Source organism: Eptesicus fuscus, chromosome 11 (genome assembly GCF_027574615.1).
Source record: "Eptesicus fuscus isolate TK198812 chromosome 11, DD_ASM_mEF_20220401, whole genome shotgun sequence".
Lineage (NCBI taxonomy): Eukaryota > Metazoa > Chordata > Mammalia > Chiroptera > Vespertilionidae > Eptesicus > Eptesicus fuscus.
Genome location: NC_072483.1, coordinates 45,212,389 through 45,356,567, shown reverse-complemented (window position 1 = coordinate 45,356,567; position 144,179 = coordinate 45,212,389). Strand labels below are relative to the sequence as shown.

The following is a 144,179-nucleotide window of genomic DNA, read 5'->3' as shown; positions in this document are numbered from 1 at the left end:
TAGGTTTTGTGGGTTCAGCTGATCTAGGCTGAGTACAGCTGAGTTTGCCTCCAGGCTACAGAATAGTTTCAGGTCTGCTCTATGCATTTTAGTACATGTTTTCATAGAGATGTTAGAGGCTCAAGAGAGAAAGCCCAGTCTTGCAAGCACATAGTCAAGACAAGAATCAAAGGTTAAGAAGTACATTCTTCCTACTCTGAGACCATGGAGAGGGTACGGATGTAGAACCATACTAGAAGGCAGTGAAGAGTCGAGAACAATTTAATTTATAATGCCTACATAAGACTCAATCTTTCCTTCTCTGTTCCCCCTCCCCTTCTCTCTCTGACACACACAGACACACAGACACACAGACACACACACACACACACACACACACACACACACTTTTCTGATAGTGAGTGCCACAAAATCTATGCTTTTTAAAAGCCCTTTTTATACCTGGAAAGATGATGCTTTGACTTCTCTCTTTTTTACTTTCAGCTTTGGGAAACTACTTAAATCACATGTTTTTTTTATGGCAAATATATCAGCAAATTTAGTCATGTAAAAACTAGTTTACTAACTGGGATCTTTAACAATTTATTTGATATTCTAAAAGTGATGTGACAGAAGTATTAGTCTGAATACATCAATTTGCTACCTTCTCTCTTTTTCTTAAAGTCTTTGATGTTCATTTAGTTAAAAACAAATCAATTAATTTAGCACTTGGTCTTTCTAGAGCTATCCCACTTGAACTCTATGGCATATGTTTAATTCCAGCTTAGTTTAAATTATTCCAAATTTTTAGAAGCCAATCTTTAATATTAATGATATATTATTTTCAAAAGTAGGTTACAATATTAGATAGATAGACTGATACTATTTATGTAAATAAATATCGATTTTACATTATGCTTAGAAGAGATCAGGAAGACTAAGTAACCTCTGGGGAGAGGTGGTATGTCTCATTTTCACTTTATCCTTTACACATCATCAGATTTTAGATTATTATTCAGTAAGCAAGTGTGATTTTGATGGCAAAAATTTGTTAAAAATAAAAACCATATCATTATACTTCAAATATTTTGACAGGTTGTCATAGTTGGCAGGATAGAAAGAAAACCTTGTATTTCCATTATTTACAAGGTTCTAATTTTAAGATCCCTGTTCAGAGGAGGAGAGGAAAAAGTGTGGGTGCTTATTAGGGGTCAGTTGGACTCTTCTATGGCTCAGTAGGAGAGGTTGTTTTGTGTTGCTCTAGTTCCAATAGAGTTTTTCTTTAGTCCTTGATTTCTAAATATCTCGTTCTCTAAAATGATCCACTCTTGCAATTATTTTGAAGCATTCCAGATTGCTACCCTTCCCATAGAGGTAAGTTACTTTGAGGAAAAGTGACCAACAGTTTCTGTTTTCTTTGGAAATCTCCATGATCTCTGTAGCATCATTTTGTGTCATCTTAAAAGGAATTGTAGCCAGGCAAAAGATGTCATCTCTTTTGGCAGCAATATTTTTTTGCTTCACTCCAACATTCCTGTTTTTACCTTAAAATAATCTCAATCCTTCAGTACCAACGCCCATAGAGAAAAAAAAAAAAAGAAAACACACAAATTTTCCAGGACCAGGCTCCTCCTGAGTCACTTTAGCATTTACCAAAACCTCATAAATCAAAGTCATGATCTTTCATGGAACTCAGTCCCTCTACTCCAGCCATTTGCATAACTTCTAGGTGTCTAATGGGAAGGAGAATGGTCCAGTGGTTAGAGAGCAGGCCTTTTGATTCCTGAGTTTGAAACCTAGCTTTCTCCTTTACTATGTCATATAACCTCTGGCAAGCAATTAACACCTTATTGAGCCTTACTGTTTTCCTCTTGAAAAGTGGGGATAAAAATGACACATCACTGGGTCCTGTGAGGATAAAGCAAGAGGGCATGTGAAAGGATCTAGGCTGGTAGGGACACCCAACAAACCTTTGCCCTTCTAACTAAGTCCTGAAAGGATTAGTTCAAATATACCAGGTGAACCTTTACTCTCTAAAAATGAACAGGATCAAGGACAGTATTTTCCTTTGTGAGAAAACCCATGAGTGACTGGGACCTAAGATGGATCTACTTCCATAATTTCTATGAGTATTTCACATCCATTGGATGCTTAAAACTGGGGGCATAGTGGCTTACTAATGCTTCTTGGTAGATTTTTCTTAGGTCATTACAGAATACATGCATGATTTGAGTAAATGAGGGCAAAGTATCCCTGTTTTTAATAAGAAAGTCACTTAAAAATTAAAAGACTATGAATCATGTAACATTGTTTCAATTTCATTATAATATACTTCAGGGAATGAATTTAATTTTCCTAAATATTTCAATAGAAATAGCGTCATTTTTTACTTTCCAGGGTTCTAGCTATATTGAATTACACATCATCACATAATGTTACTGAATTTTATTTTCATATTATATATTATCCCTCTGAAATCAATATCTGGAACATTTAATTCCTGTAAATGGGAATTAAATTCCTATAAATGGGAATTTGCTTATTAAAAATGCATAGAGTGTAAAACAAACCAATGACTATTTCATTTATATTGTGCAATGCCTTCTTCTGCCCTTCAACATATATGCACATTATTTTATTCACATTCTCCCAGAAATTGAAAATGGAAGAATATTGCTTCATTGAGTAGAACATTTCTCAGAAAGAAATATATAATGCAGAGGTAATATGCACTATGTGGTGGATACAGAAATGGATCTGACTCAGGCTTAACACATACTATCTTTCCTCTTCTGCCATGGTTGATTTTTCACAAGGTTGCTGGGGGATGACCAAGGAAGATTTGGGGCTTCTGGCCTGTTAGGGCAGTAGGTGGGCTAAGAGTTCCTTAGGGAGCCGCTTGGGGGAACGTCCGGTAAGGAGAGGACTGCATCACATAGAGATTCTTATAAGCATCTGGAATTTAGTTCCTACAATAGCAGGTCCTAATGTTAGGAATGCATCATGTTTATGCTGCAAAAGATCCCAAAGAGCCTCAACTCCTCTAAAACCCAATCATAACTTAGGCCAGTAGCAGACATGCCACATTTTAGTGGGCATAACTTGAAATGGATGAGAAATTATCACAGGTGTTAACAGGTCCAAATGGGATGCAACAGTAAAGCACCAAAGCTCTCACAAAGAGGCTTGTATTGGTGAGCTGATGCCTGCCCGATACCATCTATCCTAAAAAAAAGCCTGGCTGGAACACGTTATGCCAAATTAAAAGCGTATCTGAATTTCAGTCAAAGAAAAAGACAGCCTTGCGTACCGTATGCATGTTATTTGAAGTTATCATAAGCCACAGATTTATGTTGTAAAAACTAACTCATTTTTGATCAAGGATAAAAACAAAGGAACATAAAGAGGTCATAAGTTCTTAAAACTTTTTTTTTCAATTTACCCACCCTTGTGAAAAATCAGGTTTATAACATAACTTCCTTTTATTGTTCTGAAACCCAGCACTTAGAAAGGAAACATTATGAGCCTCATAGGTATCTTCATAGAAAGCAGCTAATTTTCTTTAAAAACATATTGATGGCTTTGGCTACTATCACCATAAGTGCCTGTGGCCTCTTTGCCCACAGCACGCTGCCCTGGAAATCTTGTTAGTGACCCCACCACACCTAGAATCAGCCGATTTCTGGGACTCTCCCTCCCACTCACCATCTGTGGTGGCCAGACCGGCCATCCTCCCACAAGCAAGGGTGAGGAATTAGTGCTTTAGATTTGCTATGCCCATGCCCCACCAGCCCCCAGACACTTCTGAATCTCTGTCTAGCCCAGTCCTGATGGAACTTATTATACTAGTGGGACATTGCTAAGCTGTGTGACCCTGGTTTGTTCCTCTCCCTAATGATGATACCCTATCTTTTCTGTCATCTATAAAATAAAGACAACAATAGTGCTTGTCTCACAAGATTTTTGTGAATATTAAATCCATATTAGTGCTAGGCACAATCCATGGTGAATTGTTAAATTCAAGAAATTATTATTTTGGGTGGCTGGGGAGAGGTCAATGGGGGAAAAAGGAAGGCATGTAATACTATATGTGATACTTTAAATAATAAAGAATTTTTAAAAATTATTATTTTTATGAAGGCAGGTGATAGATCTTGATTCGGAGAAAGAACAATGTGTAGAATCACAATGCCAGATAGTGTTTGGTTCATTTAGAGTAATTTTTCTGAATCTTTTTAACATTGCAAGTACTTTAACCTTTAAAATTTATAATCACCTCAAAAGAGATTGTCACAGTGAGCAGTTATACAACCATGTGTGAGGTCAATTGTTTTGCATGACGTATATAATCAAAAAGTGTTTAGTGTCTGCTTACCAATAAAGATGCTTTCACAGAAAAGAAACAAACAAGCATGACATATATGACTCCAAATGCTACACTTCCTTGGAGACACCTTCTTCTGAACCCATCTTCTATCCCTACCCCTAACCCCTGGGATATTAGTTCCAACCTGAACCCAGACTTGGTTCCAAATTTAGCCTGTGGATCCCTGTCCTTATTTTTTTCTTTATTGATTAAGGTATTACACATGTGTCCCTATCCCCCCATTGTCCCCCACACCCCCAATCATGCCCTCAGTCCCCTGGTGACTGTATCACTGTCCTTTTTGACCCTCCATTGAGAATCCAACATGCTTTTTGAACCCACATGAGTTATGACAGTAAACAAGTGTTCCATTAATTTATTCCCTGTATTTCTCTTTGAATAGGTAAATGTTTATGACCAAAGTACATTTTAGAACCTCATCCACTGAGAATTTCATGTTAAATTTCAAAAAAATGCACATTTCTTCCTAGGCTTATTAGTTTCCAAAGTTGTTATTTCAAAAGGAGATCATAACTTTTACATGGTTGACAATAAAAATACTTTTCCTTTTGAATGAAAAGGGGTTATTTTTCTTGCTTCTTTCTATAATGATGACAAACTAGGAAACAAACAAAAACTAAATGATGAAGAAAAGCTAACCTTTCCCATATTGATATTTATACAGTCATCTTACCTAATAAAAGAGAAACATGCAAATTAACCATCACTCTGCTACGCCAAGAGCCAATCAGAGTAAGTATGCAAATTAACCCAACAAAGATGGAGGTTAATTTGCATATGCAGACATGGAGCGGAGTGAAGCCTGCTATGAGGGGGAGGGGCGGATGGTGGAGGGAGCTACTGAAGTGGTGCTCCAGACAGAAGTGAGGACTTGCCAGCTCCAGGCAGCCCGGGAGCGAGGAGGTGCCGGCTCCTGGCGGCCAAGGAGTAGGGACTTGCGGGCTCCGGGCGGCCAGAGAGCAAGGACTTGCTGGCTCCCGGGTGGCTGGGAGTGAAGCCAGGGGAAGGAAGGCCTATTCTTGCATGAATATCATGCAACAGGCCGCTAGTATATGATAAAATATTATCTAATAGTAATTCTGTATTAAATTCTAATTAAAATTTTGTCTAAAATACATTGGTTCATAATTTTGCCTTTCTAAGTTAAATGTACTGAATATTCCTTAATATGTTATTGATAATCAAGATGCTACAGGGACTAAATGTAATTTTTATAATATTCAATTTTACATTTGAAGATAAAGATATAAAATTATAGAGGAGAAACCAAGATGGCGGCATAGGTAAACACCTAAACTGCTGCCTCGCACAAAAATTTCAAAACTACAACTAAAAGACAAAACGGACATCATCAAGAACCACAGGAAGGCTGGCTGAGTGGAAATTCTACAACTAGAAGGAAAGAGAAAAGCACACTGAGACTCAGAGGAGCTGCAGAAGGCAGAGGTATGTAGGCGCGCGCATGGAGCGGGCTGGCAACTGAGTACGTGGCTGGCTTTCTCAATTGGGAGGGAGAGAAAAGCTCCTGACTGCTCTAAACTCCAGTTCTGGGTGAGACTCTGGGGACCCAGACTCATTCGGGGAGAAACTAGACTGTCTGGCAGCGGGCGAAACTCTAGGGTGGCTTTCTCTCAGAGGTGCTTGCAGTGATTACTGCGGGACACTGAGACCCAGAGGCCTCTTAGGGCAGGGCTGATGGGAAGCCATTGCTGTTTGCTCCACACTGAGACTCCACCCCATCCAAGCTGAGCACAGAGGCTTTTGCAGGTCTTGTCTCATAAGGGTGTCTCCAGCACATAAGTTCTCCCAGCGTAGACACAGCTGATCCTCACAGCCAATTGGCCTGGAGGTCAATTCCTCCCAGTGATACCAACAGCAATCAAGGCTTAACTACAACAAAACTGTGCACACAATCCACAAAGGAGTGCACCAAGAGTGTCTACCTCAGGTAACTGGGGAGGCTGAGCCACTGGGCCCTATAGGACACCTAGCACACAAAGCCACTCTATCAACTCAGGGAAGCAGCCAAAATGCGGAGACAAAGAAACAGGTCACAAATGAAAGAAATGGAGGAAAGCAAACGACTGGATATAGAGTTCAAAACCACAGTTATAAAGTTTTCAAGAATTTTCTAGAAAAGGCTGATAAATTTAGCAAGACCCTTAAGGATATGAAAAAGGACCAACTAGAAATTAAGCATACACTAACTGAAATAAAAAATAAATATACAGAGATCCAACAACAGACTAGAGGATCGCAAGAATCAAGTCAAAGATTTGAAATACAAAGAAGCAAAAAACACCCAACCAGAAAAGCAAAAAGAATCCAAAAATATGAAGATAGTGTAAGGAGCCTCTGGGACAACTTTAAGTGTACCAACATCTGAATTATGGGGGTGCCAGAAGAAGAGAGAGAGCAAGATACTGAAAACCTATTTGAAGAAATAATGAGTGAAAACTTCCCCCACCTGGTGAAAGAAATAGACTTACAAGTCCAGGAAGCGCAGAGAACCCCAAACAAAAGGAATCCAAAGAGGACCACACCAAGACACATCATAATTAAAATGCCAAAGGCAAAAGACAAAGAGAGAATATTAAAAGCAGCAAGAGAAAAAGTTATTTACCTACAAGGGAGCACCCATACGATTGTCATCTGATTCCTCAACAGAAACTATGCAGGCCAGACAGGACTGGCAAGAAATATTCAAAGTGATGAATAGCAAGAACCTACAACCGAGATTACTCTACCCAGCAAAGCTATCATTCAAAATTGAAGGTCAGATAAAGAGCTTCACAGATAAGAAAAAGCTAAAGGAGTTCATCACCACCAAACCAGTATTATATGAAATGCTGAAAGGTATTCTTTAAGAAGAGGAAGAAGAAGAAAAAGGTAAAGATAAAAATTATGAACAACAAATACATATCTATCAACAAGTGAATCTAAAAATCAAGTGAATAAAAAAATCTGAGGAACAGAATAAACTGGTGAATATAATAGAATCAGGGGCATAGAAAGGGAGTGGACTAACAATTCTTGGGGGGAAAGGTGTGTGGGGGGGTGCGGGAAGAGACTGGATAAAAATCGTACACCTATGGATGAGGACAGTGGGGGTGGGAGGGTAAGGGCAGAGGGTGGGATGGGAACCGGGTGGAGGGGAGCTATTGGGGGAAAAAAGAGGAACAATTGTAATAATCTGAACAATAAAGATTTATTTTAAAAAAGATATAAAATTACATTAGATTGACTATATCCTTGTGATGATATAGTTGAGAAATTTATTTAATTTTTGCAAAAATTTCCTACTCAGATTTTTTGGTCATTTACCCTTTTACCTAAACGTAGAGTAGATCATATTCCAGTTAGTTATGGTTTTAATTAATAGATTTTTTAAAATTAGGAATAATGACAAAAAAATATACCAAAAATAAAAACTATGTATTGTGTCCTCCTGGCCACGACTTCAGTAAAGCAATATTACATAAATGATGCTTATAGATATATCATTTTATAGATATGCCTCTATTACAAAGTCATTATTATATTTTTAAAATATATTTTTATTGCTTTCAGAGATGAAGGGAGAGGGAGAGATAGAAACATCAATGGTGAGCCGAAACCGGTTTGGCTCAGTGGATAGAGCGTCGGCCTGCGGACTCAAGGGTCCCAGGTTCGATTCTGGTCAAGGGCATGTACCTTGGTTGCGGGCACATCCCCAGTAGGGGGTGTGCAAGAGGCAGCTGATAGATGTTTTTCTCTCATTGATGTTTCTAACTCTCTATTCCCTCTCTCTTCCTCTCTGTAAAAAATCAATAAAATATATTAAAAAAAAAAGAAAAGAAACATCAATGATGAGAAAGAATCATTGATCAGCGGCCTCCTGCATGCCCCCTATTGGGGATCGAGCCTGCAACGTGGGCATATGCCCTTGACTGGAATCAAACCTGGGACCCTTCAGTCTGCAGGCTGACGCTCTATCCACTGAGCCAAACCAGCTAGGGCAGAGGCATTATTTCTTAATTGTGTAAAAAAAACAAAAAAATTATCTTAATACCATTATAAACACAGCAGACGCTTAAATCTAAGGGGTGGGGGGAAGTCCATATCTTTGCAATTCACAATAACTCTGTGGCACATTATTACCCCCATAACTGAAAATGTTAGGAATTGCCTTTGGTTTCTGATGATTCCTTAAATATAAAATAAAATAATTTAAAAATTATTTTAAAGCTAAGAATTATTATTATTTTTTAAAGATCTCTTTACTCTTTCTTCATTTTCATACAGAACATTAAGGATGGACTCCCTTTGGGGTTAGAAATACCACAAACAATGTCTTCACAAGTTTTATTGTGTATTCAAAGGTTAAGTAGAGAAAAATGTAGCCCTACTGAATGGACCCAGGGTCCTGCCTTGGCTTACAGGGCCAAAAACGCAAATGCAAAACCTCCAAAGCCCAAAGACTTACTGAATAAAAGTTGTATTTGTTAGTGTTTTTTTTTTTTTTAATATATATTTTATTGATTTTTTACAGAGAGGAAGGGAGAGGGATAGAGAGTTAGAAACATCAATGAGAGAGAAACATCCATCAGCTGCCTCCTGCACACCTCCTACTGGGGATGTGCCCGCAACCCAGGTACATGCCCTTGACCGGAATCGAACCTGGGACCCTTCAGTCCGCAGGCCGACGCTCTATCCACTAAGCCAAACCGGTCAGGGCTTGTTAGTGTTTTTTATTTATTATTGTGAATAATAATTCCTTAATACTTGTTTCAACAAGATTTTCTTGAAAATGGTTTATACTTGAATCAATGTATCAAAGTCCTATCCTTTATATAATTTTATAAAGCTCTAAAATAAAGGCTTATGGTTTACCGTCTTACGTGTAAGTCCTATATCCATTTTGAGTTTATTTTTGTGTATGGTGTAAGTTGGTGGTCTAATTTCATTTTTTTTTGCACCTATCTGTCCAATTTTCCCAACACCATTTATTGAGCATTATGCTAAGCGAAATAAGCCAGTCAGAGAAAGATAAATATCACATGATCTCATTCATTTGTGGAATATAGTGAACAATATAAACTGATGAACAAAAATAGATCCAGAGACATAGAAGCATCGAATAGACTGTCCATCCTATGAGGGAAGGCGGGTGGGGGGGAGGGGGGGAGAGTGGTGAGGGGGTAAGAGATCAACCAAAGGACTTGTATGCATGCATATGAGCATAACCAATGGACACAGACTGGGCGGGGGGGGGGGGGGCACGTTGAGGGCAGGTGCTGGGGGTTGGGAGCGGCCCAGCAGAGGTCAATGGAGGGAAAAGGAGACTTATATAATACTTTAAACAATAAAGAATTTTTTTTTAAAGCTTATGAGTCCGTTTTACTTTTCTTTCTTCCTTAATCAGGACTGATAATTTGATGTGGAGAAAACCTCAGTAGGCTGGAAAGTGGCGATCTCAGTATCTTGGTGTTCAGCTCCTGCCTCTGCCTGGATTGGGCAGGTCCTTTGACTTTGAATTGCTGAGATGATTTGGAAAATGAGGGATTTAGAGAGACATAATCTCTAATGCCCCATTTTAAATCATTTTAAAACCTAAATCCATTTACACACTAATGGGTAGTAGAATAGAAAGCAGATGCCCTTAAAATAAGTGCTTTAAAATTTATTTTCTATTTTTTCCTTAAAAGTTTATTTTTTAGTGTGTACTTGAACCTGAAAGTATGGCTTAATGATCAGCAAATAAAATCTGAACCACAAAACTTTGAGTTGCTTATAAAGTATCCACAATGACCAAGATGGTTCAAAATACTTTTTTTTTTAAATTTTCATAAACACTACCAATTTACAAAACTGAATATTTAAGTAATGCAACTAACTCCCTATAAAATTGTGAAGCGTTCTAAGACCAGCCCAGGAAACATAGAGCAGGCATAAATAAATGTGGTCTTTTAAAAATTCCGTCATGAAATGCAATCATGACAATACCCAGCAAATAAATAGGTTTTCAATGCTACATATTTAAAAATTTTTAAAGCTTTTCTCTGAAAGATAAAGCAAAACTGAAATTATACAACTTAAGTGTTTCTGAAGCAAATGTACTGCTTGATATTGGTAGGTGAAATATTGATTCAGTGGTAAAACTGTATTTCCTAATGACCTCCAAGCTGGTTTCTAAGTTGGGGGAAAGAGTAGGTTTGTTTATCAGTGTCAGTCTAATCCATGCCTTCACCTATCTCCTTCTTGAACTAGGCTCTCCTGGGAAAACCATGGGGCACCTCAACTTTGACACTCTCTTTACTTCCCAAACCATAAGTATCTACCTTTATTATAACACTTACATCAGTGTATCCTAATACTTGTTTATCTGGTTAACTCTTTCACTAGCTATAAATGCCTTGGGGCAGAAATTAAGTCTTAAGTTTAATGATGAATAGGACATTAGTTATCCAGACAAGCAGATCAAGTAGGAGACTCTGAGAAACCACCATAAGGGAGAGAGACGTGTGTTCTTTGGAAGAATCTGTCAGTATAGGGACTTAGTGCATTTCTCAAATAGGAAACCAGACAGTGGGTTACCTCACTGAGCAGGACCACAAATGGCCCTGTGCAACCATCACATTGCAGTGCAAATAACCAGCCCAGCTCAGGTGTGGATCTTCGGTACTAGGATGGTCCTTCACAATTGCGTGGCCATTCAAGGTACTGTTGGTTTCTCCCAGCTGACAGACTCCTTGTTTACTCATTAATCCTTCAATTATAAGTGACTTCAATGATCAAATGTAAACTTTACAAATTGTGTGTAGTTGTTACAACTATTTCATTTCATAATCTACTCATTTCCATGTAATATATTCAATGTTATTTGACTCAGGGCAATTGTCCAGTTTTTTGAAATCTATCACACCTGAATCACTCAATTAAGGCAATAGCCATCATGAGGGCAATGCATGAACACCACCATCAGCAGCAATAATTGCTCAGTATTATGAAGCCCTACTATGTTCATGGCACAGTACAAAGTAATTTATGTGCATTATCTCACTGAATCCTCACAATAACCCAATGTATCAGGAAGTGCTATATCTGATTTTATAGATTATAAAAAAGTGGCCCACAGATATAAATAAATCCCAAGGGTTTTACATACTAACTGTATTAAACTCTGATTAACTAAATCAAAGGTCATTTTCTTATCTCTTGGTAAAAGAAATAGACAGTTATCTTGTAAGTGTTAATATTTATAAAAACCTTCTATAGAACATTGCTCTTATATTTATATCATAATATCAACATTTTTCTCAATATAATATGGAAAACCTATAATATGGATGATATTCTTTCTTGATCCCAGCTTGAGGTTTTTCCTACATTAACCTTAATTATAAAATTGTTTGATCAATTATTTTATTACTAGAGGCCCGATGCATGAAATTCGTGCAAGAGTAGGCCTTCCTTCCCCTGGCTACCAGCGCTGGCTTCCCTCTGCCACCCGGGACCCAGGCTTCCCTCGCAGCCCTAGCTTCATCCTGAAGGTCATCTGGAAGGACATCTGGTCCAATTAGCACATTATGCTTTTATTATTACAGATATGTGCAGTTGGTCAGTGTGGAGAAAGTCTATAGAACCAAAATATGACATGGTTTCTGTTCTTTGTTGGAGATACAAACAATACATGGAAAATAAGAGCAAATCTTATTTGGAGCTGATTGCTAAATGTGTGAAACTGGGGATGTAAGAACAGGGGATTTCCTGAGGGCTGAGGCACTCAGCAAGTTTTAATGAAGGAATCAGAATAACAAAATCTCCATAGTAACAATCATTTATTGAGTAGCTACTGAATGTAAGATACTGTGCTAGGTATTTTATATGCATTTCGTTTCACTAGCCTTAACAGGTAGGTACCATTTTCCACAGTTGCCAATGAGACCAAAAATGGTTAAATTATTTGGCAAAGGTCACATAACTAAATAAAGATATTTAAAAAGAGAGAAATAGAGAGTTAAAGTCCAACCCTTCAGCAATAGAAATACTTACTGGTTAGGAAAATGAAGAGGAATAGACGGTTGTGCTGTATTAAAGAGGCTACAAATTCTTTGCCATTCTTCTCATTAAAAGGTACAGTTATGGTGCCTTGCCTTGATTCTTGGCTGTCCGTTGAAATTGGTGACTTGCTTCTACAATAGAATGTGGTAGAAATGACAGTGGGGGAGGATTTTCAGACCTAGAGATTGGAAGGTCTTGCAGCTTTCATTTTTGTCATCTTAGAGGCCTGCACCAACATGCCTGTGACCCTGATGGAAAGAAAGGCCCCGAAAGTTCCAATCCCCACGATGGGGCTCCAAAGGTGTTTGAGGCGAACATGGATGTTCCAGTCCCGGCTGAGCTCCTCATAACTATAACTGCATAAGGAACCCCAGCCAATATCACATGCAAAAGAAGACCCACCCAGCTTAAACCAGCTAACCAATAGTATTGTGAGAATTAATTGTGGTTGTAAGCCTCTGTTTTGGGGTGGTTTGTTATGCAAAAACAGCTAAGTGAAACAGAGGCAGAAACAGGATTATGGAAGCAGAGGAAAGAGACCATTTCAAGGAGGGAACAATCCATATAATTAAATGTTGTGAAGAAATCAGACATCTTACATTTAAAAAGTATAGTCATATCATAATCTGTGGTGAAAAGCATCACTGAAAATTCCTTTCCTCTAAATTATGGTTTTGTTTTCAAAAGCGATAGAGCACCCTAAAGCTGATAGTCCTTTTATTTATTTGCTATTCTTCATAAAGTTGGGTGAAGCCTAAAGTTCTATTGATTTCCTTGTCTATTCAAGCTTGCTCAAGTTTACTCATAGTCTTCCACTAAAGGGTTTATTAAGGGATGAACCCAAGGGTCTGTGCCTTTTAAATGTAAGGATTTTGCGTCCTGCAGTTAGATAGACTACCATGCTCATTAGCGTCTGGTGCAACATTTACTAACCTCTCTTTTTTTGCTTCTATATCCTGCTGATTTTCAAGTTGGTATACAAATGTGAGTCTGGCTCTTTAAAAAAGCCTATTGAAATGACTGAGATTAGATAACCATTTACCCATCCTCTCTACAGGGTTTTGCACCAGGACCTTGGCAACTCTTGTGTTGTGAATTCTCATTTGGCTTATCTCAATGCTCCCACTGAGAGCCCAGACTATTCAATCACACGTTCAGCAACGCTTTATGTCACTCTTGCTTCCTTAAGGGCTATAATATTACTTATCATGCTGTCCGTCTGTGCTTTTGCAGACTTCCTTCCTTTTCTTGGCTCATCAAACTTGTTGGAAATTGACCCGAATTGCATATCTAGGGAACTTGAAAGAACAGCACATCTCATCAGCTTTTTCCTGGATTACCCACAGGCTATTATGTCTTCACTGAGTTAAAACAGCAGAGCCCAATGATAAAAAAAAAAAAAAAAAAAATTAAGCTATTATTTTTCTTTTGCAATCATTTATTTGTAGTTGTATATCAACCAAGTGACACTTGGCATTTGATTTTTATGATTTGGGATAATTTTAAAATTCTTGAAAAGTTCTATTGTTTTGTTATTATTAATCAGAAATATATCAAAACCAATTAAAGTAAAAATAACTAAACATTAAGACGGGAAACTATAAAAATACTAGAGGAATCCAAAATCTCAGACATATGCCAAAGCAATTTCTTCACTGATACTGCTCCTATGGCAATGGAAACTAAAGAGAAAATAAACAAATGGGACTACATAAAAATAAAAAGCTTTTTCACAGCAAAAGAAACCATCAACAAAACAACAAGAAGGCCCACTGCATGGGAGAACATATTTGCCAATGTTATCACCGATAAGGGTTTAATCTCCAACATTTACAGGAAACTCATACAACTTAACAAAAGGAAGATAAACAACCCAATCAAAAAATGGGAAACGGACCTAAATAGATACTTTTCGAAAAAAGACAGAAGGAAGGCCAAGAGGCATATGAAAACATGCTCAAAGTCACTAATCATCCCAGAGATGCAAATCAAAACGACAATGCGGTACCATCTCACACCTGTCAGAAAGGCTATCATCAACAAATCAACAAATGACAAGTGCTGGCGAGGATGCGGAAAAAAAGGAACCCTTGTGCACTGCTGGTGGGAATGCAGACTGGTGCAGCCACTGTGGAGAACAGTATGTAGTTTCCTCAAAAAACTAAAAATGGAACTCCCATTTGACCCAGTGATCCCACTCCTAGGAATATATCCAAAGAAACTAGAAACACCAATTAGAAAGGATATATGCACCCCTATGTTCATAGCAGCACAATTTACCATAGCTAAGATTTGGAAACAGCCTAGGTGCCCATCAGCAGATGAGTGGGTTAAAAAACTGTGGTACATCTACACAATGGAATACTATGCTGCGGTAAAAAAGGAGTTCTCACCATTTGCAACAGCATGGATGCAACTGGAGAGCATTATGCTAAGTGAAATAAGCCTGTCAGAGAAAGATAAATATCACATGATCTAACTCATTTATGGAATATAATGAAAAACATTAACTGATGAACAAAAACAGATCCAGAGACAGAGAAACATCGATCAGACCATCAATCCTCAGAGGGAAGGTAGGGGAGGGTGGGGGTAAGGGGGAGAGATCAATCTAAGGACTTGTATGCGTGCATATAAGCCTAACCAATGGACACAGACAACAGGGGGTTAAGGGCATGAGTGGGGAGGAGGGGGGTAATGGGGGAATATGGACACATATGTAACACCTTAATCAATAAATAAATTTTAAAAAAAGTAAAATTAACTACTAAAGGGCAAAGAAAGAAATACATAAAATGTAAGCTATGGGATATTTAAAAAGCTTGTACCAACTACATTAACAATAAGCACATTTTGCTCCTCAAACTCACTGGGAAGACGAGGGTATTTTACTGAGCTCTCAACTTTTAAAAATGAGTATGCATGCTCCTTTTATTAAAAAGTAATACATATTCACACATACACTAGTATTATGAAAATTATGCCATATGGATATGACGCAAGGTAGATTTTAAGTACATGATTAAGTAAATTACTCAAAGGCCATGGGACAGAAAAGCTCACAGACCAAATTAAAATGAGTGAATCACTCAGCTCATTAAATCAATTTAAACGCATAAGAAGAAGAAAGAGAAGATGTGATAGGAGCAGTGAAAGCAGAGCAGGAGTCTTCTCTCTGAATCCTGGATTACACAATGTTATACATCCCATTTCTCTGGCTGCTGCTGCCATGGTGATGAGAACCAAGAGTGATGTTTGAGTGAAGAGGCTTGTGGATGGAAAGTGCCTAGACAAACACACACACACTTTAAACAGAGGCAAGTACATCTGGCCACAGTTAAACGTTACCAACTAGCCTGATGGGCAGCAGAAGGTGTTATTTGTCAGAATGTATGGTGAACTTAATATACCTGAATGTTGAGTACCCATATGGCTCATGTATATAGTAGATGGTGCATATTAGGGCCTTAGTACATCCACATTTTACTTACTTTATCTATAACCAATTTCTCTCAGAGGTAACTAACATCTACATCTACATTTATGTCTGTATATCTATATCTTGTAAGTTCTGCCTATGTTTTACATGCTACTTGCTTAGTTATTATCTTTACCCGACAGCCTATGAATTTTGCCTATAGATGAATGGATAAAGAAGATGGTACATATATACAATGGGATATTTGTCATAAAAAAGAATAAAATCTTACCATTTGCGACAACATGGGTGGACCTAGAGTGTATTATGCTAAATGAAATAAGCCAGACAGAGAAAGACAAATACCATTTGATTTCCCTTATAGGTGGAATCTTAAAACAACAACAAACAAACAAAACATAAACAGACTCATACAAAAAGAACAAGCTTATGGTTGCCAAAGGTTGGTGCATGAAGGATTGGTGGGAAAAAATGGAAAGACCAAGTGAATGCCCAAAACAAGAGACCACAAATAACTAAAAGTGACTGAACATTTTGGAACTAGATGGAGATGCCACTTTATGGGGTGAAATGCCCACTGGGAAAGGGGGAGTGACAGATTACAGTTGGTAGACATTATTTAAAAAAAAACACCTGTTTGATATTTTTTTTTTTAAAATATATTTTATTGATTTTTCACAGAGAGGAAGAGAGAGGGATAGAGAGTTAGAAACATCGATTAGCTGCCTCCTGCACACCCCCCACTGGGGATGTGCCCGCAACCAAGGTACATGCCCCCGACCGGAATCGAACCTGGGACCCTTGAGTCCGCAGGCCGACACTCTATCCACTGAGCCAAACCGGCCTCGGCACCTGTTTGATATTTACCTTTAAATATTGATATTTCTCAAACTAGTTCCAGAGCCATTATCATTATTGTCCTGGGCTCCTCCTATTAACCTTCTTCATTCACTCCTTTTTCATATTATATATTCATTCACTTATAAGCATCGAGTTAGCCACAGTATTCATGATAACTACAATAAATTAGAAGGACAGTCAATTGGTTATGTCCTGTCCATTCAACTTCCAAATATCTCCTAAGCCTTTGTCCACTTACCCCTCCCTAAATGCTTCTGTCTTGGTTCAGGCCACAGTAGCTTTCATTTGAATTATTTCCTTGTCTCTGATCTCTTACCACTTAGTCCATTTTCCACTCTTTCCAAGAGAGACTTTTTCAAAGGGCAAATAGGATTGTCACTCCCTATTGAAGATGACTAGTTATCTCGCAGCATCTAGTCTTCCTTTAGTAATAGAGACTCTACCTTTTAGTCAAGCAAATGTCTGTCCAGAATAAAAAATACATTTCCCAGCACCCTGGCTGCCAGTGATGGCCATGTGCGTAAATTCTAGACAATGTAAAAAAATTTTTTTCTTGTAATGATCTTTATTTTGTTTGTAATAATTTTTCATGAATGTGAAAAAATACCAGTGAGCCTATAACATTTTGAGTATGTTTTCATGGTGAAATCAGTGATTACACAGTGAAAATATAACTTTTCAACATTACCTGTAGGCAGTATAGGTAATCATAACACTAGCACATGGAAGGTTTATCTGTGACTAGAAAAGAGCCCCCATACCACATGGAAAGGGTTAAATGGGCCAGTCAAATCCAGTTTAAATTCCATAGAGTTTGGAACAAAACTTATACTGATGCAAATATAAAGGTAAAGTCTGACTAGCTCTGAAGAGGAAAAAAATGAAGCTGGGCTTTCGGTTTTTAGAACTCAGCTGTAATTATTTAAAAAGACAGAATAGAATGTTATTTATTAGTGAATTTATATATCAATTTCATATATTCAGGAGTTCTAGTATTTTATGCTATTTTAAAGAATTGAGATACTGATATTTTTGTTGGCATTCTTATTGTCATGTCAGATTTTTAAAAGAATCTGAAATCTAAATAATTTCCATCTTACAATTCAGCCTCCTTTTAAATGATTAAAGTGTTATAAAAACAAAGGTACACCTGCTTAGAAAGCATTCTTCCATATATAAATAATTTCCAAAAGGAGGGGAATGATGAACATCCACAGAGCAAAATTTTATTGCACAAATAATCTTTACTTTAGTTCAAAGACTGTCTGAAGAGTGAAGTATCCATCAGTAAGTGATGAAAGTAAAGGAGGATAAATTGGTAATATATTCCTTGAAACACAAATTGTAGCTTTCACTCAGTAAAAACATTTCAGCTCTTGCAAATAAAAAAAAAAATTAAGAAGTCTTCAAAGGTCTCGAATAAGGCACAAAATTGTTTGAAAATAAGCATCTAAGGAAAATAATTGGAGTTGATTTATAATTATGTCTGCGCTCTTGCCAAAACCCTTTTAGTCTCAGAAAAACTTTATGAAAGAGCTAAGAAAATATGCACCAAAAAATATTCAAACTCAATAATGACATCATTAATTTACTTTGTTTTTGAAGAATTTCACTTTTGGAAAACTAATTATTATTTTACTTTCTTTTAAAAACTTTTTTGGTTGAATTTTATTCATTTTTTATACTGTAGTTTACTTTTCAACATGTTATTATAATTTTACCTAGCAATTATTTCCACTGGAATGTTCAGGTTTGCCTATCACTTATATTTTATAAATTTTATTTGATGTTTTATAATGTTTATACATTTTCATATTTTAAGTATATTACTTATCTTTACTTTTATAAATTATGAATTCTGAACAATTTTAAATAATAGCTTTGTCATTTTTCTCTTGTATTGCATCATTGTGTATATATTGCTCAAGTCATAGTTAATGGTCCTATATTTCCAAATCTCCCAGTTTGAGGATGGCACTCATACACAAACAGATGAATGTTTTTGGATGTTTGTATGAGAAGGTAATCAGGGAATTTAAGTGTTCTCAAATTTGAATTCTCATTGGCATTACTAAACTCATGATCTTCCCCCATATCTGCTTGAGCAGCAGCTATTTTCATTAGTTGATAGCAAGCTTATGTCACCAGTTGCTGAGAACAAAAATTGTTCTTGATGAGGTTGCTTCTTGCCTCTTGCTATAAAGTCATCAACAGCAAATTCAGTTTATTGTACCTTCAACACATGTCCAGAAGTTTATTGTACCTTTAACACTTTCATCACCTTTTCTGCAGATGCCCTGGTCTAGGTCTCCAACATCTCACTGTGGATTACCATGTCCCCGTCTCCCTGCTTCTGTCCCTACAGAAGCCAAAAAGATCCCCTTAAAGTCAGATCAAACTACTTCACTCCTTTGTGCCAGACCTTGCAATGGCTCTCCATATCTTATAAGGAGATGAGCCCTCAGCCCCTTGCTGAAGGCTTAAGAAAAAAGTAAACTCTATTGTATTGACCATGTTCTTTCTTCCTTCCTGATGCTCCGAGATTCCACCTTTTATTGTATCACTTCTGTTTAGAGAATTTCCGGTAGTTATTCTTATAAGGTAGGTCTGTTGGCGACAAGTTTTCTTTGTTTTCCTTTATCTGAGAACGTCTTGATTTTCCCCTACATTCCTGAGGAATATTTTGGCTGAATATAGGATTCTGGGTTGATGGCTTTTTTCTTTCAGCATTAAAAAATGTTGTACTGCTTATTTCTGGCCTCCATGGTTTCTGATGAAAAGTCTACTGTCATTCAAATTGCACCCTCCCCCTTCACCTCCAAAGTGTTTCTCTCTTGCTGCTTTCAATATTATTTTTCTATATTTTTGAGAAGTTTGACTCTGATATTTTTTGGTATGGATTTTTAAAGGCTTATTTTACTGGTTATTTGCTCAGCTTCTTCAACCTAGAGATTTGTGGTTTTGTTGGTGGGTCAAATTTGGGAAATTTTATAGTTAAATTTTATTGTTTCTTCAAATCCTTTTTAGTACTGCCTTCTTTCTTCTCTCCTTCCAGGGCTGTGATGATACGGGTGCTAGATCCTGTGTATGAGTTCTATGGGTCCCTGAGGCTCAGTGTATTTTTTAAAATCAACTTCCTCTCTTTTGTTTAGAATGAGTCATTTCTATTGTTCCATCTTTCAGTTCACTGATTTTTCCTACTCAGCCCCCTCCATTCTACTATTGAGTCCATTTACTACTGAGCTGTTACAATTTCAGTGATTGTATTCTTCAGTGCTAAAATATCATTTTGGTTCTTTATATTTTCTATTTCTTTGCTGAGATTCTTTTTTTTTTTTTCATGTGTTTTAAGTGTGTTCATAATTGCTTGTTGAATCATTTTTATGATGGCTCTGTTAAAATCTTTGGCAGAAAATCCTAACATTCTGTCAGTTCTGCTTTGCCATCTATTGATTATCTTTTTTTTCATTCAGTTTGATAGCTCAGGTCTGACAATGGTCGTTTGCTAGAGGTGCTTTTATTCTTACGTCTGTTTTGCACATGAGGGAATGGAGGTTCAGATGGGTTCCAAAACACAACTTTGGAAATGCGACTGAGAGCTGAAACTAGTACCCAAATGTGTCTGACATCAAAGCCAGGCTCTTAAGCTATGAAATTATAGATAATTATATATAGTATAATTCTACTTTTACAAGAAAAAATGTACAGCTAGATATGGATTTCTAGCATAGAATAAAATTAAGACTAAATCTCAAAATATTAGCTGGGTTTTTAATAAATATAAAATTTGGATGATTTCCATTTTTGTCTCTCTGTGCCTTAAATTATCCACAATAACCTCAATTTAATCATCTATTTCATGATTTTGAATAAAACTCTGAATATCTTGCATGTTTGTTTAAACTTATTTAAAGTTGTGTTTTTGAGGTTTTGTTGCTCATATGAATAGCCACAAATTATGTGCTCTAAAGCAATTCACTTAAATTTTAAAAAACTATAACATTACTCATCACTTCTGGACTCTTGCAGGAAGTAGATTTACCACATTTTTATAAGGCAGCAAAGTTGATTTCTGTTTATTTTCTCACATTTTTTATTTTTAATATCAGTTTTGTCTATAGTCAAATTTATTTAGAATTTACATCATTTTCAAACCAATAATTTTGAAATAAAATGTTAAATCTATGGCCCTTCTATTCTCTCGTTCTCTTCTTTCTTCCTCTACAGTCAATATTTAAGGCAGCAACAAAACCTTTGGAATGATAATATATATTTTTAATAGACTGTTATGACATGGCATATTTTCACATCATGTTACCATAGCTACCAAACCCTTTAGCTCATCTTCATTTAAATATAATCACTGTTAAATTAGGGATACAGCTTAAAAAATTTGTGATACTCTATAATTTTTGTTTAAAACATTGGTTATCTGACATCTCAAGTTCACTCTTTCAATGAGAACAGTGCCAGAGTGTTGCTGTCTATACAACATTTATTATGCTCATAATTCTCCCAAAAGTAGTTTTCGAAAAATGGCCAACACTTGTCAAGAGAGCATTTCACATTCTGTATAGGTATCTGTCATTCAGGTACACAGCAAAATTTATGAATGTCATGAAATAAATCAGAATGCTTCTCCCAAATTATAAGATGTCTGGATTGATACTGAGGCTTAGATACACCCACACACCCACACCAGAATACTGAAGAACCCTAAAATGACAACAAAGGTCTCTTCCTGGCTGATTTCAAAAAGTATGTCTAGACACAGCCCCTCTTCACCCCTCTCTGTGTGAAGGTGTGATTGTTGTACATTGCAGCCATCCTACACTGACTCGATTAATCAGGGGTGAGCTTTGCAGAGAGAGAAAGCAGAGGTCCTAAGTGAAAAATGGTCAGCACCAAAAAGTTTATACTTGTCCACTCATTTCTGGGAGCCTCACAGATTAGAGAGTGAGGATATAGATTTAGTGGTGTGTGTGTGTGTGTGTGTGTGTGTGTGTGTGTGTGTGTGTGTATTGTGCAGGCATATTGGAATGAGCAAGGTATATGACAACACATAATTTTACACATTCCAGCTTGCTTAAATACTAGTTTTTAAAAACCTAACTGGCTTTAAGGAGGATTTTAATCTCATCTAAATATTGTTTTCTCTAACTGAAGACAAAAACAAAGTCTTCAAATGAGTAACAATATAATAAAGAGAAATAATTGGTTTGATCCTGATAACTCTTTAGATTTTATTTTTAAAAGGATAATTCTTTAAATGTTATAGAATTACAATGCATCAACTATATCAAGATTCTTCCAATGGCTACTCAGAATGCACATGAACTAATAAGATATGTTCAATTTTCTAATATCATGTTTTATTCTTGACTATTTAAAAATCTTAATTTAAAAAGGATGAGGTTTTTGCCTAGGTGAAAACTAAAAGATCAAATTCTAATAACCATGAAACTCTAAGGCCCAGTAAATAATTGTAGATAAGTGTATGGGAATATTGGGATGACACTCAGCATCTAATTCTATTAGTAAACCTAATTTTGCATAATGTATTAAGAGTTTTTATTAAAATGAGCTGTTCATAAATTCTAATGTACCTTCCTACCTCCAGTTTTTTTTTAAACAGAATACTAAAAATATCAAGTCAAAGCAGGGAATGAATTCTAATAATCCTTCATTTTGAATTTTAGAATCGTGGACTGACAGTCACGACTTATTGTGAATGACTCCTGATCTTATTTTGGTTTTCAGTAAAACAAACCAATAATAAATAAATTGAAGTGACCTTCTCATTTCATTGAAGCAGGTGGAGTAAAGTATTTAACAGGTTTAAGAAAGCAAACAAAACAGTGTGTGTGTAAGTTGGTTTCAACTTGCCTGAGAGACTGCTTGTCTACTTAGCACTTTCCTCTGAAGGGAAAAACTGGCTTAAAGGGCAGTAGATTGTGGCTGCTGACCATATACTACACTGCTTTAGATTTTTCTACTAGTGTTCCACTGCATGGAATAAAACCTAAACTCTTGCCCTTGGCCTCTGCTTCTCTCTCTGCCTCATATTCCACCCGTTTCGCATCATTCTCTATTTTCTAGTCTTAGCAATCTATTCCCATTTCTTAGCATATTAAGCTCATTCCTAACTCAGGGTCTTTGTATCTGCTTAGGATGCTCTTCCTCAGATCATCACAGCTCTCAAACCAAATGGTATCTGTCAGTTCTTTCCTGTGCTTCATCATTAAAGTGGCTGTCTCAGGTGTTCTGAATATTATTTTGTTAGTTTGTATTTTTAAGTTTTTATGTGTGTTTGTTTTCTGTTACTCTAACCAAAAAAATGAATAAACTTCTTTTAGAATAATGCTTAGAACTGGGTCTGACACATAGTATGTGCTAAATACACATTTATAGACTGACTGACCTTCAGGTTGTATCAAAAGTAGGTTCTGTGACAGTCAGTCTAATTTTGTCTAATAACTAATATATACATCATAATCTTGTGATTTACCTGGATTTCTGTTTATTGTTACATTCTTAGGCCTTTCTATAATCTGAGAGAAAATTAAGGGGAGGTGATGTTATTTTAATTTGTACAGTTTAGAGTAGGAAGCGACTCATATCCAGATCTAAGTGGTATGGTCGATGTTGATTTCATGCTCTTCACTGCTGTCTATCCACTTTTCATGAGCCTCAGATGGCTAAGATTAACTGATGGGACAGCAACACGTGTATACAGGTGGGTGTGTTAACCAAGCCACCCCATCTGGCATCAGTGCTATCTGATCTGACCACCAATCTGTTGCTATCACCACTGGACACAAAGTCATCTCTTCCTTCTACCATACAAATTCTGCTTAGAATAAAGGGAAAAATACTATGTACTTAAAATCATTAGATCTGTATTAGTGTTACAAAACATTATCACAAAATCTTCTACCACACCTTAGAAGAACAACAAGGCTTATACTTGTCCTTGTAATAGCTATTTTGACTGAAATATATAGAACCCGCGACCCTTCAGTCCACAGGCCCACACTATATCTGCTAAGCCAGACTGGCTAGAGCATGAAATATAAAGATTTCCTTCTTGGACTCTTGGAATCTTTGGGTTGGAAATGAGCTCTTCTAGTTGAGAAAAATAAGGAACAGAAAGACACAGAGATCCATAAAAGATCCCTCAGCTAGGTAGTGGCAGAGACAGGACTGAACACAGATTGTTGCCCTTCCAGTCCACACAATTCATGACTCTTTTGAAATTAAATAAGACAACAGGCAATTTTCAGAGCTCTGAGGTAAGAAAATAAGGAGAACAAGATAAAAAATTTAGGCAATTTGTAGGTTGTGATGACACTCAGAGGTGTATATTGAATAAATACACATAAATCATGGATTCACTTGACAAATGTTTATTCCATGCCTATTTTACTGTAGGCTCTATTCTGGGCCCTGGGGACAAAATGGAAAATATGATAGCATTTCTGCTTCATGGTGAAATGGGGAGATCAACCAGGAAAGGTGTAGTCAGTTCTATGGACGGCATTAGATGCTGTGACAAAGACAAGGACTGGGAAACACAGAGATGTGGCAGCTAACCCAGGTGGTGGCAGCCAGGAAGGGTTCTGGGAGAATACGGCTTCCAACCTGAGATCTGAAGGATGAGTAAGAAATAGGTGTGTGAAGAGGGAAATGTTCCAGGGAGAGAACAGCGCATGCATGTCAATGTGGATGCATTAGTGTGTCTTCCCATCCACCATGGCCAAGACACAAAAACAAAATACCACTTATTCTTATCCTTCTGTGATCTCCTGAACCACAGTTCCTTGTGAGGAACCACACATAGGATCGCATCACCTTGGGTGTAATGTATCCAACACGCTGGCAATGTGGGTTATAGCAAGAATCCACTGGCTGCAACTGTAGAGGGACAGGGCTTTATAAACTTTGAAGAAGGTTCACATTTATCTAGATTATACCACACCTTCCTCAGAGAGCCTTTGGTGCCTACCATCACTATGCAATTTAAAATAAACACATTAAGGAAGCACTCACTGTGCCTGACGATATTAATACATTGTCACAGATGAGCAACATAATTTTACTCTTTCTCTAACTGCCTTAAAGCATTTAGGGAATCTGTGCCTTTGTAAATTAACAAACCTGAAAATTAAAAGCAAGTGAATTATGTTTCTAAAAATCTACATGTTTATAAATCATCTCCAGAATAATTATAATAGTCATAAATTACAACTTTCTCCTCTCAGGATAATCAGAAATAGATGTTAATCAAAACCAAAGCTGAATGCTCCATATGGTTTCTATCAATCTTACCAACTGATACATTCATTTCAGGTATTTGACAAAATCTCATGTTTCTAGTTGTATCAAATCAGGATGAATAATTCTGTGCGTATATATTGCTTCTTTCCTTCATTGAAAAGTATTATGACGAGCCATATTCTGCTAGGTACTAGCAACATAATCAGTTTGCTATGTGCAAGGAATTTACAGCAATAGGGGGAGCATGGGGTGGGGTGGGAGAGATGATGTGGAGGAGATGCCAAGTAAGAAGGCACCCCCACTATGATGGATTGGATCCTGTAGGCTCTACACCCCAGAACTACAGAAACAGAGTCTCAGGGTGGTTTGGCCTTGAGATTTTCCATAAAAACAACAACAACAAAACAAAAGAAACAAACAAACAAAAAACAACAAGACTCTCCGGACTCTTCAGGCTATTCCCACACATATTCAAGTTTGAGAACCTATGCTTTGGCAATAGGAGGTCACTGAAGAGTTTTAAGCAGAAGAGAAGGGTGAAGGGTTAAGTGTTTAGAAGTGCTCTGCTAGCTTTGAGGAGGGAGGGCAGACATTTTAACTGTGCAATACAAACTGGACCCTTTGATAACATAGCATCAATTATGGGGTGAAGGGTGAGGCGATGCAAAGAGCTGAATAATGTTTAGGACTTGGATGAAGAATTATAGACTTAATTTGATAATTTTATTGTTATTTTTATTTTAAAAATATATTTTTATTGATTTCAGAGAGGAAGGGAGAGGGAGAGAGAAATAGAAACATCAATGATGAGAGAGAATCACTGATTGGCTGCCTCTTGCATGCCCCACACTCACAACCCGGCCATATGACCTGACCAGGAATCAAACCGTGACCTCCTGATTCATAGGTTGATGCTCAATTTACTAAGCCATGCTGGCTGGGCTAATTTGATAATTTGAATTAGTTGAAAGTTTAATATTTTATTTAGTCTCTTTGTAAAAAGCATATTCCATTGGATCAAAATGCCTTTGTTAAAATATCAGGTGCAAAAGGAACAATGAATTGGAGTGAGGCAAGCATAGAGACAGGGAGGGCACAATAGTCAAAATTAGAGACAAAGGATGACAAGTCTGCGGCAAAAGAAACAGGATGTGGAGAAGGGAGTCAGATAAAGGAAAAAGTTAAAGGGCTTGGTCTTCAATTGGATGGAAAGACAAGAAGCAAAAATAGCTGTGACTTTTTAAAGCTAAAATTCATTATTTTGTAATTGTTGAAATATGGAACTGATTCAATATGATGTGCCTGAACAAGACCACTTGGTGGAAGTGGTTCAATGGAAAGCAGGTCAAAAGAAAGTATCGCTCAGCATCATTCTTCACTGTTCTGAAAACAACCTGCACGGATAACGCAGAGTCTGTGCATTATCTTTGGATTTAAGGTGCTCCTTTGCTTTGGGCCTCACCACAGTGTGTTGCAATTGTATGCTTGCCTCTTGCTCTGTGCTATGAGCACTTCAGTGATAAGAACCACTCTCTTCTTCTATTGCCACAGTGATTCTCACAACATAGGCTCTCCATACTTAGTACACAAACTAGTTAATTGTGGAGCTGATTGCAAGCACTTTTTTTGCTTAACATAACTTCCAAAGACCCTTAAGTGCATGCCTCTCCTTTCCAACATGGCTAGCGCTGACACCTTGTCCTCTGGCAGTGTTCTGGTACTGGAAAAGTCAAACAAAAGGTGCTCCGGTGAGTCATAGAGTTAGTTAGGACACTGGATGTCCTATCAGGGAATAGTGTGAGTCTGAAGGCCCCTGTGTGAACTGTAGCAGATGGCTTCCCAGATGTTTTTCCTGATTAACAGTTGGCATCAGTTTGACTTTGGAGAAATGACCTGAGTTTGCCCAGGGTCTTTCGGATTGAATTCTGTAAAGCTTTTGCATTAAAGAATGAAAGCACTGCTATTTGTAAAGATTACAGTTAGAGTTACTTAATAGAACTTTAAAAAAATAATAGGAATTTTTAAAGCTTTGGATTTGCTTATGTGATTTCAGCTGCTAACATTCTCCATTTGGAGACAATTCTAAAATGTTACCTGCGAGGTGATTGAGTCCAAGCCTTATCTTAGGAATCAGGACACAAAGACCCACCCAAGCTGGGTGAGATGTATACAGTCTGTGGCTCATGGGTGCAGAGGTTTAGAATCCAGTTCTTGAGGTAGTTTGTCCAACAGAAGGATTGTGGTTTAAGTTTATTTTGAGTAAGTGCTTCTACTATCGTTTCATTTATCTTTTGCCCATTTCTTCTTAAATTCTTTCTATTTCTTTGATGCTCCCCTCTCTTTATTTTCTCCATGATTTGTAATTAACAAAATTCAGTCAAATGAAGTGACTCTAATATAAATATCATTATTGGTTATTTGTTGAACACCAAGTCCATTTCTATGTAAATCAATTATGTGCATGAAACACAGTGAGACTGAAAAAGAAACTGATGGTCCAATGAAAGTAACTTCTCAGTGGGTCTGATCTTAATTTAGAGAAAAGCATTTGTAGCTACCATGTGTTTAGATGTGGGTAATAGTGCTGAGCCTCTCACTCATATCTCTGTATTTGATCCTTATGGTGATCATATGAGATAAGTAAGGTTATACTCACTTTACACATTGATAAACTGATGCTCAGAAATATTAAATATCATGCTGTGATCACACCACTAAAAAGCCACAGAGCTTGGCTGGTGGTCTGGAACCATAGACCCTTTATGGAAACTCCTGTGAAGCCCAAGGGCTGCTATGTGAATCTTCTCTCAGAGGGTAGGCAAGGTTCACCGAGAGTGAGAAGGCTGGAGGTATTGCACAATGGGATGGTTTCACAGATTATTTGGGGCATTATAACAGAGATAGGAAAAAATGGTTTCACTCAAATTCTCTGCTTTGTCCAGCAGAAAATGCCAACGTAAAACAGACTTTTTGGGACAGATGGAAAAAGATTGTATCTGGTGGCTGCAACTTCGCTCCTTGAAAGCAAAAAGCTATGATCCGGGTTAACAGTTCCACATCATGTGACCCTCTTCCAAGCTTGCCACAGTGTGGTCCAGTCAGCCTCCTCTCCTCATTTTCCTTCCATCCCCTACCCAACCTCACTTTGACTATGCTGTGCTCCTTATCATGGCCTTTGTGGTCATTATTTTATGCCTTCAGGTTAAAGGACAGCAGCAATAACCTTGCAATTATCAATTTAAAAGAATAATTGTTTGGCTTTAGACTTTTTAAAATATGAAACTTTCATAGAAAAATAAAAATATTTCATTTCTATATATTTGATCTGATTTTGCAAATATCAGCAACTTACTTTGTATAATATTTCATTTTACTCTATATATTTTATTTTACCAGAAGTAAGTGAGAAAAATGTCTTAGTGGCTTCAGTTCTTTAAAAAAAGCAAATTCTGCACCAATAGCCAGGGAAAATATGAGAAATGTCTCTAACTCTGCCCCTGACATTTTCCGCAGCCTGGGCTTAGGCAAATTCCTCAACTGCTTGCGGTATCTATTTCACTCACTAAAAACCACATGAATCATAAATCAAAATCTATGAACTTAGGGAATACTGGGAAAACATGTGGACTACCTAAACATTTAAGTTAAAAGAGAAAATAGGCTTTTAATCTTCTCCTCCCCGTAAAAAAATTCCTCATCCCCTGACCCATTTTGGAGACGTGATTATTCAGTGATTTTGTCATTAGAAAGCTTGACTTCAACCTGCCCCTGCAACATGGAAACCACCAGTGGAGTGCATAAAAAGCACCATCGTCTGTGTGTTGTCGTGTGTGTGTGTGTGTGTGTGTGTGTGTGTGTGTGTGTGAATATTTTACTTTTGGACTTTAACACTAAACATCTTAACACACTGACTTGTTGTTAATAACTTTTTACATATCAGCTCCCCAGACTGAAGAAGCAGAAACGCCTCCTTCCTGGGCTGTTGAGAACACAGTGCTGGAAATCACTGTTGCATGTGTATGGATCTGTTCCCTACACCCAGAATGAAGGTTTAACTTTTCCACAATACTTTCATTCACAAAATATTTATTTAGAACTAATCCTTCATCAAGGGCGCATGTTTGGAATACATTATGAAAGTGAGAAAAGGAAGCAATTAGCATTTAGAAAATGCCAGGCTCCAAGGTTCTACCAAAGAGCAAAAAATAAAAAAAGCAATTTAGACACTGATATGGTTTATTAAGTAGAAAGAATTCACATGTTTATGAATTAGCAAGACCAATATCAGATAACACATTCTACCAATAAAAGACAAAATAAGAAGGAAATTTATGTAATTTGCCATAAGAAAGGTGAAAAGGGCCTTTCAGACAGTCTAACAGAGATCTGAGACACTTATTTTTAAAAAGCAGCCTCTCTCCCCAAGATAAATATGAAAGTAAAAGTAACTAACATTATTGAGCATACAATATGAGCCACTCTTTGAGCTGAGTATTTTAAAGACATTGAGGTAGGGACAATTCTAATCCAGGTTCACAGACAAGAAAAACTGATGCTCAGAGACGATGGGTAAACATTTTTCTGTCATTCAGCTGGTGAAAGGCAGAGCCAGAGGCTGACGGATTCTGAACCCACAGTCTTAACTACTGACATTCTGAACTCTCAAGATCTGAAAACTTCTTAGAGAGATCTACAAAGGTCTGAATTAAGATATGCTGGAACAAAAGAAATGAAATTGCCATAAGGAGTGAGTAAAAGAGTAAGTGTATAAAGGCTGAAATTACATACAACTAATCAATATAAAATCAATCTTTGGAACTATATATCCATTTCTTATTTTAGGATAAACTATAGGAAAATAGCCCATTTGATATAGCAACATGAAAAAGTACATATTGCACAAAACAATTCCCTATAGAATAAGCACGTTTAATATATTAACATAAAGTTTGTTGAGAAAACAGTTGTATATCTATTAACTGAATTTACTGTTAAATATTTTCAATTTCTATTACCATTTGAGCTGCGTGTTGCTGCACTGTGATCTAATATTGTTAGTTTTATAAGCTTATAAGAAGTAATAAAAGCAGGAAAAGGAGAAATCATTATAGGAAGGCAAAAAAACATTTTATGAATTTTTGAGTTAAAGTCTCTCACTAGGTTGAGCCTATGAAGAAAGCATTCCTTTTGATTCTTGCAATAGCAGTTTTTGATGCTTATTGAGCAACGGGGTACAGGAAGATGAATCAGATGTGACTGATGCTTCAAAAATTTCCAATGTGGAAGAAGCTAGAGGATACTAACAACAACAAAAAGTAAGGCATGATAATCTGATCAAGCAGACTACCTCTACTTCTTAGTCATGAACAACTGTGGGAAAGTTGTTTAGCTTTTCTGGGCCTCAGTTTTTCCAGCTGTAAAATGGGGACCCTATTTGGCACTTTTATCATATGATTATTATAAGGAAGACTTTTGTTAAAATAGGAAAGGGGTTAGAAAAGCCGCTGGTACATTGTAAGCAATCAGTCCATGCCAGCTGCCATTATTTAACCTGTGATAGACGGCAGAATTAAGTGGGATGGGAACACAAAGGATGAAGAGCCGGATCATCTAGCTTTGTTAGGAAAAACATCCCAGAGAGAAAAGAGCATCAGGTCAGATAGACATCTACCTGGGTGGTTGGTGATAAGAGGGGTCCAGGGAAAAAGGAGCAGTGAAATCAAAGAAAGAAAGGCAGAAGATATTTGGAGGCATGTAGTGAACTGTTGCTAGCAGAATATGGCTGTATGCTATCGTGTGAGGGTGTCTACGGTAATGCAGGGGATGTGGGGCCAGAGCCTGGAGGCCTTATAGGGCCATACTAACAGTTGGTCATGAATCGTGTACATTGGTGCCTTTTAAACAGTGTTCGTAGAGGCCTGTGATGGGGGTTCTATGGGATTGCTTCAGACACTGTTCAGGAGAGGCTTGGTGGGTATGGCGCTGGGCCGCCTTCCTAGTTCTAACCAGGGCAAACTGCTTTTATCCCTTTCTTTTTAAAATTTTTATAATATTACATTAATTTTAAAAAATTTCTTTATTGATTATGGTATCACATAATTGTCCTCATCCCCCCATTCCCATCCCAAACCCCTCCCCAAGTATGCCCCCACCCCCCTGTTGTCCGTGACCACTGGTTAGGCTTATATGCATGTATACAAGTCCTTTGGTTGATCTCTCTCCCTTTCCACCACCCTCCCCTACCTTCCCTCTGAGGTTTGACAGTCTGATCGATGCTTCCTTGTCTCCGGGTCTGTTTTCATTCATCAGTTTATGTTGTTCATTATTTCCCCTAGATGCGTGAGATCATGTGATACAAGAAATACACTTATAAGAACCGAAAGTGATACAAGCCATAATGGTTATGCTGAGAGGCAAATGAATCAGTCTGTAGTGAGTTTCTTTCTGGGCCAAGCCAACAGTTCTTTTGACCCTTTCATACATTATATTTTCACGTGAGATTTTTATTTGAAGTAAAGGATCTGCTTATTAAAAATATTTAAATTTAAAATAAAGATACACTGAAGATTCTGATTAAGGAAGAAATATGATCAGATTCAAATTTTAGAATGATGACTTTGGGAGTACTTCTTTAGTTATTTATCAAAGATCATCTATAGCACTTATAACATGCCCAGGGGCTATTCTAAACATTTTGTAAATATTAATTAATGAAAGTTGAATATTAGGAGGTGAAAAAATAGGACAAGGAATTTCCCCAACAACTCACCAGATGTACTGTTAGCTCTGAGAGCCTTTACTAGTACATATTCATTTAAAATGTAAGTTCTTCACTATTAGTACTTTCTGCTTCTTATGAACCTTACACTTTTTGTATATAGTTGTGAGAACAAACTTTTAAAAATATGTGGGATACTAAAGTGTCTCACTATTTTGCGTGATAGACACGGGAGAAATCATTCTGATAGACAGGAAGTCAGTCTGGGCACAGCTCGGCTTTACCAGAACTGGGGTGGGGCAGAGAGATGGACGATCACGGGTCATGGTGCAAACAGGCGTGCCTCTCAACAGCACAGGTGACACCCTGGGGAGTGTTTTTGGAATCTCTTAAGATGGTTTTGGTTGCCATAAAAACCGAGAAGGTGCTACTGGCAGTGAGTGAGTGGGGGACAGGGACGCAGACATCCTGAAGTGTACAGAGTAGTTCCCCATCCTGAACAGTTTTCACATGCGCATGAAATTTACACCTGGGTGAAACTACAGAAGCCTGTAACAACTTTTTTATATAGAAACACAACACACTTTTGGCATGGTTTTAATATCTACTAAATATATCAGTACTTTTAGCATGGTTTTAATACATACCAAATATATCAGAAAAGGAGGTACTGTGTAAATGAAGAAAAGACTGCATTTATAACTTCAGGTATTTTATGTTTGTTTGCCAGGAGTTGGTCACTGCTTTGGAAAATAACATTATGAGGCAATAACACTACTCAAGACATTTGAGTTCCCAATACACTCAGATGTATCAGTCAGCTGACACATTTACTGATAGCCTATGGTGAGTCTACCTCGGATAGACACAAGTACCTGATTACTTCATTATTTCAGCTACTGCAGTCACACTCTAGGGCATATATATATTTTGCCTTTATATTACATGTAGGGCTTTGTATTTATTTTTCTGAAATAGTCTGTATAGGTAGGTTATCTTGGAATTTCTTTGAGGGGAATAAAGACGTCTCATAAAATATTTGCTATAAAAATGGGGCTTGGAATATGGGTTGAAAGCCAATATGTCAAAGCAATACAAAAGCATTTTCAAACCATTCAGTTTTTTTTTTTTGTTTGTTCCTTTTTGTTTGTTTGTTTGTTTGTTTTGTATTTTGGTGGATTGGGAATCAGGTTCATTTCTTGAGTTGACTTTAACTTCTCCAAGCAGAGGCCATTTTTGTTCACATGCTGCAGAAAACGGAGGCTGATAAAGCATGCCAAAAGCTAGAAGACCCTTGGTGTGTGCCACACAAGGGCCCAGCCACCAAGGTGCAGAGGGATTCACCTGGCAGGTGCAGACCACAGTGCCGGTCAAGATGCTGGAGGTTATTGTCTGTCTGTAACTTTGGAAAACATACTTCTAGTATCAGGTCCCCTGCTAGCTGCTTGTCTTGAAACCCAGTCAAAAGTAATTTCATGTATTACAATTTTGCTTTTTTGATTTGGAGGCAAATTGTTTTTAATAATTTGCTAATATATTTGTATATATAATCACACATATGCAACTATTCATTGTCTTTGATGTCAAATTTATCAGCATTTAAAAAATAGTCAAAATACACAAATAGACCAATAGAACAGAATTGGAAAGGCCAGGAATAAACCTATAGCTGTATGGAAATCTAATTTATAGCGAAGGAGACAAGAAAAACAATGGAGAAAGGAAAATCTCTTCAATAAAGGTTATTGAGAAAACTGGACAGCCACGTGCAAAAGAATGACATGACATCACTATCTTATACCATACACAAATATCAACTCAAAATGGATTAAAGATTTGAATGTAAGAGCTGAAACAATTAAATACGTAAAGGAAACATAGACACTAAGGTTCTGGTCTTAGTGATGTTTTTGTGGATCTGGCTCCAACAAGGAAAAGGAAAATAAAAATAAACAAACAGGACAACATAAAGCTAAAAAACTTCTGTATAGCAAAGGGAACCATCAACAAAACAAAAAGGCAACCAAACAAATGTAAGAAGATAGTTGCAAATGATATTTCCAACAAAGGGTTAATATCCAAAATACATGAAGAATTCATAAAGCTCAATAACAAAAATCCAAACAAGCCAGTTAAAAAATGGGCAGAGGATCTGAACAGACATTTTCCCAAGGAGGACACAGCCAACAGGCACATGGAAAAATATTCAACATCACCAATTATGAAATGCAAATAAAAATCACAATGAGATGTCATCTCATGTCAGAATGGCTGTTATAAAAAGGATAAGAAATGAGTGTTGGGAAGGAGAGGATATGGAAAAAAGGGAACTCTCATACACTCAATTGGATTGTAAATTTGTGCAGCCACTATGAAGAACAGTATGGAGGTTCCTCAAAAAATTATGACTATAACTACCATATGATACAGCAATTCCCCTTCTTGATATTTATCTGAAGAATATAAAAACACTAATTCGAAAAGATATATGCACTTCTATGTTCCTTGTATCATTATTTACAATAGCAGAGCTATGAAAACAACCTAAGTACCTACTGATGGATGAATGAATAAAAATCCTATATAATAAAAGCCTAATATGCAAATTGTCCCCTCAGGTGGTCGTTTGACCAGGAGTTTGACTGGGAGACTGGGAGTTCGGCCACTCACTATGACATGCACTGACCACTAGGGGGTGGCACACAACATGGTGAGCGTTGGCAATGTGCTGCGACCTCTCGCCGGCTACCTGGGAGTGGGGGTGATGGTGACAGAGGTGCGGTGAGAATGCGGGGTGTCTGCTGAGCTCACTCTCACTCCCCCTGCTACCCTCCCCCAGGACGCCAGGGTTCACGTGCAAGAGAAGCCCCTGTGCTCAGGTGCCAGGTGCCTGTGAGGAGCCCACCCCGCACCTGTGTGGCCTCTTCTGGGTGAGCTGGGCAGCAGCTGCTGGGACCGCAGGGGCCAGTCAGGCTCCCCATGGGCTCGCTCAAGAGCCGGTCTGCAAGGCCAGCTGGGAGAGAGCGCACTGCCCACCTGGCTTCTGTGTGGCACCGCTGGGCGGCCCAGAGGCCCACGCTGCACCCCAGCCTGCAGAATCTGGCCGCGCTCACTGCATCTCCACATGGGGACTCGGGCGCCATGACTCAGGTGGAGGGGAGTGTGCTGGGGCTCAGGTGCTGCCCAGGGCCCAGAGGTCAACTGGGACTTGCCCTTCCACACCTGATGCTCACACTTTGATCGCCAGCCAGGCCTAGGGACCACACCTGTGCACGAATTTTGTGCACCAGGCCTCTAGTGTGGTATATAAATACAATGGAATACTACTTAGCCATTGTGACAACACAGATGGACCTTGAGGATCTGGATAGACATTTTACACTATTTTATTATATATTCTAAATGTAATTATATTCTAAATGTCTAACTAGACTAAGCAAAATGTCAGACAGGAAAAGGAACAAAAAACTTTGATTTCCTCATATGTAAAATATAAAACAAATAAATATATAAATAAGCAAGCAAAACAAAACCAAACTCATAGATACAGACAACAGATTGGTGGTTACCAGAGAGAAAAGGGTGTGCAGGGAGCGTGAAATGGTAAAGGGAATTCAATGTATCACAGCAGATGGAAACTAGAGTTTCGGTGGTGAGCACACTACAGTGTATACAGATACTGAGGGATAATATTGTACACCTGAGGTGATGTTATTACCTCAATTAAAAACAAGAAAAAGGATGGTCAAAATAGAAATCCTTAAAAAAAGTTTACTATTTCTTTACAAACAAACAAATCTTGATTTTCTTCCTTGGTCCTTTATCTCTTGGTCCTTCATCCTTTTGGCCTAATATTTGCATCAAATTGTGCCAGTTTATTAGTAATGCATTGCAGCATATCATTTACATCTGTCCAAAGCAGGATGTTGTCAACTCTTTTGAGTCTACTTAGTCTAAATACCTCTGAACAAACTAAACTCAGCATGCAGGATCTGGTTACTTCACATGCTCATTATCCTTTGACAAAAGCTTCTCTGGAGGCTGCTTCAAAATGTTTTTCAGTCTTGATGTGCTCAATATCTGGTCATTTTACGTTATAAGTCATTTCTAAGTGTTGATCTTTTGCTTACAGAAAATAAATTGGAACATTCATTAAATTTTTCCCCCAAAGAAAATGAAAGAAAAAAAAAGATATGTATCTATAATGAGATAGTAAGCAGAGAGAATGAGACAGAGAGCATGCTTTCCACTTATTAATTTTCCATTAATAAACTAAGATAAATTCTTGCTTTATAACTCTACTGTGCATTCTGAACAGCTTGTTAGAAGGAACCATCTTAACAACAAGTAAAAATATTTGATTCACAAACCTAGAGGCCCTAAATATGAATGTAAATTTTCTTCCTCTTTTAATACCAATATTAGTTGTATCTAATATTTACTAAATCCTGGTAATTGATAGTTCACGGAGATCCTGAGACCACTTGTTGCCATTTACTGTGGTTGTATACTTAATTAAAACAATAATTTTCATGCATAAATAGAAAAGCAAAGCTTAATTCAGAACAAGTTCATATCTAGCTCCCAATTTATCTATCAGGATTAATCATGCAAAGCAAATATTACAATAATCAGTCATTACTTTTTATTCTCTGTTCAACAATGTAGTGAGAGGAACAAATTTTCTGATTATTCAGAGATCCTTAGAAACAGTTCATCCCAAAAGGCTTTCCTAGATAACTAAATTATATTATCTAACTATATTGTAATTATATCCTAAATGTCTAACTAGATATTTCTTGTGATTCTTAAGAATTTTAATTAAACAATTTTGTATCTTAAAATATATTTGTTAAACAATATTTGTCAATATAAAGATTTTGGCCTTAATTTTATAAACATGTATTTTAAAAGTATTTTTCACTATATATTTGTTTTGAGGCCATTATGTTCTTTTATATATTTATCTGTCACCACTTTAAAGAAAAGTAGTTCTGAAAGGATTCATTTCCTGTATAAAAATTAAAATAAAATTTAAGGCCAGGCCAGCTTGGCTCAGTGGTTGAGTGTCGACCTATGAACCAGGAGGTCCAGGTTGGGGCACAAGTTCGTGTTGCGGGCTCGATCCCCAGTGTGGGATGTGCAGAAGGCAGCTGATCAATGGCTCTCTCATCACTGATATTTCTATTTCTCTCCCCCTCTCCCCACCTCTCTAAAATCAATAAAAATATATTTTTAAAAATTCATAATATAAAAGCCCCTCATTGGATAAAATGTTACACTTATACTATTATTAAAATAAAGTAAAAATGCACTCTTTTTAAAAAATATATTTTATTGATTTTTACAGAGAGGAAGGGAGAGGGATAGAGAATTAGAAACATCGATGAAAGAGAAACATCGATCAGCTGCCTCCTGCACACTCCCCACTGGGGATGTGCCCGCAACCAAGGTACATGCCCTTGCCTGGAATCGAACCTGGGACCCTTGAGCCCGCAGGCCGATGCTCTATCCACTGAACCAAACTGGTCAGGGCAAAAAAATGCACTCTTAAAGTCAATCTTTCCCCCCCTCAGAATTTGTTTCCTTCTTTAAATGGAGGGTTTTCAATTAAAAAAATTTTTTAGAGATTTTGAAAAATAATTTTTGACATCTCAAATAGTTTTTGAAATATTCATCTTTCTCTCACATAATTAGCAACACATTGCTTTACTTTTACAGACAATGAAGATGTATTTCAGAGACATTAAAAATAATCTTTACTACTTAGGAAATTGTAAAGAAATTTAGAACACAATGTGATGGTACATTTCACGTGTCAAACTGACTAGACCACAGGGTGCCTAGATATTTGATCAAACACTCTGGGTGTGTCTGTCAGAATGAGAATAATCCTATCTAATAATAGACAAATATGCAAATTGACCATACCTCCGACACACCCACAAGCCACGCCCACAAGCCACGCCCACCATCCAATCAGAGCAAGTATGCAAATTAACCCAAACCAAGGGCTACAGCCACAGAGAGCAAAGTTTCCTAGGTAACAGAGGAAGCCAAGCTTTCTGCCAGCCATTGCAGGCCTAAGCCTCCACTCAGCTACAAAGTTTCAATTATAGAAGGTAAACAAATTCAAACAAATGGCGGCAGAATGGAGCTTGAGAGAGCAGGCCAGGGTTGCCGCCGGCAACAGGGGAAGCAAAGCTTTCCGCACACCCTGGCTGGGCCCACCCGCTTAAGGCAACAAAGTTTCAATTATAACCCCAACACAAATGGCTTCCGGCCTTGGAGGGAGCCCCAGGCTTGGCTCCGCTCCAGGCTACAAAGTTTCAATTGTAGAAGGAAAATAAATTCCAGATACCAGGGCCTCTGCTTGGGTTGCCAGGGGGCGTGGCCGGCCTGCAAACCACCACAGGCCCCTCGCTCAGGCCGCCCCACACCCCAAGGGAACCCCCACCTGATCTGGGACGCCCTTCAGGGCAAACCAGCTGGCCCCCACCCCTGTACCAGGCCTCTATCCTATCTAATAAAAGAGTAATATGCACATTGATCATCACTGCAACACACAATATAGCTGCCCCCATGTGGTCAAAGATCCTGCCCCCATGTGGACACAAGATGGCCAGCAGGAGAGGGCAGTTGGGAGGCACCCGGCCTGCAAGGGAGGGCAGTTGAGAAGGACCAGGCCTGCAAGGGAGGGCAGTTGGAGGTGATCAACCCTGCAGGAGAGGGCAGTTAGGGGTAACCAGGCCGGCAGAGGAGGGAAGTTGGGGGCAAACAGGCTGGCAGCAGAGTGGTTAGGGGGTGATCAAGCTGGCAGGCAGAAGCGGTTAGGGGCAATCAGGAAGGCAGGCAGGCAAGCAGTTGGGAGCCAGCAGTCCTGGATTTTGAGAGGGATGTCCGACTGCCCGTTTAGGCCCAATACCACCAGGATCGGGCCTAAACGGGCAGTCGGACATCCCTTGAGGGGTCCCAGATTTGAGAGGGTACAGGCTGGGCTGAGGGACAATGCCCCGCTTTGCACGAATTTTGTGCACTGGGCCTCTAGTCTATAATAATAAAAGCATAATATGCTAATTAGGCCAGATGTCCTTCCCAATGAAGCTGCAGCAGGTGGGGGCCAAAGCAGAGTTGGCCACCGCATGGGTGGGGGCTGAGGCAGAGGCGGCCACAGCAGTGGGTGGGGGCACAGGCAGAGGTGGCTGTAGCGGTAGGCAGGGTCTGAGCCCCTTGCATGAATTTTGTGCATTGGGCCTCTAGTATTTGAACATGAAGACTGAGTGAAACAGATTGCCCTCCCTAATGTGGGTTGCCCTCACTCAATCAACTGAATGGAACCAAAACACTGGCCTTTCCTCCAGTAAGAGGAAACTCCTCCTGTCTGAGAGCTTGAGTTAGGACATTAATCTTTTCCTGCCTTTTAATTTGAACCGAAACCTCTATTTTCTTGGGTCTTGAGCCTACTGGATTTCCAACTAGAACTTTTAGCATTGAGTCTTCTGAGTTTCTAGTTTGCTGATTGTAGATATTGAGACTTCTTAGCCTTCATAACTGCATGAGCCAATTAGTATTCCTTAAAATAAATCTATTCATAAATATAAATATCACTGAGAGTATATATATCTTACCTAATAATAGACAAACATGTAAACTGACCGTACCTTCATTATGCCACCAGCCAATCAAGAGTGATATGCAAATTAACCCAACAAAGATGATGGTTAATTTGCATACATAGGCGCCAAGTGATGGGGGCGGGACGCTTGCATTCTGCCCCACCCCCAGTCTCTCAGGGCCTCTGGGCAGCATGGGAAGGTGGGGCCGGAGTGGAAAGAGGCGGCTCCGGGGCCTGAGCGGAAAGGGGGCTGGGCCAGAGTGTAAAGGCGGTGCCGGCAGCCAGGGAAAGCAAAGCCTATTCTAGCACGAATCTTTGTGCATCGGGCTTCTAGTGTATAAACTGTTAGTTCTGTTTCTCTGGAGAACCCTGACTAATACACACAATATAAATTAAATTAAATACAAATTAAAATTTGAAATGACTGACATAAAATCCCTCAGTCACTATCTAAATTGATGTTTAAAAATCATTTGATTATATATTAAATATATCATTCCTAGATTAAATAAGTTGGTAACCCTCTCATAATAGATATTTCAATAAACAAAATATTAAAAACAATAAGTTATAGATCCATCCTTTTTCCTCAACTGGATTCAAGCCCAATTATAATAACTTAATCATTGAAATTTCTCCACAAAATGTATATCCACTTAAAAATCATGATTTAAAAAACATTTAATACATTTCATATTTCATAATGAGAAACTCTTTGAATTAATCCTCTCCACCACTGATTGCTTTGTTTCTTAGGGCAGTAGGGATAAAAACAGAAATCCAATATAATTTGATACTTTGGTCTTAAAAAACAACAACTCTGAATATCAAGATACCTTTATGATCTTTGAATTTATACCTTGAAATTAAATTTTGATGATGATAATACCTATAGCTTATTTTTGTGATCATAGATCCATTCAAGAAATATAAATATCAATGGCCCTTATTAGGCCTTTGTGATATAACAGGAATTCAAACAGTAAAAAAATATTTGTGTTCATTGAATGTTGTTCTTCAAAAGAGTGGAGAATATAAAAAGGAATTACTATATTAGACAGATATAAAAATAAAGGTAAGAAGGAGAAAGAGAAGGGTAAGTGGAGTGGGGATAGCTACTTTAAAAAGTCAGAGGAGGCCTCATTGAAAGGGTAACATTAAAGCTGACTTGAAGGAGATGAGGGAGTGATGCATGTACATATCCTTGGAAGAGCAACGCAGTCAAAATAAACAGCAGGTACAAAATTCCTGAGGTAGGGCGGCTTCTTTTCAGAACACCTAGGAGGCCAAAGCAGCTGGAGAAGCCTGAGCAAGGAGGAGAACAAAAGATGAAACCAGAGTGGTGGGGTTTTGCAGACCATTCTGCGGTCCTTACATTCTAATAGGAACCATGAAGGGCTTTGAGCAGAGGATTTGCATGATCTCCAAGATGCTTAATAGGATCCTCTGTTACAGTGGAGAGAATCTACTTCTAGGGGCAAGGTGGGAACATTTGATTATATATGTATGGGTTATTACGATGTATATGGGTATTACGATATGTATGGGTATTATAATGATCCATGTGAAACAGGATGCCATTCCATATTGGTGCCCAGAGAGCATGATTGCAACAGATGATGACAGTTGGTTTTTCACACAACAGCATGCGGGACAGTACTTTCCTTTGGCAAACTCTTGGAGACTTTTTTTCTGTATGTGAAAAATAAGAGTATAGTATTTTTGTTTTAACATATTTTAAATATAATCGTTTTAAAAAGAAACTACAACCAATCATGGATGTGACTTAAAAAAATAGGCCATTTGTAATACAAAAAGATGCACTTCTGGGCAAGCATGTAGGTGACAAATATTTCCATGTGGATAGGCAAAGCACGAATGGGTGGGCGTAGTGTTATTATAACAACAATTTCATTTAATTATACCACACAGTTTGTCATTTTTGTTTCCATTCTTTAAAAAAAAATATAGTTTTTTACTGTTTCTTTAAAAAAATATATAGGATCAAGACACAGGCTACAATGAATAGAGCTGATTTTGTGTGCCTTTGACAGTTTCCACACACTTCTGAAAGTTTTCGTTTTTTTCCTTACAGAAATTGGGTGAGAGGGTGAGAAGTGTATGCCTTCCTTTCTGTCTTCAAAACCACCTTGACACAAACTTATCTCATAGTGCAGCTTCATGTTGCAATATTGAGTGTATAAGCCGACAGCATCTGTTTTTCTGCTTTTATGGCTGTTACAATCCCTGGCTAATTCATCCTTTGGCTTTGCATTTTATCATCACCATAATATGGATAAAAACCAACTCTTGAAGCATCTTATTCTTGTCCTTCCAGGGCTTCTCTAGCTTGAGAAAGAACACCGTAGAACAATGGTCCTCAACCAAGGCAATGTTGTGCCCAGGGAATGTTTCTGATTGTCACTTTTTAGGAACAGGAGGCTCTGGCATCTGGCCGCTGGGAATCTTCCAAACATTCTACAGGGCATTGGACTGCTCCTTTGAACATAGACTTTTCTACTCCCAAATGTCATTAGTAGTGAGACTGCAGAACTCTGTTGTAGAACAACATCTTAGAAGCACTTGAATGGGGCGGATGGCATTCCAAGCAGATATAACTTTTCATCAAACCGAAGAAATCAAACTGTATAGATCGGTCCTCCTGGGGTTAGAGTGAGTTGATGCTCCTCCACAGCGGACATTTCCATAGAGGAATTCAAGCAGTTCAGCACCTGCTCTAGTTTATTGTAGACATTGCTTTGGGATTTAATGAAACACAAAGAGCTACAAAAGCATCTTCAATAAAATATTAACAAGATGTTACCTACCCATTGTAATTGTGGGACAAGAGAGAGACAGCCTTGCTTCCCAAATTTAAAGAAATATTTTCCCACTTATTCAATTAATTTATTTTGTAGACCGAGTGATGAAGATTTAAGCTCCATTGCAGGATGTTTTAAGAAAATATAGAGATTGTAGCCTATCCTTTTTTTTTCCTTCCAGTTATTCAAACATATACCTGAAGACTACAAATTGCATTAAGAATGACAAACTATCAGGAACAATTCTTCAAAGGCTATTTGTCAAATGTGTAAATGTGATGGGGCAGAAATATTACCTTATCTCATCGATTCTCAGCTGCACACATTTTCACTTTTTAACCTTTCTGAAATTAGGTTTATCTTACAATGCAATGCATCATGCAATCACTGTCAGCCAGGTAGCAGGAATGCTTCAGTTATGTGAAAATCTTCTGATGAGATAAAAAAAAATGTCACCATCAGTGTATCTTTCATTCGATAAAATAAGGGTAGTTCCCTAGAATTCTGTGAACAGAGGGGTAGCCAACACCTTCCAGCCACAGTGAGACTCACTTGCATAATGAAAGGAGGATGCAGGCCTTTACAAATAATATTTTGAAAGATTCTTCACAGATACTAATTCACACAATCCTTTCGTGAGTTATTCTAGAAATAGTCAGCAAGCAATTAGAATATGGATACTACATAGGCCTCTGAGACCCGAAAAGCCAAATTACAATCACAGAACTTCCTATCAAGATACCTGTGGAATCATAGAGAACAGCAAGCCTGTTCCTTCTCATGAATCTCACTTGAAGATTTTTGAACTACACCAACATTCTTTCTTTTTTTTCTCACTTCAAACCCTAAATTAACTTTATTTATTTATTATTTATTTATTTATTTATTTACCAACATTCTTTCTTGACCTACTGCACTGTTTCTAGTCCCTGAAAGCACAGGTGAGGTATGCACCGCAGTACCCACCACTATTCCCATTTCCATAAAGTAGAGGGCCACCCAAGCAGGAGAGAGGGCCAAAGAACAGCGTGAGGCAGTTTCCAGGGTTTGCATCTTTGCTATGATTTAGGAGAGCTCTAAAGACTCAAGTGACAATATCCACTTATCACATGTGCTGCATAAACTTCCAATTTTCCTGCCAAAGAGCATTGCTATGTTTATGAAATGCTACTTAAGTTTACAAATGAGGAGACCGATCTGGATTTAGTCCACTGATATAAAAGAGAGTGGTATTTTGAAAGAGTCAAGGGCTCTTTCTAGGAAATAACCTTCTTGGGGGAAACCAGACCCAGAGCTAGACAGACTTCCTGAATCTGAAATAAAAATTAGGACTGGGCACTACTCTCTCCTGGTCTTCATTCACTAGCAGGAGCAGCTGAGGCACTGGTTCCAGGTCAGGAGTGATTTTTTTTTCTCTGCTTTAGGAAGGAGGGAGGAGCTTCTCTCTCTGAAATGCCCTCAGACTCCCTTCCTAGTGATCTGGTAGGGATATTAACTGCTTAGTGTCTCCCTCACACAACAAATCCACGTAATATTACAGAAATACTTTACAACTGGAGTGGTTGAAATGATCTATTGAGAAATGACCGTCTGGCTTTACCAAAGGAGCAAGAAGAGAGAACCCAGCAGAGGTAGATGAATTTGAGTATTTGTATCACTGCCCACAATCCCCTGAAAACATTATTTTGCTTTATAACTCTTTTCCTACACCTGTATAATTTATGTAAATGTCTGAGGAACCAAGGTCACCTAGACAGTGTTGAAGCAATAATAATTAAAATAAATATTCCATATTGTGGCAGAAAAAAATTTCTAATATGCATAATATCATTTATTAAAGTTTCCCTTATGGTTTATTTAATAAGGTAAAATGTCAATGCTTTTATCTAGTAAAATTTCAGTACTGAAGTTTTCATCTGACCAGTCACTTGTCAAAAGGCTTCTGTTTATACACATATATACCGAATATGCCCTGTAGTACTTGCATTGCCGCTTTGAGTCAAAAAGCATAACAGAACGACTGTGTATAATAGCCAAAGATAAAAATATTTTAAAAAGTTACCAACAAAAAATATATGGAACTAACCCAGGATGCTCTTTACAATCCAAGTTTTTATACTATTTCCACAATTTCAAACATTTGGATATACTTCTTGTCTCTATCTCTAATTTGGTTCTTTTATTGTTCAAAATTGCAATCAAGTTTACATCACAGAATTACAGACTTTTCAAAATTTAACGGATAAAATTTTATATGAATTCCAAGCAGATGATCTTTCTTAAACATTTTGGTGACAGAGGACACATAATTCATTAGCACGACCCATGCTCCCTTCTTGCTGTGGACACACGCTAGCTTGTATCTTTCAGCATTGATACTGCCCCTTCTCAGGATATTGGTCAGACTTCCCTGCCCCAGCCCACCCCTCCCCTGGACTCTCTCCTTTTTTCTCTCTATACACTCTCCCCTATTACTTTCAATCAGTCCTGAGGTTTCTCATCAAAAGCTGACAACTCCCCAGATCTTATCCTCTAGCCAAATATCTCTCTTGAACTTCAAAATTTACACATTCAACTGTTCACCAGACATCTCCATTTGAATATCCCAGATACCTCAAAAGAACAGGTGCTGAAATGAACACATCTTCCTCCACAAAGCACACTTTTATCTGCCAACTTTGCCTGTCTCAGAGAATAGTACCTCTCCATCCATCTGAAAAACAATTTTCCCCCTACCACAGACCTTTATCACACTCTTTCTGAGTTGCCTCTTTCCTTATTATGTCCCCCACTAGAGGGTGGACTCTATCTCCTTCACTGCGCTATCTCCCACACCCAGCACTGTATTTAAATAAGGCTCTTAGTATTTATGCAAACTTGTTTTTCTCTAAGGTATGAGAGAAAAGATTCATGGATCCTTTTAGGTTTCATCCCTCTCCAAAATCCAGACACTACATCTATTAGGGAAGTGCCAAAATTGAGTATTTATTAAGTGCATGTGGCCAAATTCTGTATAGATTATAACACTAATCAGTTTTTCCTTTACTGCATCAACAATAAGCTATAGAATGCCTAATCCAGTATAAGTCACAACTTTCAAATATGCCATTTCAATGCCTGAATGCCTTGCCATTATTCTCATTTTTGAAGCCTTTTTCTTTTCAACTGCATGCTTTCAGTATAACACACTGAAGCACAATTCCTTTTCTTTAAAATTATAATGGTTTAAATTTAGATGCCTCAGAATTTTAAGGGAAATGCATTTATAAGAGAATTGAAAAAGTTAACACTTTACAAAAAAATGAACTCTGCCAAGTGCAATTCTAAAATAAATAAAAAATAGTAAGACCCTGAAAATTTATTCAACAATGGGATTTACACTTGAACTTGTTGCTGTTACTTGCTTGTTTTTGCTCTTTGTCATAAAGTCTCCATGGAGCCATTGCGTTATTAGACCTGAGTGATGAACCATGGGTAAGGCCTAAGAATGATTAATTTATTACATTAAAACTGGGCTCTATAACCAGGGTAGAGTTGGAGGATACCATTTGAATATGGAAATTATGAGCAGGAGAAAGAGAAACGAGTGGTCTTCAGTTTCTACTGTCTCAGGAAACCTAACATCCTCTCCTCACATAAATCTAGAAGGTGTGTATGGGATGGGAACAGAGCACAGCAGCAGGGTTATCTGTCTACTAGACTGACATTTAAGCTAACATGAGACTCACTGTCTGTGCTGGCAGGGGAAGAGGAGCTCCAGAATGGCTGGCCCAATGTAGGGGAATACTCTGAGTCTTTCTAAATTGAGTACTGTATTTACATGATTAAAAATGTCAGTGGTATAAGCATGGATATTTTTACACTAAGGCATTTTCATGAGTTTGTGGACATTTGACCAGATATTTAGTCTTTTGGAATGACTAACCTACAAATCTACATTGTCAATTTTCACAGCTACCAGACAATATAAAGTAAGTCCTAATAACAGCTTTGACAGATTTAATAAAGCACACAAAGGAAACTTGTAATTTTCACAAGCTAATGTATACATATGTATAACGGAGAAATAAATTTGGAAGACGTTAGCCTCCCATCTGTACCGTAGAGAGAAAAATGCAGAAAAAATAATTTACCAACTGTCAATAAATAATTTTAAATGTATTCTCATGTTCTCATCTTAAAATAAAATTTCCAATGCCCAAAATATTTTTCTGAGCTCCCTTACTGGGATGGTATTTTCTACATATCCATTACAATATGTTGATTTTTCAGGACCTAAGTTACTATTTTTTAAGACTGCATGATCAGATTTAGTCAGTGTTGTTTGTGGTTGAAAAACGAAAGACAGTGATTTGGTCAGGTCAATGGAATATTTCTTCAGTTTTACTTTTTTTCTGAATTCTTGAATGCTCACCTCCTCCTAGTTTATTTAATTTCTACTCTCCTGAGTTATATAATGGAATCCCAATACATACCAGCCTGTGTTAAAGTTGCATGTTGGTTAAACTGAGATTCTAGATTACAGAGCTAAGCCGTCTTATTAATCTTCTTGCTTGTTTTAAGCTCCAATTTAGAAACATGTATAGTCAATCATTTTGCCAGCATTCAAGTGGGATTTGTGTTTTCCATTGAGTATGATAAAAAATAGGATTAAGTAGGTTTGAATAAGATATTAGTATAAATCTATAGGTAAGAAGTATAGTTTCTGATTATTATGACAGAATACTGTTTCCAAGACTCAATTCACTTTGCCTCCCTTTGCTCATGGAATTTGGTCATTACTTCTATGACAGAGACATACTCTATCGTTCCCAATTCGACAGAGGCACTAATTACCTGGGGTAGGAGGGATATGAATGGTGTCATTACAAAACCTGAGAGTCAAAAATGACCAAGTCTTAGGTCAAAAACAACAAGGAGTTGGTTTGGATAGACAAGAGAAAATTCTGATATAGACTGTGAGTAAGTTTTTAAGCTCGCACTTCTAATTCATTTCTGGGCTGGGAGAGGTGGAAGGAGAAAGTCTAGAAAAGATTTCACAGGGCCAGACCTCAGAGTTCAGCCTGAACAGCCAGCATCACAGCCTGCCATCAGAGCAGAAGTTGGTAACAAGGAGCTATATCGTTGTCCTTCTTAGTTCCATTTGATGGAGTTAATATAGCTAGGATTGTTATTGAGTATATCCTAAATACCATGCAGTCTAAGTGTGCTATGAGTATTAATTCATTTAATCCTCACAGAAATCCTATAACAAGCACTATTATTATTGCCATTTTATAGAATGGAAACAGAGGTACAAAAAGAGACATGCCCAAGGCCACACAATTAATAAGTGCTGAAGCCAGGATGTCAACCAGTCAGTCTGACTCCAGAGGCCACACACAATACACACGCTACTGTGTGTAGATAGTTCTCATTTCAACAGCCCAGGGTGATCTCCCAGATGCTCCCCAAATGCACAGTGAGATGTTGGACAGCTGGGAGTGGGGGTGAACTGGGCAAAGAGGGAGCCAGGCAACTGATGACCTCCCACCAGGCGTATGGCAGCAGTGGCACACACAACCTTTGTCTACTAAAAGGGATTTGATACTTTAATTCTTACGGTTTCAAGGAGACTCACGCACAAGCTGGGTGCAAGCCCTGCTTAGCAAATGGGACCCATGAGGAGGTTGAGCTGGCCACATGCCCTGGTAAATGACCAGGAGGAGGTGTCAGGGCACAGGAGGGAAGCTGAGCCTGCTGAGCTCTGAAGCTCCTGCATTTTGGAGGCTTGATAATGCTGTGATTCCAGGGAGATATTTCTGCTCTTTCTACAGTTTCTATCTTTGAATGTTGGCAGCTCAAGTCAATTTTGGGATGCTGGAGTGAAGCTCCTTATTAAAAAATAATTAACAGTGAGGTCATCAGGGAAGTAGCTGGATCTTAACAAAGGAGCTCATGAAATTTTCAGTGTTTTAAAACTGCTATATATAAGCCTGAAGACTAAAATTAGAAACAATGACTAGGAAATGAGGCACAAGGGTTAACACCCACATTGGCCACAACTGGGTTTATACCTCGCGTTTTGAATCGTAACCTTTTTAAACCTTCTTGTTTTAAATACTTTGAGACATTGTGTATAAATACACAAATAGTCGCACAGATTAAATGACTACATTTTATTTTTGAAGCACAGCAAGGGAGTATAGTTCAATTTTTGCTATTATTAGCATTTAATATATATATATACATTTGCAAAAGTTCCATTTGTAGGTATTCCTTTCAACAAATAGAAAGAGCTCACAAGTCCTTAGCATGTGTAGACACCCAGACCTTAATAGTGAGGTCTATTTTCTATAAACAAATACACACACACACACACACACACACACATACACACACACACTATACACACATAAAACACTTCACTTTTCTTGTGGTCTGATTTTTTCAGTCAAAAATGGATGAAAATATAGAACAAAGTGATGAAAGAAAGGCATACAAAGAATTAAATTTCACTTAGTACCTAGTTTACGTAGAAACTATGATAGTCCCTGGGGGCAAAGATGAATGACGCAGCGGTCTGAGCCTAAAGAGCTTCTGATATGGAGGGGGCAGAGATAAGAGATGGGAGGGAGGCAGATAAACATATAACTACAGTTGACCCTTGAACAACACATAAGTAGGGGTGCCAATGCTCTGCACAGTTGAGAATCCACATAGAACTTCTGACTCCCCCAAAACTTAACTACTAATACCCTACTGTTGCTGGAAAGCCTTATCCATAATATAAATGATCGATTAACACATATTTTGTATACTATATGTATTATATACTATATTCTTTTCATTTATTTTATTTTAGCATACATTTATTTTTTTAAAATTTATCTTTATTGTTGAAAGTATTGCAGATGTTCCCTTTGTTTGTTTTTCCCATTGGCCTCCTCCACCCCGCACCTGACCCTCCCAGGCCTTCATCACTCTATTGTCTGTATGTCCTTACAATAAAGTAAGCTAGAGAAAAGAAAATTTTATTAAGAAAATCATAAGATAGAGAAAATATATTTATAGTACTGTATGTATTTATTGAAACAAAACTATGTATATGTGGACGCCCACAGTTCAAACCTGTGTTGTTCAAGGGTCAACTGTTAATATATAATAAGGGGCATCATCAGGTTTATACCACATTTAGGCACAAATAAGCCATTTAAAGACATCTGTAAGGCAGGCATTCTCATCTGACACCTTAGCAGCAAAAACATGTTGGGACTTTAAGAAAATTACCACGGGATTCATGTGATGATTGAATGCACGCTTCAAAATAAACGTGGCTGCCATTTGTTGAAGGGCTTATTTATATTCTCTTTCTCTAATTCTCACGATCTTGTAAGCTTGTTTTACAGGCAAAAACCCTAAGTTTCAGAGGGGTTCAGTGACTTTCACAATGTCACAGCGGGATAGTGACAGCGCTGGAATTCAATCCTAGGTCTAGCCACAATGCCACACCACTAAAGCAAGAACAGCTTGTCCGGCCTTGGCTCTGCTGATCCTCCTTTTTGTGGCCAGGGCCACTCTTTTCCCAGGCTGTCCTGAGTGAGATGGGCTGCCTCATCCTTTCTGCAGTCTGAGTTAGTGGTAGATTATTTTACTCTCGGCTGTTGAGATTGTGCTGGGTACTGCCTCTATCAATGACTCCAACGTTTTTCTTCTGCCCAATATGCTCAGCAAAGTGCTGGCTTCCTGCGTTCCTTGTTAACCCCTGGTGTGACTCTTGTTGGTTTGGTTGACCCTACAGCCTTCTGTCTAGTGTGAGCATTCGACATTCTCTGCCAGATCAGTGGTGTGGAGCATGCTGGGGCAAAGGGAAGGGATTTATTCTACTCCCTTTGGCAAGAAGAATTGCTTCTTTGTCGAGGTTAGAGTTGCAAACAGATGCCCCTTTGTCCAGTGTCATGCTATTTCCTGGGTAACACCATTAAATGTTTCCAGGCAGCAGAAGCTCAGGGTCACTGCTGAATTGTCATTTAACTTCCACTGGTATGTGAGCCTTCAACTGTTTTGTTCAACTGCACTACTGAACTCTGCCCGTGATAAAAGCAGGATTCTCATGAACTGGATCTTCGACAAAAGGAATTACGACCTGAATCTTTGACAAAACATGTATGTTTTGTTCACACTGAGCACTTGAAGTCCAATATAATACATGTATCACACATAGTAGGTGTTTGATAAACGTTTATTGAATAAATGAACTTGGAGAAGCAGGTGTGTGTGTGTGTGTGTGTGTGTGTGTGTGTGTGTGTCTGTGTTTTAGCAGATAGCTCTTTTCCCCTGAATGGAGAAGCATCATTATCTAGGCTGCCTGCAAAGACTATAAGATCATTTTGGTTATTCAGATTATAAGAGGTAATGGACATATAAGAAAAGTAATGATGATCCAGGTTTGACCAGAAGACATTTTGGGGTGTAGGTAATATTATCTTGACTAAATTCTACCTTCTTTCAGAACAACGGATAATCACAATTAAAGTGGCTATTTTACTCTTTATATCTCTCCCTCTCCCCTCTCACATACTCCCCTTTTCTGCTCTTCTAGAAATCTATTTGATAGACAAATAAAAATGATATTTTTCTGAGCAGCAACATGACAAGAGAAGGATTGGAATGAATTCCCTAGCAAAAGTTCACTACATAAAACACTAAGAGTACTTTTCTCAATTACACTCTCAGGACAATTTACCTTTCTGAAAAAAAATGTAGATCTAGAAAAGACTTTGAGAGATCAAACCTAACACCAGCTTTCTATAGGAATTTTGCTTCAAAATATGGAAAACATATAATTAATGGTCACTTATTGTATGGGAGGTAGAGATATTTTCTTGTCTCAGTTAGTTTTGGTGAAAAAAGTGGCTTAATGTATTTCCATTTAGATTTACTTTCAAAGGGGGAACATCTTTCTTCCCACAAAAATCTGTTGATAAAATCCATTGCCTTTCAAAGTCATTACCAGAAAAATTTTACCTACATTTAGCTAACAAATGATCACTGACCAGCCTAATGCTATTCCTTTCTTTTCTTGCCGTTTTTTTTTTTTTTTTTTTTCCTTTTTCTTTTCACAAGGCTGAGTGGGTTCTCACTCTCAGTGAATGGATGCCTTCAGAATTGTACTAACTCAGATTTGTTTGCTGAATGCATTTTACAAGATTTCCCACTGTTGAAGCTATGAGTCTAATTGGATCATGTGATGATGGATGAGGTTGAGGTGAGAAGCAAAGCAAAAGACAGCAACCAGAAACTCACAAAAAGGCAACTTTTGCTGTGTCAGCTGCTACACTGAGGGGTTAGAGAAGGAGTGCCAGATGGGCAGAGACTAGGAGAAGGTGAGAGCATGGGAAGGAACTGGGTAATAACAAAATAGTTCCCTCTTGCTCTCTTAACCCGCAGATTGAGGTGAGCTTGGCAGAAACTTCAGGTCCTTCCTCCGAGAGACCAAAGAGTGTAACACAAGGAAGTCTACTTCTTTAGCCAATTTGTCCGGTCTACATAGAACTGCTCTCAGATCTTTATTATGCCTATGATAAACTACTGCAGTTGTAGTAGCCTTTCACAATTTACCTTCGGGAGATTTAATTCACTCTTTGTATCTACCCATTTCTTTTCACCAAGCTGTAGGTGCCTTCCTGTAAAAGGAAGAGGTCAAAAAAATAATTTCAAAGCTTTCTTCCAACTTGAACCTTCCATGATTTCAGAAGAGGCACCGAAAACTGTTCACTAGGAAAGGGAATTCAGGCAGATGTAATTTACCCACAAGGCACATCTACCTTTCCATTCAGAGTTTTTGAAGTCATTCTCTTGATGATAAACTCACAGATATTTCATAACTGCAACAAGCCTCCAATTGTAAATTCTATTGGTAGTGGCTAAAGGCAGAACAAGAGCAAATACTTCTAAAACCATTGAAGCATTAAGAAACTTGTTGACATCTTAGAGCTCAGAGTAACAGTGCCTGTTATTTCTGATAACGTCTGCAGATTTCCTCTTCTGAGTTAATAATTTGATACTTAAATATTATATCTTGTGTGCATCACCCTGTTTCTCCAAAAAGCTGACAGTGATATTTTAGAGAAGAATGTATGCAAAACATTGCTAAGGATTTTAATATGTTTCATTATAGCAATTACCCTTTCTTTTAAAAAAAATATTGCAGAAAAGATCCAGAAGAGTTATAAGGAATACATCAGGGGGCTGAGCATATGGTGGTCAATGTTGCAGGCAGCCTAGCTTTTCCTAAATAGCGGTGGATGGCTGAGTCCGATTCAGTCAGTCCCATAAGCCTTGCCTCCTTCAATAGAAGTAATACTTAAATGTAACAAGAGGAGTGGATTATGGCGGGAGATAAAGGAAGCTCTTGGCCTGGTACTCTCTGTAGTATTTTACTCAGAATAAATGGAAAACATGTTGGACAATATTCTGAAAGTGAAGTTTCAAACTCTCTCCAGTAAATATTCAGTTGTAATTAAGCCCTCTAGATAAGCAGGCCTCTGAGTCTGAATGGTGCTGAGCTTAGATAACAAAGTCAATATGGTACATTATGAAAAGAAGTCTCCTGTTTGGAAGTGCAAAGGAAAATTTCTTAAGAATATATTGCTCAGAATAAAAGCTGGCAAAATGTTTTTAAGATCAGTTTAAAAGGTGAGCTTGAAAGGTATTTCTTTTAGCTATTCTGAATATAGGGTCTTCACAGCTTTTACTGGAGAATGATATGTCAAAACAATAGTGGCACAACTTGCAAGCCCTCTAGAAAACAGCCTCTTCCTTTTTTGAACCAAATAAAATGGGCTTTTTTGCGTTTGTTTTCTACAAGAAAGATCTTGTTTTGTCTCATCTGAAACATATTTTAATTCATTCATACACATTCTTACTTTACAACTTTTCGACTTTTGACCACTCACTCCAAAGTTGGCATTCCAACCACTGTCCTCATCTTTCAGTGTCAAAAGAAAAAAATTCCCACGATAAAAAATAATTATTGCAAACAATTCTAAACACCATCTTCAGAACCGAACCATGGGCCTGCGTGGCTATTCTACCTTTACACTTTGGTTTTAGGTTGTATTTTGCTCCTCTCTTTTTCCCCATAGACAACCCAACCATTTTACAGACATTGACAAAGTCTATACATGAGAGATGGGGGTAATGACAAGACAATTCAAAACAACTGCTTCAGTTCTCTAGTTCAGTTTGCACAAAGAATTAGAGCCATAAAATAACTCCTACAATAATATAGACCAGTCAGCACATGGCCCCTGAGGTTCTCAGACCTATGTAAATCAGATTACCAGTTATCCACAACTTATACATTTGTAAACAGATATAGTCAATTCAGACAGACTTCACAAAAGGGAAAATGTGTTATATTTGAAAGAGTTAGGTATGCGTGGGAATCTCTCCAATCAGCATGATAACTATGGGGGAGAGGGTTATTGGCACATCTGTGTGAGTCTTGAGGAGTGTAAAATTATTGCCTTTTTCCTCTCTTTTCCTCATCAGTTTCCTGGGTCAGCCATCCAAATTCAGGTTTTAGTATGATCACTCCAATCCTCCACAGACAACTTTAATTTTATGCTTTTTCTTTTCTTGCCTCTACAATTTCACAGGAGAAGGGGACATGAGCTTGCTCATCTGCCAGTGCACCTCAATGGCCAGCAAGGCCAATAGATGCGCAATGCTATATGCCATGGATGTCAGGGGTTTTGATCCAATCCTAACCTGTATTACATACCACTTATAAGTGTGATTAGTTACAGCAATGATAAAAAGAGAATGTATACCAATAATATTTGAGTTATCAAAAAAGAGTGAAGGATAGGCTTTGAACTTCTCTTCTTAATGTAGATAAATCATTTCCCCCTAAATATCAAAGACAGATTTCATGTACATTAGTTTTATTTTCTTTGTAACTGAGAATTTTAGAAATGGTATATGCACAAAGCTTATTATGTGAAGAATTATTATCATATAACATAACCCATTCCATGGTTATAAGGTATATTTTTAAAATACTGTGAAGTACACTGCATCCCCAACCAACTCTATAATAAGTAGGTTCCTTACATTCTTACACATAATACAGCCTTAGATTCTTATGGAGAAATGATGCAGGATGAGCCGTATGAGAGCACTCATTTGATTATATGTTTTACACATTAATAGGACTCATTCATTTATGCATATTCATACCTACTTATCACAGAGTCTTGAAAGAAGGTCTCAGGAAGGACAGGTTTGAGAATCACTGGAAGAAGGTTTAATCTTCTGATAGGTTCTATTTACACAACACTAATTCAACAAGGCAATCAGAAAATAAATTTAAATCAACTATCTGATCTAATAAACATTGACAAAACAAGCAGCTCATTGTCTGAGTTTTTTACTCTTTACACCAGCAGACTTTATGGTACATGAATACAAAGTAAGTTACAGCCTTAGATTTGCTGTAAACAGATATAGTCAATTCAGATGGACTTCACAAATAAAACCACTCGCTGGAGCCCCTGATGGTCAATCATCTTTGGTGATTACAATTATTTTTTCTTCTAGATTTCAGCAGCAAATTATAAAGTCAGAGAGTAGTTGGAAACTGTGAGTGCTGTTGAATTCTATCTCCCCAAAGATGCAGTGAGAGTAAGCAGCTGTCACACCTCAGCAGAAATGTCAGCAAATAGATGGTGCTCACAGCAATCAGTCAACCAACAGAAATGCATTGAGCGACTCGAATCTTTAAAAAAAAGTAATTCTGCTGCTTTGTGGAGAATGGACTCTCTGGAGAAAGAGTCAAAATGGGAAGAAGAGTCAAAATGTGAAAGGAATCAGGAGTTCAAACTGGAGATGCCTAATAGATATATGGAGGAGGTACTTGGATATGCAAGCCTGGAGTTTAGGGGAAAAGTCTGGGATAGAGATATAAATTTTATAGTCATAAGAACAAAGATGGTATCTAAAGCCACAGAATAGATATGATTATTATGGAGAGAGCGTAGACAGAAAAGAGAAGGAGGCCCTGTATCAAGCCTTGGGGCCCTCTAGTTATTTGTGCACCTCACAAGGAGGAGCCAGAAAAGAAAACCAGGGCCAGTCACATTACACGGAAACCAGGAGAGTGTGACATCAGAAACGGCAAACCAGGGCAGAAAGTGTTTCAAGAAGGAGGGAATGCGCATTTGTGTCAAATACTGGTGCCAGAATAACTAGTAATAGTAGTAATGTGTAATTAATAATAACAATAACAAGAATAACTATGTACTGTACCCTTATTATCTTACAAACATTGTTTTAAAGGTTTACATGGATTATCACTACAACCCTCAAGGTATCCCATTGGATCCATCCTCACGTGGATTATCCCATATAATGTACATGATGGGTGCTGATATTGTCATAGTTTTACAGAGGAGGTGACTGTGGGGCAGGATATGAATAACGTGCTCCTGGCCATGCAGTCTGAGTCCTGGATTTAGAAAGATGGACACAGGTGATGGCCTTGCACAGAGCTGTTTCTGCAGAGCAGTGTGGAACCTGGGCTGAGTGGAGTAGTTTGAAGAGCAAATGGGAAGCGAGGAAGTGGAGATAGTGGATGCAGACATACACACCGTTACTATGCCTAGCACTTAAAATATTCAATCGGTGAGGGCTACTATTAAAGTAGTACTGATAAAATTTTATTGCAGTTATTCTTTCAGATAACTGACTTTCCTATTGAACTGCAAGCACTCTGATGGCACACTTTATATATTTTAATATCTGCATCTCGGCCCTCACCCCAAATTTCTCTCATCTGTGTTCAATTAATGTTGATTAGGGTTATAAGAAAGAGATCAATGGAAGAGATTCATTTTGGAATGGTTTTATAGATAGGTAGAGTTTTAATAGACAGAAAGGTCAGTTATACTATTGCCAAAGATGTTCTCAGACCACTGTTCAATAGAGAAAATTTTATGAAATGTTAAGTCAATAATAATTTGTCCAAAATGTTCATGTGTGGGATGATGGGTCTGTCCTTCTAGATCAGAGGTCCAAAGCTCATATGCTTACAGAGACAAGGTTGCAAAGGAAAGGAGTAAAACATGCCAGTAGTAAGTTTTATAAAAAGAAGATTGGGGCAAAAGGGAGAGAAGCCAGAAAGCAGAAATTTTTAGATGCAATCACCCCATTTATAAATGCTGGCATCTAATTCAATTTTTTAATAATTCTGTTCAGTGTAATGACACACATCTGTGAGATACAGCTGGTCCAAGGGGCAGTAATTTATGACTTCTGATCTGCACAATGTCAACCTAGCTAGTAAACAGAGTTGATTCTGGGGGAAAAAATCAGTCAAACGTATAGTAACACAAGGGAATAAAAATAACTTTTTAACATAGCATATCAGAATTATAGATGACAAGATAGTTTAAAAATAAAGTCATAGGAGAAAGCCAAAGTCTCCAATGAGAGTAGAACAGAAAAGCATAGGTAACTGGCCATAATTAGTATTTAAAGCAGATCTGCCCGAAAAACTGTGAACCTAGGAAAACTCCATACATTGGGATGGCTCTGAGGACCAGTGTATGGTATACAATGTATTATCCCCATCTCCCAGTTGAGGTGACAGCCTTAGGCAGCATTCATAGCAGCAGAGGGTATGAGGTCAATTTTTTCTAAGGGAAAACGTATCTTCTATAGTCAGGTAAATATTTTATAACTGCTTGACACATCTTACATACTACTTAGATCAAAAGCATGTATGTACAGAGATGTTATATAAAACTACTGTCTGTGCAATGCTGACAAATAATATTCTAATCCATCATATATTCTTAAAGTGATTTTTCTAGCATATCAAATTACAATGTCTCCAGGGAAACTGAAAAGAAATTTCCTTTCATCCACTTTCAGACATCATACCATTTCTCCAAGTTGGGTCTTTGGGGTTTTACATCAAGGGAGTGTGGAACTGACAGAGAATATACAGAAACAAGCTGATTCTTTAATGATTTGGATATAAACTAAGTAATTTATTTTAATCAACAATGCAGCAGAGTCCCTTGCTGTCTGGAGTCAGAGAATGATATATCATTACACACAGATAGACCAAAGAAAGATTACGTAAACTGTTAAAAGTGTATTGGAACTGCAAGGTTACTTTATTTTCATGAGAATAAGTTAGTGGGAAGCTGATTAACCATAATATTCTCTACTATTCCTCTATCTGTCTATCTACCTAAGTATACAGTAACTAAGTTGAACCAATAAATCATGTGAACAAATAAAAATGGAATTTCAATTTACCCACAAATTTATTATAAATGAACAATGTGAAGAAGTTATCCAAAAGAATGTGTCTTCTTTTTTTTAATGTGTTTTTGTTTTGACAGAATAATATTTACAGGGTTATTAGTTGATATTTAAGAATAAATAAATTCAATGAGCCTCAAAATTCAAATTAGAAATGCAAACTTCATATTAAAATGTTGATTGATTCTCAAATCACAGATAAATTAGGTATTAGATACCTAGTACAGTACTGTGAAATCATATTTGTAACATGACATTTCTCAGGTCTAATATGATATACAATAACCCCATCCAAGTTTACAATGTGTAACGTTTTATCTTTATCTCTCTAAAAGATCATACATATCCTGGAAAGAGGGAGTACACACAGATTCCTATGAATATTTCTTATCTCTTATCATTAAGCATATGAAAAACGTATGTTTTAATTAGATGTTTAAACTTGTGAGGAAATTAACTAGGCATAGCTCCTTACTCTCATCATAGCCCAGGCCTGGCATCTCAGTGGGATAGGGAATTGTCCCAATACATCAAGGTTGCAGGTTTGATCCTTGGTCAAGGCACATACAAAAAGCAAACAATGAATGCATAAATTTGTGGAACAACAAATCAATATTGGTTTCTCTCTCTCTCTCTCTCTCTCTCTCTCTCTCTCTCTCTCTCTCTCTCCCCCTTCTCTCTCTCTCTCTCTCAATCAATCAATCATTTTTAATGTTACCATAAAATGTTAGAACAGAATTATAAACGGGAAATTAAAACTATAAATAAGATTCTAATTTAAAATTCTATTTGCTATGGATATTAGCATGAAGTCTCTTTAATGAAGGCACAAATATACACAACAAATTCGTAAAACTTAATCTTACATCCTAAACTTTGGAAGATGGCAAGTTTATTCTACCCTGAGTCCTAACAACGATGTCATGCTCCGGAGCCATTCACACATACGTTGCCTCTTTTCTTTCCCTCTCTCTTTGACTTATGAGGCTTCAAACACAAATCTCACCGCATCATTCAGTGAAACATAAAATAAGGCAGCTGCTGACTAAGAAAAGCCAAAGAGCATGGCAACTTGCTTTAAATAAGATCGTTTACAAATCAATATGCTATAGTTCATAACATGCCATTTCATTAAACTGTGTTTTCACTTATGAACTCTGACTGCCATGCCAATGCTATTTTATTTTATCAGTGGTGATATAAAAATGTCTCATTATAATTCAATAGCACACTACATATTTTATTTATATTTTGTTGAAATATTTTTGAAATTATTGACCCCAAGCTTAATTTTTAAATTGATTAAATAAGATCCTGCAGGTTGCTCTATCCATGGACCCCCTTCAGGAGCACACCTGTAGGTCTGGAATTTACAGATATACCATTTACTGCTCTTATTTTGTATCCAAAGTCTATATTATATAGTAACCTGTACATAACAAATACTTGTCACAAGTTGACAAAGAAAGCAGCTTGCCTCATTCTGACTTCCTGACTTGGTCACCATCGCCCCTCATTGATTTATCCTCTAATTTACTTTAATTATTGGCAGGGATTTTAGAAAGGGAGATAAAGAGTAGGCATGCAAACCAGGAATGAATCAAAGGTGAAGGCATCTGATTGCTCTGAGCCCCAGTATGGTGTTGGTGGTGCCTGGGGCAATCAGGATATGGGTGATAGAAGAATCCCCATAATGTTTTAGTCTCCAAAAGAGGAGCAGAATAATTTCAAGCCCTTCTTTGCAACTCAAAAACCCTATGCCTCACAAACTAGAAGTGGGAGGAACAGAAATCCGTCTTGATTTAATATGTGAGTGTGTGTCTGATTACGCTCTTTCTATACGTTTTTGCAGGGAGGGGGAAGAGTCAAAATATCTCACAAACTGGAACGACTGGATACTAACCAATCAGAGTGGGTGGGAATTGCCACAGAGCCATACTAATGGCCACAGAGAATCTTTTCGGTTTGTTATGGACAAGGTCCTCCCTGTTTTCTAGGTTGCACTAAACTAAGCAAACCTCTTCACTTCATTGCTCCCAGAAGGTGTGAGCTCCTGCCCTGCCATGCTCACAGCAGCTTGGACAAGAACCTGGGATAGAAGGTTCATATTTCCTGAGAGTGTTAATCTCTTCAACTCCTGATAAAGTTGCTCTTAGTCTTCCCATTACTGTGTAGTTCAGTTCAATTTCTTTTTCAATCGCTTCAGAAAAGGAGAGGTGCGAAAGAGAGCAAGGGGAAGAAAAGCTTAAGAACACTTGTAGTTTTCCAAACTGCTGCTCAACATAGATGGCCAAGAAACTACATCCCAAGAGAAATGTTATTTATTTATTTTTTATATTTTTGCTCCTTTATTTAAGTTTTAATAGAAAAGATGTCCCCCTCCTCTCTAAGGCTAATCCTGCCCCCTTTTTGGGGATTTCACTATATTGATTATCTCCTTTGGTCCTTTTCTATTGGTCCCTTCCTGTCAGCCTTTGAACATCTCAAAGGCTCTACTTTCTTAAAAATAAACAAGGCAAGCCAACCTCACTTCAACCCTCACCCCGTACACCTTACCAAGTAGTCTCTTCTTTCAATTCCTCTTTTCTGCCAAATCTCTTCAAGATCTCTATAGTGACTTTTCCATTTCTCTCTCACTTTTCAGTCCAGTGCATTCCAACTTAAATCAATAATCCATGACTGCCATGTCATTAACCCATGGTCAATCATGTCCTTCTCAGTAGCATCAGACAATGTTTATCACTCCTTCTTGGCCACCATACTCAACTGCTGTTGGAACATCACACCATCTGATTTTTCTCCCATCACTCTAGTACTTCCAGTCTCCTTACAACAACCCTAAGACATTAATGAATCCATCTATTTTACTGATAAGAAGATGGAGGTTAGAGGTTAACTCAATTCTGTAAGGTCACAGATTGTCTGTGTTGTGTTTTTTTTTTTTCCTGTTCTTCATATGTGCCACACATAGTTCTTTCTAGTAAAGTATGTATCATTTAGAGTTGAAAAAGGCTTAATTTTCCACAGAAGAAAAAGAGGCCCTGAGAGACTAGTTGTGTGATCTGCCTCGTCATGTTATTATGTAGTACATAATTTCCTAATGTAAAAAGCACTTAACGAGCTTGTGTCACTGGGGAAGTCAGCTGGCTTTTCCAAGGGTGGCATTACATTTTTAAAGCTGCTGAGGTACAGAGCGGTGTATACAAAGTATGGTTTGCAAGGTAATTGTAGGTCCATGCACAAACAAATTTTATTTTCACAATTATTTATTTTAGTGCATCTTAGGAAAATAATATAACTAGTATGCTAACCTCAGGAATTAGTCTCTAGCCTGAGACAGTTAAAAACAAAGGTGAGTTACTTTACAGTCAATTTAAAGAAATGTTGATAAAAGGATGAGACAGCTTAAGTTAGGGAAAAAAACACACACACAAACACACCAAAAAACAAATAAACATGATTATTGAGAAGAAATGACTCCATGGAGGAATGGAAGTCTATGGCTTTCAGGGTAAACTCATATTATCCTAATTCATGTATGAAACCAGTATTCATTTATTGATTAATGACATGACGAGGAATAAAAGTGTGTGCACTGGAACTCTCATCTAGGTGATCTGTGTGACAAGTAAATTACCTGCTGTATGTAAACCTAAAAATTAAAACAAGGAATGTTATTTAAATTATTCTTAGGTTTCATAACTTCAAGTCAAATATACCCAGTATATCCATCTTCAGAACATACCCGGGCTTGCCAATGGGACCTTCACACTGAAGCTCCACCACCCAAAATGTCCTATCTCTTGGACATTACAAGATGAACAATACTCTCTTCTCAGTGATTAGATATGCTCACATTCAATATGGTTACTAGGAAGTCACATCTGGGAGGACTGTTTGCCTTTTTAGGAAATCATAATATATTTCTGCTCCAATCCACCATCTGTTGAATATATAATGTTATTCAGAGAAGTTATTTTCACTTCTTTTATGTCTGATTCATAGTAGTCTCCAAACATTAACAATTGTTACTATTGATCTTAGCTTAGTTATTGGCTTCTTGTCTCCTCACCTTGTGCATTTTCTTCTATACCACTTAGCACTATCCAAGTAATTTTTTCAGAATAAATACAACTTCCCACACTAAAAGATTTGAAACCTATAAAATCTCTGATATGACAGATTATCATCTTACTGCTTACAGTTAATACAATAAAGTTGAAAGCATGGTCACTTAATACCAAAGTCTCACAAAGTTTAATAATTGGTCCTGTTATCCTCCCTCTCGCCACATTTTTGATATATTTACCTAGTTCAGTGATATTAGAGATACAAGAGGATTTTGAATGAATTCTTACAAATACTAGTATGTATACTAATTTAGTGGATCTAAAAATGAGGATTTTAAAACCCACTAGCCAGTTTTTCTTTATTTGTACCATCTATATATATAAAAGCCTAATATGCAAAGTGTCCCCTTAGGAGTGGAGTTCAATCACTCACTATGACGTGCACTGACCACCAGGGGGTGGCGCAGAATGAAGGGAGGCCCCAGTAGGCAGCCAACAGCCGGCAGCTGGGGAAGGGAGGCCCCAGGCAGCAGCTGGCAACTGCTAGGGATCCTACCCGTGCACGAATTTTGTGCACTGGGCCTCTACTTTTAGATAAATCCTGCTGGTCTACGGCCATACCACCCTGAACGCGCCCGATCTCCTCTGATCTCGGAAGCTAAGCAGGGTCGGGCCTGGTTAGTACTTGGATGGGAGATAAATCCTGCTGGTAACTGTGGATCCAGATGAAATCTGGAGGCCAGGTTTGTCCATTTTCAAAGTTTACATCTTAATAAATAGACCACACATCCACCTATGTTGAGGATAAGGGTTAGAGATGCAATCTGAGTTTTTGATTGAATGCTACAGCAAGCCAAATTTCTAAATAAAATGGATGATTGTAAAAGCAACTATCTCAACTCTGTCCCTCATAGACTTGAGCAGAGTTAACATGGAATCAATATGTATATTGATGTACAAAGGGTTACCTCCACTAAAAGAGGTTTAGTCTGCTATCTCCAATTCACAAGAGGATACTCTGTTAGAAAAAGCATTTGGTGTCAAAAGCTCAATGCATACTGTTAAGAGAATAAAAAGACAAGCCATAGAGAGGGAGAAAATATTTGGAAATCAGATATATGATAAAGAATTGCTCACCAGAATATGTAAAGAACTTTCAAATATCCATAAGAAAACAACCATCCCAATTTTTAAAATGTGTGCAAATAGATTAAATAGAAACTTCACAAAGAATAGATGATGCAAATAGAGAAAAAAACATGAAAAGTTATTCAAAATTATCAGTCCCTATAGGAATACAAGTTTAAATCACAATATACCACCACACACCTATTAGAATGCTTCAAAGTAAAAATTATGACAGGGATGCAGAGCAACTAGAAATTCCATGCATCACAGTGGTACAGCCACATCAGAAAATGGTTTGGTAGTTTATTTAAAAAGTGAAGCTTACACTTATATGGCCCAGCCATTCTACTTCCAGGTATTTACCCAAGAGAAATGAAGATATACACCCACACAAAACCTGTACACAAATATATATAGTAGCTTCATTCATAATTTCCAAAAAACTGAAAGTAATTAAAATGTTTTTAACAGTTAAAGGGATAAACAAATATTTGTACATTCATACATAGCAACTACTCAGCAATAAAAAAGGATATACTGCTGATACATGCAGTAAACATGGGTAAACCTCAAGCGCAATATGCTAGAAGACAGAAGCCAAACTCAAAAGGCTACACACTGTATGGTTTCATTTATATGGTCATTCTAGAAAAGGCAAGACCATAAGGACAAGTCAAATAGTGGTTATTTGTCTGGCAGGGACAATGGAAGGGAGGAGAAGATGAATGGTAAAGGAGCATGAGGCAATTTTGGAGGTGATTGGAAATATACCTATATCATGATTACGGTGATGACTACATAATTATATAGGTTTTGCCAAAACTTACAGAACTATGCATTAAAAAAGTGCAAACAGTATCATATTAAATTATACCTAAAGAACCTGACAATCACACATACAAATACACACACACATACATACCACAAATGGATATACTTACAGTTTTTTAGGTCTGATACTTATTGACCCCAAACCATAACTAGAAGAACAATGTCTACATCATTTTTTTTTTTTTGTCTCAGATTGGAATGTTTTCTGATCAATGAGAGAGCAATTGTTTAATGTTAGAAAAAGAACTAAGAGAATATTGCTAATTTTTAAGGTTCTTTTTATGACCAAATGGATGAAAACTGATGGTGTACCATTAACCAAACAAATATTTATTGAGGACCTACTACAGGCCAGGCTCTGATTTAATGCTAGCTGGCAGAATGAACAGAGCTGACAAAAAAATGAACAATCACCTAGATAATATATATCTTATATCAGATGATCTTAAGTGCAATAGAGGAAATAGAAAACACAGAGGCCCTTCGCGCCGTCTTCGCTGACATCATGCTCCAGTTCCTGCTTAGGGGTGGGGAATGTCTGGCCCGCAGGCTGTATAAGGCCCTCGAAATCATTTGGTCTGGCCCTGCCAAAGCATTAAGAGTGAGTTAGTTAAATGTTTGACCAAATATGGCAGGCTAATTTTTAACTTGATAATTTTGTATGGACCATGAATGATGTTATAAATATCCAAGTGGCTCTTGGCAGAGAAAAGGTTCCCCACCCCAGACTCTGGCTGCTATGCCTGTCACATATTTACCTGCTATATAATCTTGGGCAAGTTACTTAAGTGACCCATGCCTCAGTTTCCCCAAAATAAACTGGACAATAATTGTATCTGCTTTGTAAAGTTGTGAAGAGCATGAGTTAATTCATGAAAGAGTTAGAATGCTACCTTGCACATAGTAAGCACACAGTGGATGTAGCTATTGTTTTAAGCCATTGACACTTCATTACTCACCTTAAGAAAAGTTCTGTCTTCATGTTCCCACTGCCAAGTTCGTAGAGCAGGTCTTTTTCACTCTACCTCTGGACTAGCTACACTAGCCTAGCTGGTGTAGAAATGTCGGTTTTGAGTTGGGAGAGTTAGTTTAGGTTCTCCAGTCCAGCTACCATGCTGATGCTTCATCTCCACTACAAAGACGGCAGCTGACAGTTGGTCACCTCCAGTTACAGCAGGTTCACTGCTTCCACAGGTTGGATTTACTTTTGGCAACCTGGTTGGAATGTATCTGGTTCAAAATTATGACATGCCAAACCTGGCTAAAAAACTTGAAGAAATTAAAAAGGACATGGATGCCAAGAAGAAACCCCCTAGTTCATGAGGCCGGCTCCAGGAAATCCTGACTCTGCTCTTCTCCAGGGCCTCCTTTACATCTGAACCAAAGCTTCTGTCTTCTGTCCAGTCTCAGCCTTTGCTTCAAGCACAAATGGGGCCATGAGTTAAGAACTGTGCTTACTTTCCCAACATCCTCACCTCTTCCCTTCCTCCTAGCAGCTCGGGAGGTCCTAAGACTGGAACTATGGTGCTAGATTAGTAAACATGACCTTTAATTAGTAAAAAAAAAAAAAAAGAAAAGAAAAGAAAAAAGAAAAAAAGAAAGAAAACACAGAGAAGAGGGGTAGAGAGAGCCATGTGTGGAGACGGGTGGGTATTGTAAAGCTCTATCCTGAAGTCATTGAAAGCACATGTGCCCTGCACTATGCTGGGCACTGGACATAAAATGACAAGGAACAATAGACAAGGTTCTTGCCCTGCAGGAGCAGTCATTTAGTGGAGGGGGTAGTCGCTAAATGACCATATAAATGTGAAACCACACACTGTAATAATCGCTTTGTGTTTTGAAGGAAATTTCATGAGGAAATAAAATCTGGGGACCTTGTATGTGTACCTTTCTACTCCCCCTTATTATTATGTCAACATATTAAGAGACCCTGACTCTCTACAGCAGGGGTCCTCAAACTTTTTAAACAGGGGGCCAGTTCACTGTCCCTCAGACCGTTGGAGGGCCAGCCTATAGTTTAAAAAAAAATTATGAACAAATTCCTATGCACACTGCATATATCTTATTTTGAAGTAAAAAACCAAAACGGCAAAAACACCCGCATGTGGCCCGTGGGCCGTAGTTTGAGGACGCCTGCTCTACAGGGACAATAAATACATTTAATTTAGTATTTACCAAATGTATTAATTGGCTGTAAAATAATTTGTTTATTAGCAGCACACAGAATACTATATGGAAGAGACATATGAATAAACATACTATATATTTTTTCCAATTATTCTGATTTTCTTCACTAAATTGACATGTAAAGAAACATGCAGCTTTGTTAAATGTTTCTCTGTTTTTTTGTTTTTTTTTTTAATAAAATGAATCAGGAAGTAAAAAGAACTGTGTGCTTTCCCCAGATCTATTTCTGATGAAAACTGCCAATTTAGTAATATTTTCAGCTTCAAAATATAATATCCAGACATCAAACTTCTTGACACAGAACTATAAAGAAATATTAACTTAATAGGCTTGTTGTTGTGGTACATTGCAGGATGGAACAAATTAGTTAATATACTGATGTTGTTGAATGCATAGGTTTTTACTGTGGGAGAAAGACACAAATGCTCAGTGGGAGAAAGCAGAGAAGATCCATGTGAGGTTGGATTAGAATTAGAGGCATCTTTATGAATTTATAATTTTTAAAAATTTTTGATGTGGCTAAGGGCCACTGCCACTTTTTAAAAATAAGAAAAAATATAATATTTACTAAAATATTTTTTACTACTCATGACATACTAAGTTCCTTTCAAATCACCTTCTCTTTTTTCTTTTTCCTAAACCCATTTAGTTGAGCTGAAAATTGTTCCCTTCAAAGTGAGATTGTATTGGAGTTTTAAGCAACCATTGCCATGGCTTAGGTTTTAAAATTCCTGATGTAAAAAAAAAGTATAAAGGAACCTACCCGTTGATTTTTCAGTCATCCCAGTGGTTTCTAATTTATATGACCTGGCTTCAAGCAGAAAGCAAACATTACAAATATCTCGATGCTCATTGATTTCTACAGCCTTGTCTTAATTTGTCCCACCCAGAGATAATTTTGAAGTCAATAGGCTTTACATAAAATGGAGAAATTAAATGGGAGAAGGAAACAAAGCCAGTTTCCAAAGATTAAAAAGAAAAAAAAAATAATTACAAGCAAAATGCAGAGAAACTATAGTTTGGATTGAATCATGCCGTGCAGTTAATTGCTCTTCTCTGACATGGAAAATAGATGAGTGTTAGTGAATTTTTCCTTCTGAATGTGAAAATACAAATCAATGTACATGTTAGTTTGATTTAATGTTTAATATCCAATTTCTTCCTCCGATATTTAGCCTTTTGATAATTTTATTTTACCTGAGCACATATACCTGCTTTGTACTGTTCCATTAAATAATGACATATGGTTAAAACAAGATGTTTTTGCCTATTATATAATATTTAAAAGCACTTCAAATAAGGGAATGACAAACCTGTTATAAAAGGATTATGTTGGAGAAGGTCAGAGTGACTGTAGCCCGGTTGGCACTGCCTCAAAGGTTAGGCATCCATTTTTATTTCGATGGCATTTTGTGGCCTTTGGAGTTGCAGACCGGTCTGCAGTTTTAAAAGAAGGGCACACAACCTGAATTTTAAATTGTTTAAAAGAAAAAGATGGAAGGGTTCATACTTTTCTATCTTACTTACACTTCTGTCTGCAGAACTCCAATTTTTTTCCTGAAGTTCAAGGCACCTCCATGACAAGTTATTTGTAGAAAATAAAATAAAATCTATACTCCTCATGATGCATGTCTGAGATTTATTCTCCAATTAGGCTTGGCCCTCAGTTCCTTGTGGAATGAAATTTGGCCCAAGGGAACGGTAAATACTTTAAGCTGATGGAAAATCACTAGCTGGTTGATCGGTTGGGCTTGACCCATCTTTAGATAGCTATTCAGTAATTTTTTAACAAAAGAGGTAATTATAGTTTATTTCCTAGTAATAAATACTAGATGTAACTCATGAACATTCTTCATATGATTTAATGCAAATAACAAACTAAAGGAAACAGGGATTTCAAGAACAAATAAACTAAGAGAAATAGAAAAATACCTCCAAGCCCCTACCTAAAAGAAAAATTCTTCCAAAACCTTTTTCCAAATGGAAAACCAAAAGCTAAGCCCACATATATAAAGCCATGCTTGAAAGGAGATTGGAAGATGGTATAATAAACATATGGAGAGAGTGAATGTAAATTAAAATTTTAGGATTAGACAAGCCTGGAGTCAAATTCCAGCTTTTATTTCATAGCTGCTTGACCTTGGGCCAGGTACTTAACTAATTTTCTCACAAATAAAATGAAGATCATATCTATGTCCCAGCTTGAACATGAAATAAAATAATATGTAAAATGTTCAGCACAATGCTGGCACAGAGGGAATGCTTTCAATTTTCATTTGAATTATAATCACCATGTATGCTTAGTTGCAGCTTCCTTATCAGTTCTGTACTATGCCGTCTTTTTTATTTTAATTTTTATTTATTGATTTTTTACAGAGAGGAAGGGAGAGAGAGAGAGAGTCAAAAACATCGATGATAGAGAAACATTGATCAGCTGTCTTCTGCACACCCCCTACTGGGGATGTGCCCGTAACCAAGGTACATGCCCTTGACCGGAATCGAACCTGGGACCTTTCAGTCCACAGGCCGATGCTCTATCCACTGAGCCAAACCAGTTTCGGCTATACTATGCTGTCTTAAGTTTCTTTAGAAAACTGTGTGTAAACATATTTAATAAAGGTGAAGATCCAATTCTTACTTTTGAAGAATTCCAACATACATGAGAGTGGGAAGGTAACAATGAATGGGGGTCAAAAATTGAAATTTCATTATTAAGTCTTTCTAGAAGACCAAGGAGAAAGAATGTAGTAGTGATGAGCAGACATCTATCCTCAGCCTACCTGTCAGCCATCCAATTTAAAGCAGGTCCCTCCTGGTTATCTCTCAAATTATCCTTTTTGTGCTTTTTTTTTTAAAAAACATATTTTTATTCATTTCAGAGAGGAAAGGAGAGGGAGAGAGAGATAGAAACACCAATGATGAGAATTACTGATTGGCGGACTCCTGCACGCCCACTACTGGGGACCAAGACCGCAACCAGGCATGTGCCCTTGACTGGAATCGAACCCAGGACTCTTCAGTCCGCAGGACGATGCTGTATCCACTGAGCCAAACCGGCTAGGGCTTTTTATGCCTTTTAATAGCTTTAGTACAATTAGCAGTGAGATTTTTATTTGTTTAATGGCTCATATTTCCTGGACTGCAAGCTCCATGAAGACAGCCTATTTTATTACCAGTATGTTCCTATCCCTAACATTGTATCTGGCCATTGCAATCCCTCAATAAATATTAGCTGACCAACTGCCTGACTGGATAAATTAATGGTGTTTAAAGTCTTAATTATTTTTCACTACACAAAAACCTGGCAATAGAAACTAGCAGCTGGACAAAACTCACCTTTGTCAGACTTGGACCATTCATCCATCCCACACACAGCTCAGATGTCTGGGCTGGTGACATTCATCTGCAACATACAACAGTGTGACACAAATACTGTTGGCAGAAGGATGTCACCACACAGGCATCTGCTTTGCATTGCACTTCTGTTACAAGCAGTAAAGATCATCACTGCTGAGGCCTAGGGAATAAGGTGTACAAGACAGAACATGGTATAAAAGTAACGGAGAACAAATGGCTATTAAAAGAATACATATTTGCTTGCCCTTGCAAAAGTTTTTGAGCTTCATGAACAAACTTAAGTCATTTAACAAATATTTACTGGGCATCCTCCATCTGTAGACACTGAGCTAGGCATTGATGATAGAATACCATACAAATAATTCACTAGCATCACATTGTAATGTCACAAGAAACAATGTTATTTCCGCATATTTGGATCTCCGCACATAGACACACAGGTAGAACTGCCACACCTGTCTGGGAGGTTCCATCTTATCACATAGATGGAACAAGTTAGTATTATTACCTCTTCATTTGTTTCTTTATCCTCCAAATAGTATTTTCTTACTATAATGCCGGGAAGAAAAAGGCAGTGTGCGATGTACATGTGGATTTATGTTCTTAAAATGTTTTCAGGTACAGCAGTGTTCTCCCAAAAGGCAACTGTGTGGATCGGGCTCCACTGGATGTTGGGTGACTGAGATGGCTGTGGTCTCTGCCCTCATGTTAGTCTGATGGTAGGGGCAGTGATTAGGCAAATGATTAAATACAAATATACAACTGCAAATTGTGTGGTAAGTGCTAGAGAGCAAAGTAAAAATGCAAGGAGGGCATTCAATGGGAGGAAAGCAGGAGAAACCATGGGTAATTCTCTGAGTTGGAGTGGCATTTCTGAGAATCCTCAAAATCCAGGTGCTCTCTGATACAGAGGGCTCCCTTTTCATTTTGTTGATGGTTTCTTTTTCTGTGCAGAAGCTTTTTAGTTTGATGTACTCCCATTTGTTTGTTTATTTTTCCTTTGTTTCTCTTGCCCTAGGTGATATATCTGTGAAAATTCTGCTACGTGAGATGTCTGATATTTTGCTGCCTATGTTTTCTTATAGGATTTTTATGGTTGCATTTAAAACGTGGGGTCCAGGGTGCAGACTTTTCTTTTGTGGATCTTTGCCCTATGAAGTTTGTAGAATAAACTCACGGACTGAAATATTTCTTTGATAAAAATGTGCAAGTTTATTAGAAGCGTATACAACCTCTGCTTAGAGAAGGCTCCCCAAAAGGGAAACCCTGGGGAGGGGTTTTCAAATAGGAAAAACCTGTTCTCTCTCTCTAATGGGAAAAAAAAATAAATCTCTCATGTTCCTTTATCTCCAGTTTACATATGCTGTAGTTCTTTGTTGGAATCTGACCCTTTTTAATTGGACCCTTCCTTAACTTGGGACACCCTTGCTTTCCTCATTGGTCACTCTGCTACATAGTATCAGGTTCAAAGCTCAAAGTCCACGTGGTGCTCCCCTCTTTCTATCCTCTGTGAAAATATCTTTCCTTCTTCCCTGATATCTTGTGACACAGGAGTGGAAGCAGGAAGACAAAGGCCTGGACTGGGGTGGGAACTGGGTGGCAGAGGGCAAGCGGGGGATATGGAGGAACATCTGTAACTCTCAACAATAAAGATTTTTTATTTTAAATCCAGGTGTGTTTTAAAGCCACAGGAGAGGTTCGCAGTAAATATATGTAGGACAGAATAGCTCCAAGACAAAAAAAAAAAAAAAACCTCTCACAAGCACCCAAAGGAAGATGTTGCATGTTGCTGGACATCTAGCCACTGGATTGTAGTACCCCAAAATATCATCTTGTTCTTAAACTCTAAAAACCTATAGCACATGGAGAGCAAGAAAAAAATCAGCCTTCTCACCTATAAGCTGAATTTTCATTAATCCCAGTCATATTTCTATGGGAATATCCTTGGTAAATAGCAATAATGAAGAATTGTTGAACCTTTGCAATGAGCCAAGTTTAGAGCCAAAGCTTCATATACATTATCTCATGTGGTCATGCTACTATGGCGTGTTCTTTTGAGATAGTATTAGGTGCTATCCACATGGAAGCATTTTAGCACTTGGATGAAGACTCTGAAGTTTAGAAGTAGCTAATTACCCTTCTGGTCATACAGCTAGTAAAGGGTAGAGCTGGGATAGGATCCAAACTCCTGTTGATATCACAATCCCAAATCTTCAGTAATTGCAACAAATCATTAATCATCTGAAAACTGAGATTTTTCTCTGTGTGTGTGTGTTTGTGTGTGTGTGTGCGTACACACACATGCATGCATGTGCAGGCAAGCTGAATTCAAGCTTTCAAGGTGTCATCAAATGTTATGAAATTGAGGTTTTAATAAAAGGCATTACAAAGGAATGACACTTTTAGTTACAGTCACTATCTCTAAGGTAAAGTATTTAAACTAAATTGCAATATTGAGACTCCAAGAAAAATCTTTGCAGATAAAAAGAGATTAAGACACAAAGTGGAAGCATTCATCGCTCCTTTCTATTATTTTTTTCCTGCTTCTAATATGGTTATATGAAGAATGTGATGGTTAGAGCTGAGGCATCTTATTACCATGAGGCTTTAAATTTAAAGTGGGAAAGCCAACATGCTGAGAGCGGGAGATAAAAAACAAAAGTCCTGGTGTTAAGTATGGATTGAATGTTTGTGTCCCCACAAGACTCATCTAAGACATTGAAATCCCTTTGTGTAATGGCTTCGGAGGTGATGGGGTTATGAGGGTGAAATCTTCATGAATGAGATTGTTGGCCTTATTAAAGGAGCCTCAGAGAGCAATCTTGCCCCTTCTGACACCTAAGGACATAGTAGGAAGACATCATCTATGAAGCCGGAAGCAAGCTCTCTCCCCAGACACGTAATCTGTCGGTGCCTTAACCTTGCACTTCCCAGTGTCCAGCACTGCAGGGAATACATTGCTGCTGTTTATAAGCCACTCAGCCTATATAATTCAAGCTTATTTAATGATGTATATACAAAACACACATAAGCAAACAATAGTTTATTTTAGGGCAATAATTACTGGGTCAAAGTATACAATTAAAAGCCCTTTTACTTAGTTTGCAAAATTGCCCTCTAAAAACGCACTTTAAGAGTTCCTGTAATTTAACTATATCAAGATATGGCTCAACCAGGACTACCAGGTCCATTGAACACAAAAACTATGAAACAGTGACCTTTTATACTGAAAAGACCACAGATTTAACTTGTAAAAATTCAAATGCAGGATAGTAATTTTTGTTTACCTTTTTTTTTTTTTTTTAACCAAACTGAATTTTTGGAAAGACTATTGCAGGTGTTTAAAAAGAAAAAAAAAAAATTTAAATCTAATACTGCAAGTAGTTGCCATGTTCTGGATAACTGAATAGTTTTAGAGTTAAGATAATACCTCTCCTTGGTGTGGGAAGAAGAAAACCCCTCACTACAGTGGAATTATGTCCTGGCATTACGGTCTGTCTCTACTTCATGCTTTTTTGGGAATTACACTTGGTAGCCACAATTACAGAAACTGACTAGTTGTAAATTTGCAGATTTAGCACAGTACTCATCACTCTGGATGGACTGCAATGTTCTTTCCCACAGAGGAAGGATCTGTAACATGGTAAGATACTGATCTTTACAGCTACTTAATCAGCTTTATTTTTGTCCAGTACTAGTGACTTCAGTTATTTTGCTGTCCTGTTTTTGTAAATCAAAATTACAAACAGAGGATTCTTTTTATAAAAAAATATTTTATTGATTTTTTACAGAGAGGAAGGGAGAGGGATAGAGATTTAGAAACATCAATGAGAGAGAAACATCGATCAGCTGCCTCCTGCACACCCCTCACTGGGGATATGCCTGCAACCAAGGTACATGCCCTTGACCAGAATCGAACCTGGGACCCTTTAGTCCACAGGCCGACACTCTATCCACTGAGCCAAACCGGTTAGGGCCAAACAGAGGATTCTTTCAGTAGGTATTTTGTAAATATGTATATATAGTGTCCAAATAAAATAATAAAAATGACACAGATTTTTAAAAGAGTTCCTGTTTCCCCATACCTAACTCCTCAGGAGATTTAATCAATATTTTAATCATTACCAGTATGAGAAATTAAATATTCAATCCCTTTATTTTTTTGGTCTTTGATTACCATTCGTATTTAACATTTCCTAAGTGTTTATTGACTGCAGTATTGTTTTATCTTGTAGACACTCTATTTTGTTTGTTATTCTATTTGAATGTTTATCTTTACCCTATTGATTGTTAATAATTCTTAAGTATTAAGTGCCCTACATCAGGGTGGGAAAAGCAGTTTCAATATCAAGCCAATCTGGATTTGAATTCTGACTCCACTATTCACAAATTATCTAACTTTTGGGTACTAAAAACCTTTTATACTTCAGTTTCATTTACTTGAAAATGAAGAAAATAACACACCTTCTGCATGGAGCTCTTAGGAGGATTAAGTTAGTTAATACATTTCAAGTACTTAGAATAGAGCCTGACACATGATAAGAACTACATAAGGGCTGGATATTATTATTATTCTTATCAAAGATATAAGTATTCTGTTTGAAATCTTGTTAATATTTATTGTTTGTTTTTTCAGTTCTTTAAATGGTGCTATATGTGACACAGATTTTTACATTCTTATGTGGGCAAATCAACAATCTTGTATTTATTGTCTGTGGTTTTGGTACTATGTTTAGAAAGTTTATTCTCAGTTCAATATTTATTTTTAAACTCTCACATTTTCTTTCAGTATTTATATGTTCTTATTTTTCATATTTAAATCCATTTAGAACTTACTTAGTAGTAACTCATGGGTACAATCTATAATAATAAAGTCATAATATGCTAATTAGACCGGACGTCCTTCCGAGAGACCTTCTGGACGAAGCCGGGGCTGCGAGGGAAGTCTGGGTCCTGGGTACCTGAGGGAAGCCGGTGCTGGCAGCCGGGGGAAGGAAAGCCTCGTCTTGCATGAATTTTGTGCATCGGGCCTCTAGTTATATCTCTATCTATCTATCTATCTATCTATCTATCTATCTATCTATATCTATCATCTACCTATCTACTGTTAGCTAACTGTGTCAGTTTGATATACAAAATATTTTATCCTTTTCTAATATATTTAAAATATATTTATCACATTGTCAATTTGCATTTGAACTTCTGTCAGCTTTTGGACATTGCAATATGTTCCACTGAACAGCTATCAGTTCCACACTGTTTTTTAATCATTAGAACTCTAGAATACATTTTAATAAGTCCACATATATTAATCTTATTTTTAGATTTTTTAATTATTTTAATATTTATTTTGCAAGATGAATTGTAGATTCACTTTTTTTTTTTTTTTAAGAACTCTACACTTCCCCACCATCCTGTGAAATAATCATGATGTTTTCTTTACATTTACAAATGGATTCAGGAAGAATTGATAACCCTTCCCTTTTTTAGATTTTCCAATCAGTTTTTTTCCTCTGTCCTCAATATTTTATAATTTCCTTCACAGAGACTTTGCCTCTTTTTTTTTTTTTTAATAGACTCTTGGTAGATTTTTCATATGTCTAATATTTATCTTATAAGGGAGAGCTTTTATTCTCATTCTTCTTGATACTGATATTATTAATGACATATTAGGGAGGCATTGAATTTTGATGTAATCAAGTAGAGCCAACTTACTAAAATATTTTATAAAGCATTTATACACCAATTTGCTTAGGTTTTCCTCCGTGCATATTTGTATTATATATAAACTAGAGGCCCAGTGCACGAAGTTCATGCACTGGGGGGGGGTGTGTGTGTCCCTCAGCCTGGCCTGTGCCCTCTCATAGTTCAGGATCCCTGGGGGGATGTCCAAATGGGAGCGGGCCTAAACCAGCAGTCGGACATCCCTCTTGCAGTCTGGGACCCCTCACTCCTTAACGCCCGCCTGCTTGCTGCTCCTTACTGCTTGGCTCACTGCTCCTTAGTGCTGCTGTGGGGGCGGGAGAGGCATCCGCCACCGCCACTGCACTCACCAGCCGTGAGCCGGGCTTCTGGCTGAATGGTGCACCCCCTGTGGGAGTGCACTGACCACCAGGGGGCAGCATTGAGCGTCTGACCCCTGGTGGTCAATGCACGTCATAGCAACCAGTCGTTCTGGTCGTTCTGCCATACGGTCGCTTAGGCTTTTATTATATAGACTAGAGGCCCAGTGAACGAAATTTGTGCATGGGGGGGTGTGTTTCCCTCAGCCCAGCCTGCACCCTCTCCAATCTGGGACCCCTCGAGGGGATGTTTGACTGCCCGTTTAGGCCCAATCCCAGTGGGCTGGAATTGAACCTGGGACCCTTCAGTCTGCAGGCTGACACTCCATCCACTGAGCCAAAACAGCCCAGTGGGATCGGGCCTAAACGGGCAGTCAGACATCCCTCTCACAATCCAGGACTGCTGGCTCCCAACTGCTCACCTGCCTGCCTTCCTGATTGCCCCTAACTGCTTCTGCCTGTCAGCCTGGTCATCCCCTAACCACTCCCCTGCCAGCCTGATAGATGCCTAACTGCTCCCCTGCCAGCCTCATCGCCCCTAACTGCCCTCCCCTGCCGGCCTCGGCCTGTCGCCCCTAACTGTCCTCCCCTGCAGGCCTGGTCCCCCCAACTGTCCTTCCCTGCAGGCCTGGCCCCTTCCAACTGCCCTCCCCTGCCAGCCAACTTGTGGCAGCCATCTTGTGTCCACATGGGGGTGGCCATCTTTGACCACATGGGGGTGGCCATCTTGTGTGTTGGAGAGACGGTCAATTTGCATATTACTCTTCTATTAGATAGGATGTTAATGTTGATAATTTTGCCTTTTCTTTTCCAATACTTATACATTATCTAGTGTTATTATTTTATTTCATTTGCTAGAACTTTCAGAAAAAGTACTGAATGATAATGTTAGTGGGAACTTGGCCTTATCCTTGCTAATATTATGAACATGGCTTCAATATTTCCATTTCTTGTTTCTGGTAGATTATAATTGTAAGAAAAAAATATATTTATTGCTAATTTACTAAGAAATTGATTGGAAATGAACATTCATGATTAATAAAAAAAAATCCTTGGTGTTTAATTAGTTTAAAATTCTTAGATGATTATTTTATATAGTATTTCTAAAAATAAAAAGTATAGAGACATATTGCAATTTTTATTGTGCTTCCCAAAAGATAAAGCACTGACATAAATCAATTAATTGCTAACTATCAGTTCTGTTAAATCTGGACTTTCCTTCCAGAATATCTAGACAGACATCCTCAGAGGAAAAGTACTGAAGAATATTTTTAAAAAACATTATTTAGCCCTGGCTAGTTTGGCTCAGTGGATGGAGTGTCAGCCTGAGGACTGAAGGGTCCCAGGTTCGATTCCATTCAAGGGCACATGCCCAGGTTGTGGGCTTGGTCCCCAGTGGGGGGCATGCAGGAGGCAGCCACTCAATGATTCTCTCATCATTTATGTTTCTATCTCTATCTCTCCCTCTCCTTTCCTTTCTGAAATTAATAAAAAATATATACAAAAAAACATTATTTAACTGAAGATTAGGTATACATTATTTTAAAAATTAGAAATATAAACAAGACAAGAGAGAAACAAAACTAATGCTAATAAACAGGAGATAATTATTCGTCAACATTTGGTATTTGTTTTTCATATATTTTCTTTCCTCTTTCTAACATATGTGTATAAAATACATTAAAATATAATTATATTTTTATACCTTGTTTTCTAAATGGGATTAAAATATGAATTATTGTCAAAGTGCAAAAGGAATGTTTAGAATTGCTAAAGTTGTTAAGTCATCATTAACTCTCCCATAATCCACTGTTAAAGTCTGGCATTGTTATCAATACCAACATGTTCTTCTTCAAGGCAAAGAGTTTAAAAAATTTTTTTCCCCATTTTAAAAACATGTATTTATTACAGATTATATAAAAATAGCAAAAATTGTTTAACATTTTTTGAAAAGCAACTGAAAATAATGTCAGAATTTTGAGTATTAGACTTCAAGACAAGAATAAACCTGGATCACTTACCCTACTGCAAAGCAAGTATAGAGTGCAATGGATTCAATGTTTTGATGTAAACTGCCACACAGAGGATTACCAAAGAACCCGGTAGCTTGTATTATGGAATTCTCCACTGACTAAGAATGCACAAGCACAATGACCAAGCTCTAAGAAAAAGCATACTTCACCACTCCAAATAAACAAATAAAAGTTGCCAGTAATGTCTTTAGGTTAAACCATTTGACTCCTGGTTTCAGATAAAATTTTAAAAGGTTAATGCAAGCGTCCTCAAACTACGGCCCGCGGGCCACATGCGGGTGTTTTTGCCGTTTTGTTTTTTTACTTCAAAATAAGATATGTGCAGTGTGCATAGGAATTTGTTCATAGTTTTTTTTTTTTTAACTATAGTCTGGCCCTCCAACGGTCTGAGGGACAGTGAACTGGCCCCCTCAAAAAAAAGTTTGAGGACCCCTGTGTTAATGTCTCATTTGTTACAAAGGTATTATCACAGGGAAGAAAATATTGACATTTTCAGGTCCAGTATTCATAAAGTAACCATCTAGAGGTAAAAGCCACAAACTAGATTGTTCATAGAAAATGCTAATTTTCTTTACTACCCTTTAACAATGAAAGGTGGATTGGTATACTTCCTTAGAATGAAGTAAGTTATTTTGTTTATCCACAGGCCATCACCAACCCCTACAAAAGTCTCACTGTTAATGATTATATATGTAAAACATTTTTATCAGCCTTCTCCCAGTAATGTTAGAACCTAAAGCAATTTATCAACAGGCCACTTGTTCTCTTTTTCAAATTAAACAATCTGTTAGATATTCTTTTTCATCTAAGAAGGTATAGGATGGATTTTATTTCCCAGATGGTAACTGATTTTTGAGTCTCCATGTCTGAAATGCTTCCGCTTAAACTTGACAAGAGGAAAAAAAATAACTTTCATAAGGCAAAGTCATCCTTAAGGTTAAAATAGGTATGCTCCAGGTGCACTAGCCCAATTTTCCCACTGCAGCAATGGGATATGAGCGAACCAAGAGGTGGCTATCAGACGCTCATTTTAAAACCATGAGTTTTAAACATTAAAAGATTAGGCTTTACTAGGTTAAAAAAAAATTCCTTTTGGTGAGTTGCAGGTATGTGATACTGTTGCTAATTCATTTTCACAAAGCTTTAGCTTCTTTAGCCAAAATGAAACTGTGTGACCCCAGGGCACTCCTCTACCTCAAAATTTGATTGGCACACTGAAAAGCTCACAGATAACCCTCTCACTGAGCACTGCAGGCCACACCATTTCTTAACTACAACTCCCTGACAATGTCTACTTATATCATAAATAATACCTATATACAGTATATTCTTCAGGAGGAGTTATCTTGCCAGGGACTTAATGCAAAACTGCCTTAATATGACTTTCAATACATTCATATGTGAAACTCTAACGTGTAGCTTGGATTTGTCCAGAAAGAGACTTTTGAGAAAATGGGAGAAAGTGATAAAGTGATGAAGGGCTCCAGGTAATCTCCTTAAGGACAGCTCGCTATACAGTAACAGGTATAAAATGTGATCTCATAAAAGACCTAGTTTTTAAAAACAAATTTATTTACACCCGAAACCAATACAAAATAAAATTGAAAGAAAAAAATATATTAAAAAAATAAAAACAAACATATTTTGAGAAACTGTACATATGCCTAGGACTGTTCTATCTACTGCCTGGGCAATACCATAGGTGAAACACACAGTTATCTCAATGAACATAAAAATAAATCAGATGATTAACCAAAGTTTCAATAGTAGGCCTTTCTTTTTTTGTCCAAATAAACCAGGAAGAGAACTTAAAAACAATTTTGGCACTACAGTTGGCTCTTTGACCCTGATATCTTGCAGTTGGCCATGGAGTTATAAAGGTTAGTCATGGATCCTATTCTCAAGCAATATGTAGCATGAAAATGGGCACAGATAATAAGGATAATGTCTGTTCCTCTACAGATGGGCTATTCTAGGATCCTTAGGAGGCACTCTCATCACTGAGTTAATTCAGGTCCTTCCCCTGCCAGATGGGACCACATCCATAGCACTACTTATGAGAGAAAGGGCTTCTGGCTTAATGTTATTGATATTAAGGGGAAGCTCTTAATCTCAAAATTATGGTCATTTACTAGTAAGTCTGCTTCTATCCAAGATATGAGCTGTCTTCAAAATAGGTAATATCCTTGGGGCTTATCAGGGCTATTTCAATCCCAATATTCTGTGATTAGGACCATTTCTTGTCTATGGATCTGAGCATTAAAATTCTTAAAGGCTTTAATTTGAAAAATAGTCATGATTACATTCATACAAATACTAACTAAATGACAAAAAAACCCTGAAGGAGATCAGAACATGCTATCCCCAAATATTCCACTTTGGCACATTGAATCTTTTGAGTTAGGGTGACTGAAAAACTGAATGTGGGAAGGGCTCTCTGACCTTCCTCTTTCTACCTAAAAGCAGGGCACAAATTTCCCGTGAGAAAGATACCCTCCCTCTACAGACAGAAAATTCTTATCACTGGAGATACACAGTAAACACTGAAATGAATCTGCACAAACAAAACTACTACAATTACCATTATTTTCCATTAATTTCCCTCATATATTTCCTAGTCACTTTGCTGCAATTTACGGCCTCTAGCCCAAACCCCTTTTCCTTTGGTTTTGACACATCACAATTTACCATTCTTTCTTAAAATGATATATCAGCTCTAAGACCTGTCAGCTTCTTTGGGTTTTCATTTCTTATATATGAAGGCCACTATGTACACTAATATTAACAGCAAATAAAATTTGTATGCTTTTCTCCTGTTAACCTGTCTTTTGTCAGTTTAACTCTCAAGCCTGATCATAGAACCTAAGAAGACAGAGGGAAAAACTCTTTTCTCCCTTACACCTCTCAGCTTACCAAAAGTATGGCTTTTTGTAAATCCAACAATTTCTCTCGAAAACTTTATGTTTTTGCATTTAAAATAAAAACAGAACTGGGAAGTTTATGTATGTAAATACAAATTTAATTCTGATCATTTCAGATTGATTTAATGTAGCTCTCTAAATGTCTGATTTGAAGATTGGCTTTCTATTGCATTTGATATTTTCCATCATGTCAATAGTGTAAAGATCAGAAAGAAAAATAAATATGTACCTTAACAAATATTTTATCAGTAGTCTTATACTTTCCTCATCTTTAGTACTAAATCCCATATGGGTAGCTCAATAGTAAAACTCATAGTAAATTCAGAATCAGTATGAGACATAACAACAAATTGCAAGGGAATATGTTATGCAGTTATTTGCAGATTAAGTACACAAACACACACAAAAATAAAATTTAGATATTTAAGATATTAAAACACCTTAAATTAAATGCATGAAAAGTCAACCTCAAATATCAGAGTTTCAACTCTCTAAGAAAATCAAGGCGTTTTATAACTCTAATATCAAATTAAGTCTCAACAAATATTAAACTCTGTAATATGTCAAATATGACAGATAGATATTCATTAGGATAAAAGTTTTAAATTCCTCCCATGGGGAACCCTATTTGCTAAGCAACTTCTTCCCCTATTAGTTATCCATTTACATTTGTTTAATTTTGATGGATTAAAAGCCAATGTTGTTAATTTCACTTTCTTTTGTCTCAGATACTAGGTAATTATATTAACAATTTACAGATTTTGCTACACCTTACTTAATTTACATGGGCCGTTAGCCATATCAGCATGTTGGAATGCCTTCTTTTCATAATTTTGTCTATGGAAACACTGTTGCATAAATCGTCTGCACTAGAAGTAGCCAAGGATGAAATGGCCTTTCTTATTAAATGTCACAAGATTTAATGTCACAGTATAATTGGGATGGAAGGATAATTGCACTAAGCTCAACATGTCTTTTCCTGCTAACACATTATTAATCCACAGGAGTGCTAAAATATGTTTAATAAAAGCCCCATTCACATGGAAATTGTTGGCAATTGCTAAAAATTACAATATTTCATTGCTCAGCCCTAAGAATTTCTAGTAGAATTCATAGCAAGTTTGATTTTCAGTGAAATTATAATAGGAGTCCATACAAAACAATGTATACATTAAAGTATATTTTTAAAGGATTAAAAATGGTCTTGTTTGAAGCACTAACGCATTCTAGTATTACACTGGCAGTGCCATAGTTCATGCTTAACAAATGGTTTGAAAAAGTCTGTTTGAATCTGTTTTTAGCTTATTACTCTTTCTTTTGCTTGTTTTTCCTCTCTCTCTCTCTCTCTCTCTCTCTCTCTCTCTCTCGCCCCCCCCCCATCCCCTCTATCTCCTGGACCCACAGCTAAATTGCATGTACTAGCCTCACTTGCAGTAAGTTAGGGTCATATGACTGAGTTCTGACTAATGAATATGGGAAGAAGTCCTGACCCATACAAACCTGCTCCACAATTCTACAGGAGACTCAGAAGAGAACTCCAAAGCCTGATGCTTGCTGAATATCTGTACTGAATTCTTAGTGAGCAAAAAAGGGGAAATTACATAGTATTAAATTTCCAAGGATATAAGATTGATTGCAATGTAGTTAGACATTCCTGACTTTCTCTTCTTTCCTTTCTTTTTTTTTTTTTTTTAAATCCTCACCCAAGGATATTTTTTCACTGAGTTTTAGAGATGGTGGAAGAAAGAGGGAAAGACAGAGAGAAACATCATCCATATGAGAGAACAATGATTGGTTGCCTCCAGCACTCGCCCTGAAGAGGGCCCAGGGCTGGGGAGGAGCCTGCAACCCAGGTACATGCCCTTCAGTTGAACTGAACTCTGCACGCTTCAGTCCACAGGCCGATGCTCTATCCACTGAGCAAAACTGGCTAGGGCTCCTCTTTTTTTTATTTTATTTTATTTTATCTTTCTACTAGGGTAGAATCTACCAACTTAAGAAAAGAGGAAAAATCATCTAATACTCTATATATTTTTAAATTATTGATTCAGTCAGTAACATTGATTAAGCTACTTAACTTTCTTGGGCTTCATATTCCCAAGTGTTAACCCAATGATACATACTAAAGCATTTCATAAAATCATAACCCGCAGGACCTTTTGCAAGTAAACTGCTTCATTTCCATGCCTTCATGTAGACTCTGCCCCCTCAATGCTATAAGCTATATAAGAAAAGTCAATGTTTTTAAAGGAACTTCTGGCAAAAGAATTTGCACCCTAATTTCAAAGTCTAATCCTGAATTTACAATACTGTTGTTGGTGAAATTACTTGTAAAGAGTTTAACCACCCCATAATGGTCATTTCAACACATTCACATTTGTATTTCAATAGAGCAAAGGTCTTCGTATCACTGATAATACTTTTAAGTTTTTCTCAATCTTTCCTTCTCTAGGCTAAAATAAATCACATCCACCTTTTAATCTTTCTTCACAAATGATTTTCAAAACTTCCAACAGTTCTATATCTCTCTTTCATAAGCCAAAGTCACATAATTGATCTCTTTGGTAGACAAGTAAACTGAAGCAGAAAAGAAACCCATCCCACCAGCTGTTCATATAGACACAACTACTTCTGATTGAATGTTCCTTTTTGTCAAATATTTTCTATAGCCTTCAGGAAAAGAATTTGAAACAGACAGAATACTCAAGGAAAATTGTAATGAATGAGTTTAAGTGAATACATTTCTTCTGAGTTTAAAGAGTTAAATGTCTATGTATATTTTACAGTACAATTCTTTTAGATTTAATTTAGTTGTAATAATAGTTACTTTCAATTTAGGTAGGCACATTCCCGGTAGGTTTCCATCAATTAAGTATATTTGATCAAGCCAGAACTAGATCTGATTAAAAAACTTAGAGGCATTATCTGCCTTAATCTCATTTTGTAATTATCCAAGTGTTAAGAACTCAACACACCCATTTATTTGGAAGAACCAGGAGAAGCAAAGAGAGCTAGTACAGAAAATTGTACCATGGAAATTTTCAGAAAGTTTAATCAATTTAGGATTTGTTTATACGATTCTAAAAATAAATCTTAATGATATAAAAATAATAGGAACGGGGGAGGAAACTTAACCAACGGCTTGGGATCCACTAACAGAGCAACACAAATTACCTAATAAATGCATAAGCAGTTGGGGCTTTGGAGAGAGACAGACTTGGCTCCAAATCCCATCCAACCCATTTATTAACTCCATAATTTAATATCTCTGATCATTAAGGTTCTTAATTGACAAACTAAGGATAATAATATTTAACATGCTCCATGGTTCTGAGGTTTATATACGATACAATGGATAAAGCACTTATCAGAGTGCCTAGGACCTAGTGGGTAGCTGTGGTGAAATAAAGATGGCAGCACATTCTTTGCCACTCCTCCCAGTCTCTTTCTCTCCAGCCTGAATCTGGGCCTTTCCTGAGACGTGCCTTGGCCAAAAGAATGCAGCAGCAATGTTTCTGTATAACTTCCAAGGCTGGGCCTTAAGAGATGTTTCTGTATAACTTCCAAGGCTGGGCCTTACTCTCTTGCTGGGAATGTCCCTTCTCTGAACCCAGCCACCAAGCCATGAGAAGCCCAAGCCACATACAAAGGCCTTTGGAGGAGACCCAAGGTACTTGGGTTGACAGCTTCACCTCAGCTAAGGGCCAGTACCAAGCACCAGCCATGTGAGTGCATCCTCTTGCACACAGCCAGACAAACCTTCAGACAACTGCAGCCCTAGCTAACACTCCATGGAAAAGGACAACTACCCACTGTGCCTAGTCAATCCACAGACTTAAAAGATAACAGTTTTGTTTTCACAGTCACAAAGTTCTAAAATAAGCCATGAAGTTTTTTTTTTAAAGTTTTGGTTAGTTAGTTAAATAGCAATAGATAGCCCAAAACAGTGCTCGATAAATGGAGCAATTATTATTATTTTCCCTAATAATGAGGGAAATGGCATACACTGATTCTTTGTTCTACTTAGAGACTTTAGGGTGCATACATCTCGCACTGCAACTCTATGCCAAAGCACTAGGGATCTAAAAAGTAGGTGCTTTACCCCCTCCTCCCACTCAAAAAAAAAAAAAGAAAGTTTCACTTACATAAAAGAAGCCTAGAAAGACTAGTGCTTTCTTTCCATTGTAATCTTCACTGTAGTGCATATCCTCTCATGTATCAAACACACCTGCGCACTCTTACATGCTATAAACCACAGTATAGAGAATATGTTAGCCCTAATGCCAGACATCACGACCCGTTGAAAGGGTAGCGCTCTCGAAGACTCACTTGTGCTTCTCCGCCTATGGTCTTCCCAGATTGACATTGTTTGCCTTCCTGCTCTTCGTCCCATCTTTCTTTGTGGACATCATAGACCTACCGCCAAATTTGCTTATCTGCCCATTTCTTACCTTTGTACATATGCTGTATCTTCCTTACAGTATTTTTTAAACTTCTTCCTATGCTTATCTCTCTCCCTCCCCTCCCCTGGATCTTGTCTTGCTATCTCCCTAGATCTGTTACATGGAATGAACACTGCTTTTAGATTTCCAGTCTTGGCCTTTCTTGCCCCACCCTGAATCATTTTTGCTATGCCCAGTGTGTCAGTAGGTATGGTATTATCTTAATTGCAGGTGTAATGTATAAATGTACAATGGCTTCTTTCCCCAGGACAAAATGAATGAAAATTACAGTAATTTATGAAACAAAATGGTTATGTGATTCTAGGTAAACTTCCTAATAGAGATAATATAATAAAAATATACAAATGAATATTCAGTAACCAATCATACTCTGTTCTTGATATATAGCCAAGCTCCTGAATCCTTTGATTATTCATACTTCCAGGGGAGCATATTCTTGCCATCCTTGGTGGGCTTTGTAATAAAATACAATATAGAAACAGCTGAGCAATTATCATGGCATGCTTGCCCTATTTGGGGGAGCTACTTTTCCTTTACCAAAGAGGCCACAACCAATTTAGGAACATTGTATTTACTGTATATTTGCACTGTGAAAAAATGATTACTGTAGTTTATAATGATTTAAGATTTTTAGTATGAACAATGCAGTAATTTTTTTCCCTCTGGAAATTTTTCTATTGAAATGTTCTTATTGTGTTTTAATTGAGATAATTAAATTAGGCCATGAAAATTAAATTATTCAAAATTGTAGCCATTTTTGTTAGATGCTGATTGGAAGTTTTAAGACGTTTTACATGTGTACTCCTCGGCTATGTGTTTCTCAGTTGCTCCAGTCTACATGGTGGCAGTCTTTTGCATTTCACAATAGCACACCTCCCAGTGAAGACAATTCAAACCACAAGGAAAGGGGACTCAAGCTGAGATCCAGAAAGACAAGCATGTGAGGATCACATCCAGATGCAACTGGCTGTCAAATACAGACTTGAACAGAAAGTCTCAGAAAGCAGTTCTAACAACTTGTTAGTATCATAGGCACACCTATATAGATTAGCTTGTAAGGATCACAGGTATAAAGGAGGGGACTGCCTAATGAGGTTCTGTTCATCTTTGCTTTTGTGTAGTAATCTTCAATTTACAAAGAACTTCCACATTCTTTATCTCACTCAGTTCTCCCTTTACCTCACTCAGTTCTAACCTCATAATTGAGGCCAGGACAGTAATGTTTCCCCCTTTTCGCCTATGAGGATACAAGGTTCCAAAAAGATCGCTGGCTTTCTTATTATTCCTTTCTTTAGGAGGTAATCCACGACATAGCTAAAAACGACAGAGCTGGCCTTTATCTGTATTTTCTGACTCCCGGGCTCAGGTCCCCCCAGCTCATCATTTTGTGGCTTGAATTTTGAGATACATAAAGTTGTGAGTGGAGGCAGATAAAGTTTAGAAATCACATGAGAGATCACATCTGCCCAACAGTAAGGAAGAATTAGAATTGGTTATATTAACAGGAGATGTGCTTTATAAATACTTCTTTATTAAAATGGAACTGCCCTTTGACCCAATAATCTTCTATGTTATTTAATGTACTCATGGCCCTGTGCATGGATTAAGCACATTGAAAGGAAATTAATTAGAAGGTGGCCAGCAGGGCGGGACTGGGCAAGATGGGCCAGACACGCCCTGGAACCAGCCTCCCCCAGTCCCTCCCCAGCCAGCTGCACCTGGGGCAGCACTGTGACTCAGCTACTAAAAGGGCGTCTGTGGAGTGAGCAGGGTCCCTCCGGCAGGTGGGGTCCCTCGGCCTGGCCTGAGGGGATGGGGCCGAAACCAGCTCTCTGTCATCCCCAAGGGGTCCTGGAGTGCGAGAGGGCACTCTGCAAAGTTGCTGTCATACAGCATGTGGGATGCAAACGCAAGTGTGCAGTAAAAATGATTTGAGGCCACACTGCCTCAGCAACAACATAACCCACAGCTGAAGGTGGAATTGTGCAGCCCCGTGAGAAATCAGGCTCTTTTACTTAGTGTCACTTGTCAGAGACTCTCAATCTGGGACAGTCTGGTAGGTGAGAAGACCCTAGGCTTCTGAGGTGCCATGGCCTTTACCTTCTCATTTGTTTCTACCACTTGCTTTCCTGGAGGCCTTGGGTAAGTCACTTAATTCCTTTGAGCCTCAGTTCCCTCACCTGTAACACTGGGATAATAATATTTATCTCACATGGTTGTTTTAAGGATTAGAAAATTGCATATGGAAAGTGGTCAATAAATGGACACTATAATTCCAACAGTGGGAGCCTGGTTTATAAGAACTCTTAAAGGAAGTTACAAATATATTGGACCAGTTCAGATTAAAGTAAACGTGACAAGCAATAAATTTAAAAGATCAGAAATATTTAGGAAATTCATATTATTGAACCTGGAATTGAGACAAAGAGATAAGTAATCTTCTCTATGACCTGACAGTCAACTACAAAGAAGAATCTAGTTGTCCTCCACAGAGGACAACACAACATAATCCAACAGTAAAAGAATCTAGTTAGATATAAAAATAAATGTTATTTTTTAAAATTAATAATAAAAAAAATAATGTGGCTAAACAACCCAGCAATTCCACTACTAGTTGTATATATTTACTCAAGAGAAATGAAAACATAAGTTCATAGAAAAACTTGTACTTGAGTGTTTACAGCAGCATTATTTATAATAACTACATGGCAAAAACAACATCTCTTGAATAAATAAACAATGGTTTGAATTAACAAAATATGGTACATCCATAAAACAGAATATTATTCGGTTACAGAAAGGGATGAAATACTGATACATACTATAGATGAACCTGGATGAACCTTAAAAACATTATGCTAAGTGAAAAAAAGTCAGTCAGAAAAGACCATGTATTACATGATTCCATTTACAAAATGCTCAGGATAGACAACCCTGTAGAGATGGAAAGAAGATTTCGGTTGCTTAGAGCTGGGAAAATGGGAGGCAGTAGGGTGTAATGGGCACAGGGTCAAAAACTGATTGTAGTGATGGTTGTGCCACTCTGTGAATACTTTAAAAATCATTGAACTGTATCCTTTAATGGGTGCATTATAGGATATGTCAATTACATTTCAATAAAATTGTTATAAAAATCAGTGGCTAACTATTGGGAAAAGCTACAAACGTTAAATCTTATTATTTTATGGGGTGGGCTTCTTTCACTAACAGTATGTGGCCTTGGCGTTGTAAAAGAGGGGAAGGTATAATGACTGATTCTGGGATGGTGCCGTCATGGTGATTTCTTAGGTTTTCCCTGAATTTTGTGCTACTTTGGTTGTAAAGTTCATTTCACTCTTGATCATACTTTAGACTTTTCCTCCTTTAATAATTTTTATTATCTTAAATTAGCTTCTCTCCAGACAGAAGAGAAAAAATTAACACATCAAGTAACATAAAGTAGATGGGTAATGTATAACATCAAATGCTTACAAAGGCACGTATCCATATGGAGACACATTTCTGTAACATGCAGATAAAAATGAGATAAATGCCTCGTTGTTTATTGCTGTTCTTTTCCATATGTATAATTAATGATCAACAACCAAGTTTTTAATACCTGGATTCAACTAACTTGCCAACAAAAATAACCTGTCAGAAATGGGAGAGAACACGTGTGCAGTTGATAGTGATCAGAATTGTTAAATTTTGTAACAATAACAATTTTGACAGTATAGCAGTGTACTCTGTGATAAAGAACCCGATTTCAGTTCATGTTTAAAGTTAGGACTAGATAAGATGGAAAATGAGATGCTATACTACAAACTGACACATAATTTGGAGATACAACAAAAATATTTAATTTGGGGGATATTTCTATGACATGGAGAAAAACACCCACAACATCACAGCTTTCTCAAACACATGCATCATTAAAAATTCCCCGTCTTTTGTCACCTATGCAATGTGCAATCTAATTTATAACAAAGCCTGTAATGGGCTCTGCAATTTGCTGTACAGATGAAGATTTTTATAATATCATTGAAAACGAAGAGCAAAAATGCAACCTGTTTTTAGATTTGTTGTCTTCATAAAATAGAATCTCATTATTTTTTAGTTCTTTGATTATTTTATCTTCTATTATGGATGCATTATCCTCCAGACTCTAAAAGTCACACAAAACATAATGAAAAATAATAAAATTCTGTTCATCATAAAATATTATTAGTTATATTAATTTTTGAATCAGAGAAAACTGAGTATTTTGTAGCTAATCACCAGCATCGAAAACCAATGCAGATACAAGCAACACAGGGTAATAGTGAGAACTGTAAACTCAGGAGCTCTATTTTACCTGCTATGTGCTTACCTTCAACAAGTTGGGACTCTCTGAACTTCAGTCTTCCCATTTTTAAAGAAAAGTCCATTTGGACCAGATAGCCTCTACCTAAATAACATTTTTTTTTTTTTAAAAAAGCTTCGACAATATATGATTCTGTGACATAGCACTAGATAGTCTAAAGATTAACAGAGAGAACAGAATGTATTTCCTTTCTTTCACATTTTAATTCATTAAGCCACCTTTATGTTAGCGTTTATCTGCTAAGAGTTTTAAGCAGTTATGATATTAAGTCAATAAAAATGAAATAATTGAAGCCAGTTCAGGTAGTGTTGCAAGAGGCTATTATATATGTAATAAACACCTAAAACTGATCAAAGAAACCCTATTCTACAAAATACTAATAATGGACACACTGCCCGAGAATGTGTTAGAAAAACCAGTTTACTTTAGTTCTTCATGGTAGACTAAGTTAATTACACTTGAGTCTCTATCTGAGTCTAAGATATAAAAATTAGCCAAATTTTGTTTTAGAGGGTTTTTTTTTGTATTATTTTTCTCTCTCCATTTTATGAGTACTGTTTTTTATTAGTGATAAAACCAAAATCCTTCATCATACCTGATATCTGAGGCAATTTACCTTGACTCTTTTTACCAGCTGTGTCTCCCCAACTTTGATGAACTAATAGTTTATCTTTATAACTCCATGGAATATTAAAACAATATTAAAATAATATGTAATATGAGCATAAATACATACATTCTAGATCTGTAGTATATAATACATATTATATATACACAGAGATACATATATACATACACACACACATATACACTGAGTGGCCAGATTATGATGATCTCTGAATGCATAATAATATGGCCCCTCAGTGTGTATATATATATATAGAGAGAGAGGGCCTATATATATATAGGCCCGGTGCATGAATTCATGCATGGGTGGGGTCCGGCCAGCCTGGCCAGGGGGAGGGGACATGGGTGGTTGGCTGGTCTGCCTGCTGGTCGAACACCTGGTAGAGGTGATAATTTGCATATTAGCCTTTTATTATATAGGATATACACTGAGTGGCCAGATTATTATGCATCCAGAGATCATAATAAACTGGCCACTCAGTGTATATGTATATTGGACTGTATATATATATATATATATATATATATATATATATATATATATAGAGAGAGAGAGAGAGAGAGAGAGAGAGAGAGAGAGAGAAAGAAAGAGAGATGCAAAACCAGAATTGAGCATTTGAACATAAAGGTGGCTTACAGTGATTGATTACTATTTCAGTTTAATTTTCCATTTATGGAAAAAATGTAATTCCATCTGTCAGTCTAATCCAAATGACATGGTAGAATTGTTTAGTTTGTGTAGGTAGCTCTCAGTCAGCGGGCTTATCTTACATCCTACCTTCTTACCATTACTTACTCCCTCTGATAAAGAAAGAAATCTGATTAGATTTATGTTTCTGAACATAGCCTGGGGATGCTAACTATTTTTGGGAAGCAAAGTTGTTCTTATTGGACTTTCATTTTTATGTGCGTGTTTTTCCCCAGTAGCAGAAAGAGTGACCTGAACATATATCTGCAGATTCGCTGCCTACATTTAGAATCAAATATTTCTCCTGACTGAGATGGTAGAGCCCTAGGGCTTTAGCTTCAATAACACCTCATTTAAAACAGTACCAGACAACACATGGTAATGACTTTGCAAACTGGAGCTAATTCAGGAAAGACAGGTGATAATGGCAAGATATGGAAACCCCACAGCTCTCACATTTCTCTAAGACAGAAATAGATCTTCTTCCATGTCAGTTGGCAGCATTATTTCATTCTGCTTTTACACAGCCTTCCCCTGGATGGTAGCTATGGCAATGGAGTGCTAGAGGACTACAAGGATATTAAATGGCCCATTAGAACAGGACAATGGACACACATTATTAGCATTAGTGAATGATGCTCTGGAATAGTAGTCACTAAATCTAGAGTTTTGCTCCGTCACTCACTAATTGTGTGCCCTTGGATAAGTCCCATGTACTCTCTCACTTTTATCATCCATAAAATAAGGCACTTGGGTGAACTCCAAAGTGTTTTCCAGGACCAATTTGACATTTTCATAATCTTCTATAGCTTGCAAAATATTTCTACAAATCTTATACTATTTAATTCACACAACTGTTTGTTATTTATGTCACTGTAATAAGTACAGTGAGGCTTCCCCAAAAAACATCTTGTAGTAAATATGCCATCCAAGTTTCTTTTAAAGTTATTCAACTGCTGCGGGCAGGCACTAATGTGGTTATCTCAACACATATAATTTAAGTGTACAATGATTTTCTACAATATTATATGTCAATTTTTTAATCCTTGTCCAAGGATATGTTTTATTGATTTTTAGAGAGAGGAAGGGAGAAAGAAACCTCAGCATGAGAGAAAAACATTGAGCCACCTAGCCAGGGCTATATGCCAAATTTTATGCTACATATTATGGGGGGCAAAACTAAGGGGCAGAGAAATTAGGTGGATCTCAATAATAACAAAAACTCTATTGTTTATTGAAAATTCACTATGTGGCATATGCCATACTAAGTGTTATATACAGATTATTTTTAATTCAAGTATCCTTCAAGTGTGTAATAATATTGTCCCTGTTTTACAGATGAGAGAAATGAGACTTGAAATATTATTACATCTTCAAAGGTTGTGCAAGAGGAATAGTCATGTTTGAAATTTAGATTAAACTGGCCAAAGTTGGTGTTCTCTCAACTATAGCACACTATACCCCTCTTTTCAATCAAACGAACAAATATGTAAAAATGCAACCATGTATATAGTCCAATGTTAAATCTAGCAGGTGCAGTTAAATAAAGAACCTAATCTTTGGTACTTCCTGGTAAATAACTTGGTGTTCTCAGAACATTGTCATTCTCTGAGCTTAGGTTGTTTTCCTTCTATTTTCCTAAAGAGATGCTCAAGGCATTGCCTTAAAGTCTAAATAGGAAAAACATATTCATAAAATGTATATGCTCTTCTATGCTAAAAGGAAAACATTGAATTTCCTTCTTGAAGCGATCAAACTTCAAGTGCACAAACTAGTAATTCACCATTACCAACTGATGTGTGTAACACTGCAGGGGAGGATCAGGGAGTCCTGTATAATGCCTTCTCCTAGGAAGAATCCGAGGAGCACTTCCTTCTCTTAAAACAGCCATATTAGAAGGTAAGAAGATAAAGTCAAAAACACTGAAAAGCTTAAATCCCGCTGCAATAAAAGAGAAGAACCATTACACACATATAACAACACAGAAAGAGACAAGACAGCCCTTCTAATCTCTCGCATGGGTTTCTGATATTTTAAAGTAGAGAATCAACTTTTACTTTTATGTGTTTGTTTGTTTTTTAATGCTATTGCAATACATAAGCCTATATTTCAATCTGCATAAGTACCAGATTGTGTGCTGGTCACATTTTGGTGGGATTAATGTTGGAAATTATACTTCTAAAGTGAATAACCTGAGTTTCCATGGATTTGAGTTAGGGACTCTATGATTCTTCAGTTTATTTTTAAATGTAAGACAGAATAAAGAGTAGAATATTTTTACACATTACATATATATAGTGTCGGGATGGAAAGACAGATTAATGGGATGAAATAACAGTCTAGAAAAAGACCCAATTGTATATACATTTGTACCATCTGAAGGCTTAATTGCCTATGCTTTAACAGAACCATCTTTACTCTAATTGTGTTTAATTCCAAGAAGTAGAATAGTAAAACATATGAATGAGACAACACCTGGTGGGGGTGGGTGGTCTAGAGCAGACAGTCACAATGACTTATTTTTGTATGTTTTTGCCCTGTACCCCCAGATTACTTTGCAACCAGATTTGGTCCTCTAATGTTGATCTTTCATCTCCATCATGACTCATTCTTTGCTCCCCACAACATGGGCATTCAGCCCTATCTCCTCTTTGCCTCTAACTCCCAACCTTCTGCATATTCTCTTGTATTCCTTACTTCTAGCTCCACAGGTAAGGTTCAGAGCAAGTAGCTCTCTATACCATAGTACATTACCCAAGCTTTTATATGTATTTGTAATGTGAGGCTTTGGAGGCATAAGAGATTAAGTGGTTATTTAACTGCAGAAAGTTTAAAAAACACTCTGGAAAAAAATGTGTTGATATGATGCCAAATCGGAATCTAGGATATACAACATCAAAGTGTAGTTTGGTTATTTCACAAGTCAGAAAATGCAAGCATTATTTTACTGTATAGTCATAGTATTTTAGCTCATCAATAATCCAGAATATTAGTTATAATAATACTGTCCTGATTGAAAAAGAAACATATGGAAATATATAAAATATTCAGTAAAAGCAAACAATATATGATCCATTGAGCACTATGTGCTATGGACTTATTTTGCATAGTACACCTTAGAATCATAGACTGTGCTAATTCCTACTTGGGGCATAAGAGAAATGCATCTATTTCTCTTATGCCCCAAGTAGGAATTAGCATAGTCTATGATTCTAAGGTGTACTATATCACTCCCCAAAGCAAAAGTACCTCCACCTAGGATAATCACTACAAACATATTGTATTCTATTTTCCAGTCTCCTTGTTGTATTGCACATCTGTATTTAAGTACGTTTTCTGTGAACCTGGTATATAATAAATGTTCATTTTCATCTTATAAATATATAGATATGGTCAAAACAAAGTGGACAATTTGATTTTCTGTTTCTTTGTTTTCAACTCTATCCCTTGGATGGTTCTTCCATTCTCATGGGTTTAGCTTATCTCCATCTGCTAACTTTGCCGTTTGTATCTCAGGTACTTTCCTCCCTCACCTTTACTCTACTTTAGTTTTTCTCTTTTACTGTACATTAAATCCATCATTCCTGAAAACTCCCTGGTCAAACTGGCTCCTCTTCATAAACTCACTGTGGTTTAACCACATCACCCATCATTCAAGCTGGGAACCTGGGCACTGCCCCTGATTTGTCCCCTTATTCACCTGCCTCACCTTCTGCCCGTGGGTTTTGATTTGAACTGCTTCTTGTATCTGTTTCTTCATTTCTAGTATCATAAATTTACTACAGCAACTTTATTTATTACTTTACTTTTCAATCACCAGAGCACACATGAATTCATTGCTGTTGTTGTTTTAAAATACGTTTTTATTGATTTCAGAGAGAGGAAGGGAGAAGGAGAGACGGAAACATCAGTGAGAGAGAGTTACTGATCTATTGCCTCCTGCACACCTCCTACTGGGGATCGAGCCTGCAACCCGAGCATGTGCCCTGACCAGGAATCAAACCATGAGCTCCTGATTCATGGGTCGACACTCAACCACTGTACCATACCGGCCGAGCCATTGTTGTTATTTTAAATTCCAAGTATAGCCCTAGCTGGTTTGGCTCAATGGATAGAGCATCAGCCTGCGGACTGAAAGGTCCCAGGTTCGATTCCGGCCAAGGGCACATGCCTGGGTTGCAGGCTCGATCCCCAGTAGGGGGTGTGCAGGAAGCAGCCAATCAATGGTTCTCTCTCATCATTGATGTTTCTATCTCTCTCTCCCTTTCCCTTCCTCTCTAAAAAAAATCAATTAAATTCCAAGTATATTAGTAAAGCTGAAAACACTTGACTACTATCCTAATCCTAGTTCCCTTTCCCACTCCCTGTAAGCACTCTTATGAAGTGTTATATATTTTATGGTACACTCTCAGACTTTTAAAAATTATTTTTAACCTACAAACTTTATGATCATATAAAATAGATGGCATTATTGTGTGTGAGTAAATGTGTACATTTAATATAAATGGTATAATTGTACTATGTGTATTTCTGCAACTTTCTTTCTTCACTCAATAATATCTTTGGGTCCATTCATACAGATACATACATACATATCCATACATACACATAGATATAACCTTCCTACTGGTCCATCTGTCTCTGACCTTGTACCTCTATGCTTACTCGCAAACAGCAGCTAGAATGAACCTGTCATAACATGGGTCACACCAATTCACTTCTCTATTCTACATCCTCCAATGTTTCTGTAAAAGATAAAGGATTTACAATTGTCTTCAATGCAGACAGAGAAGAAATAAAGTCATGAAGGTAAGGATAGGGTTGATACACAAACTGTGTACCTTAAAGCCTGATAGTGTAATTGGAGATAGACCCAAGTTTTATTGCTGAGCTTATTATTACTAAGAACATTATGTCTTTCAATACTAATGAAGAATACAATTATATATTTTGTGCTGTTAGAAAAATGACAGTGTTTTATTGTATCTGTAATAAAAAATTTAAAGTAGATCACAGTGACAGTTTTTCCTGAAATAAAATATAACTTCAATGCAATCTAGTAAAAATCCCAACAAGTAGTACCAGTGTCAGGATAGGAAGACAGATTAATGGAGTGAAACAACAATCTAGAAAGAGACCCAATTATATCAGCAGTGTGTGATAAAATTGGGATGTTAAACTCGTGGGCAATGTATAGATCAGGCGTCCTCAAACTACGGCCTGCGGGCCACATGCGGGTGTTTTTGCCGTTTTGTTTTTTTACTTCAAAATAAGATATGTGCAGTGTGTATAGGAATTTGTTCATATTTTGTTTTTAAACTATAGTCCGGCCCTCCAATGGTCTGAGGGACAGTGAACTGGCCCCCTGTTTAAAAAGTTTGAGGACCCCTGGTATAGATTATTTAACATATGGTATTAGAGTAAGTAGGTGGTTATTTAAAAAAGCACAAATGTTTTTATCTTTATCTTACATCTTGTAACAAAATTAATTTTAGTCAGGTTAGATTCTGAAAGTAAAAATAAAGTCACAAAACAATTAGAAGCATTATGCATATTTATGAAAACTTGGTATAGGGAAGGCTTTCTTCAGCATAACAAAGAATGACAAAACTATAAAAGATTTATAGGTCTAACACTTAACATTTGTTAACTTTCATATGATAAAAATGTAAAAGAAAAATATAAAAAGGAATAATGTGTAACATACTTATAAATATACTAGAGGCCTGGTGCACGAAATTCGTGCATGGAGGGGGGGTGTCCCTCAGCCCAGCCTGCACCCTCTCCAATCTGGGACATCCCTCTCACAATCCAGGATGGCTGGCTCCCAACTGCTCGCCTGCCTGCCTTCCTGATTGCCCCTAACCCCTTCTGCCTGCTAGCCTGATCACCCCCTAACCACTCCGCTGCCAGCCTGATTGATGACTAACTGCTCCCGTGCCAGCCTGTTTGCCCCTAACTTCCCTCCTCTGCCAGCCTGGTCACCCCTAACTGCCCTCCCCTGCAGGGTTGATTGCCTCCAACTGCACTCCCTTGCAGGCCTGGTCCCTCTCAACTGCCCTCCCTTGCAGGCCTGGTGCCTCCCAACTGCCCTCCCCTGCTGGCCATCTTGTGGTGGCCATCTTGTGTCCACATAGGGGCAGGATCTTTGACCACATGGGGGCAGCCATATTGTGTGTTGGAGTGATGGTCAATCTGCATATTACTCTTTTATTAGATAGGATAGAGGCCTGGTGCATGGGTGGGGGCCAGCTGGTTTGCCCTGAAGGGTGTCCTGGATCAGGGTGGGGGTTCCCTTGGGGCATGGGGTGGCCCGAGTGAGGGGCCTGTGGTGGTTTGCAGGCCAGCACGCCCCCTGGTGACCCAAGCGGAGGCCCTGGTATCAGGAATTTATTTACCTTCTACAATTGAAACTTTGTAGCCTGGTGTGGAGCCAAGCCTTCTGCTCGCTCCGTGGCGTGGCGGCAGCCATTTCTGTTGGGGTTAATTCACCTTCTATAATTGAAACTTTGTAGCCTGGAGTGGAGGCCTAGGCTGGCCAGGGCAGGTGGAAAGCTTGGCTTCCTCCATTGCCGGGGGCAACCCTAGCCTGCTCTCTCCAGCTCCATGGCTGCTGCCATTTCTGTTTGGATTTGTTTACCTTCTATAATTGAAACTTTGTAGCCTTGAGTGGAGGCTTAGACCGGCAAGGGCCTGCGGAAAGCTTGGCTTCCTCCATTGCCTGGGAAACCCAAGCCTCCCTCCTATTCTCTGTGGCTGTAGCCATCTTGGTTGGGTTTATTTGCATACTCGCTCTGATTGGCTGGTGGGCATGGCTGGTGGGTGTAGTGAAGGTACAGTCAATTTGCATATTACTCTTTTATTAGGTAGGATGGGTATATAAATAGATACATATATAAATCAATATATAGATTTATGTCTCTATATCTATATTATGTGTGTATGCATATATACAGATGGGGGGAGGGAGAGCGAGCACAAGAGAAAGCAAGAGCAAGCTTACAAATTAATAAGAAAAACCTGAATAGCATAATAGAAAACAAATGTCATAAATAATTCTTCCCAAAAGAAATTCAAATGTCAGTAAACACATGGAATATTCAACTACCTCAGTAATTACATAAAGGCAAAGTAAAAATACTGAGATGCCATTAAATCTGATGAAGATTGAAAAATAATAACCACTGTCAGTATAGGTATGGGAAATTGGTGCTCTTATATGCTATAGTGGAGGGTGTGAACTAGTTCAAAATTTCAAGAAAGTGATTTAAAGGGATTTAAAAAGTCTAAAATTGTATTAGTTCTAGCAAGTCTTTAAGCACTTAATACACATAATAATTTGTCAATTAATCAAACATATGACAACCATGATAATATTCTTTGTGGCTTAATTAACAACAAGATTAGTATTTGTGTAGAGGAAAGAGACAGGTAATATATACAAGAGTGTTATCAGTGGCAATTATGGGCATCTGAGATCTCAGGTGATTGAAATTACCTTTCTATTTGTGTGCCCAAATGTTTTGACTAGAAGCCCTATTGGAAGCAGGAGGCACATGTACATGTTTGGGTGTAGTCCTAAGACGCCTATTTTGCAGAAGTATAGTGGATTTCCTGAGCACAGTTAGTATGTGACAGCTAAGAAGAGCAAAGCATGTTTAAAGAGGTGCAATGACTTCATCAGGATCAGTGAGCAAATTCTCATCAGTGCCAGTCAATGTCTGGCCCTCAAATATTTAACAGTTCACCAAACTTCCATCTCATGAGCCTATGTGATACAACATGGCAGCTATTTCTCAGACTCCACCTGGGACTGGAATTCTGTTTTCAAAGGACCATCAAAGAATTAGTTAAGATTCCCTCTTCATTAAACTCATAAAGTTGTAGAATTCTTTTCTAAGATAACATAAATATACTGAAGTACCAGGCTGAAAAATTTGCAAACAGAGTTAGTGGGAAACAATTTAACATTACTTGCAGAAATGCAGGCCTACATTTCAATGACATAATTCAAACAGTGTTGTGATGAAAATACAAATTCAGTTTCAATGAGAAACCACTTTCTGTCTCATGGCTTCTGAAGTAAAGAAAATTCTGCTTTCAATTAAGAAAAAATCAACAGTAAATGCTTTAGATTCTTGAAGCACCTTGGAAGGTTTCTTTTCCGACTGCACTCTGCTGGGCCCAACAAATAGCTAACGGGAAGCATTAGGTAGATTTAAGAACTTAATTCTGGAGCTCTGACAGTTACTGTGTGACATCCTGTGACCTACTCTCTGTGCCTCAGTTTTCTGATTCACAAAATAAGGATAATAGCAAGTTCATATGGGTTTTCCAAGGAGTAAATAAGCTAATGAACATGTTTAATAAGTGGCATCTAAGAATAAACCATGTTTTAAAAGGTTCTGACAAATAATGTGTATTCAATAAGTAAATTATCAATGAAATGATAATGCAAGATTGATAAATTATAAATAAAAACTCATTGAATCTTTAACATTTCCCAAACATGATAAGATTCCCAGGCCTGCAGTAAAATACTCAAAGGAAAATTGCATGCATAAAAACGTAACAATGGGGGCAGGATGACATATAATATAATGAGGAATGATTAAGTGATAAATAATATTTGAGCCACTGAAGTTCAGAGGCAAGATTGGTAATTAAGCTTTCTAGAGAAGGTCAGGTTAAAATAAGCCCTAGAAATAGGAAAAGAATTCAGTTTTCTAGAAAGACGGTAGGAGTACAAAATTTTAAACTAAAACCAGTAGCTGAAGCAAGCCATATTTTCTCATCCGACATTGTTTATTATTCTTTTTCTGACTCTTCTTTCTCTTCCTTCATGGGAATACATTTGTAATATAATTTGTTTGTTTTTTGTTACTGAATTTTCCTTCCATATAAAAAAAAAACTTATGAAAAATTCCAAACATATATACAAGTAGAAAAACAGTATAATGAACCCCCACATTCCTTAATTCAGCCTCAAACTATTTATCAATATTCTGACATTCTTGTTCCAAGTGACATATTGATTAGCATATAACTCCAAACACTGGATGCTTTGTTTTGACCAATTTTAAATGTAGTTCAAAGGCAACTATGAAAATGTGACTTCTTTCATTAATGTGCAGGATGCCCCAAAGGAACATTCTGGACCCTGCTAATTGCTTCCTGGAATAAGAAAGGATTAAACAGTTTGTTCCAAATAGTCTCCCATAGATTGAATAACTCTTTTAAGCAAATGTTTTAAAAATTAAAGAACACTATAAATACAAAAAAATCAAAAGTATATAGTTTCAGTAGTGAATACAAATGAATGCACCTGTGTAACTACTACTCACTTCAAGAAATAGCCCATAACCCAGATACTTCCCTGTGCTGTTCTAGGTGTAGCTATTTTGACCTCTCACCATAGATCAATTATGTCTGTTTTTTAATTCAGGCATATATATATATATATATATATATATATATATATATATATACAGACATATATACATACTAGAGGCCCGGTGCACGAAATTCGTGCACGGAGGGAGGTTGTACCCCAGCCTGTACCCTCTCAGCCCAGCCTGTACCCTCTCCAATCTGGGACCCCTCAAGGGATGTCCGACTGCCCGTTTAGGCCCGATCCCTGGGATCGGGCCTAAACGGGCAGTCGGACATCCCTCTCACAATCCAGGACTGCTGGCTCCCAACTGCTTGCTTGCCTGCCTTCCTGATTGCCCCTAACTGCTTCTGCCTGCCAGCCTGATCACCCCCTAACCACTCTGCTGCCAGCCTGTTTGCCCTCAACTTCCCTCCTCTGCCGGCCTGGTCACCCCTAACTGCCCTCTCCTACAGGGTTGATCACCTCCAACTGCCCTCCCTTGCAGGCTTGGTCCCTCTCAACTGCCCTCCCTTGCAGGCCGGGTGCCTCCCAACTGCCCTCTCCTGCTGGCCATCTTGTGTCCACATGGGGGCAGGATCTTTGACCACATGGGGGCAGCTATATTGTGCATTGCAGTGATGATCAATCTGCATAGTACTCTTTTATTAGATAGGATAGAGGCCTGGTACAGGGGTGGGGGCCAGCTGGTTTGCCCTGAAGGGTGTCCCTGATCAGGGTGGGGTACCTTTGGGGCGTGGGGTGGCCTGAGCGAGGGGCCTGTGGTGGTTTGCAGGCCGGCCACGCCCCCTGGCAACGCAAGCAGAGGCCCTGGTATCTGGAATTTATTTTCCTTCTACAATTGAAACTTTGTAGCCTGGAGCAGAGCCAAGCCTGGGGCTCCCTCCGAGGCCCGAAGCCATTTGTGTTAGGGTTATAATTGAAACTTTGTTGCCTTAAGCGGGTGGGCCTGGCCAGGGTGTGTGGAAAGCTTTGCTTCCCCTGTTGCCAGCAGCAACCCTGGCCTGCTCTCTCAAGCTCCATTCTGCCACCATTTGTTTGAATTTGTTTACCTTCTATAATTGAAACTTTGTAGCTTGAGTGGAGGCTTAGGCCTGCAACGGCTGGCAGAAAGCTTGGCTTCCTCTGTTATCTAGGAAACCTTGCTCTCTGTGGCTATAGCCATCTTGGTTTGGGTTAATTTGCATGCTCGCTCTGATTGGATGGTGGGCGTGGCTCGTGGGTGTGTCGGAGGTATGGTCAATTTGCATATTTGTCTATTATTATATAGGATATGTATATATATCTTCACTAATAAAAGAGAAATATGCAAATTGACAGTCACTTCACCACGCCCACCAGCCAATCAGGAGTGATAATGCAAATTAACCCAACAAAGATGGAGGCAGCCCCGCCTCCCAGCCACTCTGGGCCTCTAGGCACGTGTGCAGGCACGGAGCAGCTGGGTGGGGCAGGATGCCTGCTATGAGGGGGAGGGCAGGGGGCAGAGGGAGCTACAGGAGCGGCGCTCCAGCTGGAGTGAAGACTGAAGGCTCTGGCTGAGCGAAGGCCTGGGTCCTGGGTGCCTGAGGAAAACCGGAGCTGGCAGCCAGGGAAAGGAAGGCCTATTGCACGAATCTTCGTGCAACGGGCCTCTAGTGTGTGGATGTATATATATATATATATATATATATATATATATATATACACATACATACATATATACATACAGTATACCTTCTTTTGTGCCTGCTTAACCTGAACAACACTATGTTCAAGAACAGCATTCATACTGTTTTTATTATATATTCTCCCATGTGTATGAATATACCAAAATTTATTATGTTATTGTTAAATATTTGAGCTGTTTCTAATTTTTCAATATTGTGAGTAATTCTGTTACAAACTTCTTATATATTTCTTTTAAAGCTACTCAATGTTATTTGGTACAATATTGGGTCATACAGAATGAATGTTCAGTTTTGACAGATTTCACAGAAGAGTTTTCCAAAGAGGATACACAAATTTATATCCCACCAGTAGTGTATAAGAGTTCAACTTGTTCCAAATGCTTGCAATTGTCATTTTAAAAAATGTTAGCCATTCTGGTGGATGTGTAGTTGTATCCAATTTGGACTTAATTTGCAATTTTCCAATTACCAATGAGGTAATGAGATGAGTATCTTCCTCAAATATTTACTATTTGGATAGCTTTTTTTTGTGCAGTGACTGGTCAACTTAGCTGCCCAATGTTTAAAGGGGTTTTATATTTTCTGTTTAATTGGTTTGTAGGCGCTACATCTATATTTCGGACATGCATTCTCTGTCCATCCTGAATATAGGCCCTGAACTCCAATTTCAGATTGCTTAGAACCATGACACTGGTAAGAGTAGACTGCTGCTCAGCCTTAAGCTTAGTTATTAGCAAATGCCTGGGATGGAAAAGGGCTCATGTCCCTCTGTTTCCTTTTCCCAGGAAAGCTTGGCACCATAGACCCTGGCATCACTGTTACATCCTAATTTTCATCTCTTTAGATTTATGAAACTGCTGAAAGCTCCAGGTCACCACATTGTGCTCAGTCTCTCAGCCCGTGACACCTCTGGAATGACTTGGGATTAAAAGTGGAAAAAAAATTCCAAGTTCACTTGAATGTATTCCCCTTCTCATTGGAATTTTAGTACTCACTCTGACATAAAAATTATTTTGAGCTAAAGGTAATTGAAAAGAAGCAGACATAAGGAAAAAAAAAACACCTCTCCGCTTTCCCCATCTTTGTAGGAAGAGCAAGATGATTATTAATCACCAGACACAACTTGAGACTCTAATCAGCCTGAAGACAGCACCACACTAACCTATACAACAAGCCTTACTAATTAGCTTTTACCTTTTATTAATTTTTCCACAGCATACCAACCCTAAGAGCCTAACCCCCTGTTTTCTTTGTCTTGTTACTTCTCTAAAAATTTATTGTCCTTATTTATTTACTATTTAAGCCTAAATTCTGACCACTGGTTTGAGATACTCATCACTGCGTTCTCCCTTATGCTTCTGTACACACATGTTAATAAACTGCTTTTCTCTTGTTAATCTGTCTTTTGTCAGTTTATTTTGAAGGCTCAGCCACTGAACTTAAGAAGGTAGAGGAACTTTTTCCTTCCTTACAGTTTTGGCAACTCAGATCTGATAACCTGGGACATCCTACCTACCCCGGAGTCTACAGCACAATCTTGGGATAACTGAGGAAGACAGCGAAAAAGTAAGAATTCTTACCAAAATCAGCCTCCCAGATTTCTATCTATAGTATCCAGTCAAGAAAGGGTGGCAAAAAATTTCTCTTTCCTAAATTTACATTAACAGGGGAAAACATTTGTGCCAACAACTTCTTTGGGTGTGTATGGCTTTATTTGTTATTGATCTGTTTCTCTTTCTGATAAATACACTTTCCCTTTGTCTCTGTCTTTTGTGTCATTTGTCATAGGGGGAGAATCCTACGAGACTGCTATTTGACCTCACAGACTGGTAAGTTTACAGTTCTCACCACACCAGTCTATTTAAATAAACTTTACTGTGGGTCACCAGTTTAAAAAGAAAAAAAAGAAAAAAAAAGAGATTCTTCTCTTGCCTTGTTTTGGGTCTTGGGAGCTTGTCTTGGATCCAGTGACAACATACTCTTCCTGTTTTTTCACCTTGCTGAGAGACACAGGTATCTGGCCTGAATCTACCGATGACCAACCCTCAGGCTCGGACACATTCCTACCGATGGTGCCAGCTCTCAGGGGAATTTGTCTTAATAAGGGGCCTCAGCCCATAGGATGCCTTTTTCATCTTTTCCCTGCATTGTTTTGTCAGGTCGGGAAAAATCTTCTTATCCCGTATCACCTATCTGGTATCAAATATTAGGGAGTCTGTGATTCAAGGTGTCTCATGTTAGCGAAAGATCCAGTTTCCTTACCACCTAAGACAATGAAAGTCTTAGCTTTCTTTTACTGGCTTTGGGAGTGACCCTTTTGGATCATGAGGGCTACATCATCTGCATCCATTCCAGGGGCACCTCTTGTGTCCATGGTAAAAATTTACTTTAACCCTTTGCACTCGCATGCTTTTTTCTCGATTCCTTTATTCTATTCGGGATTTAATTTTTTAAATACCCCAGATTTTACAAAGCGTGGCAGTAGAATAAAAAACTGGAGTTTCTTTTCAAACAAACTTATTTATTTAATGTAAGAAAAGCCCAAATAAAGGAGGAGGGATGGAGGGAGGGAAGGGATGGGCTACCGATGCTAACCATGTCGAGTCACACTGGACATCCGAGTGCAAAAGGTTAAGCCTAGAATTTTTCCATAAAAAGGCATTCTGGTCTGTACATTGAAATGGATATACCTATGGTGATCCTACCCATTGAAGTCCTGACAATGGATTTTTGATTTGGAAAATATCTAAAAGGACTTTTAGAGAGCTCTCATTCTAAACAAATGTCCAATTGGTTCCTATAGATCAAAATAAAAGAAGAAGAAAAAAAAAAACTAAAAAGAGAGAGAGGGAAGGAAAAGAAGAGTTCCTTTCCTGGCCTTTAACAAGATTATAAGTGGAGATCAGATTTATAATAGAAGTTAAGAATTGCAAAAGGCACTCAGGCAGTTGTGAGACTTAGTAAATACTGAAAGCCAGGAAACAGCTTTAGCAAAGTTCCTGGAACACACAGCCATCCTGGATTTACTGCCCCTCACTCTATAATCAGACCCCAACCTTCCCAACCACCCCAACGCAAAGCTCTTTATAAATGTGTTGTGAATTTCCCACCACAAAGCATTCATAGGGCTGTCTACACTTAAGGAAAAAAACACGCCTTCAATAGCAATTTTCCTAGAGTTTTTATAACATGCAAATGTGACCCTGGACTCCTTAGCAAAATCTTAGATCCTTTCTGTGTCCCTTTGAGATGCAAATCTTACAAGGAATTTAACATGTAAACCACCTGAAACTGCCAGAAATTAAAGGGAAAAAATAGAAAAGGAAAAAATAAGTTTTTGGAAAAAAGCCTGCTACTTGGTATTTTTAAAGGGTCCTTAACTGTAATTTTAGTCCACAGTCTTCATAAGATTACATATTAGCACAAATGAAAATCTTAAAGGTCTTCTAAATGAATACTGGTAAAAAGTTTAGCTAGGCCACACTGAAGAGTTAACTTGTTTCATCTGCCAGAAATATAATTTGTTTTTTTCTTTACCCATTGAATAATCTGCCTAGAAAAAAATTTCCCTAATCAGAATAATTTTTTTGTGTTTCACATCTTTATCACATCTTTGATTACTTAAGAAAATCAAGTCTTACCAATATTGAAAGAGCTATGGTTGTGTTGTTTTTCTTTTCATTAAGTTATTTGCTATGTTAGCATTTGAACTTTTTATTTATATTTTGTTAAAGAGATAACCAAGTATTCTCTCACAGTGATCTGTGATTTTTGACAAACTTCTAATTCTAAATTTTGAAAAACCAAATTCTAAATGAAGTCTTTTTGACTTGAACAGACTTTGAGAATTCCCTGAGAGCCCTTGGAAAATCTCAAAGGATATTTTTCTCTCAGCTTATAAAAAGGGAGATGTTAAACTGAGTAGGTTTATTTGATATATTAAATTATATGGTTAGCATTAACAAACAAGAAATTATGTTTAACCTTCTTCAGGTTATATTTGTATGAATTTATGTTATTAATAGAAGTATTTTAAAATCGTTTAAATTTCGTAGAAATTTGTCAATGTCCCTACTGTCCACATGTCCTGACATAATGTTATCAGTCATAAGGCTAGTTATTATCTTAAAATGTTGTGTGTAATAGAAATAACTAAATTTCCTTGTCACTTGCATTATAATGAACTCTCATTGGATCTTTAGCCAGGAACATTTTAAGTCTTTTGTGAGTCACAAACAGTTACTGTTTTACTTTGATTCTTCTCTGAAAGCACTTGCACTGAGTTATAGTCACCAAATGTTTGTCTTCAAAGAGATTCATTCATGAAAAACAAACAAACAAAAAACTCAGACAAGTGTTCTGGAATATAGATTTCTGATAATGTTTAAGATCATGACACTGGACTGGGTAGGAATTTCCAGAGCTCTAATGGAGAAACTGATGGATTCATAAAACTGCTAACCCAAGATCAAGTAAAACAAAAGTTAATCTCATGGAGACTAAATGAACAGATGAGGATGATTTTTATGACTTTTTGTTTAAAACATTACTGATTCTTTAATGTTTTGTTTTTCCAGATTTAAGGAACCTTTTTACTCTTGTTTCTTAAGCTATCTATGGCTTACAGCAAACTGGTGGTTTATACTTTTATGAACAAAAATAAAACATTTCTTTTTCTCCCTAACTGATCTCTCCAAAAATTGGAAAACACTTAATGGATATTTTTAGTTTTATGGTAGTACAGTTATTTGCATAAGCTCAATAAGAATCCGTTCTCCTTGTTATTGGGCACAATTGAAAACATTGGTTATATTACGAAGGCTTTGACTGATATGTCATTTTTTTGAGAATGATGTGCATAGAATCAGATATGACTAGAGAGATTTAAGGAAATAAATTGCCTTCATAGAGACAAAGCTTATAAAACTCCTTGAAAAAAAACTGATCTGGTACCTGGCTTACAGGGTTCTCAGACTTAGAAGTGAGTAAGGAAGGTCATTTCCTGGCTGGCGTAGGAATCTTAAAAAATTTTAGAAACGTCAGGGGGAAAATTCACCAAATCTATATATACTGAAGGAAAGTCTAATGGCAAGTTCTGGGCTTGACTTCCCAGCCCCGAGAGGCTTTTAAAAGCCCAGCCTGAGGTTATTTATGAAAAGTTCCAGTAAAGCAGACTTTTTACAAAAGAGCCTATATGGTCAATGGCTATTCTTGCTGCACTTATGTAAACAACCAGGCCAAGTTCAATGAGACTGGACTTGTTTTGTAAACAAATTAGCCTTACTTTAATTATCTTTGATAAAAATGGGGGTATGTGAAGGAAGAAATTCTGTTTCAATGAAAAATTATAACCAACCCCTTTTGTATGTTCATTATCTTTGAGCTATTTTCATCTCTTTGTAAACTGGATCTTGTATTTTTATACATTATGTCAGTAATTAAGGTTGCCAAGTTTTCTCTCATCCTCCTGACTTGGCAACATTGAGATTAAAACCTGATTATCCAGATCCTTATTCCGACTGTGATAAAGCCCTGCAAGCTGAGGCTGGATGCTCCCACGCTCTTCTCTGAAAAATCACCACGACGGTGACAAGGACATGTGTACCAGAAGCAGAGATACCGCACAATAAAGCAGGGGATGTGTTGGGCTGCTGTTGCTTGTTCTCATCCCACCATTTGAGGATGTTTGAAACCCAACATCTAGAAATCTGAACTGACGGCTCCAACAGTTTCTAGTTTCTAGTTTGTTCTAACCATTCGAGTTTGTTTTTCATTTGTTTCCACAGAAATGTGCCTCAGTAAATGCCTAAGGGCTGGAACCACAGAGGCCTAACTTAAGGAGCTGCCCTATTCCTACTGCACCGCTGTCTCCAGAAATGAGACACGCCGCTTACCTAGACAGCCTTAGTCCCAGGTCTGAGAGACGGATTCAGGAATATAAGGGGGGATGTGCTTAGGTTTCTTGTTTTCTGTTTGTCTAATCTATGTATTGTTCCTCCTTTGCAGATCTCTTACTTCACAACTTCTAACTCAGGTCTCTCTCCCTAGCTACCAACATGATTTTTAATATATGATGCTTCTTAAAAGTTTCAAGTGGGGGAGTGAAGGGGTTCAGATTATGCCACCCTAAAATATGGCACTCTGACATAAGGATTATTTTGAGCTAAAGGCAACTGAAAAGAAGCACACACGTGTGCAAACCTCCCCCCGCCCCCCAACACACACACCCTTCTGTCATCCCCTCTGTACCAGGAAGAGAAGGGTGATTATTAATCACTGGAGACAACTCTAGACTCTTATCACAGCAGAGACAGCTCTGGGAGGAATCTACATAACACACCTTACTAAAACAACCCTTATCTCCCATTAGCTTTCCTATATATTTATCTTCTCACAGTTCACCATCCCTAAGAGCCTGAAACCTCTTTTCCTTTGTCTTGTCACTTCTCTAAAGTATTGTTCTTTGTTCAAATGTTATAAAGATGCCAAGTTCTAAACATCTCTGAGTTCCTATACGTATGTGCATATTGCACATATTAATAGGACTCTGTTTTTTCTCTTGTTAATCCCTTTTGATCAGTCTAATTTCCAGAGCCTCTATTGGAGGAACTAGTAGGGTGGAGAAGAATTTTTTTCCCCTCCCCTATAACACCAAATACAATTTCTCAAGTATAGTGACATGAAGGCAGGGAAAGGTGGGTGGGTGGGAAGAGCTCAACCATAGAATTTGTATGCACATATGTATAATCCATGCACACAGACAATAGAATGGTGAAGGCTGGGGTGAGGGTGGGGGAGCTGGAGGAGGTCAATGGAGGAAAAAGGGGGACATATGTAATACTTTCAACAATAAAGATAAAAAAATATTAAAACATTCCAGAGGATGTACACACTAATTGAAGAAATGTACAGTAGCCTGAGATGTTGATATATTAAAATGGATGCTGAAAGTAGAGGAAGGGAACAGATATAATATCTGGAAATATATACTAGTGCATTTTAATTTACCCTTTAAACAACATTCCCTCAGACATCTAACATCCCAGAGAAGGGGCAGGTATTTGATGCTTTTAGCAAAAAGAAAAAAGACTTTGACAAGCAAGCGAGAGAGAGTGAGAAGGGGAATAAAAGGAGAGAGGGAGAGAGAGAGACATAATCAAGTTCTTAAGTTTCTTTACATATGAATAAAAATGTCGAATCATGTAAGTGATAGATCATAGAATTTCTCCCTTAACGTAGAGAAGAAGTTCCTTTTGCAACTACACACTGAAGCGTGTAGTCATATGGTAGAAGGAAGAAATGACATCTATATATATAAAAGCCTAAGTAACCGTTCAACCATTCAACTATTTGACTGCTTGACCGTTTGACCAATAGCTATGATGTGCACTGACCACCAGGGGCAGATGCTCAACACACAGGTATGGAAACATGGAACAGACTGATGAACCTCAGAGGGAAGGGGGGAGGGGGGAGGGTGGGAAGAAATTAACCAAAGATCTTATATGCATACTAGAGACCCAGTGCATGAATTCATACATCAGGTGGGGTCCCTCAGCCTGGCCTGTGGGGATTGGGCTGAAATTGGCTCTCCGACATCCCCTGAGGGGTCCCGGATTGCAAGAGGGTGCAGGCCAGGCCAAGGGACCCCAGCAGTGCACGAATCTGTGCACTGTGCCTCTTGTAAGGAAATAAAAGAATGGCCTGCCCTTACCAATTATGAGATAGTGAAAAAAAAAAAAACCCTGGAAAAACAGTGGTAAAGGTGGCAGGGTGTCAGATACCTGAGCCCTTGCTTCTTTAGCTGAAGCTGCTGGTGTGTCACATAAGTTTAAGGCAACACTGAGAGCAGAGGAAGCCTGAGAAAACAATACAGTGTGGGGTAAACCCTTTTCAACAGGGAGATGCCGCAACCAAGTCCCGAGGGTGGGGTGCAATGGCCAGGCACAGAGTGCGCACCAGCTGCATGGCACTTTCAGTGCCCACATGCAGGGGTGCTGATTGAGAGCAAGGGGCATTCTTGGAAAACATGGCCAAAGCTCAACACGAATATGAGACAGAGTAAGGCCTGGATTCTCCCTCAGCCTTGATCTAGACATGAGAAGTTAGACCATGGATGTACCATTCATTATATTCAGCAGCATGTCCCTGTAGAATGGCCCTGTATGGATGGGCCATTTGTCTGCAGACTTCTGCCTGCACAAACCCAAGAACATCAGGGGGCCTGGAGGACCCCTCTTTGCCAAAGTGCTTGATCACCCAACCTTCCCATAGCCCAAACACCATTTTAGGAAAGATCAAAATAAGAAAGAGAAAAATGTTAAAAGGAAACACATTTTCAAAAGAATCAGTTAAATCTAAAGAAACTAAATTATTGGTTCAGGCTATGTTTGGACTAATTTGAGCATGTTCATACTTTCTACTAGTATGTAGAGGCCAGTGAAAGAGATGAGAACTTTTTTATAGAATAACTAGAGGCCCAGTGCATGATTGAATCATGCATGTGTAGGGTCCCCTACACGCTTTCGCTTTCGATCGTGCGGGAGTTGGGTGTCTGTCTGCTGGTGCCAGAGCAGACAGGCATCCAGATCCCCCGCTTTTGATGGTCCGCGGGACGTGAGCTCGCTGCCTCAGAGGCCCCTTCTGTTCTGCAGCACAGCCATGGTGCAGACACTGAGCTCGCGCCACCGCTGGTGATGCGAGCTCAGCATCCCGCTGGCCCAGTCGGCTATCCTGGCCACCCCGAGTCCCACCCCCTGCGCCTCCCGCTGGCCCAATCGTGGGCGTAGCGGAGTGATGGTAATTTACATATTACCATTTTATTAGGTAGGATGAGACTATATTTTTCTCGCACATTTGAGTAGAGTGTGAGTATATTTTTGATGCCACTACAGTATGAACCATAAAGCTAGCTAGCTGCACAACACTTACCACGACTGATAAAACAAGAGCACAACAAGTCTGTAAACCCATGGCAGGCAGCAACACTCATGTTTCGGAACCTTTTTTTTTTTTTTGCTTTGGGATGAGTTTAGAGAGAATGAAATCCCCATGTTGGCTAAATGAAGAGGAATCTAGCCAGATTTCAAGATAATTAAGCTGGTCAACTGGCTCCAAGACATTAACAGCTGCTGTTTTAATCACTAATGAGAGAGTCAGTTTCTATAATCTGGGAGATGGACCAAAACACATGGTCTTGGTTTTCCTTTCATTTTCAATCAGTTCACTGGAGAAGAACTACCCTTCCATCTCGCGCCTGTCCCCCTGCAAGCTGCTGATAACCTGTGATGAGAGGGAGCACCGCTGTATCACCATGACACACATGCACAGCGGGGCAAGGTCAGTGAGTCCGAGGTCACTAATCAGCAGAGATGTCATGCAGACCTAAGACATTCTTTCTGGACACTCGCACTTGCAGTGCCCCCAGGCCTCCCAAAAGACAAATAGGTAAACAGGAAGGGTGGCTACCTTCTGAAAATATTTGGTGTGGCTCCTTAGTTTGCAAACACACCTTGATGGTTTTTCAAAAGCCTGTGTTCCTGAAATTAATGATCTGATTTAATGGACATTCTGTCGGTCTTGCAATACAGTTCTTTGTCATTACTTTGTGACACATTAGTTTCACTTGATGTAATTGCGTGAATGGTGCAGGAGGCTTGGCAGGGCTGGAATCATAAAACACTTTGTTCACAAGAAATATGAGATCTAATGATATCAGAACATATCTGCATAAGAAATGTTTTAAACCAACAGACAATCCAGCAGAGGTATTTAGTTTGTTTCAGTTATATTCAAGGCAACTGTATTTTCTAATGGATTAAAGATCTCAGGGGGAAGAATAAGGCAATGATTATAAATTGTTGACTACATAATAGGACACTTAGTTGAAGAAGTATAATTCTAATGATTATTAGCAACTTATTCTAGCATTTCTAAGGCATAAGGCCCTTAAACATTTTCTATATACTTCTACAATAGCATATAATATGTTAAATTGACATCTATCATTAATAAATAAGTTTCCATAGGTAAATGTAGGCATGTTTTGGATAGGAACAGTTTTAAAAATCTTGCCCTGGCTAGATAACTCAATTGGTTAGAGCATTTTCCCCATAAGCCAAGGTTGTGGTTTTGATCCCTGGTCAGGGCACATGTAAGAATCAACCAATCTATCTATCTATCTAATCTAATCTATCTAATCTATCTATATATATATAAAGAGCCAGTGTCCATAACATCCAAAATGACCAAAGTCTCTACTGAAAGCCAGGCTGTGAGTGCAGCATGCCAAGTGGGCTGACCTGCTTACCTGTCAGAGAGAAAGAGAGGTGGGGACTTGCAGCGGGGACTTGCGTGAGGCTGCCTCATGGCACTCCCATCCCTCCCTGACCGACACTGCGACTCCAAGCCAGTGAGGGCTGCCTCCAGGCCGCAGCCCCAGGTCCCTCGCCCCCACCCCAGGCCCAAGAGCCTGGCACCAGGCAGGGGCACCCGGGGGTCCAGGAATGCGGTGCGAGGGGCCGGCGCGACGTGGGGGGCTGTATTTATACCGCCAAGTTCCCCGCTTCCGCCCCAGCCCGCACATCCCTCCTCCCTCCCCTCGGAGGCCCAGCTCCTGCCTAAGTGCTTGCCAGGCAGGTCCTACTGCACCGGGGAATAAGCCATGGAGATCGAATGGCATCTTTCTGGGACGGGATGGCTGGGACACTGCAATTCATGAGGGCCACGAGGCCCAGGGGGCATGCAGAGCCCTTGGGCAGCCGGGTCAGCCGGCCAAGCCAAGTCTGGCTTTTGGTGGGGCCAGTGGGAGCCCGAGGAGATCCTGGGCAGGATAGTGGCTCAGCAGCAAGCAGTGTCTCCATGCACGGTGCCTGGGGTGGCCGCAGCTGCTGCGACCCTGCCCCACACTTCAGGGAGGGGGAGGAGGCTCACGGCCACCTGCGCCCTAGGCCTTACTGCCTGCGCTGCTGCCTGCCAGGCTGGCAGGGTCCAGAGTGGGTGAGCTGCTCCCGCCCCTCGGCGGTGGTGGAACAGGGAGGAGGGTGCTGGGTGCAGGGAGAGGACCTCAGCTGGGACCCTCCCAGCATGGGGAAGGGGCCCAGCCTGGACCTGGTGGGGAGCTTAGGAAGTCTGGCTGAGCAGGCGCTGGTTCATACCAACTCTTACTCTGCCATCTTCCTCCAGCTCTCCAAGCTAGTCCCCCTGCCCCACCTGCCCAGGGGAACGGGTTCTGGGTGACCTCCCGGAGCCAGACTGTGGACCCGGAGACCTCTAGGAAGAGTGCCTGGTGGGGCCCGGGCGGGGGCTGGTGCAGAACTACCAGGGCAGAGCTGCTTTGGTGTCTCGGTGAAGTGTGCAACAGACCCAAGGAGGAAACTGAGAGGGGAAAGGCTGAGAGGCGTGAATTCCCAGCACTTTAGCCACTTAAAAACAGCCCCACTTGGAATGTGAGGCGGCTGTACATTCACCTGAGAAGTGAGGGGGCTGAACCCCACCCTCGCTGGGCTCCTGTCTGTCCGAGGCCCGAGAGTCCAACATGACAAGGAAAAAACGGAGGGAGGGGCCTGGCGGAAGGGAGGACAATTGAAGGAAACTGTGTCTAGACTTTCCCCAGCTCTCTCTCTCTTTCTGTTGCCTACGAAAGCCCCAGGCCCGGCCACAGTTCTGTCTCCAACTTTTAGTCCTCTATTCTCCAACCACAGAGGAAAGAAATAAGGAAGGAGTCCATGCTGCCTTCAGAAAATGTCTATATACCTGATTGGCTGGTTGCCTCCCACAGAGAGAGGCCAGACTGGGGCTTAGGCCCGCTCCCCATGGACATCCCGTCAGTGAGGGCTCTCAGAATGTGAGAGGGGGCAGGCCGGGCTGAGAGACATCCACTTCCCCAGTGCATAAGTGGAACAACAAATCAATATTTCTATCTGTCTCTCAAATCAATCAATTTCAAAAAAAATCTTATGATGCTGGCATTTATTCAATGCTATTAATTGATAACAAGTAATCCTTTACACTGTAGGAATGAAAAGCTTAAAATTGAATCAAATTGGAATACTATCAAATAATTTTAAGAGCCTATTAGGATGAATATTTTGGAATAAATAGAAAATACTATTTATTGTATTGAGCTTAGGATGGGGTAAATGGAGGAGGAGAGTACAGTTTATAATAAGAGACTTAAGAGGTCACTGTGATTCCTCACCCCCAAATTTAAAATCAGATCTATAATAATAGAAACTATAGTGAGCATCTATCCATGTCTCCACAGACCTCCCTCTTTAGTCCCTTGCAGCCGTCTCCCTCATCCTGTCCCAGGATTGCAGGGCTAGAAGGTTCCTAGAAAGCCCTCTTGCTGTATCTTCATCAGGGACCTTTAGTGTAGCCTGCAAACAAGACTACAGAGACTGGATAAACAAAATCCAATCTCTCCCCAACCCTACCTGGGTGTTAGGAAGTAAATTTTTTTTAATAGTTGGAATGAATCGAGCATATTTGAAAAGCAATGTCATTTGCAAAAACTTATTAATATAACTAGTAGCCCATTTGCAGGAAAAATCCTGCAAGCGGCTGCCGCGCCTGCACCCGCTCGCCGCTGCCACCTGCCCCGCTCCGCCCCACTCCGCCCTGCCCCGCCCCGCCCCACCCGGGCTTTCCCTCTGGCAGCCATCTTGCTTTCCGCTTTTCCTCCGTCTTCCTTCTAAGTTGTCTTCAGTCTTCACTCCTCCCTCACTCTGTGTATGCAAATTAACTGCCATCTTTGTTGGGTAATTTGCATACTTGCCCTGATTGGCTGGTGGGTGTGGCTTTGGCTGGTGGGTGTGGCTTGGGCGTAGCGAAGGTGCGGTCAATTTGCATATTGCTATTTTATTAGGTAGGATGATGTAGATAGAGACAGGCCCAACAAAGAGTAGTGTGCGTTTCTACAGGATGGTTGGATGGGGAGGATGCAGGAGCTTCTGACTCCTTGTCAAGTTAGACACAGTTTCTTATTGGGGCTAAAATAACTTTCTTCTCAGAGCCCCAAGGCTGGGGAATAGTGTGAGAACAGGAAGGGGTGACCTCTGTTCCTAACACCAAGAGAAGAAAAGGAGAAAGGAGCAGTTAAATGCCCAGTTAGACAAGAGAAGTCAGGGGAAGAAGACTATTAGATTAACGGGCTACTTTGGTTTAATGAGTGGGTTTTATTTTACAGGAACTACAACAAAATATATTTCTAAAAGCATTTGTGTTTCAATTTCATCATCTAGAAAGATTACAAATTTTGCCTTTCTAATTAATCAAAGTAAAAGCAGAAACTTATTGCCCTGGCCAGGTGACTCAGTTGGTTGGAGCATCATCCCATATACCAAAAGGTTGTGGGTTTGATTCCCAGTCATAGCACACACCTAGGTTGTGGGTTTTATCCCCATTTGGGATACGTACCATGTGGGAAGCAACTGATTGATGTTTGTCTCTCACCTCTCTCTCTCTCTCTCTCCCTTTCTCTCTCCATCCCTCCTCTCTCACCCCCTTCCTCTCTCTTTAAAATTAATAAAGAACATATCCTTGGGTTAGGATAAAAATAAAGCAGAAACATACTGTAAAAGTTATCCTTTCATGAGCCCATTTGTGGCTTACTCAAGGGCTTTTCTGGATGCAGAGGAAGATGCAATGCAATTCTGAGGCACTGTATCAAAATATCTTTATTTATTCAGCACTGTGCTTCCCACAATTGTAAAGAATACGCAAGAATGATTAAAATTTGTGAAGCACTGGTCTCATTTGCCACTTGCAAGAGCTTAAGTTTAGTTTAAAAAAAATGCTGAACTCCACTATTTTTCAATCACTATCAATCACCTATATGAAGGCTAGAAACTTGAACAAAAATATGTAACATATTCTTTTTTTAAAAAACCCAATCCCTGCCCTTCAAGAGTTAGCTTTCAAGAATGCATTATGTAAAGGATAGGAACTTGCAAGACAGAGATGTTAAAATATAACCCCTACCCTCTATGAGTGGGAGCAAGAGAGAAAGAAACTCATAATTATGATAAAAAAAGGACAAGCACTATGACAAAATAAGCCCAAGGTACTGCAGCATCATAGAAGAATAGCTTCCAATTCTGCTTAATTCCTTCTTTTTTCAGCAGGGCCTCAAAGGGCCAGTTACTACAGCCTGGGTAAAGAGCTTCCTATTCTTGAGGGCTTTAACCTAGAGGTTATCAACTCATATGGAACATCAGCGTTTTGACATTTTGAAAACATTACCTATGTCCAGACTGCTCAGGCTGGAGAGAAGTCCAGATATTTCTATAAATCTAATTATTCTGGGGTGAAGACAGAGCATCAATATTTAAAGGGGGGAAAATTCCCCAACAGATTAGCTGCTGTGCAGTTAAGGCTGAGAACCACTCCCTTCTCTGGGTTTTCCTGGTTATTGTGAAAAATTTAAAAAGAGGGCACTACTTGCTTTCTATAAAAATGCATTTTAAGAGAGGAAATACCGAAAAGAGGGTTCTGAGACCACAATTGGGATCATAGGGTTTAACAAATTCAGCATAGGACATCTAATATTAACAGAGAAAGGCAAGTCAGGCTGCCAACGAAATTCATTCTCTCAAGACTTATTTAGTAGGCAAAGCAAGTCAGTGAGCAATGTAAGAAAATGATTTACACCCGCCACTGCCAGGCTATCTGGGGGCAAGCTCTGTCAAAGACTATTTAGTGCTTCGCCCTATTACCGCAAACTTATCACCATCTGTTCCTTTTGTATGTTCTGCTCTTTCTGCTAAGGGAGCTGCTTCCCACTATATTATTAGGTTTCTTATTATACACATCCCATCCTGTGGTTTGAATATCAGAGTGTTGCAAGTAAAAAGCAGCATCTTTGTCCTCCAAATGTCCCCATAACTCTCCATACTTGTTAACTTCCACAGCATCGCAAAATTTTAACTTCTGGGATTATTTTGGAAACATGTTGAAATGAGAAAAAAAAGACTATGTTAAAGCTCATGAGCGTGAGTGCCTTCTGACCCAGGCTGTTTTGTTTCTTCACCTCTATCAGGACCTGTTATGATTTTAAGAGAACTCTTCTTAGGACATCTGATTTCAGGGACTCCATTCTCCGGAGAAAGTACAGAAGCTGAAGATATCTGTGCTTGATTTTCCAAGGGGAGGTTTTTCCTCTCACGAATAACCACAAGGACATTTTTGTTTAAGTATATTGATGCAAATAGGGAAAATCCTGGCCTCATGCATCATTCCAGTGGCATTTTAAAATTCAGTGTGTCATCGGAGAAGTAATGCTAATGGAGGGAACATGAGTCTGGGGACTCACAGCATGAACACGACCTATTGTCACCGTTGCATTTTGATTTGTACTTGGGTAGACTTAGAGCTCTTCATTAGCCAAGCCTTCACCTCTGTAATTAGGCAAATTTTCCTCTTATTCCGTCAAGATAGTCTGGGAGCTAAACTAGGTAATATCTAAATGGCCCCTTTCACAAATCGATGTTGTGCTTTACAAGCATGCAAGAGTGACTATTCACATGCCAACATAATGCTGAGCACTCATAAAATAAAATAAGAAAATGTATTCCCTGGCATTTCCGTTGCTTAAGGTTTATGATAATAATAAATCTCTGAATAGAATATGTGAGATAAAGAAAATATTTTATTGCTTCATTATGCAGCCTTTTTATATACTCATTTTCAAAGGGCAATTGGGAAAGGTAAGTGTCTCACAGGACTAAAGGGGCAGATTTTGTTGTCTTTGATCACTAGGAAACACCTTGCTTGACTTCTTTAAAATTTTTCAGAAAATTACTATGGGGACTCAAAGTTAATTTTATTGATTAAGAATGCTCTTGAACAAAGTAAACTTAGCATGCTGTTTGATATTTTCAAAACATTTTAGGACCTGTAGGAATTTATTTCAGTATTTATAATCCCTGAAGCCATATTCCATATGAAAAATATTGCTATATTATATATAAATCAGTGTGTTTGAGCTTAAAGAGGTATAGGTGAGTCAGGAAAAGAAACATATTCATTAGGAAAGACATTATGACGCACAGGCTAAGTGATCAATTAATGCATATGGATTGATGAATTGAAAAAACAAGGCCTCATTGCTGACCTTATTGTGGAACTCATTTTTAAGTTTCAGCATATTGTTCTGACACTTTATACAGATGCTGATCAAAATAAAAATAAAGGTGTTTGTTTGTAATTGATTGATATTGTACAGGCAAAACCAATAATTTTCCTGCCACCTTTCTAATATCTTCTGGCTGGATTAATCAAATTACCATGAAACAGATTAACAGGAAGAAATGAGAATATCAGACCTGTGGATGCATTGGGCAATTGGGGCTTATATGTCATTCTGAAATACAGAGAAGGAGGAAGGGTTTAGGATTTCAAATGGAAAGTAGGCAATTTCCAGGTAGACAAGGAAGAGCAAACCCTCATGTGTGGCAAACATATTCTTGCTGAGCCACCAGAAACAATGGGACATGGAGGGGAATCTAACAAACAGACTTACTTAGATCCTCTTTTCCACCACATTTAATTCATATCTGCTAAAGGGAACATGCTGTCTCCCTTCCTGAAGCAGGGTTTTTCATCTGAATTCCTTTAGACAGGTAAAGGGGGAGGGTCAAAGGTTTTTCAGTCTTTTGTTTCTTAAAATAACCAACTTAAAAAATAATCAATACTCCAAAAGGCCTATTTTAGGTTGGCAAACTCTGGCCCCCTCATTATACCATTATTAATCTGGTCTCATCTTTCCATTTTATAAATGAACTAGAGGCCCGGTGCATGGACTCATGCACGGGTGGGGTCCCTTGACCTGGCCTGAGGGGATTGGGCTGAAACCGGCACCCCAACATCCCCTGAGGGATCCCGGATTGCTGGAGGGAGGTTCTTGGGTGATGCACCCCAGAATTGGGCTCCCTCCTCTGTGGTTCCAGGTGTGTCAGCCGAGAACGGCCAATGCCAAGTGACCACAGCTCGGCAGCTCCCGCATTGAGCGTCTGCCCCCCAGTTTTCAGTGCATGTCATAGCTACTGGCCAGTTGGCAGGTCGGCCAGTCTGCTGGTTGCTTAGGCTTTTATATAAAAAGGTATCCTGAGACACAAAGAAGGAACTTTTTCAATATAACTGAGATATTGTTAATATCAGTTTTTGAATTCTAGTCTCTTGGTTTCAGTTTAACCATCTTCCCATGATGCAAGTTCTTCTAGTACCAGACATTTATTAAATATTGTGGTGGGGAGAGTAGAGTACAGAAGGTGCTGAAAGTGTTATACATTATACAAAGACAAAGAAGGGAATGTCATAATTGCCCTTTGAAGTTATTAAGATTTCATATTTATTGATACCAAAGAACCATCAGTTTCACAAGCTGTTTATATGACCTGGTTTATGGCTATTCAAGAGGAGAGTGCTTAATGTATGAGGAGAGAAGGAAGAAAGGAAAGAGAAGACAAGGACATGATCAAAGTCCCTAAGTACATTAAGCCTGGGGCTCCTGGGGACCTGGGATAATGGTAGATGAGAGAATGAGAGGTAGGATTTTTTTTTTTTAACTACTGCTGTTCTCTTCAGCAAATTTTTCTTACAAACTGTGATATGGAGTTTAAGGATGAATACCATTACACAGGGGCAGCAAGGCTATTTTCATTTATAGGGTTTACTAAAAGTATAGGATTATTTAAAAATAATTGTAGATGGTTGAATGGGCAACTACCAAACAAAGAGATATACAGATGTACTTCATATGTATCCTAGAAATTTAAAATGTGAACTCCTGTTTTTAAAACATTTGGAAAGCCGTGGCAGTCAAGTTATAATAATGATGATAATTTTAATAACTATTCCATTGATTCACCTGCCTTTGTTCTTTCCATGTGGGGGATATAGCTAGAGATAGTCTGCAACGAGTGAGATAATTGAGTAAATCTACAGATTGCCTATATTAAACTTCAATAGGTGGTGACTTGAAGAAAGGCCTTGTTATTTTTATAAAATGCACTTCTGAAGCCATTCCACAATATCTGTCACGAGATTCTCAAACACACGATAGAGATGTGTGAATAGAATGATAATCTGGTTAAGCAGATGCAAAGCTGGTTGAACCACTGTGTAAAGTGTGAGAGATTAGTGGATCAGTTTCACCCGGGCAAGGAGACCCCTGCTGATGTGCCAAAGAGCTCTGTACTCAGCCATGTCTTGCTGAACATTATTATGAATGACTTATATGAAAATGTAAAGGCAAGCCTGTCATATCTGCAGATCTCACATGGCTAGAATCTGTAAAACAGCATCAGGCTCCTAGAGCAAACCGGCAGGCTGGAATGATTGGCTGACATTAATGAGAGTGTATCAGTGTTCTGAGAAAATTCATACTCAGGCTTAAGCCAAGACTGCAGTCAACATTTGACAATGCAAACACACACACACACACACACACACACACATACACACATGTGTATATATATACATACACACACACACACACACATGTATATATGTGTATATATGTGTACATATATATATATATGTATGTATGTATATATATCTCCTATATAATAAAAGGCTAATAAGCAAATTGACTGAATGCTGAATGACGGAATGACCGGTTGCTATGACATGCACTGACCATCAGGGGGCAGGCACTCAATGCAGGAGATGCCCCCTGCTCAGCCAGAAGCCGGGCTCACAGCTGGTGAGTGCAGCGGCGGTAGCGGGAGCCTCTCCTGCCTCTGCAACAGCTCTAAGGCTGTCCGACTGCCGGCTTAGGCCTGCTCTCCGTGGGGAGTGGGCCTAAGCCAGCAGTCAGACATACCCCGAGGGCTCTTGAACTGTGAGAGGGCACAGGCTGGGCTGAGGGACCCCCACCCTGAGTGCATGAATTTCGTGCACCGGGCCTCTAGTGTATATGTGTATATGTGTATACACACACACACACACACACACACACACACACACACACACATATATATACTAGTGACCCAGTGCATGAAATTCATGCACATTAAAAGGGAATTAATTAGAGGAAATATTTTAACGTTGCTATTTGCCCTTTCTCTATAATAGAAGTGTCAGAGATGAAAGAAAATTAGTAAAATGTATATGAAAATCTTCCTCCTGTCAGAGTCTAGGGCATGCCTAGGGAACCAGAGTCAAGTCCCTGCCCACCAATGTGTGCCTCAAAATCACGTGAGACCCAGACCTGGCTGGCCCCACCCCCATTGGGCTAGATCCAGACCCAGCCAGCCCCACCCCTGTCAAGCCCCGCTGTGTGTGCCGGGGGTGTGTGCCTTGCAGACCAATGGCCCGGGCCAGGGGGCACAGCCTGAGGTCCCCCATCAAGCCCCGCCAGGCGGAGGGCACAGCCTCAGGTCCCCCGGCCCAGCGCCAGGGCGTGGTGGGTGGCCTGAGGTCCCCTGGCCCAGGCTGGGGCAGGGGGCACACCTTGAGGTCCCTGTCAAGCACCGTCGGGCAGAGGGCGTGGCCTCAGGTCCCTGCTGATTGCTTGTTAAGACTCGTTACGGGAACTTGGCCTCCGCTGTGGGCGCAACCATCTTGTGTTATGGGATCCCTGCCCCTGCTGTGGGCGTAGTCATGTTGTTATGGTGTGATGGTCAATTTGCATATTGCCTCTTTATTAGATAGGATAAGCAATAGTATAATGACAACTTTTATTTTAGACCTTAATATGTACAGATACTCTTCTATGTGTTACCTGTACACTTAATCATTAAAACAAGGCTATGACATAATACTGTCATTCCCATTTTATAGATTTTCTGAGAAAACCAAGGCAAAGAGAAACAAAGCCACTTAAGGTGCAGAGCTAGTAAGTAGAGAGGGGGTGAGAGTAGAGCACAGGTCATCTAATGCAAGAAGCACTCTGTCATAATTCTGCACTTAGGTTTCAAGAAACAAACACATGGCATGTGTTGCTAGGGGAGACACTGTTTAACAGCCCATAACTGAAACTTTTCTTTGACAGAGAGTTTTCAGCATGAGGCATGTGTTGCCAGAATGGTTAATGGCATCTCCAGCAGCATTTGCGGAAGAAATTTATCTAGAACAAGAGAGATAACATTCCTGTTCTTCCATTCCTGTCATCCTGTTTCAAATACATTCCTATTCTAGTTTTAGGTTCTCCACATTTCCTGCATCTATATTGACATTGATAAATGTACTTAATTCATCAATGAAGAAACAGTAATGTAAAATATAACATAATTTGAGCTCAATACACAAAATTTTGAAACAATCTGAGCACTTATTCAATAAACTAAGCCAGCAATCTAGATAAAGTGAAACTGAAGCCTGTGACTTAATCTAGTCATTTATTTTTTTAATCATCTTAATGTACAATTACCACCTCATCATTTGGATCAACTCAATGAACTGGGACAAGCTTTGTTTCCCAAATAGCCAGACCTTCTTTCAACATTCACTTCATTTGATCATATCACCCTTCCTTTTTCTTTTTATTTTCTGAATGCTACTTGTTCAGTAATGTGGAAAAAGGAGCCCAGCTGGAGTGGCTCAGTTGGTTGATTGTCATCCTGTGCCGGCCGATCGATCGAATGATCAGTTGCCTGCTGTGCATGCCACCCACTGGGGATCAAACCCACAACCTAGGTATGTACTCTGACCAGGAATTGAACCCGCAACCTTTTTGGTGCAGAGGATGATGATCCAACCAACTGAGCCACTTGGCCAGGGCTCTGTAATGTACTTTTTGAAGATACTATTTCAATGCTAAATTTACTTTATACGGTACTAGAGGCCCGATGCACGAAATTAGTGCACGGAGGTGGCGTGGGTGTAGGGGAGAATGTTCCCTAGCCTGGCCTGTGCCCTCTTGCAATCCAGGACCCATCAGGCCTAACCTGGCAGTTGGACATCCCTCTCGCAATCCAGGACCCCTCGCTCCTAACTGCCTGCCTGCTCGCTCCTTACCTCCCACCTGTTTCCTCCTTACTGCCCACCTGCTCGCTCCTTACCACCCGCCTGCTCACTCCTTACCACTTGGCTCGCAGCTCATTAGCACTGCCACAGAGGCAGGAGAGGCTCCCGCCACCGCCGCTGTGCTTGCCAGCAGTGAGCCCAGCTTCTGGCTGAGCAGCACTCCTGCTGTGGGAGTGCAATGATCACCAGGGGGCAGCTCCTGCGTTGAGCGTCTGCCCTCTGGTGGTCAGTGTGCATCATAGCAACCAGATGTTCTGGTCATTCTGCCATAACGATCACGGGCTTTTATATATATAGATAACTAAGCACCCAGCTTATATTTTATGGAATCAAATTTGATATTTATATGCTTTCTCTAAAATTCTGAGGATTGATGGAAACTTGAATTCTGTGAAAAAAAAATTGTAAGAAAATTTTAAAAGATTCTGGAAGTAAAATGAAATTCATGGTTCAATCCTTTCAATTAGGAAGGTGCACCATTTTGCTTCTCTTTTATATATCTTTGTTTTTATAAACTCATATGGGCAATTATTTATAAAATGAAAGAAAGAAAACTAAAACATACACTTCTGACTACTCATAGAATGTGCGGGAGCTTTGTCCCTTGAACTATACCTCCTCAGGTTGTTTACCTTCCATCTTTTTCCTCCTCGATAAGCCAGGAGTCATGATCGTTATACTTCTGCCAGATTATTGGAACTGATTAATTGTGAAGCACATTCCCTTGTATAATGGACTTCAGAAACTATACATTAAGAGAAAAATTAAGCACAATAGTCTATTTTTAAACATGAAGACAATACTAATTACAATTCTCCAGATAAACACACATAATTATAGTAATTACAATTCAACAATAACTCACTGGTACTTACTATTATAAACTCATGAACTATTATTCAGTACCCTATAAAATTCAAAACCTAATTGAAAGTGCTAGTTTAGCATAATTCCCACAAGCCATCATTCTTTAATATTCTGGAATGAATGAGGTTTTGGTTGAGCTATTAATTGATACTGACAAGCAATAACCACTGGAATGAAACTGCAATTATGAGTGGCAATTAATCACATTTGCTGTCATCTCTGGTGTCAAACAAAATTCAATAATATTCTAAATAGTTTTTAAAAGTTTATACCTTTTATGTTTCAATCTATTTAATGGAAACCAAAAGCAGTTTCCTGGGATAATCAAGTGACACCCAGAGTATATTTATGTAAAATATGAATATTTCATTTTCTTAGTTTAAAAAGCTTTTCTTTTTCTTCTGAATTTACTTTCAGGATAAATCTGTGTCTTTGCACCTCATCTCACCTCCCACCTGCCTTATCTCAGCACATCTTTTTGACTCATAGATCACTTTTGGACACAGCAGAAATTACAAATGGGAAACTCTTGGGAGCAGAAACTTGAGTAAGCATCATTAAGGACTTGAGATAATTTTAGCGGGAACATTTAGAAGCTTCAATTGATCAATGTCTCTTTGAATCAGGGCAAGGAGACAGCAGGATTTAATTTCCTTTCCCTCATTATTTCTAATTAACAGGCAACTAGCAATGTTCCTTCCCTCTAACCTAAGGCATCCAGACACAAGCATCCTTCACCAACCAGTGAGGTCTGTTCAAAAGTCATTGGAGGATTCCTTCTGGCATCAAGGCTGTGACCTCTGGACTGAAACATACGAACAAAGTTGCTGTAAGCGGAGAGATGCTACCTATCAGATGATCACATCAAGGACGGTATTAACAACAAAGGATCCAGGCCCAGATAAGTGAAGCACTGTGTGCAAAGTGGAGGCTGTGACCTCAATAGGTGGATGTGTACCAGATGTACACGCAGACAGGCAGGCTTTCCTTAAATATTCATGAATCTCAACTTCTGTTAGGTTGTGAGACATGACTCTAAAGAGAAAGCCTTGCTTCATTTTATATGCTTACAGTTTGTGGCAAATTTAATGGACTGGGATAGTTAATCCTTAATGAACTAAGAAAGGAAGTACTCCAAATCTGAAAAGTGTTTTCTGGAAGGGTCTTCCATAAGCTGAACATGTCAAAAACTAAAAAATGAAAGTGGATTTATGCCCTCTAATTAAAAGATTGAATAGCATAGCAAAGTTACTTTTTTAGAAATACTTCTAAACAACAGCATTGTTATATTCTCATGGAATGTTATTAAAGTGAAGAAATTTACTATCAAACAGACACCCAGAGAAAAGAACATGATACTAATTGCCTATCCTTATTAGCAATGTAAATGAATGACCTTCATTTTAATCATTCTGTTTTTCCCTTTACTTCTGTTTCTACTAATTGCATTTATGTTTATTTTATTTTTTAAATATATTTTTATTGATTTCAGAGAGGAAGAGAGGGAGAGAGAGATAGAAACATCAATGATGAGAGAGAATCACTGATCAACTGCCTCCTGCATGTCCCCTACTGGGAAGCCCGCAACCAGGCACCTGCCCTCAACCGGAATTGAACCTGGGACCTTTCTGTCCTCAGGCTGATGCTCTATCCATTGAGCAAAACCGGCTAGGGCTGCATTTATGTTTATCATCATTATTGTTTTTTACTTATAACATGCTTTTATTATATTGGCTGTCCAAATTTAATGTTCCTTTATTTTTTATATTCATTATCGACTTACAATAACATAATGAGGTAATAGTCAACACTTAGATTCCATAATGTTTTCAAGTTGCATCAGTATAATATGACCTTTTCTTTCTTTTTAATTATGGCTCTGAAACAACTAGGTTATGATAGCTTTTTGTTCCTTCCTTTCAAAAGTTAAGTTCTATTCTAATTTTGGATTTTTCTTTCTCTTCTTCCTTATCTCCTACTGTGTTCATAACTGTGATTTTATAAAATTTCCAATGTCTACCATGGAACAGATTGATGAATTTCAGAGAGAAGACAGGGGTTGTTTTGGGGGGAGGAGAAATTAACAGGGAAACTTATATGCATATATGCATAGCCCATGGACACAGACAGAGTAGTGTGGTGAAGGCTTGGAGAGGCAGTTGCAGGGAGGAGGGGGTCAATGGGAAAAAATACACACCAAAACTGAAAACCAAAGGGGTCATCTGTAATACTTTCAACAATAAAGATCAATTTAAAATAAATAAATAAATACAATTTCCAATTATTCAATTAGGAAGTCTGTCATTTTCGCTTAATTGGGTTGTATGTTTTGGCTTACTCATGCTGGCAGGTATACTGAAAAGAAAGCTTGCTTAAATTCCGAAGTGCCATTGGAGTAGTAATGAAATTCCTATGATTGATTAGAACTGCTAGTTACTCTTGATCTGGGAAAAGTCCATGTTAAAGAACCTTGTTCACAGTTTGGAACTTTGTGGGCTTACTCCAGGTACCAGATCAGAGACCCCGTGTTTTCAGAGGAAGCTATGCAGCCCAGCTGTGTGAGTGCCCTGGGCATGATTCAAGCGAGATTTATCTTCTTCCCTCATTAAGTTTCAATCCTTTCTTTGGTGCTTGTTGCCAAAGAAAGGACACTCAGAGGGTAGAATCTTCTGTGTGCTGTCTTCAGGCCTGTGAAATGTCTGACTGCCAGAAGTGATATTTAACGAAGAGAGTTAAGGGAAACCCTGTTCCTAGGTGGTTGGAGCACCAGTCTTGTATCAAGTTACATGATTAGAAAAGTTCGCATCTGAACGACATGAAGACATGGGGACACTATAGAATCGCCAATATATAATTATACTTTAATGTAAGTTCATTGACAGCAGATACAAGAAATGATTATGCAAATAATCATTCTGTTTTCTGTTAAAGTTCCTATCTGCTGGGTTGTTTAATGTCCCCTATAAAGGTCTCCTTTCCTCCATGGTGAATTTCTTTTACAATGTGATACCCTACCAAGGAGAAATTTATCTCTTGCAATCGAATGTTTCTTTTTAGCAGAATGAGAATTATGTAACTTAACAGTTTCCAAAATAGTTTTAAAATACAATTATTGTGGAGGATGTTGTTATGTATAAAAAGTAAAAAATTCTATACCTATGAAACTAAACTTGTTTAACAATTGAACTAAGATCCAAAACTTGAACAGGTTTCTGTTTAACTGTAGGATGTCTTTAAGACTGATTTGCTAATGTTTATTCTGAATCTCCAAGAGAGAGATTGAATAGCCACATTTCCCAAGCTCACTAGAAGATATACCTTTGTTTTTAGATCACTATTAAAGGTTCTCTAAATAATTAAAGAACTAAAGGCAGATCTAAAAATTAATATGGTTTTGAATACTAGGATGTATTTTTTTTGCATTACTTAAAAAAAATTGCTAACAAGCATAAAACTAAATATACCTCTCAGAGTATCCAAGATATCTCTTCAATTTATATAATTTCTCCATTACATTAAAATTACAGCATTCATTATTATCCATTATAATATCTTGGAGGCAAATAAGATATAAATGCATGAAGCTTTAAAAACATTGATAGCATTATTAAAAACAGGACAAAGAAACATGCAGAGTGACAGCAGATTTTTTCCCAAAAATCAATTTACTCATCACTGTCACTATCATTTCACTTTGTTTAAAATTTAAATCTTCAAGAATGATCCCTTTGTTCAAATGATACAGAGGGCTTCCTATATCCTTGAAATGGCCTTGAATTATGAAAACCAAGTAAAAATTCCATGTATAATTAAAAACAACTCCTATATTTAAATAAAAGGATTACATTCATTTGAACACTATTTGAAAATAATCAAGTTTTGCAAATTGATTCTATTTCTAATTTTTTTTACTTTTTAAAAAATATATTTTTATTAATTTCAGAGAGGAAGGGAGAGGGAAAGAGAGAAACATCAATCATGAGAGAGAATCATTAATCGGCTGCCTCCTGCAGGTCTCCCTTTGGGGATCGAGCCCACACCGGGGCATGTGCCCTCACTGGGAATTGAACCATGACCTCCTGGTTCATAGGTTGACGCTCAACCAGTGGGCGATGCCAGTAGGGCTTTTTTTCTTTTTTAACTTTTAAAAGACAGCTTCCGAGTCACCAAAGTCACTGTCCTAATATCAATTTAATATGGCCACTCTCCCTTCAGTTTCAAAAAAGAAGAAGATATATTCAGATCCTGTGCAGGAAGGGGAATATCATTCCTGTTTAATTCAGCTTCTTCACAAGTGCTTTCTCAAACCCATGTTCACATAAATCACTAAAGAGCTTGTTAAAATATCAATTCTTTGGGTCATTTCCCAGAGATTCTGACTCAATAAGACGGCAAGAGGCCCTATAATCTCCATCCTTAAGAAGTACCTCAGGTGATTCAGATGGTGGTCCACGGACCAATATTCCACAATTGCTGTTGAAAAGCACATTGCCAGGACAGACCAATTTTGGTTGTATTTAAACTCAATTTCCCTCCTATGCCAAGAAGGCTCAGCCATTGGCACTGCTCTGGAAAAGACGTATGCGTCACTCAGATCTTCAGAATAGAAATGAAATGCTTACCCTTCCTTCCTTCATAAGTTCTTCTAACTCTCTTTCCATCCAAACCCAAACCCACTTTGTTCAGCCACTAGAAATGTGGGGTCTAGTCCAAGCCACGGTATTAACTAGTTATATGGCCCAATTAGCAAGCCCCAATGAATAACTTTACTAAACCTCATGAATTTCATGTAGTAGACTGCATTAAATTATTACAAAAACCACAATCAGCTTCCAAGTTTGGTGAACTGGGTGTAGACCTTGATTTTTCTTTTTATTTTCTCTCCATGTTATGTTATCTAAGCCATATGTTTTCAAAATGAACTTTAAAGGCAGGTGTTGTTGTTTTTTTCCTGATATTCTAAGACGTCTTTCTCATAGTACCACACATTGCCTCCATTCAAATTTAGAGACAAGATGTAAAAGTTTAAGACAATTAATAAGCATTGTGACTTTAACCAGAACTCAGTATTATCTCTCTTGACTCTATTTACATTCCTAAATGACTTGGTAAGCCAATCAGGCCATAAATAAAGCTTTACATTCTGAAGCAGAAAACAATAAACGTTAAAAAAAAGTTATTGGATGCATTGAGGTCTCCCCCCTCCCCTTTTTCTTAAATGGGCAAAGTAATTAAATGGAGGTGCAGCCTCATAGTACGAAAAAGATTTAGTCTGAATATAAAACGACTGTGAAGGTGACAGCAGCAAATAGGTTTGATTCTTCCTTTCTAAGGATGAGAATTCACTACACACTCTTCTTGGTCTCCAGTCAAGCCAGTGATGTCCGTTCATGTGCAACAGAAAAGTGCACACTGTTCATTTGTGTTGGGTGAGTTAAAGAAACCAACACCTGCCCTTTGTCTCCTATACCAGCTATCAAAGAACAACAACAGGCATCTGTGGACTGTGGAAGGAGTGCCGTCCGTGGTCACCTTGATAATCAGGGGCAGGACACAGGGTTCTCCGCTCTTGTATTCTGCCCTCTAAAGAGATGACAGAAAAAACAGGGCTGCCTGTGTCCTGTCAAATATTGGTTTGTTCCTGAAAAGTAAGATATAATGCTTCACTGTTTTACAGAAACCTTTACAATCAAATAATTTAGATATTAAATAATATATAACAAACATAAAATTTCAATCAGGCCGAGTAACTTCCATTCAGTAGCCAAGCATTTGATTACCTTGCATTAAGATGATAGGGCTTGAGTGGAGAAAGTAAAAATATCCATAAGTTTTTTACTAGGAAAGATAAAATTCTTGGCAACAAGGACTACACATTGGTCAGTGTTTGTAATTCATAAAAATTTACAAAATAAAGTGTTTAAATTAAAATGTCTTTGATCACATAATCCATCTCCAAATTCACTTTACAATTAACTTTGTGGTATACTATATGGGCAGATTTAAAAAAAAAAGAGAGTTCTGTGTGTTTTATAGCTAGACAGCATATATTGTTAGTAACTCTGGCAGTAGGTTCTATACTGTTATTCTACAATGTAGAGTGATCTACAATGTGTAGCCGAATGGCTTATTTTAAGGGGTGGGCTCTGAAATGATAAATGGGCTGTGTCCTGACCCAGGGGCACATTTCCTCCATTTCCCAGGCCTTGTCATCTCCTGGGTTTCCACTGTAAAAGAGGCACAATGTCACCTATAAAAGCCTTGTACATAGTAAGGACTAAGTCAGGTTTTCCACAAGAAAACAATTATTTGTAAATGGCTCCCTGAAAAGAAAAGCATACCTAGATTGCTCATTACTCCTAGAAGTTGCAGTGAAGGGAAGTTTCCTAGCTAAGGGCATCATTGACTAGTGAGGATGAAGGACAAACAGTCTACTCACTCACTATATCTGTTTCTACAATGCTCTGCTGAATATCCCCTCGCTGTCTTAGCCCCAGACTTTAATAAATCAGGGGGATTCTTGAGTTTAAATATTTAGGTCAAAATAAAACCAATTTTTTAATTGAAATAAAGAAAAGTTAAAAGGAGTACAATTTGTGAAAGATTCAAAAAGGCCTCTTTATGTTACTTTAATCTCCCCATGGTGGCCTTACATTACATTTTTGATACCTCAGCTTTCATGCTTGACAATAAATGTTTCCAATAAAAACCTGAACATTCCACTATAGTACATTATAGTTAAACTAGTGGCCCAGTGCACGAAATCTGTGCACATTAAAAGGGAATTAATTAGAGAAAATATTTTAATATTGCTATTTGCCCTTTCTTTATAATAGAAGTGTCAGAGATGAAAGAAAATTAGTAAAATGTATATGAAAATCTTCCTCCTGTCAGAGTCTGGGGTGTGCCATGGGACCCAGAGTCAAGTTCCCACCCACCCGCACGCACCTAGAAATCGCTCCAGACCCAGACCCAGACCCAGCCGGCTCCTCCCCTATTGGGTGAGATCCAGACCCAGCCGGCCCCACCCCCATCAAGCCTCAGGTCCCCCGTCAAGCCCTGCCAGGCAGGTGGGGGAGCACAGCCTCAGGTCCCCCTCCCTAGCCTGGCACCATGCAGCCTCAGGTCCTTGCTGATTGCTTGTTATGGCTTGTTACGGGAACCCGTCCTCCCCTGTGCGCGCCGCCATCTTATGATGGCGTTATGGCGTGAGGGTCAAGTTGCATATTACCTCTTTATTATATAGGATAAATAAGTATAGCATTTTAAAATTTAAAATATTAAGTGTTTTGTTCAGTCCTTATATGAGAGTTCAGCTGCTTCTTTTCTGCTTCTTTAAAATTTGTGCTAAATTTTAAGAATTAGTTTTCTTTGTATCTAACCTCTGAGTAGGTAAATGTTCCATAATTATGTATTTAAATATGTCCTTGACAATGTTGCTGAATCCTTCCATGTGGAGATACCTTATTTTGTATATTTTTATTTATATTATTTGTCTCTCATATTACCTAGAATATGTGAAGCTTTATTGTGTTATAATTACAAAAACAGCAATTCACAAATAAGCAGCATTTGGCTTGGGTCCCTTTCACACTGTCCCTAGATCCATGGAGCAATCCTTGGAGATTCCATCCTGTTGAAATAATTCATATTTGGCTGATGTCAATAGCTGAGAATGGCCCAACACCCATTCAAAAAGTTTGGTATTTCATTATCCTCATGGAGTCATTGAGCATGATGGTATCATCAAAATACATTCAGGCCCAGATGATTATTCAATACACTTTGGAAGGATTCCTTCCTCCTTTCATCCTTGGTTACATTCTCCAAGGAAAGGATATATCAACACACCATATGGTAAATAGAATCAGTCATAGCACCACACTGTATCTCCTATCAGATGCTCTTTCACAATATGACATGCTCAAGTTCTTTTCTGATGAACACTATAACTCCTAATATAGATTTGGCAATATCATTTCTTCCCCTTTCACAGTAATCCCTGTCATTGCTATTAGCCTATTTTTATGTGCGAATAAAAGCTTGTGTTTCTTTCTGGAATGCAGCTTTTCTGTTACAGTGTATAAAAGTAAAATGTAAGCATAAAATATGAAATAGCTCCAGATGTGGTAATTCAGTGACAAGTAGTTGGTTTATACTTTGGCAAAGAGAAAATGCCCATCAAAGACTGAATTTTACTTTATCCCAGAAAAGTGGGATAGCAGAAACAATAGGGACGTTGCAGTTCTTTCTCAACTTACTAGTATGATGCATTGCATAACACAGCGGAATGTTACTTCTGAACTCAGAGCGATAAGAACACTTACTTTCCACAAATAAGTGACATCATGTGATATTTGTCTTTCTCAGTTTGGCTTATTTCACTTAGCATAATATTTTCCAGTGAACAAAATGAACTGACCAACAAGATAAGACCTGAAGTAGGAAGGCATGGAGCCGACTGACATACCTAGATGTCGGGTTAGGGGGACAAGAAGAGATAAACCAAAGAACTTATATACTTATATACATAGCTCCTGGACATGGGCAATAGGGTGGTGAAGACCTGGGGGGTGGGTAGGGGCTGGGAGAAGGGGGGAAATAGGGGGAAATGAGAGATATCTGTAATGCTATCAACAATAAAAAGTACATAGAAAAAGAACATTCACTTCATGAGACAGTGGTGAAACTTATGTAAGATAATGTATGCAAAATTCCCAGAGCACAGTGCTGTGGCACAAAATTTGAGTGCAATACATTCAGTAACTGTCTGCTCCAGTGTCTTCTCCACCTCTTAATGTTTCCCTGAGATTTCCCAGAGAGATCAGATAGAAACGGTGACTTTAAAAATGGACACTTACACATAACAGAAGTCTTTTATGCATTGCCTTGGCAGAGCTCATTTACTTGAAATATAAGTCTATCATGCATAGTTGGATTTGTATATCACTCAACATGTTATGTTATTATTGTGTCATCTATTTTATCACAGAAGACTCAGAAGGCAGGCCCATGCCTCTTACCTTGTGTTTCCTTGCCCTATATCATATGCATGATTATTTAATACAAGTTATATAATGAGTTGCATGATCCTTTTTATGGTGACAAATGTCAAAACATGTAAAATAATACTATAAAAGAGCACAATGTACTAAAGGTATAATTACCTTGGCAAGTAATTAAAAGATAATTTGACTAGCAGTGTAGTTTCATACTTTGGTAAGAAAAACAGGGATAGGCTTAAAGTAATCTTCAGGCATATATGCGAAAACATTTTATGGGAGATTTGCTACGACTTTTATGGATAAGCAATAAAATCAAATGTGAAATGTAAATTTATAAGGTATTTCATATACTCATATCTCATTTCATATACTCATTTTTATTAATATCAGCTTCATAGTTGAATAAGAGGGACAAGAAGAAAACTAAGAGTTTTGAATATTAAGGTGGAAGACATTAGGCAGATTACATGCATAATATTAGTTCGTACAAGAGAACTGGTTTTGAAACAATCCCTAGTGTTATCCTGGACAGCTATCTGTCCATCTCACCATGGATTCACCTAGACCAGTGGTCGGCAAACTCATTAGTCAACAGAGCCAAATATCAACAGTACAACGATTGAAATTTCTTTTGAGAGCCAAAATTTTTAAACTTGAACTTCTTCTAACGCCACTTCTTCAAAATAGACTCGCCTAGGCTGTGGTATTTTGTGGAAGAGCCACACTCAAGGGGCCAAAGAGCCGCATGTGGCTCGCGAGCCGTGGTTTGCCAACCACTGACCTAGACACTACCTACTGAGGACTCCCTCAGTGAGCTGGTACCAGGCCAGGTATTTCTCCACTTGGTGCTGTCTTTCTTCCCAATCACTTCTCATTATAGACAGGGCGATGTTCAACTTATTTAACAACTTGTATGGCATAGGAACTAACTACTCAGAAAAGACATTCAAGTCTTTTCTACATGTCAAGCTTGATACTAAGTGTTTATATACATTACTAGAGGCTCGGTACATGAAATTCGTGCACTGGAGGGAGGGGGTCAAAGTCTGGCCTGCACCCTCTCGCAGTTCAGGACCCCTCGCTCCTTACTGCCCACCTGCTAGCTGCTCCTTACAACTCTGTTCGCTGCTCCTTACCGCTCTGTTAGCTGCTCCTTATCACTGCCACATATGTGGGAGAGGCTCCTGTCACCACCGCTGCGCTCGCCAGCCATGAGCCCAGCTTATGGCTGAGCAGTGCTCCCGCTTTGGGAGCACATTGACCACCAGAGGGCAGCCCCTGCACTGAGCATCTGCCCCTGGTGGTCAGTGCGCATCATAGTGACCAGTCGTTCTGGTTGCTTAGGCTTTTATTATATAGATTGCCGTTTATTTCCTTAACCACCATGAGGTAAGTACTGCTCATATTCCCATTTCACACATGAGGAAACTAAGATTTAGAGACATCACTTGCTTAAAGTCATATCATTGGCAGGTAAAAGGGTCAGAATTAGAATTAAGGCTATGACCAGAGATCATGCTCCTAATAAACATTGATCCCATGGAGGAAATGAGTATCGTTAAAATGCCTGGTGCTTGTCATCATTTCTTGACATTTTTACCTGCATACTTGTTGACTAAATGTACCATCTAATTATGCCTCTCCTATCTGTCCTTTTACTTTCTTTTCAATCATTAGAAAAAGTGATTGCAAAATTTGTTTTCTGAATTTCTAAAAATTGCATCAGCTTAAGTGTTTAGAAAAAATGCCTTGATGACTAAGAGCCTCATATTCATAGCTATAGTTCCAAAATCATAAGTGTAAATTGTGCCCAAGAAAAAGATCTGGTTTATATTACTAAGAAAAATGAACCATGGCTAGAAATCAGAGCAATTTAGGGCTAAAAAAAAAAAAAAAAAAAGGTCTACACTCTTGTCTGGTTCAGCCTTATCATTTTACAGATGAGGATGAAGGCTCAGCATGGTCCTTGATTGTTGCCAGGTCTCACTGTTAGGTGAAGCTGAGAGTGGAATGCAGCCTTAGGGTGCTGCAGGTTTTCTTGGAGGTATATAAAATGGAATAACTGATTGGTAGTCAAGGGTCCCCTCAGCCCAAGTTTTGCCACTAAATGACTGCAATCTCCTCAGGCAGTCATTTATGTTAGCTGGGTCTCAATTTCCTACTATAAAAAGAAAGTTTTCTTACTTTTTTGTTTCTTTATTTCTTTTAATCCTCACCGGAGAAGAGACTTTTTCGGGGGAGAGGGAGATGAAGAGGGAGAGGGAGAGATGGGAGAGAGAAAGCATCTATTGGTTGCCTTCTTAACAGTTCTGGTGCATGGGATGATGCTCCAACCCACTGAGCAACCCAGCCAGAGCTTTTTTATTTCTTAGTTTTCTTCTACTTCTAACACTTTATTATCTTGAGTTTAGTTATATCCCTATCCATTTGATTATGTCAGATAGACATTGTTATTATTCACTCATGTGTAAGACTACTACCATTCCAATTTAGAATGCAAGTACTGACCTTATTTGCTCTTCTGATATGAATAGTTTTTATACTAAGATCAAGTTTTGTTCTGGATTTGGTTATCCTTGAAACCTTTATAAAAATCTACTAGGGCAGTGGTCTGGAAACTCATTAGTCAACAGAGCCAAATATCAATAGTATAACGATTGAAATTTCTGTTGAGAGCCGAAAACCGACTTCTGCACATGGGCCACGAAGTTTCAATAGCACTGTGTGTGCGCGCCCGCACGTGGTATTTTGGCGTCGTGAAGATGCATTGATCAGTGTAGATAGGTGTTGGGAAGACATGCTGGGGTTACATGGCATGGGCAGTGGAGTCTTACTGGCTGGGCATCAGCATGGGTTAGTGCAGTGGTCGGCAAGCTGCGGCTCGCGAGCCACATGCGGCTCTTTGGCCCCTTGAGTGTGGCTCTTCCACAAAATACCACGTGCAGGCACGCACACACAAGGGGCCAAAGAGCCGCATGTGGCTCGCAAGCCGCTGTTTTCCGACCATTGTTACCAGGGTATCTTAAAAATTCTACTCTGTATATGGATTAAATATATTAACAATGATGCAATACATATTTGATAAGTTGTAGTCATATTGAGGCAGGATAGTAAGAAGCTCGGAAAACTGCTTGGCAAGTGGAATGGGGAAACTGAGACAGACAGCGGACTCACACTGGCCTCATCCAGCACCCTGACTCACCTGCCTCCTTCTCCCTTGCAGGACCAATCCCTTAAGCATTAAGCCATCAGCACAATGAGGTTCTGATCAGCATCAAATAACCTTAGGAACAAAGCCTCAGATTTGCTGACCACAGAGACAGAGATGATTTTTAGACCACAGTTGTGTTTCAGCTTCATGCCCAGAAAATCAGCAAAACCAGATGAAGCAACTCCATGGCTGGCATCAGGACCAGATGCAATGACCAATGATCCCCCATTCTAGTGCCAACCAATGGACACCTCTACCCTGACCCTATCTGCTCAATTTGTTGAATCAGCATATTAAAGGACACACCTTAGAAAGCTGATGAATATTCTATTAAGATCCTTCCCTGAGATCTCCCCAAAACAGATAAGAACCCATAAGACAAAGGATTCTCTCTCCCTAGAATATACCAGTGCCTTCTTTCTTTAGGAATGTATCTTCATTTTCTTTCTTCCAAGGGTTACTGCATTGGTCATGTTTGTGACCACGAGACTTGTAGCCAGGGGAGCAGAGAGCAATAGCAGCTCATTCTCGGCTGACCCCCTGAACCTGACTCCAAGTGCCCTTCTTTTGCCTCTGCAACCTCTTTCCTGAGTCCACACAGCCCAGCTGGCTCACTTCCTCTGCCTCTGTGACTTTCCTTCTAAAAGGGCAAGGCAGCTCTCTGAGCAGTCTTCTGGAATCTTCTCTTTGAGTGTACTTTCGCTTTGCATGCTAAATAAACTTCCTCTTGTGCTAGAGTTCTTGGTTCTGAATTCTTACTTTGCTGAACTCAAGAACTGAGAGTCGACATTGCCAGTAACAATATAATCAGGGATAAAATGTTTAACAACACACTTTAAGTACTGAAGGCTTGATTAAGACTGCTATTAAGGAGTAAGAAATGAGAGACAAAGGTAACCAATGCAGAAACTCAAGGACTTGAAGCACATTAAAAAAATGTTATATACTGCATGACTAAATACATAAAGAGAAAATCTTGCTGGAAAACCCATGCAATTTTAATGTTCTTTGTCATTCCAACTGATTTTCAGGAAAATATTTCAGTAAACGCTTGCTAGTGTCCTTGTAGAGGCCAAAGCTACACCAGAATGAAGGACCTAAAAACACATTCCAAAATCCACTAAATTGCAATCTCAGTTTGAAGAAAATTTTTATTACAGTTGGACTATTTATTTTATATTGCTCCTAATGAGGAAAGAGTGTTAATGATAATAATAACAAACACCTATGGGATAAGCACTGTTTTAATATATACATATAAACACAGATTTAATTTTATGTTGTTAATTTGTTTTACTATTCACCTGCTTTATAATAGGGCTACTGAGTAGTTTATAAAAATTTTACAAAGATATTTTATAAAACTTGTTTATATTCTAAATAAGTAGTCTTGTTTATTTTTATCAAAACTGATATAGTCAAGGTTGTATATTTCTGGGTTTCCTACAATTTTATATTAAAACATTTTTGTTTAAAATATTGTGCTTGCTACATATCCTAGAATCTAGATTATGCTTGTTACTATCTTAAAATCTGTAAGTGTCAGAACTGAAGGGGAGATTGCTCATCATGCAATAAAGGAACCATCAGTACTAACAAAATGAGAGCATTTTACTGCTGAGACAATGCAGGGTGGAAGATGTGAAAAGACTCTCAAGATCATCTAATTAGTTAGGGGTAAAGTTTGATCCACCTCTCTTTGCTTCCAACACTGACAATTTTCCACAACAAACAATATCCATGTAGCTGTAAGCTCTCAGCAGTAACTAGCAATGAAGGTAGGGTTATAAGAGCCTCCTTGTAATAAGTCTTTAAAACCACAGGGCACGACAGATGTTCCGCTGTCTATTTAAAATACTGGAATAAAGAGTAATTTGAAATAAAATAGCAAAGTTCTAATGCCAGGATCCAGCTCTGGAAACCTGAGAACACTTCTCCAGTGTCCCTTCCAGGCTGCTCCCAGACCCTCACAGGGGAGGCAAAGCACCACTTCTCATATATCTGCCTTAGTCTGCTCCAAGTCACCCCTAACCTGGAGTGGGGCCACTGTTAACCCATATGGTGCCTTTGTGAGACTTTAGGAAAAAGGTGCCCCCTCTGGATGGCTGAATTAGAAAAAGGCACCTCATCTGGATGATTGTCATCCCCTCAGGCACAAGATGACTTCTTGCTAAGAAAAAGTTACCTTTTCCTGGAGGTAGAGGTCCCCAAAGCACACTGCTTTAGAGAGCCAACCAGTGGTTGATATTCATCCCTTCCTGCTTTCTTGGCACTTTATGTGGTGATCTTGCTTTTGGATCTACTGTCTGTCTTGAATTCCCCTGGAGATTAGAATGAAATGTAGTTGTAGAGTCCTCTAGTAGTGCTTATTAACACTTACATTGCTTTCTCTATAGTCTCACGTGGTGAATTTTTCTCTGCTTTGTTCAAAGGCAGTATCTCTACAAAAGCTGTCTATCTCATCTCCTCCCAACTCAATCAAACAGTATATTTTGGCTTATTTATCTTCACCTTTTTCTGTATCCTGACTTCTTTCTCATTTATAATTATTCTGGCAAGCTGTTCACCAAAACTCTTTCCTTTTCCCCCTGGTCTCACACATAGACCACATTTTCCAGCCTCCCTTATAGTCAGATGTGCTTTATGACTAAGATCTGCAATTGGGCAGGTGGACAAAAACAAAAGATGTATGAATCTAGCCTTCAAAACATTCTGTGCAATCCTCCATGTTCTCCATCATTTTTCAAGTGCAGAAGATCCAGTAGAGGTCTGTGGGCCATGGGGGTTGTAGGGTCATTAGATCAAAGGAACCTAGGGCCCTGAACAACTATAGAGCTGACCACCCATCCCAACTCTCACTGGACTATAACAGAAGTGAGAGAGTTTTGGTGTTAAGTGACTGAGATTTGGCAGTGGTTTGTTACGGTAGGCAGCCAAAGCCCATTGCAAAATGCACACTTTCCAACATTTGCTAAGCTCGAGAGAGGAGTTAGAAAACCATGAGAGGCAGCTATGCATTATGTGGGGCAGGAAAGTCAATGCCATTATGCCATCACACTCCACTTCCAAAGCCATTAATCCTTCAGGATAATGAAGAGTAGCTCCAGCTTATCAAAATGTGGGAGACCGTCATGCAATGTCCACCCTTCCATGTTGATATCATAAAATTTATTCAACTTTCTGGGTTTGAGATACCTTTCCTACTACTGAAAAGAACACATGGAGCTTGTTTTCTGTTCTTAGTAATACTACCACAGGCTACTGTTGAGAGAGAAAAGTTTCCAGAGACTTACTGCAATTATGTGTGTATGCTTCAATTCTATGACTTTCCCCAAGTACTCAGACTTGCACCCAAAGGATAATAAATATAGTGTTTTGATTTTTTTGAAAATGTATGCACTACACAAAATTACCTCATTATGTGAGATTAATTTGCATATTCCATCTGTTTCCTTCCACTCCCTGAGTAGATAGTAATGCAAAGAGATGGGAAGAATTGGTGCTTTTTAGATTAGAACCACCTGTTACGATTAATTTTAAATTGGTAGTAAGATGAGTAGGTTCACAACAAAGTAGAAAATGGAAGGAAATGCTACTGTAGATAATCAAAGACTAGAGTTGAAAATTGAGACCTGAAAAACAAAAATCTTAAAAAGTATGAAGAATATATCAAATTGCAAGGTAGGTGTGGTACAGCTGTTCATCAGATCAAAGATTAAGAATAAAGCAGAGTATTTTTGAGGTATCTTTTCCCTTGGAACTACTTCTGTGTTAGCATAACCTAACACAAACTTTGAAAGGGAAATAGAAATTATGAGTTTTTAATGGCAATAATATTGAGGCTAAAATTAGGTTGGGAGATGGCAGCAAGTTTCCGGAAAGTATTCAAGTCATACAGATTCATATTCTGACTACATAAAATACTAACTGGCACTTAGGTCAACTGTGAGGTCCAGGAAACCATTTGGGTCCCTCCACCTCCCGGACTAAGAGGTTCTGAGAAATGTATCCCTACTGGCTGGATGGCATCACAGGCAAAGAGAGAAGCTGGTTAGCACCTTCCAGTGACAACTCTACACTGTAGAAGTGGAAACAGGCTTGCTGTGTATAGCGAAGCAACCTCTGCCACTGTCCTCAAGGATGCAGCAGAGAATGGAACACAGCAAAAGAAATGGATAATTATTTGCTAGTCTTATATAATAAAAGCCTAATAAGCAAGTCAACTTAAGGCTGAACGACCGGTCGACAGAGGGTGGGGCAAGCAAGCAGGTAGTGCCAGGCCAGCCAAGAAGGGTGCCAGCGGGCAGAGGGAGGGGATGGCAATCAGAGGGTGGTAGCGACCAGTGCTGGAGGGGTGATTGGGGTGTGGGGCCGGCTGCTCTCTGGCCAGTGCCGTCCCCTGATAGGCCCACGGGTAACCTCCTGTAGAGGGAGGCCAGACTGTGGCTTAGGCCATCAGTCAGACATCCCCGAGGGCTCCTAGTCTGCGAGAGGGCACAGGCCTGGCTGAGAGACCCCCCACCCCCCACCCCAGTGCACGAATTTCTATGCACCAGGCCTCTGGTATGAAATAATTATATTAATTATTTTAATGGCAGGACCACTACCTAAGGTATGCCATACCAAGTGGAAAGCACAAAGTTGTTTGTGAATTGAAGGCAGCAGGGATCAGTGGGAAGCCCATATCCCGAGGGCCAGGGTTTGTTTTAGTTCTATCTCTGGCAGGATGAGCATTCTCAGGAGAATACTGTGCAGGTCATGAACTTCTTTGATTCTGATTTTTATTATTATGTAGAACAAGGATACTAATACCTTTCTCACAACTTTATGAGCTACAAAGACATATATATATGTATATATATACATATATATGTACATATATATATATATATATATATATATTATACACACACATACAAATTTTGCTGGTTTTAACTATTATAAATAATTTATATTGATAATACACATCAATATTTCACTTAATGCAATTCTCTAAGTAATTACTAAGAAGCTTATGTGTTCTCAGTATTAAGTTAGAAACTATAAGTGATTCTAAGACGTGGTTGCACCTTGGTCTTAAACAGATTACAACTATTTGGGGAGTCAAGATTTACTCAGAAAGTAATAAATATTAATACAAAATTATATGTTATTAAGAGTGAAAGTAGGTTGTAGATGATGAATAATACAAAATGAGAAGTAGAACTTGAACTGGTTGAAATATTTTCCTGAATGGGATATATTAAATATTGGTTAAGAAGTAAAAGACAAATTTAAAAATTAAGTTCATTCAAGTTAAGTCCTTTTAGATTCACCTTCAACCTAGAAATTTAGTTGGATAGGTTTGGCTGCATGTGACACAAAACCCAAATGAGAGTAATTAGATTTCATATTTAAGACAAAAATTCTCTCTCTCTCTCTCTCTCTCTCTACACACACACACACACACACACACACACACACACACACACTCACACTCATACATGCCTGGGTAGGCAATCCAGGGCTGGTATGGCATTTTCTCAGTTCTCTCTAGCTTGATGCGTCCACTTCCATGGCCCTGGCCTGACAGCTGCTAGAGCTCCAGCCATATATCTGCATTACAGGCAGCAGAAAGGAGGGAAGGGAGAAGAAGGGCCCACTCCACCTCTCTGAAGAAGACATCCTAGAAATAACAAACTATATTTTCATTTACTTTTCATTTTCAGAGCTTAGTCATTTGGCCATACTGAGATGCAGGTCTTCTGTAGAGTCTATACATTTATTAGAGCAAAAATGAATGGGTGTTGGGTGCAGGAATGGGGGTTAGTAGGGATGATGAGTCTCTGGTAAGTTTGACTTCTAGTTTGTTTTTCCTTTTCTACACAGAAAACTAAAACATGCCTTTTGAAGACAGTAGGCAGAGGAAAAGGAGACCTGAATTCCAATTCCCGCTTGCTCGCTAATTAGGTGTGGTTGCTACATCTCTACTTTCTTTTCTCAGCTGTAAAAATAGAGCTGGCTGCTTTAACTATCTGAAACTCTATAATTCCATCAAGGGTAAAAGCAGACTGATGGAACCAGATCCAGTGACTTTATAAAATGGAAAAGGTTCAAGAGTTTAACATTTAAAAAATTAGATTAGGTCATTGATCTAAAGAAAGTTTTATAGTCTCAGAACCATAGGATGGGGATTCCTTCCACAGTGATTTTGGTTGTGGCACACATAGCCACAGAAATTGTTGACCTGATGCTTCATGAGCCCCTACAAGCAGAAAATTTCATGCAGCAAAGTCTGCTGGATCCAATCCGTCTTGGCAGGCAGCTTAGGGAAATCAGGGAAAGAAGTTAGGAGGACCTTGATTCCTGTCCTGGCTTGGCCAATCAGTACCGCTGGGACTTTCACCCAAACATTTAACTGGGTCTCAGTTTTACCTAATTCATAATTTTTGTAGGTACCCCCCCAAAAAATAAAGCAGAGACTCAGAGTTCTCTCTCCTTTTTCCTCACGGATTTGGCAAAGATTTTAATGTGCAGATGCACCAAACAGGTTGGCCATATGGGAAATAAAATGACCTCTGAAAGATTTGGTGACACATGTGGTTGCTCCCCATGTAGAAGGTTACATTAGTAGTAGCAGCAACCGCAACAGCAGGATGGCATCTGAGGCAGGGAAACTGTATGGCACTGAGAAGACCAAGGACGTGCTGCAGAGGTGACACTGAGCCAGCATAGCTAAGAGCTCAGGTTGATCTAGTGAGAGATCATTTCCAGCAACCTGTGTGCCCAGCTCATGGAGGCTGAATAGCAGAATCCAGGATGCAATGCTGAATGCTGGAAAATGGCCTGAGGCCAAGGTGGGGTGAATTAATGAAAAGAATGTGAGGATACATCTTGACCTTGAGAAGGCTTGGCTCAATGCAGAAACACTGGTGAAATGACAGTTGTTTTCTGGTGCTAAGAATGCTTCATACAACTCCAGGGCGGTGTTGTTGGCAGATGTTTGATTGCACCACAGGGAACAATGTGAGTGGGAGGAAAAGTTCAAGGTCCAAAGAAACTTATAGAGGTAATGTGGAGAGCAGTGTTCTATATTAGGCAGGAACCTAACAATGTAAATTGGTAGTGATTTGTATGCCGGAATTATATGAGAGCTGCTTCAGACTTCTTTTCAATCCCTTTGGGAAGACTACCTTTAACCCAAAGAGAGTCTGTCCTTTGCCCCTGGCTACTGAGAGGTAATCTCTAGGTCCCTGGATTGTGCAGCCTGATAGGAATATCTTTTTTGGCCTGAGGCCTTTGGTTACCAGGCATTCTACCAAGGTGATATATGAAGGGAGCTTAGAAATCACCATAGCAGTTTTGACTTCTGGAGGAACTAGAAACTAAAGGTATTACCCTTGATTTCCAGGAGGGGTTGAAGACTAAAGATCAGCCATGTGGGCAGTATATGATTGAGCCTCAGTAAAAACTCTGGGCACCAAAGGCTAAAGTGAACTTATTTGGTTGGCAATGCTCTTTGAGTCATTGAGTCTAAATGTTGAATCTTGACTTGCAGCCTGGAGGAGGTGATATTGATAACCTGAACAGCTAGCCTAGGTTGTTTCCCCTTGGGGTCATGTCTTGTGACCAAAGAATGAGCACCGTGAACCACAAGATTTAAACAAAAGCATGGAAAAATGATTGCAAGCAGATTCAGGCTCCCCACATGGGGAGGAGGCCCAAATAATGGGTTTCCAGTGAAGCTAGTCAGTCTAGGGGTATATATGTATTACAAGCCTGCTCTGTATCTACCCACTTCACCAACTGATTGATTCCCTCATTGTTCTTACCCAGGAAGGGAACTGAACTTTCCCTGTTTCTATGTGTCCATTCACCCTGTTGCAGGCCAACCCTTGGTTTCACATGCTTCCTGCTCTGAGTCCAAAAACATTATATCATTTCAGCATGGTTGGTTCCTGTGATTAGGCTTGCTCAAACTGCCATGTCTGCTCTTGCCTGTGTTCCACCTGCCTTTGTTTCCCACTGGACCCCTGCCGTGTCTGTCTGCATGTCAAGCTAACACCTCTTAGTACCACCCAGTACTCCAGGGAGGAAAAGGAGTGGAAGTTCTATGTTTGTCCCCTCCCTGACTTTGTCATGTATCTCTTCCTTTAGCAGGTTCTCATTTCTACCCTTTACTATAATAAAACTATAATTTTAACTACAGCATATTTTGAATTCTGTAATTCTAGTGAATTCTTGAACCTGAGGGAGTTCATGGGGATTCCAAATTTGCAGCCAGCTGGTCTGAAGTTAGGGTGGCCCAGAAGTCCTCCAAATTTGTGGCTGGTGTCTGATGTGAGAGCAGTCTTGTGGAGGACTATTCCCTCAGATGGTAGACTTGACTGTCTGGAGACCTCTGTCTTTAAACCTGAATTTAAATAACTCCAAGAATCCCTTATATAAAACCTCCCTCTTCTTTAGGGTCTATTGGATCCTTGTCGTTGACACTGTTAGTAGGCCATTCAAAATCCATTGTCTTTTTCTTGGCATTTTTAAAGACAGTCTATATACTTATCTGGGCCAAGTGTTGAATCAAATTTGGTCAAAGTCAATCACGACAATTCTGTTTTTTGTTCTTCTTTTAATCTAAGAGTCCCCATGTTCTGGCCATTGACCACTAAATAGATGTGCCTTCCTGACAAGAGAGTGCATATAGCTTTTCTCCTATTGCTGTTTTGACTGCCATAAGTGTGACATATGCCTGCAGAGCTGGACTGAGTCTAGGGCACTCATGATATTTTTGAGCCTCTATAGTAGTCTTGAGATAACTATCTAAGGAGTTCTTGCTAAATATGAAAAATAAGCTTGTATTTTGTTTGCAGCCAGTATATATCTGGTTCTCTGTTATTTATAGCCAAATGCAATTATAA

General features: G+C 38.6%; 1 pseudogene; it reads left to right on the top strand.

The window, feature by feature from the left end:
* Positions 1 to 62,136: 62,136 nt before the first annotated feature.
* On the top strand, positions 62,137 to 62,251 carry LOC114230502 (5S ribosomal RNA; annotated as a pseudogene).
* The last annotated feature ends 81,928 nt before the right edge of the window (positions 62,252 to 144,179 follow it).